The sequence below is a fragment of the Acinonyx jubatus genome, chromosome D4 (assembly GCF_027475565.1).
Source record: "Acinonyx jubatus isolate Ajub_Pintada_27869175 chromosome D4, VMU_Ajub_asm_v1.0, whole genome shotgun sequence".
Taxonomy (NCBI): Eukaryota; Metazoa; Chordata; class Mammalia; order Carnivora; family Felidae; genus Acinonyx; species Acinonyx jubatus.
The window spans coordinates 34,837,156-34,979,996 of NC_069391.1; the positions used below are offsets into that span (position 1 = coordinate 34,837,156).

General features: G+C 44.5%; 4 protein-coding genes and 1 long non-coding RNA gene across 8 annotated transcripts in view; 3 read left to right on the top strand and 2 right to left on the bottom strand.

Annotated features, from left to right (window-relative positions):
* Window positions 1–9,019: 9,019 nt before the first annotated feature.
* LOC128312004 (uncharacterized) lies at window positions 9,020–10,689 on the bottom strand. Its single transcript, XR_008290771.1, has 3 exons — window positions 10,585–10,689; window positions 9,746–9,791; window positions 9,020–9,516 (listed from the first exon to the last, which is right to left on the bottom strand). It is a non-coding gene; the product is annotated as an uncharacterized LOC128312004 (long non-coding RNA).
* A 2,719-nt stretch (window positions 10,690–13,408) lies between these two features.
* Window positions 13,409–23,488, top strand: TOMM5 (translocase of outer mitochondrial membrane 5). The gene is made up of 4 exons (XM_015079482.3): window positions 13,409–13,616; window positions 17,448–18,031; window positions 22,770–22,868; window positions 22,982–23,488. Exons 1-2 carry the CDS (start codon window positions 13,496–13,498, stop codon window positions 17,480–17,482), a joined length of 156 nt encoding a protein of 51 aa, XP_014934968.1. The 5' UTR covers window positions 13,409–13,495; the 3' UTR covers window positions 17,483–18,031; window positions 22,770–22,868; window positions 22,982–23,488.
* A 5,908-nt stretch (window positions 23,489–29,396) lies between these two features.
* On the top strand, window positions 29,397–84,170 carry FBXO10 (F-box protein 10). 2 transcript variants are annotated; one of them, XM_027039459.2, is made up of 12 exons: window positions 29,397–29,616; window positions 32,213–32,331; window positions 57,573–58,163; window positions 61,178–62,011; window positions 66,987–67,136; window positions 69,447–69,583; window positions 73,906–73,976; window positions 75,729–75,881; window positions 76,779–77,048; window positions 78,693–79,006; window positions 80,147–80,328; window positions 82,302–84,170. In XM_027039459.2, the coding sequence occupies exons 2-12, from the start codon at window positions 32,257–32,259 to the stop codon at window positions 82,474–82,476; spliced, it is 2,952 nt and encodes a 983-aa protein (XP_026895260.1). In that variant the 5' UTR covers window positions 29,397–29,616; window positions 32,213–32,256; the 3' UTR covers window positions 82,477–84,170. The 2 variants fall into 2 exon arrangements, with proteins under 2 accessions (XP_026895260.1, XP_026895261.1); XM_027039460.2 differs by lacking the exon at window positions 32,213–32,331.
* A 15,891-nt stretch (window positions 84,171–100,061) lies between these two features.
* Window positions 100,062–129,469, bottom strand: POLR1E (RNA polymerase I subunit E). Of its 2 annotated transcripts, none has more exons than XM_015079487.3 (13): window positions 128,915–129,469; window positions 115,540–116,103; window positions 114,876–114,979; window positions 113,583–113,659; window positions 111,536–111,621; window positions 109,280–109,338; window positions 108,352–108,496; window positions 106,419–106,526; window positions 105,725–105,821; window positions 103,660–103,793; window positions 102,688–102,769; window positions 101,882–102,013; window positions 100,062–100,557 (listed from the first exon to the last, which is right to left on the bottom strand). In XM_015079487.3, exons 2-13 carry the CDS (start codon window positions 115,613–115,615, stop codon window positions 100,398–100,400), a joined length of 1,260 nt encoding a protein of 419 aa, XP_014934973.1. In that variant the 5' UTR covers window positions 115,616–116,103; window positions 128,915–129,469; the 3' UTR covers window positions 100,062–100,397. The 2 variants fall into 2 exon arrangements, with proteins under 2 accessions (XP_014934973.1, XP_053060898.1); XM_053204923.1 differs by lacking the exon at window positions 128,915–129,469 and adding an exon at window positions 117,342–117,466.
* ZBTB5 (zinc finger and BTB domain containing 5) overlaps window positions 129,445–142,841 on the top strand; it is a 13,850-nt gene continuing 453 nt past the window's right edge. The window contains exons 1-3 of one of the 2 annotated variants that reach the window (XR_003413978.2): window positions 129,445–129,656; window positions 138,869–141,037; window positions 142,615–142,841. The exon at window positions 142,615–142,841 is cut by the window's right edge and continues 453 nt beyond it. Coding sequence is in view for 1 of the 2 variants with exons in the window: in XM_015079434.3 (XP_014934920.3) it covers window positions 138,873–140,906 (2,034 nt within the window). In the remaining variant the exon portion in view is untranslated. Of the gene's footprint in view, window positions 129,657–130,299; window positions 131,030–138,868 lie in introns of those variants that run through there. The other variant, XM_015079434.3, reaches the window with a different exon arrangement.

Here is a 142,841-nt window from a genome sequence, read left to right on the forward strand (position 1 = left end):
TTTATCACCCAAACCAGGATACTTTTCTAAGTGAAACATGGCAATATAAATAATGCCACCACTGTATGTAACAAGCATAAACTGGAACTATCCAGGCAACTGGATGTCACTTTGATCACCAAATGAGTCCCTAGCCTACCAAAATCTCTCCTTTGTTCAAGAGACCTAACTCAAAAGAAGTTTCCACAACTAATGCTGAGGATAAATGCCCTCATCTCCTACTGGGATAAGTAGGTCCTAGAGCTTTATGAATATATGAGTAGGTTTCTTTCCTCTTTCCTTCTTTTCTTATTCAACAATCTCACTAACCATTTTAATTGCAGAGTCCTTTTGCAAGTTCTGTCTACTCAGCCTTGCCATCACCTTAGCCCTTATATCCTTATATCCAGAAAGTCTGTCCAGGAGTCTGAAAATTATACAACCTGTCTCCCGAATTCAGTTAGTAGACACTGGGCTGAATATATAAAATCCCAGCAAGAGAGATAATAGGATTTAGAATTAGTCTTGTCTGGCTATACAAAACAGGACAGGGATCCTAAAGCAATTTGTGGGGTCCTATCAGATAAAGGCAGTCCTTCTCAGTGTTGACATGGGGCTCCTGGAGAGCACGGAATGTGCACAACCCAACTCTATATCCACAGTGGCCATTGCCCAGCACAGGGGTTATGTAGAGTGAGATCTCAGACATGATTGGGGTGGCCAGGCTGCCTCCTAATACCCCTCAGCCCTGGGTTCCTGAGTGTCCATGGATTTCTTCTCCCTTCCTGTGTAGGAAGGGGGAATCCTGCCCATGATGCCACATCAGCTGGCTGGACTGGGCTTCTGCCACCAAACCTCAGGTACTGGCTCACACTCAGCACACCCCACACTGTGCTGAGCCAAACAGGGCCTCCCACAGACTCCAGGTACCAGATTTCGGCACAGGCTGAGTGTACTTTGTTCCATTCAGTTCAAGAATACTCAACAAAGTCCATTACTTTCTCAGCCCAGGGATGGATGCCGGAGACACAGAATGAGAGTCAATTGAAAGGTTATATATGCACCAGGGCACAAGTGGTTAACAGCAATGACTGCAGCTGAACTGCCTAGGCTGTATTCTGGCTCTACCACTCACCACCTGATTATCCTTGGGTGAATATTTCTCTTACCTGAGTTTTTCATTTAGAAAATGGAAATAAGAGAGCCTGCCTCAAAGGGATAGTGTGAGAATTACTACTATAATTCTCATTATGAGAATTATGATTTAGAACCATGCTTGGCACAGAGTAAACACTCAATAAATTTAACTATTACCATTTGTGACTTTTGGCTCCTCTTCCTGGGGGGCCTAAAGCTTGGCCCATCTCCCTTAACTCTCTCTGCATCTGACTGGTTCCCTTATCTCTCAGGAGGGGTATTTCTTTGCTCCCGGCCCGTTCCACTGCTGAGGGTCAAGAATAATGCATCTCCATTCTAACATTTGACTGGTACCTTATCCACCAGGATTCAAATCCATAGCCTTTAAGAGGTTAAGTGATCATCTACCTCCTCTGAACCCAACTGAATCATCGTGTATTTTTCTAAGAAGAAAAGTAAACTTTTGGTCAACAAATTTGAAAGGAGTCATCCTGAGCCAGGAGGCTGAGCATTACCTGTACCCACACATTTCCAGCTCTTTCAGAGACAAAGGCAGGTGTTTCCACACACCTCTCAGAAATTCTGATTCCCATGAACAGTGAGCAAAAAGAATACTCCCAGGAATTTTTTTGAATCATAATGTTATTTTCTTCTCTACTCACCCTAAGTTCTCTACCTAAGTTCTCTAGATCTTCTTAACTAGTAATGGTTCGTTATGATGTATTCATTCAGTTAGTGAAATACATACTTTTCCTTGCACTTCCCAAGGAATTTTTAATTATCAAACCCACTACCACCCATGTAAGACAGGTAAACTTCAAAATAAACTGGATTTTTTTTTTAACTTGGCCAAGGCAATACTGAATTTCCATGATTTGATAGCCTCAACCTCCAAATAATCTCAATTCACTCACTTAACAGTTCCACTCAAAAACACCGCATTGCTGTCGTGCCTGCCCCAGCCACATTCCAGGTGGTACATCTTGCATCACCTCTAACGTTAACATTTTGGATCATTTCAGTGCAAAGAAAATAATCAAAACTAGTGGCCAATAAACATAAAAACTTTCCCCAAATGTTGTCCTTTTATCATTAAGTGAAAATTACCACCCCTCTGCCACCCACCTTCACCTGCTCCAATCCTTAGAATTGCTTCCTTCGGACAGATTTAAGTTAGATCCTCAAGACACAATAGTGAGCTATTGTGCCCCAGAGGCCTCTACTTCCAGGATGATTTGAATCTCTATCCTAGCTTGGGTTTCCTTTTGCTGAAGACTGCTGCTGACCTGGAACCAAAGGTTCAACTGCCTTATGCTCCGAGGACACACTTACCTGCTTCCTTTCACTCGTGTCCACATCACAAGCTGGTCACAGAATCCCAGAGCATCAATCCTGGAAGAGACGTTGGAGACAGGCTAATGCACGCCCTCATTTTACAAATACAGACATTGGAGCCTACAAAGAGGAAGACACTTGGCCAAGGTCACACAGCTCATTAATGAAAGAGCTGGGGCTAGAATTGCCAAACTGGAGATTCATCTCCCTGTGATGTCATTCTTCTTCCAACTGGTTCCTTTGCTCTATGCCCTAGTTGGCTTTCATGCACTCAACACACAGTCCACACCCTCCTGGGATGTGCCAGCAGCCTGTAAGGCTCACCCAGAGTGAACTAACCCAACTCAGCTGGCCTGAGGCTCTTTACCTGCAGAGGAATGAACGCCACATGACTCTCTTGGAAACATACATAGTGTGTAGGGACACGTATGATGTTCAGGTGTATCCAGCATGGCATGTCTGCCAAGTTTGTCCTGCCAAGACACAAGCAGTCTGATGAGTCATTTATAATGTCTGATACTTTTAAGTTCTTTTTTTTTCTAGGCCTGTAATTTCAGATTACCCTATAGCAAAAGCTTGGTATTGCACCCCCCCCCCCCAAAGCAATTTATTTAACAACAAAAATTTACTCAGGAGATACTTAGTGAACATTTCCCATTTGCTAGGCACTATGCTAGCATCAGGAATAAACAATGAGGAAAATATGATTCCCATCCTTTTTCAGTGGAGGAGACAGGCACATGGACAAGGGCCAGATATTGTGCTAAGTGCTTTGACATGAGGACAGCAGACACACATCTTAACATTTATTTATTTTTGAGACAGAGAGAGACAGAGCATGAAGGGGGGAGGGGCAGAGAGAGAAGGAGACACAGAATCGGAAGCAGGCTCCAGGCTCCGAGCCATCAGCCCAGAGCCCGACGCGGGGCTCGAACTCACGGACCGCAAGATCGTGACCTGAGCTGAAGTCGGATGCTCAACCGACTGCGCCACCCAGGCGCCCCCAGCAGACACACATCTTATAGAACACAGAAGCAGCAGCTAAGCCAGCACAGGTGGGTTAGTTAAGACTTTTTTAAATGATCTTTTTTTATTTTAGAATAATTTTTTTTGTATATCAAGTTTTTATTTAAATTCTAGTTAGTTAACATATAGTATTATATTGGTTTCAGGAGTAGAATTTAGTGATTCATCACTTTCCATATAACACCCAGTGCTTATCATAACAATCCCCCCATTTAGCCCACCCCCATCCACATCCCTCCATCAACCCTCAGTTTGTTCTCTGTAGTTAATAGACTGTTACAGTTTGCCTCCCTCTCTTTTTTGTTGCTTCTTTCCCCTATGTTCATCTTTCTTTCCCCTATGTTCATCTGTTTTGTTTTTTAAATTCCACATATGAGTAAAATCATATGGCATTTATCTTTCTTTGACTTATTTCACACTCTAACTCCCTGTGTCATTGCAAATGGCAAGATTTCATTCTTTTTTATGGCTGAGTAATATTCCACTTAGAATAGTTTTAAGACTTACAGAAAAGTTGCAAAGATAATACAGAGAGTTCTCATATATCCTTCACCCCAGTTTCTCATAGTATAAACATCTTATATAACTGTTGTATATTTCTTACAACTGAGGAGCCAACATTGGAACATTAATTTAAACTAGTAGAGACTTTTTGAAGGATGTGACATCTAAAGTGATTTCTGAATGACACTAGGAGTTAGCCAGATGAAGAAGTAAGAAAAATCATTTTAATCATGAAGGAAACCACATACAAAGGAAACCACACACAGAACTAAGAGTTTGGTGAGTTCAGGGAATATCCAGTAGAAGTATGTGTAGGTGGAGGTGGGAAATTTGTGAGGGAAAGAGGCAGATAGAGGAAGAGTGGAGAAGAGGCACCAAGTATGGGAAGAGGAGTGGAAAGGGTTGAGGTTAGTGACGAAGATGGGAACCAGATCAATAAAAGGCCTTCTACACAGGACTAAAGCATTTGTACCTTTTACCTGAGGGCAATGAGGAATAATTAAAGTATTTTATCCAAAAGACTAACATTATAAAAACTGTATTGGAAAGATTACTTAGAAGGCAGGGCGGAAAACACACTTGCAGGGATAAGACAGAAGAAAAACCAGTTGGTGGACGGCCTGATCAAAAATAGTGGTGGAAAGGATAGAGAAACTATAATGAATTTTAGAGATATTAAGGAGACAGAATTGATAAACGTGATGGTTAATTACATATAGAGCCAAAGGGAGAAGGAAGGCTCAGGCTTGACCCCCGATTTCTGGCTTTGGCATCTGGAGGGACTGGATGGTGGTATCAATCATTAGGCAACAGAGCACAGGAGTTAAGGTTGATTAGAAGGGGAAGATGATTGGTTCCACTTTGAACAGTGATGTATGAAGCACCCATGGGACATCCAAGGAAACAGCGAAGTCAATAGGTTGGTTGGATATATGGGTCTGCGTTTCTGGAGAGAAATATGGGTTAGAGACATATGTGGTGAATCATTAGCTTAAGGATGGCAATTGAAGCCAGACTAGATTGTCCATGAGTATAGAAGAGAAGAGGGCCCAGGAAAGAACCTTAAAGAAACTGACCATTTAGGAGTTGGCCCTAGGAAGAGCTGTGGAAGAAGGATGGGGAGCATCTAGAGGAAAACTGGAAGAATGTGGTATCCATGAAGCTAGGAGGAGAGAGCTTTCCTGAAAGTGTCATGTGACCAATAGCATCAAATTATTCAGGGGGGCAGGGGCCCACAAGTGTCCCTTGAATTTGCCAATAAGGGTTTCTCTTGAAGCAGTTTTAGATAAGAGGGGGGGCCAAAAATCCAATCCACCCTTGGGCTACAGAATAAATAGTAGGTAGGGAAAGAGCACTTGGAGTATGGGTCATAGTTTTAAAAATATTTACTATGAATTGGAGGCCAAAGAGAATGGAAATGAAACTGACAAATAATAGTAGGTACTGTTGCAGTAAAAAAAATTACTTGTTCCACTTAGAGTGCACTGAGGCTGTAATTTTTCTAGTGAAAAATTGTATCTTATGATTAGTAGTAGCTACCATTAATAGGATGCCTATCATAGGCCAGGCACTTTAAGTACATCATTTTATTCAGCTTGTAAAACAACACTTTGAAGTAGATATTAGATCTCTCTGTCACAGATGAAGAAACAAAAGCCCAAAAAGTTTCTGTCACAAGGTCTCGAAACAACTTCATGTGCCCCTGTGAATCAGCACTCCTGTATCCTTAGGATAAATTCCTAGTAGTGCTATTTCTGGGTTGTAGGGTAATTCTATTTTTAATTTTTTGAGGAACCTCCACACTGTTTTCCAGAGTGGTGGCACCAGTTTGCATTCCTACCAACAGTGCAAGAGGGTTCCGCTTTCTGCATATCCTTGCCAACGTCTCTTGTTTCCTGAGGTATAGCAGCGCTATCAACAATAGCCAAATCATGGAAACAGCCCATATGTTCAGCCCATCAACGGATGAATAAGGAAGATGTGGCATACACACACACACACACACACACACACACACACACACACACACACAATGGAATACTACTCAGTGGTGAAAAAGAATGAAATCTTGCCATCTGCAACAACCTGGATGGAACTAGTGGGTATTATGCTAAGTGAAGTAAGTCAGTCAGAGGAAGACAGATAGCATATGTTTTCACTCATATGTGGAATTTGAGAAACTTAACAGAAGACCATAGTGGAAGAGAAGGAAAAATAAGCGAGGCAAACCATAAGAGACTCTTAAATACAGAGAACAAACTGAGGGTTGATGGGGGAGCCGGGAGAGGGGAAAGTGAGTGATAGGCATTGAGGAGGGCACTTGTTGGGATGAGAGCACTGTGTTGTATGTAAGGGATAAATCATGGGAATCTACTCCTGAAGCCAAGACTACACTGTATACACTGTATGTTAGCTAACTTGACAATAAATTATTAAAATAAAAAATAAAATAAAATAAAATAAATAGAAACAATTTTAAAAACTTTTTAAAAAATTAAAACAAAAACTTCATGGGGTAACTGGAAGTTAAACCTAACCTGTGCTCCAAAGTCCATATTTTTCCGTCTGCAACCATACTACCTCTCCTGAACTCTTCCTACAGCTGGCTTTCATTTTATAACACAAACGTCCGGGAGCTAAGATGGTCAAGAAATTCCGTCTACCAATGTGAGCATTCTGAGGGAAGAGACAGATAACCCAGGCACACCTTCTTATTCAAGGATAATTCTGAGTAAGGAATAAAGAGTTTCTGGTTTTGAATCTCAGAGGTCCTTGCCAAGGACCCAATACGTCCCCTTTGTTGTGAGAGATAAGGGGGTGGGGTTGGGAAAGCAATTAGTGGGGAGGGGATGAGGCCAGATAGCTCAGAGTAAATCACTCCATCATTGGTAACTAGAAAGTTAACATGGTAGATAAAGGAAAACTGGAAAATTCTAAGAGAATTTTGCAAAAATTATTTTTAGCCTGGAGACAATGAGCATCAAGGAAGACCCAGCTGCCTTTATACATCCATAAGGAAGAATGATCGGACTTGCTTTTGACACTGTGGAAGGCGTAACTAGAACCAGTGGGAACATGGTAGAGAGAGGCAGATATGGCTCTAAGAAGAAGAGCTGCCTATCTGCAGATGGACGGAACTGCCCAGTGTGTGGTGAGCTCACTGCCACTGGTCATGTTCAAGTAGAAGCAGGGATGATGGAGGTAGGGGCCAAGCGCCAGACAAGGACTTTGAGAGATCCTCTGGAACAGATAGTTAGGACACGTTTTCACTTAATAAGGCCTGGCCTTTATTCTCCCCAACTGAATTCTAAACATTACATGATGGGAAGATTGGCATGTTTCTTCATTTACGATGTGTACAATGCATAGCAATTCAACTGTAATATGCAATAACAAAAGGTATTGCTACCTTTAGGAAGCTCTCTGGTTTTTTTTTTTTTTCTAAGATAAGAAAATATGCTTGTGGGTATCTATGCATTGGCTTTTATCAGGCAGGTCTGTCATCCTGAAAATGTTAGGGACAGGGTGTGGATAATAGATACCGATAGCCTTACCTTTGTTTCCTGTGGAGGTTGGAAATAAAGAGCTCACTTTTTGCTTTGTCAAAGGGCTCTTGACATGGATGAGAGCTTGTCTATCAGTGTAGAAGGTGCACCTATAATCATTGAATCAATAAATCCCCTTCTTTCACTGTATAAATATTAATCGAGCGCCTATAACACTACAGTCAAGAAAAAGGCACTTTTTATTGAAAAATAAGAAACTATACCAAGCGGTATAAACATAGTTCCACAGCATATACATGTGTTTTTGTGTAATGGGGGTGGAATGGGAGTGGTGACAAAATCAACTCTCTAATCTCTGCAGGGAGATGGCTGGCAATTATCATGTGCTCTAAATACTGTCAATGCTGGGGCACCTGGGTGACTCAGTCGGTTAAGACTCCAACTTTGGTTCAGGTCATGATCTCAGGGTTCATGAGTTGGAGCCCCGCGTTGGGCTCTGTGCTGACAGCTCAGAGCTTGGAGCCTGCTTTGGATTCTGTGTCCCCCTCTCTCTCTGCCCTTCCCCTGCTCGTACCCTGTCTCTCTCTCTCTCTGTCACTCTCGCAAAAAAATAAACATTAAAAATTAAAAAAAATACTGTCAATGCAAACTAAGCTTTGTGTATGTTTTACTTTTCCTGCTACAAAATAATTAGAATTTATAGCACAAGGAAGCAAACCTCTTCTAAAAACAAACAAAATTTCCCATCCCCTGTTTGTAGTTCTCAAAGGTCTAGAGATGTTTGGAAGAATGTGTAAAGAATATTTAAAGATATAGGAAGATAGTCAATATAACTTAAAATGAAAAATGCAAGTTAAAATATCATATACTATATGGTCCATACATACATACATGGTGTATACACACACACACACACACACACACAGAGAAAGAGAAAGAACTACATATGTGTACAATAGAAATAGAAAGGCTGAAAGAATGATCATCAATGTGTCAGTAGTGGTTGTGGGATTACAGGGGACTGTTCTTTTCTTCTTTTTCCCTTAATTATGTATTTTCTAAATTTCATAAAAGTAAACAAGTAATTTTGTGGAAAAAGAAGTTATTAAAAGCATAAAATGGGTTTCATATAATTGTATGGCTATAATTAAAGCAAGTAAATGTTAACGTTCATTCTTTCATTTTGTCTATGATAAGATTATTTACAGGATTTTTTTTATTTAAAAAAAATTTTTTTAATGTTTATTTATTTCTGAGACAGAGAGAGACAGAGCATGAGTGAGGGAGGGGCAGAGAGAGAGGGAGACACAGAATCAGAAGCAGGCTCCAGGCTCTGAGCTGTCAGCACAGAGCCCGATGCGGGGCTCGAACTCACAAACCATGAGATCACGACCTGAGCCAAAGTCGGTCTCTCAACCAACTGAGCCACCCAGGCGCCCCAATTATTTACCTGATTTTTATTTAGGCAAACAAAAGCACACTGTACAAAAACAGTGAAAAACAAATCACTAAATAAAAATATTATGTAGAATTTTGGGTAAGTTTCTTTGGGGGATAATTTCCTCTCAATGTAACATGCAACTGATTTTTTAATTTGAAAAGTTAGCAGATAAGAAGTTCATTCGTTCATTCATTCATCCACTCAGGGGGTACTTTCTGAGTTTTTACTATGTATAAATACCTGTCCTCAGGTGTTTGGAGGATTAAAGTGCATGTTCCTTGTACTTGAGGCGCTTACAGTCTACTTTGAAAGATCAAATACTCATGAATCATCCAGACAACAAAGCCCCCCAAATTACAACAGAGAATAGGGTATTATGGGCCAATACCAGGGAGATGAAGGTTATCAAAATTCTACTCATCTGTTAAATTCCAAAAGTCCCTCTTCCTGAAGATGACTCTTGCTGGGCAGTACTTTCTAGAAGTAAGTTATCCCATCTGCTGGGTGAGGACTCCGGTTAACATCTATCACAGAGTAATCCTTTGCTTGTCCCAATCTTTGTTTCGTTCATGTCGGGTCCTAAGTGAACTTCAAAACAAAGTTTATTTTGGGAACACCAGCCTATGTTCATCTCCTGAAGGAATGAGGAAGGAGAGGTGTGCAGCTGGATAACAGAACAGTCCAGATTAACTACCGGTGACAGGGGTGGAAACATGGAAAGAAGGACTGCCATCAGCCTCTTGATGAAGAGCAGCAAGGCTTTATCCTGTCCCTCCCAAGCTGAAGTTGAACAACACCCCATTCTTCCAGTCCTTACCTCTGAGGGGAAGATCATCAATGAGAATATCCACAAAGTATTAAAGCTGCAAGGTAATGGTGAAAAGTGCTGAACTGCGAGCCCAGAGACCTACCTCAGTTCCAAGTAGCTCTACCTCTAATAGGTTCCTTCTGGACCTCAGTATCCTTATCTGCCAGATGAAGGGGTTCAACTATTCAATTCCCAAGGCCTATAGCTCCCTATACATTAGAAACCACAAGGTTCCTGTGATTACATGTTGGAATTATTCCCCAATCATGAATCATCTGTCAATCTCTGATCTTATAAATACAAATTCCTCCCCAATGATGGAAATTAAAGCATTTAATTTTCTCATGGATAAATTGTGCCCACTGTATGTTTGTGTGCTGTAGTGTCTGGGAAGTTGAGGCAAAGGAAATAGCTCCTAAAGCCCTCCTGGGATCAAAATGGAAAACAAGACAGGCTATGACATCAGCTACCATTTCCTCTATGATCAGACTAACACAAATATCAATATTAAATTATGTGTGTATAGTTTTTATTTTTGCTTTTCATGGCAAAATCACAGGGAATCCTTTGCTTTTAGCCTTTAATGCAAGGTTATGAAGGAAGAACAGGAAAAGATGAACATATAATTTCAGCATTTTTGAGCTGCAAGTGATTTTAAAGATCAGTCCCAACCCCCTGATCATTGCAATGAGGAAGAAAATGAAGAGTCCAAGCTGTGCCACAGCTCACTCCAGTGTTAACTTTCTGAAGTACATTCTCTCAGTTTGCCTCACTTAAACGAACCACCACCTACATGCCACCCCCAAAAAACGAGGGGCACTAAAGAAAGACAAAGAAAAGAGCCTAACCTCTTTTAATGAGTTTCCTCCATTACAAGTTAGAAGAGCCAGGCAAGGGGAAGACAGACTTCATCAGGATGAACATTTCTTTTTGTTTTTTCTTAATATTTACCTATTTATTTGGAGAGACACAGAGAGAGTGAGAGTGGGGGAGTGGCAGAGAGAAAGAGAGAGAAGGAGAATCCCAAGCAGGCTCCATACCCAGTGCGGAGTCCAACGCAGGGGCTCAGTCTCACAATGCTGGGACCTGAGCTGAAATCGAGAGTCAGACACTCGACCGACTGAATGAATCACCTGGCTGCCCCCAGGATAAACATTTCTGAAATAGTTCAGGAGCCGTTCGCCCTCCTAGATTGTATCCAGAACCAGTTCCTCACCTCAAGACCAACAATTTGGTCTATTCCTTATTTCTATCCACTACTTCCTGTCTCTCTACAGGTAGGCTGGCAAGCACAAAGCCTCTCTAAGAGAATTGTTAGGAGAATAATGTTGCCTTTTATCAGGTCAGCTAGTTGCCTCCACATCACCTGTCAGGTCAAGTGCTGCTTTATACAGCATTGGATGAATAAAATTCAAATGCTAAAAATTGGACCTTTGTACCAAGATACACGATTTTCTGCTAATTTCTTCCCTCTTTGGTTCCCTGTGAATCCAGGCAAGTTACTCAAAAGCATCTCAGTAAAGAAAAACTGGTAGTTCTTTAGGAGGGCTGTTTTTCTAAACTCAGCATTAGGGATCTAAGTTACTGGCACACGTAAGAACTCATTCCCTGCCAACTCATTTTGCCTCACTATTCAGACGGATGAGATGTACCTTATTGTGACAGTCTCCCTACCCCAGAAAATACACACTGGCTGTTTTGATGTCTGACCGACCACATTTGATAATATTTTGATATCCATATACTTCAGACCAGAATGCCCTAAATGACACAATTAGAATTCAAAATGCTTAGACTGTTAGAACTGAAAGGGACTCTCAAGAGCACTTAATCATATCTTCTCCCTTCTCTCTTCTTCTAAAGAAATGGAGTTGCAGTGAAAGAGAGACTTGTCCTTCGTCACATGGCTTGATAGTGTCAGTGCCAAATCTAGAGGCCATGTCTCCAGTCTCCTGTTCAGGTTCTTTCCACAGCCCCTGCCGCTTTCCAGCATCAGTGCAGGCTTTCAACACTCTCAAAGTGTTGGATGGAGGCTATTCCTTGGGAGTCAGCCCCTCCCATTCCAGAGTTGCCTCTGCTATTCCACCGCATGAATTATAGATAGAAGGGGTTACTAAAGCCTGAATGCACAGATGAGTTCTCTTTCTTGCCCCAATGTTTTATATTCTGTCAACCAGGAAGGTGGGCAGCAATGCTTTAGTGATCAGTTATCACAGTAAATTACTGTTCTAATTTACCCAAAATCCATTGTTGCTATGCAGTGGGCAATCTAGAAGGTACATTCTGGTTTTGAAATATGTGAGCAATTCAGTTATCTAATTTGTGTCTAAAAATGATATATGGCTAGTTGGCATGCAAAATTTGGGGCAGCGCTGTTTTGATGAATCTGTGGCAGGAAATCTGATTGCACTAAACCTCTACCTCCTGAGTCCAGTGATTCCCATCCAGGAAGGCACTAACCGTTAAAGACTAACAGAGGTGCAAGGGAAAGAGAATTCAACTTGGCATTATGATTACCTGCATTAGAACCCTGCCCCTGCCTATCACTAGTGGAATGACTTTAAGCAGTGCACTTGGTTTCTCAGCCTCCCTCTCCTCATTTGTAAAATGTTGAAGGGAGCTGAATTCGTTTTATACATACTATATTACTGTACCGATATTATAATTTGTAAGGATCACTTAAAACCAGAAATGAGAATACGGCAATAATATGGAGTTGAAAACTTTTATGCTTGGGTCCCACAAGTCTAAATATAAAACCCTACTGCAGGGGCACCTGGCTGGCTCTGTCAGTACAGCATGTGACTCTTGATCTTAGGGTCCAGAGTTTAAGCCCCAGGTTGGACATAGAGCTCATTCTTAAAAATAAATGTGTAAATAATAAAATGGGGATGACAATAACATTTATTTAAAAAACCTACTGCATTGGGGTGCTTGGGTGGCTCAGTTGGTCAGGCGTCTGACTTCGGCCCAGGTCATGATCCCGTGCTTGGTGGGTTCCAGCCCCGCGTAGGGCTATGTGCTGACAGCTCGGAGCTCCGAGCCTGCTTCAGATTCTGTGTCTCTCTCCCTCTACCCCTTGTCTGCTTGCACTCTATCTCTCTGTCTCCCCAAAATAAATAAACATTAAAAAAAAAAACTACTGCATTTACTAGTTGTGTAATCTCAAGCAAGTGTCATCATCTTCATCTTTTTGTTTTAACTTACGAAAATTTTCAAACATACTCAAAATGGACTAAATTAAAACAATATGTTAATCACAAGCTTAAGCAATTTACAACGTTTTGCTAATACCGTTTCATTTTCCCTCCTCAACACTTTTTTCGCCCCTAAGGTATTTTAAAGTGTTTGGGGGCAAGTTGTTTTTAAAGCTTTCTGTGCTTCAGTTTTCTCATCTAGGAAATGAAGGTTTTAATATCCAGTTCACGGCGTAGAACGGTAATTATTATTATTTATAGTGGTATCTACGTGCTTCGCCCCTCTGAGGCGTAAAAGCACTTTGCGCTGTGGCGCGCCCAGCTCAAGACGAAGGTGTTAACAGCCAGGGGGACCTCTCGCTAAGACTGCGACCGCCCCCTTCAGGCAGCCCCCTGCAGAACCTCGCGGTCCGAACGAGGATTGTCCCTCGCAGCCTCCCGTCGCTGCGCGCGAAAACGAAGGGGCGGGAACAGGAAATGGGATAGGACAGAGTTCCGGGTGCCGGGCAGCCGCTGAGAGAAGCAGAACGTGGTAGCTGGTAGTGGAAAAAGGAAAGCCGGCATGTTCCGAATCGAGGGCCTCGCGCCGAAGCTGGACCCCGAGGAGATGAAACGGAAGATGCGCGAGGATGTGATCTCCTCCATACGGAACTTCCTCATCTACGTGGCCCTGCTGCGAGTCAGTGAGTGTCCTTCCAGGCTGCGGCCGTGAGACTAGCGGGAAGCTCGCGGACACCACCCACCTAATTGTGGTCCTATAGTCCTTGGGGGCCCTTGAGTGGAGTGAGCTGGGCGGTCGCAGGGAGCGTGGGGCTTGCGCGTCGAGAGTGGCGGGCGCATGCGTGGCTTAGGGTCTGCGGGTCGGGGTCCGGGTACAGAAGTGCACGCGGTGGTCCGGACTGCGAGGGTTATCGTCCAGCTTCGCCCTGCCTTAGGAGAGCTTGAATTGAAAGAGCCTCAAGGGATTATACCCCCGCCCCATTCCTTAGCTGCTCCCACGTTTTGTCGACAGAAACCGAGATCTAGAGCAGAGAAATGGCTGGCTCAAGGTCACTCAGCGATTCAGTGAATGATCTTGGTCTAGAATCCAGAGCTCCTACTACCAGGTTTCCTCCCTTCAGTGCTGATCTCTGAAATACAAGAAGTTTTGCTTGTTAATACACAGGGTGAAATAAATAATTGCGGTGTTTTGTTTTGTTTTTTAAGGAATGAGAATAAAAGGATAGGAGTTTATAGCATTAATAATAATACCTGAAGGCTTATTTGAATTTATGTTTGGCAGAAACTTGTTTGACAGCGCTTTGAAGGAGGCCGGGCCAGAGATTCTGTATATCCCTTTTGCAAGCGAGAACTCACCCTTCAAAGGGGGTCTTAACGCAAAACATCAGCGTTAAAGGCACACTGAATGTTAGATCTGGGCTTTGTAGGTCACTTCTGTAGTTTTATTGATACGCATCTCAAAAGTTATCTGCTCACACACATACCCCGTTCTCAGTTCAGTACTCTTCATTGCACCTTGCTGTGTATTGCTGGCAGGGATGAAGGCGTTCCAAGGTCACCCTGTAGAAGGCTCACGTTGGGCCTGGGCCAGAGCTCCTGAAGCCTGGTAACCCTTTAGTGACTATGCTACTACTCTGCTTCCCCAGGAGAGGGAGCCCTGCTGAATAGAAACTCCCAAGTTGTCCTCCTTCAACAGCTTTTTGCAACTCCCAACTTAACTTTCTCCTCTTACCTTTTTTTTGTTGACTTAGCTGCCAGTAAAATACTTGCTTCTTTTCAGTCACCTTTGTATCTGATATGAATTGGTTTTCTTTTAAAAAACTTACAGAATACTGTTCCACATTGCCACTTTTAAAATTGAGATGTACTTCATAATATATGGTTCACCCATTTAAGGTGTACAGTTCAACCTAAGTGTCTACCAATAAATGGATAAAGATGTGTATATACAGTGGAATATTACTTAGCCATAAAAATGAAACCTTGCCATTTGCAACAACCATGGATGGACCTATAGGTTATTATGCTAAGTGAAATCAGAGAAGGATGAATGCCATGATTCCACTTATATGTGGAATCTTTGAAAACAAATGAACAGGGCACCTGGGCGGCTCAGTCAGTTAAGCATCTGACTTTGGCTCAGGTCATGGTCTCGCAGTTTGTGAGTTCAAACCCACATCAGGCTCTCTGCTGTCCACAGAGCCTGCTTTGACTCCTCTGTCCCCCCTCTCTCTCTGCCCTTCCCCTGCTTGCGCTCACTCTCTCAAAAACAAATAAGCATTTAAAAAAACAAATGAACAAACAAAACAGAAACAGACTCATAAATAGACAAACTGGTAGTTGCCAGTGGGGAATAGGATAGGGAATAGACAAAATAGGGGGAGGGGATTAAAAGGTACAAACTTGCAGTTATAAAAGAAGTCACAGGGATGCAATGTACAGCATAGAGAATAATACTATAATAATTTCTTGTGGTAACTAGAGTTATTGTGAATCACTTTGATGTATACCTGAAACTAATAGGGATACTGTATGTCGATTGTACTTTAATTTAAAATAAAAGCAATTTAAAAATAAAGTGTACAATGAATGGTTCTTAGCATGGTCAGAGTTTGCAATCATCACTACGATCCATTTTAGAACATTTTAACTCTAAAGTGAACTCCATGCCCATTAACTATTCACTATTTTCCCCTTTCCCTTTCCCTTGGTAGCCACTAATCTACTTTCCATGTTTATGGATTTGCCTATTCTGGACATTTCATACCAATGGAATTGTAGAATATGTGACTTTTTGTGTCTAGCTTATTTCACTTTCCATGATGTTTTCAAAGTTCATCCGTAATATAACGTGTATTAGTATTTCCTTCCTTTTTATTGCCAAATAACATTCCATTGTGTGGATATGCAACATTTTTATCCATTCACCTGATGGATGTTACAGTTTTGTCTGATAAGAATTAGTAGAGATACCTGGGAATATTGCCAACTTTGTCAGCCTTCAACAGATCTCAATATCTTCAGTTTAATATTAACAATATGTTTTATTACTTTCGTTATGGGTATTGAGAAGATACTTCTGGCAGCTCTTTTGGCCACACAGCCTCCTCCCCTTTTTTAAAAAATTTAATTTATTGTGGTAAAATTTATCATCAAATATTTTTAAGTGTGTAGTTTAGTGGTATTGAATACATGCATAATGTTGTACAACCATCACCATCCATCTCTAGAACTCTTTATCTTGTAAAACTGAAGCTTTGTCTCTATGATTTTGACATCTCTTTAAGGATCTCATAAGTGGAATCATACAGTATTTGTCTTTTTGTAAATGGCTTATTTCGCTTCACCTAGGGTCCCTAAGGTTCCTCCATGTCATAGCGTATGTCGGAATCTCTTTTTAAGACTAATATTCCGTCGTATACCATTTTTGCTTCTCCAGTCATCTGTTTTTGGATTTGGGTTGCTTCTACATTTTAGCTACTGTGAATAATGCTGCTCTAACATGGATCTACAGATAGCCCTATTTTTAATTTCCTAGGACCCACCATACTCTGATCCAAAGCAGTTGTACCATTTTCCATTCCCACAAACAGTGCACAAGGGTTCCAAGTTTTCCACATCCTTGCCGACAGTTTGATTGTAGCCATCCTAATAGGTGTGAGGTGGTAGGTCACTGTAGTTTTAATTTGCATTTTCCTAGTGACTAGTAATGTTAAACCTCTTTTCGTGTGCTTATTTTGGCCACAGCGCTTTTACACAGGACAATAATATCATTTCTTTAGCTCCCTACGACAGCATTTTTTTTTTCTAGACATTTCTGTGTGTACCATCCTACCAGACCCCCATAAGCACTGAAGTAGGACTGGGGCACCTGGTTGGCTCAGTCGGTTAAGCATCTGGCTCTTGATTTCAGCTCAGGTTTCTGGCTCCGTGCTGGGCGTGGAGCCTCCTTAAGAGTCTCTCTCTGCTCCTACTCCATGTGTGCACACACATTCTCTCTCTCTGAACTGAAGTAGTTCACCTATATCATAGGTGATCTGGATTGCATAAGTGATATATAGCTAATCATTGGGAGAACCTAAATGTGTGTCTGGCTCTCCTCATTACCTAGTTAAGTGTTTTCTCCCACTTTCTGCCTTTTTTCAAATAGGTTTTAAAAGGTGGAAAATGCCAATTTGTTTCTTCAAGTGTTTTGTTCCTCTGATAGTTAAATTACCCAGAATAAAAAAATGTCCTTTGAAAGAGGATTGAATTTACTCTTTATGGCCCTATGAGGGAGAACTTCCTAGAGAAAAGATTTTATACAGTGTAAGAAAAACTTAGAATAGACAGAGCTTCATGACACTGGAAAGACAGGGGGTCTCTTACTGGGTTGTGCAGGCCATTGTAGGGAGTCACTTAAAAAATGTATTGAACTAAATCTAAATCTGTAAGATTTTCCCAGTCTTACAAATTCCATAATATAACTTATGGGCTAATAGATCTGAAATTCTGGATGTTTATTTTTCTTTCAGCACCTTTTATCCTAAAGAAACTGGATAGCATATGAAGATGAACATCACATGTGAATGCATGATAAGAGGAACCCGGTTACAACTTCTACTCCTATCTGCAAATGAATAGGCCCCGAAAGATGTAAGAGACTCTGAATGGACATAAAAATTCTACTCATTAAGAACAAGTTTGGCCTCTGGTAACTGACCTTCATAGCTAAAATTTAAAACTGCTTGAGAAGTAAAGACATTTTGTGGTGATGGTACACCCATATGCTTGTGATGTTCAGCCTCTGTGAATGTTGATATAATTAATTGTAAGTAATGTTAAACTCCATTTTTTAGCAAGTATAAATTATAAGGGAATTATGTCTGCAATAGCACTGTCTTGTTAGTCATTTCTGTTTACCTTTTTACTTCTGTCTGGAGTATATTTGTTGAAGAGTTCCTTTTGATTAGTTGTATTTTACAGAAGCCAGCACACAGCCACAACAACATTTAAGCCCAGGATCATTAGTCTATATTTTTAATTAAAATACCAACTAAGAAAAAAATTGGATTTTATTTCTCTTAACCTGCTTTTTGCTGCAGACCAACAATCACTGGTGAGACCTCTTTAATATTGTTTATTACAAACTACGTTAATTTGAGTTACTCTTGTTTTGGACTGGAGGATTTGCTAATGCTGATAGAGTGAAATTATTTTATTAAGCAGTCTTTGTGAAAGGCAACGTTACTGCTTGATGCTGGGAATATATAGTTCCACCAAAGGAAAAAATTGCTATAATTTAAGTCAAATAGTTCTCTAAGTTTGTTAGGGGAAGAGGACAGTCCTTAACTTTCTTTGTAGAGGCAACTTACATTCACCTCTTTTTAGGTGACTAAATTAGGTAACTATATTTACTTTTGTCTTTGAATAGCATGTTAGTATTGGTACTTTGTGATTTTTCTGTTGTAGACATTGCCTACTGACTTCTCTTTCCTATCCTTACCTCCAGCGCTCTTATCTCTTCTCATTTCTTCTTCTTTCCAATGTACTTATTTGTGTGCTTTCGTTTGAATTAATTTCATGAGGGCTCTAAATGCCAGTTTTCTTTTTTTAATGTTTATTTTTGAGAGAGAGAGCGTGCACATGTGGGGGAAGGGCAGATAGAGAGGAAGACAGAATTCCAAGCAGGCTTTGTGTCATGAGCACGGAGCCTGACTCAGGGCTCAAACCCACTGACCCTGAGATGACCTTAGCCAAAACCAGGAAGGAGTTAGATGTTTAACTGACTGAGCCAGGCGCCCATGTTTGTTTTCCTTCCTGTACATCTTTCTGGTTTTCCGAGGCTTCATTTTCTATGAACTTAAAAACTGAATCAGCTAGACTCTTTGCCATGTATCTACATTGTTCACAGTGTTCAGTTTCATCAAGTGTGCTGTTCCATCTTCCCGATTAAGTCTTTCCTGGAGCTTTCTGACCTGTCTCAGTCTGGACTACAGTCGCCTGTGCCTGGTGGATGGCTCTATTCTGGGATCTCCCTTTACCACAATCCTGGGAATTCCTTTTCCTTGTTTTCCATGTTGGATCTTTTGTTTCTGTCTTGTATCTTGTTTATCTCCTGTCCAGTATGCATTTGCTCACCGAGTCTCTGTATTGAGTACAGTACTTGTGCCCATAACTGCCTGGCATCCCACAATCCAAAGAACCCTCTATTTTACCCTTTTCAGAAAGTAAACTTCTGATTTGGGGAGGGAGCTAGGGAAAAGAGGCTGCTTAACTGTAAGTTGCAGAGAGCATTCTGAATACTTAAACCTTCAACCAGTTCTTACTTTAGTGCCTACCCCTTCATTCCTACTTCCAAAGGTCTATGAAGGCACCAGTTTCTGAACCTTTTAAGGATCCTGTGATGTGAATTGAGTTGTTTGTTTTGCTTTTCTACTGCTGACTCAGGATTCACTTTTCTTGGGTCTACCATGTTAATTACTACTTGTCCATCCGCTTTCCAGCTTCTTTTTGATGTTATCTCCTCTTCTCTTTTTCCATTCATTTAGGTTCATGGCTTAAAACAAAAATCTTTGCTGTCATTTAATGGAATTTTGGGAGGGAATGGAAGTAGGTGCATGTGCTCAATCTACCATCTTTACCTGAACAGCATGTATTTCTACCCTGTGATGCTGTGTTTCATGTTAGTAATTTATGTCCATTCCTGACCTAAAGAGGTGCAGTATTTAGCACCATGGTCACAATCACTGACTCTAAAGACATGCAGACCTGATTTTGAGTCCTGATTCCAACAGTCAGGAGATGGATGCCTTTTAGCAAGTAAACCGCTATATCTCATCCTCTTTACCTGTAAGATTAGCATAGTAGGAACATTTGTCCACTTCAAAGTGTATAAGCGTAAGGTAAGAGAATGCAAGAGGAGCAGTTAGCACCATGCCTGACATTTGGTAAGTGCTATTTATTGTTAATGGTTAGTGTTTGGTATAAGGTGGTTAGAAGTGATTTGTGCTGGCATTCACTGCATTAGTAGGCTTCATTCATATTTTCAGATGCTGTGAGATAGCATGCTTATATTCTAATTGTATATAAACTTCAACAGTCAGTGTTAATGCCATTTTACAGATGGAGTTTGAGACTCTGGAAGATTTGATGGCTAATAAGTAGGTTTAGGGGCTTTTAATGGGTGTTGATTATACTCTATCCTTAAGTGCTTTTCTTGGAATATGTTGATTGTTACCCTGAATTCCAGCATATGTTCAGGCTAGAATAAAGGAAAAGTGATGGTGCAGTTTTTTATGACTGACTTTTTAAAATTCAGGCCATAAACTCCCTGGTTTTGGGAGGGCAGACTAATACTTACAACAAACAGTTCAGAAATAGTAGAGCAGACAACAGTTGGCCATGTGTATATATTTGGCTTGAACGTGTAATAAGAAATAGTAAAGAACCAAAGCAGATTTGAGTTTTGTAAACTCTTAAAATGGAGCATAGAAAGAAATGCAGATAATTGAGAGAAAATATTAATCTACAAACAAGTTTCATAAGGGATGTGAACTGAGAATTTTGCTCCTAAATTAGGTTAGTGTTCTTCCTGGTACCAATAAGTTTTCTTTTTAAACTGTTTTATCACTGCTCTTTGAAATTCTTCTGTGAAGTTAGCATTTCAGTTACGGTGTGTTCGTAGTTTATAGGTGGGCAAAATTGGGCCTAGATTTGGAAGGAAGAACAAGTGTAGGAATCTGAACTTTTTTCTTTTTCCCCTCCTTTGCTTGAGCTAAGCATCTCTCTTTAGCTATGACATCAGGCACCAGAGAATATTGTGGATAGTATAGAAAGGAAATGAGCTAGACGTTTTACTTTATTTTGCTATCACTTGATGACTTGATAAATTCTACATGTAGCTTCGGTCATCAAAGAAGCCACTAAAGCAGGAGTTGGCAGACTTTTTCTGTTAAAGGTCAAATGGTAAATACTTCAGACTTTGTGAGCTCTGTGCTGTCGGCTCTTCTGTAGTAGTGTAAAACAGCCAGAGGCAGGGGCGCCTGCGTGGCTTGGTCGGTTAAGCGTCCGACTTCAGCTCAGGTCATGATCTCACTGTCCGTGAGTTCGAGCCCTGCGTCGGGCTCTGTGCTGACCGTTCAGAGCCTGGAGCCTGTTTCAGGTTCTGTGTCTCCCTCTCTCTCTGCCCCTCCCCTGTTCATGCTCTGTCTCTCTCTGTCTCAAAAATAAATAAACATTAAAAAAAAAAAAAAATCAGCCAGAGGCAATGTGTGCAGCACTGCAGCTGTGAGCCATCAGCAGCCAGCACTCAAAGGTGCTGGGGGAATGAGTACCTTGGTCCTAAAGTTGAGATCTAAGTTGTTCACCACAACATCCACCATAGTCCTCTTGAATCCTTACTCTCCCCATGTACTGTGCCATTTCTCTGTTCCCTTTCACAGTTAAACACCTCAGTAAAGTGCTCTATATTTTCATATCCTTTTTCTGGTGATCTCCTGAACCCATTCCGGTTAGGCATGCATCCCCAGTGATCCTCTGAAACTGCTCTTGTCAAGGTTAACACTGACCTGTCTCACCCGATCTGCAGCACTCAACACTATTTCATTATTGTAACCACCTTGTGGGCCTTCCATGATACGAATTTCCTGATTTTCCTTCTTGCTACCCTTTCTATTTCACTCATCCACTGTTTAAATGCTTTAGTAGGTTTCCCTTCATTTCTGACCTGAAACTTGCAATACCTCAGGCTTCAGTCCTCAGACCTCTTCTATTTACAGCATAGATACTGCTGACTCTCCTGCTTAAAATTCTCCAGTGGTTTTCCATGTCACTCAGTAAAAACCACAGTCCTTCTGGTTGCCCACAAGGTTCTATACAATCTGGTCCTCATTACATCTCTGATCTCGTCTTTTATGACTCTTCCATCCTTCACTGCATTCCAGCTACACTGGTCTCCTTGCTTCCCCAAACTCACAAGCTGCTACCTCAGGGCCTTTGCACTGGCCATTTCTCCTGTCTGGAATGCTCTTCCCTTAGATTTTCAACTGCCTCACTCCCTTTCTCTCAGGTCTCTGCTTAAATGGCATTTTTTTCAGTGGGACCTTTCCCAGCTCTCTTATAAGTTATAGGATGTTTCAACTTGTGAAAATCCAGCAAGTTGTACGCTTATTGACTTTTTTCCATAGTTAAATTGTATTTCAAAAACACTTTTTTAACTACAACCTCTCCAGCACTCTATAACCCCCTTCTTTATTTTCCTTAATGGCATTTAAGATATTTTTCCTTATTTATGTTGTTAATTGTCTGTGTCCATTAAGTGTGTGCTTGATGAGAGTAGGGATTTCATCTATTAACATTCACTGTAGTATCTTAGTATCTAGAAGACTGTCTGGTACCTCACAGGCACTCATTATTCATTGAATAATAGAGTGGAGAAGTTTTTAACTAGTTATGGGAAGTGTGAGAGTAAGCTAACTAGAAAAGGCCAAAAGGCTAAGCTTGTCAGATGAAATTGGTTCCCCAGTTAAGATCCTGGATTATGAATTTGCAGTGCCTGGCTGTGGGCTTTTTCTCTAGCACTGCTCTGCTGTCCACAGGCAGGCTCGGAGAAGGTGGAGAGTTGGATTCATCTAGGGCTGGGGCTTGTCACATGGCTGAGGTGAAATGACAGGGTCGGGAGTGATTGAAATAATGCACAAGGCATCTAAGCTGGATAAGAAGGGAAAGGCAGGAAGTAGCTGGTGGACAGGAAGAACATAGAGGGGTCAGTCCTGCTGAGGGCAACTGTAGGAGTGAACACAGTGGAGCAGTAGCCCTGAACACCTCTTTGTATGCCCAAAATATCCTTCCTTCAGTTTCCATGGAGATAAAAGTTCCTGTTCTGCAAAATAGGCTTCATTCGTTTTGTCTCTGAAGAGAGAAATATCATCAATGTGCTGTTAGTACAAGAGATGGTATGTTAAGAGTTTGTTGGTTTCACAGCTAAGTATGTATGGTGTGGTCTGATAAGGACCACATTTGACCTACTCCCACGACTTATTCTCCCCCAATTTGTACGTTCATTTAGGAGGAAAGAAAATCGCTAATTGAAAATATGTTCATGATGCCAAGAGACTGAAGACTAATTTTTATGGGACAGTGCGGAAACATCATGGAGACTACTGCTGGGTGTCATACAGCAATGGGAGTTTATAAGATGCTTTTCTTCCCAAGGTTCAGATTGCATTGCCTCTGATTATTATTTGAACTGATGACAGAGAAGCAATATATAGATAATTTAAAATAACAAATATTACAAGAAAGTTTTTAGAAATGTGATAGAAAAGAATTAAAACAAGGAAATATAGGAAATGGTCAAATGAATTGCTCATCTTAATATCATTAGTAAAAACTCAGCTTTTATTTGATTTTACTGTACTTTTGAGTAAAATTTAATAGGCTTACTATTGAATCTTTATGTCAACTAAAATTTTATAAATGCTCAATTTTCATAACTGTTGTTTTCATTGGTCTCAAGCAAATGAAACAAAAGATAAAATATCCTTAATAAAATATTACTAGCTTAGTGAAACAATGATTGCTGGGAAAGGGTTGAAGGGAAAGGCATTTAGTTTAACATCTACTTTTCCCATTTTAAGCTAACCTTCACTTTTGCTAGCAAGCACTGTAGTAAACTTTGCTCTAGATAATACAGACTCAAAATATGATTTATTTCCTTCTTCCTGATCCATGTCTAAAAATGGTAAAATAGTATATTTCATATATGTATGTATATATACATATAAAATGTTTATTTTTGAGAGCTAGAGACAGTGTGCAAGCGGGGAAGGGGCAGAGAGAGAGGGAGACACAGAATCTGAAGAAGGCTCCAGGCTCTGAGCTGTCAGCACAGCCTGACGTGGGGCTCGAACCCACAACTGTGAGATCATGACCTGAGCCGAAGTCAGTCGCCCAACCAACTGAGCCACCCAGGAGCCCCAATACTTGTTTCTTGGTAGAAAAGGATAAATGTGTCTTCGTGTTTATGGGGAACTGATGTTCTGTTCACATAACAATTTTAGGAGTAAATGGGCCCTGTGTGTCAGATACCTGGGAATCAAAGAATGCATACTAAGAATGGTTGGAAGGATTTTCATACACAGGTACCTCTTGGTGGTGGGCCCCTGCCACAGGAGAGGTTCAAGTACAGTGGAAAAGAACACTGGTAATGAGTGTGTTATATAAGGCAGTGTCAGGCATCGTGTGCACAGGTGCTTTCCAAAACAGGCTACACACCAAATCACATGGGAAGCTTTTAAACAAAAAAATCTACTGAATCAGAATTACTATGGATGGAGTCAGAAATCACTTTTTTAAAAAGCATCCAGGTGATTTAATTGGTCCTGGATCTGCTTTGGGTAGCAGTGAGTGAGTTTACCTTAAGGCCTCTTCCAATTCTGAGATTCTGGACTGGTTTAGGAATAAGAGTAAAACTAAAACTGAAAGCAATTTTAGGTTGCATTTGTAAAATTACAACATTAAGGTCTCCAGATCTGACAAATACTTCAAGAGCAGCCAACTTGCCAGAGTAGAGAGCACTGGAGGTATCCGGAAATCGTGGTACAAGAGAAATGATTGAAAGAATTAGAAGTATTTAGCCTTGAGAAAACCTACAATGGGAGTCTGAGTGCTGTTCTTAAAAGCTAAAAGCATATTGTCAAGGAACTATCCCAGCAGATTAGGATAAAGGTTTGGAAGCTAAGAAAGATTTCCTTCTTGAACTCAACTGCTGTGACCAAGGTGGGGTGGGTTGCAGACAGGGCTCTTTAATGGAAATGAGTAAGAATCTGAACATGGATACTGTATAGTAGGGATTGCCACTATGGGACAAAGTTTTCTCTCGTCTTTTTCTGTTACTGAAAGACTGTTTTTAAAATTTTTTTTTTTAACGTTTATTTATTTTTGAGACAGAGACAGAACATGAACGGGGGAGGGTCAGATAGAGAGGGAGACACAGAATCTGAAACAGGCTCCAGGCTCTGAGCTGTCAGCACAGAGCCCGATGCGGGGCTTGAACTCAACGGACCGCGAGATCATGACCTGAGCCGAAGTTGGACGCTCAACCGACTGAGCCACCCAGACGCCCCGAAAGACTCTTTAAATACAAGTGCTATCTCACATATTTTTCTGTCCCATATAATATGTTTACAAAGTAGGGGCTGAATAAATGACTACTGAATTGAAGGTGGAAAAATTAGTGACTTTTCAGACAATCCCCGCTGTCCAAGCCTCAGAGAGATATTCCCATTTTGGTTGGTGGAGGTTCACATTCACAGGTATTTATTCAGTAACTACAGAGTAGCAGGCACTGGTAGCTGAGGGATACAGAAAGGAATTCAGTCATGGTACCTATCTTTAAGAGGCTTATATTCTAGCAGAGGAGGCAAACATTACCTAATTCATCAATAGTTACACATCCTATTATATAAGCTGCTGTGGGGGGGAAGTGCAGGCAGCTGTGAGAACTTGAAATAGGGGAGTCCTGACCCATTGGGTTGGGGAGGGCTCCCTGAGGAAGCCTTACATGAAGATTGGATCAATAGCAACTGGCCAGATAAAAGAATGAGGAGCCTTGGAAAAAGTGTTAAAGCATGTGTGTTTAAAGAAAAAGGCCAGTGTGACTGAAGAGTGGGGAGCACAGAAGAACAAGAAAACCTTCAGTTCTTTCAGAAACTCCTGTTTATTGTTTTCTCGAAAGAGATCCCATCCTGACATCTGCTGGCTACTGTATATACTGCAGTTCCAAATTACACAAGAACAACGCTCAGTAACCTGTTTTCTTGGCTTCAGTAGGAAATTACAAATAAAGCACCAGGTCTTTTCCCTGCCCTGTCTTATGGACTTCACGCAGGGCCAAACGCGTGTTGTATTACAGGTATGCTTATGTGGTGCCACTTGCCTACGCTTATACAAGTTCACAAAAACGTAGAAATTGCATTTTGAAAAGTTGATTTGTTACTGAGATGTAAAAACATTACAAAACCACTTACTTTGCCTTTTAAACACAGTATCGGAAGTGTTGCATGAAACGCTCTTAAACTGTTTCCGTCACAAAACACAGCTGACTTTAATCCAGTAAGCATTCTACTGAGGCTAAAAATGTGCTTTAAGCACACCTGATAATTTTCATCTTTTTCTCAGCCATATTAGTCATAGTACCTTCATTTTCCACTTCTGTCTATAAAGGACAAAATTGCAAAACAAACAAACAAACATTACCTAAGCAGCTGTACTGACTGATACGGCTACATTTCACACTGTTGTACTGGCAATTGCCTCACCATGCAGTCGTTTGAAATATTCATTAATCAACTGGCACTAAAAGGATAAATGGTGAACCAAGTGATTTCGAGGCACCAATATGTAGTGTAAAAAATGCATTGTTTGGAGGTAGAGGTCTATTGGTTTGGAAAGAACACTAGAATTAGTTAAAAGTCCTCAGTTATAGCTTCAGTTCTGCTCTTAATTATGTGACTATATGAGTCATATTTTTTTTACTTGAAACACCCAAATCCAGTTTGGGTAGATTTAAAGAGAAAAGTAATTCATTGAAAGGATTATAGGTAATTTAGCAACACCAGAGGCCTGGAGAACCAGGCTTGGAGACTAGGCAACTGGAACATCACTCCTTGTTTCTTGGTCACCGAGTACAACCCAGTGCAGTGAAGAGATCTCTGCTGAGGATTAGATGCCACCACTTGCCAAAGCCACAGACCCAGAGCCCTGCACTATCCTGACAGCCAGTGTTCTAAGAACTTCATCTTGCTGTTTGCCATGGCCACCAAAGAATTATGCCAAGTCTCCACTTTGTTGTCTCTGGCTTCCAACTGATGGTCCAGGAATATCTAATTCGTAGTGTCCGGGTCATGTGGAAAAGCAGAGGAAATAACTGGATTTTTGGCTTTTACAGTGAAAGATCTCAAAGATGGGGAATTCCCAAATGTAGGGAGTTCAGATAACTGGGCAGCCAATGGGATGACACGTCTATTATGTGGACCCTGAACAAATCACAGTCAGCCTCACTTTCTATAAAGCAGGATAAATAAAGTTCACATGGCTGAAGAGATCGTGCATGTTTACTTACTCATTTTGCAATGAATACCAACTGTGCTAGTTGAGCAAAGATGAGCAAGTCCTCTCTAGTCTAACAGGAGAGAAGTCAGTAGACAGCAAGTGCTAGAATAGAGGCATACATGAACGAGGTGTAGTCAGAAAGGAGAACTCAGTTGCAGTTTGCAAATGTTCTTATATTTAAGTACCTAAAGTCACATTTTCCGTGGAGCAACTGAGGCTTGCATCATTGGGAAAGGCAGACGGCACGCTCTTGTAGGGAGTTGCCGTTGCACTCTTTTGAAGGGCTTCGCTGTTCTATAGAAACACCAAAACAATGTTGGCTGGCACAAATCCAGAAAGTCAGGCTTTTGATTGCTTATTGACACATATCTAGACTGCCAGTTTCATACAATGGGACACTTTTCAAAGGATTAAACATGTCACACCTTTGCCAGTCATCAATTAGATAAATCATCAAGCTCATTGTATTGTGAACCACCCCTATTCTGATCTGACCTAAATCAGAGTGGTCTTTCTACTATATCTGGCTACTGTGTGTACAGCTTTGTGTCTTTGCTCAAAAGAAATAGTTGGCTTTGGGCTAAGGCTGTTTTTTGTTTTGTTTTGTTTCAATTTGTAAAAGAAAGCAGCTGCATGGTAACTTGGGCCTCATCCAGAATCTAATACCAAATTCATCATGTGGTAGTAACAGATGGAATACATTTTTTATAGACTACATTCTATAGAACCAGGGACTAAAAGAGGTCAATGGGACCACAGGGGTCAGCTATTACCTCAATCCGGTGCGATAATTTCTTTTTCACAGTATTCTCAAGTTAGATTTCTGTAGCTGACATTCTTTTAAAATTCAGAGGTCTAGGGGCTCCTGGGTGGCTCATTGGTTGAGCGCCCGACTTCGGCTCAGGTCATGATCTCACAGTTCATGAGTTAGAGCCCCGCGTCGGGCTCTGTGCTGACAGCTCCGAGCCTGGAGCCTGCTTCAGATTCTGTGTCTTCCTCTCTCTCTGCCCCTTCCCCGCTCATACTCTCTCTCTCTCAAAAATGAATAAACGTTAAAAAAATTTTTTTTTAAATAAAATTCAGAGGTCTATATCCAACTGCCTTTTTGATCACTTCATTTGGTGACACGGCATCTTAAATTTAACAAGTCCAAAATTGATTTCTTAATCTCCCCCCACCTCTAAATATGTTCCCCTTACAGTAGTTAGCCATTTCAATAAATAGCACCTCCATGGGCCCCAGTCAGTGGATTAAGCTAGACTAGGAATCCCCTTAATGACCCCACATCAAACCGGTTTGATTACCTAAAAAAAAAACAAAAAAATCAAATCTATTCCTCTTTGTCTTCACTATCATTACTGCAGTCCAAGTCCTAACCAAGCTCCCTGCTTTCACTCTTTTGTCTATTATCCACATAGTAGCCAGCATCCTATTTTAAAAAGATACCAAACCACCCACACCCTCCACCACTTCAGTGGCTTCCTTTTACATAAAATTTTAAAATCCTTTATCATGGCCTACTAAGTGATGCATGATCTGGCACCAACCTACCTAAGTTCACTTACACTGTTTTAACACAATAAGCTTCAGATGAACCGGACATCTTACATTTACCCAAAGAGCAGTCCTCTCTTCTGCCCCCCGCCCCCCACCCAAAAGCCTTCCTTGAGGTTTTCCTTGCCTCTCATCGATCTGGCTATCTCCTTACCCTCCTCTGAGAAGTCTTCCCTGACCACCCTCCCTTGCCCCATAATGTAAAATCAGGGTTCCTTCGGTGAACTATAATTTTAAATACATGTTTATTTAAATGGTATGTGATTGTCTACCTTACCGCTCAAGAATTTAGCTTCAGGAGGAGAGAAGCCATATCAGCTTCGTTCATTTCTGTGCCCATGATAATGCCAGCAGCAACAACACCTATGCAACATTTATTATGTGCCAGGCATGTGTTAAACGCTATGCATATAAGAATTTAATACATACTCCCAATATATCGCCTGGCCCATAGCCAGTGGTTAGTTTGTTGAATGGATGAACTCCGCTCCTGCGTGCACACCGAGTTGTTCACCACCTCCTGGAACAGCCCATTATCTTGACAGATAATTCTGATGATTGGAAGAATCTTTATATTGACCCCAGCATACCTCCCTGCAGTTTCCTCCCACTGATTCTATTTCTGCCCCTCTGGGGCCACGCAGTACAAGCCATAATCGTCCTTCCACAAGCTCGACTTGGCAGCATCCGAGGACCCACCCGCCCCCGGCGTCTCCCTCCCGCTCCCCTCCCTGCAGAGACTCCAGGCTCCTTGTCCGCTGCGGTGGTCGGGGAGCCCAGCTCCGGCCGCCAGCCCGCCTGGCTCCCGGCATCCCCCGCCTCGCGCGTCACGTGACGGCGCCCGCCCGCACGAGCCCCGCAGCTGTCCGCCTCCGGGCGGGGCTCTCGCGCCGCGTCCGCCCGCCCCTGGCCGAGCGCCGCAGTCCTCACGGCTCGGCTGCGGCTCGGCTCCGGCTCCGGCTCCGGCTCTGGCTCCGGCTCGGCTCCCGCGGCCCGGACTGCTGTGGGCGAGCGCTCCGGGGAGCTCCCGGCAAGGTAAGAGAAGGCCGGCCCGCGGAGGCTGAGGGCGAAGTTATTCCGCGCGCGTCCCCGGGATGCCCGGGGCCCGGAGCAGGGGGCGGCCCGGGCGCCTGGCGGCGCCGCTCGGTCCTGGCAGAAGCTGAGCACCTGGCCCTGGCGGGACCGGGAGAGGGTGCCCTCAGGCCGCCCGCGGCCCCGCGCTCTGCTGGCACCTGGAGGCTCAGCCGCGCCTAGTGCTTCGTTTTCCCCTCCTGTAAAACGACCCGGCTGGAAAGGTGGATCTCCTCGGTTGCCTTCAGCCTTGAGGTTTTGCGAGTGTGTACGCGAAGTCCAAGAGGAAGAAGCCGACTCCTGGGGTGGGAAGAGCCCCCCTCCCAGGAATGCTGGGGCACTGGTCTGGGACCGGGCAGCTACTATTAAGTGTCCCCTGTGTTTTGTGCAAATCGCAAGCCTCTCGGAGAGTCTGTTTCTCCATCTTTAAAGTAAAGGTGGTAACACCTGCTCTGCCTCCCTCATAGGACTACGGCGGAGCACGGGTGGGAAAGCCATGGGAGGAGCCGGAACTCTGGAGTAAGTTAGACGTGGGTTCAAGTCCTAGTTCTACCAGTTATCAGCTGTTGACCTTGAGCCAGACAGACCCCTCATCTGTTAAAAGACGATAATAATAATACTTAGCTCATGAGGTTGCTGTGAAGTTCAGTATAAAGAGCTTAGCACAGTGTCCGGCACAGAAATGTTCAATGGATAGTCCTTTTCATATAAATATTATTCAATTAATTTAGTAAGCTAGAGAGTGCTTCGCGTGAGAGGTGTTTAGAATAATCGCACTTCAGTTTCCCAATAGTTAGTGCTAAAAAGAGTGCTGCTTTGGTTTCCTAAGAAAGAGGCCAAGTGGGATCCTTTCCCTGTTTCTCTTTCTGGGCCCCCTTTGCCTTCTCATTTACCACTGGCATGTGAACCTGTTGTTCCTACCAAATGAGTCAGGCAGGATGGGGACATTAATGTACTGGAGCAGATGGGTATCAGATTCCCTCTGAGGGGAAAGAAAAGTGCCAGGCATGTGCTGCCACCAAAAAAAGCACAGTACAGTGATTGACTGTTAGAGTAGGAAGATGCCTGGGAAACTGTCTAATCCAGCTGTCTCCTCTTGCACATGGAGAAACTGGACCCAGCATGAGGACAGGACTTCAGGCCTCAGCACCCAACAGGTTGTTGGCCCTAGGTGGTAGAAAGAACACACACTGTTAACCAGATGCTGTGCTTCCCCTTAGTCCTAACCTGATTCTTCATTACTCAGCAGGTATTTATGGAGCACCTACTGTGTGCTTGTACACCTACTAGGAGCTAGAGATGAAATATGTTTCTCTCCCTTTGCTTGTTCTCAATACATTTTATGATAACAATAAGTTCTGTCTCCCAGCGAGCTTTTGCCTTAGCAGCTGGCCCCAAGAGACAGAAGCACATAGAGAGGTCTGAATTATTTCATGATCTGTCAAGGCAGTCCCTGAGCCTTTCTTGAAACCTCTGGAAACTGAAGAAAATGCTGCTTTGTCAGGGCTTTTAGGAAAGGATTTCCTTCTGGCCTGGAGCACTTGGATTTCTTTGTCTTTCTGGTTTCAGGCCTCTTATTGTGTATTATTTCTGAAAAGAGCCACCCTCGCCACAGTGCCTTCGTTTTGGTTTCCATGGTTATCAGAAGAATTGTTTTTATGATAGCACAAGTAGCTGTTAAGTAAAATGTGGTCAAGCAGTCCCCAGTTCGCTGTGGGTGTCTGTACTCTGGTGGTGGCCCTCAATTTTTTTTTTTCAGTTGCAGTGTGTTCATACTATTCCTTCCTCCTTTATTCTTTCCTTTAACAAGTATGTATTGGTTCCAGGCCCAAGAAGAGTGGGAATAAGCAGAAACAGATAAAAACGAAGATAGACCCTGGTTTGGGGAACTCGGAATCTTTGGGGGAATAATCTGTGGACATTCCCACATGCAAGAGGCAGGCAGATCTGTGGGGCTCTGATAAAGGTGTGGATTAGAAGCCAGCAAGAGCTCTCAGGTGAGAGGGAGTGTCCTGGGCAACCAAGAAGACATCACATAGTAATGATGCTCTTCAAGGAAGATGTGAAAGAAACCAGTTCCTTTTATGTGCCTCAGCCACATGGTAATAATAGAGGGTACAAGAAGCCCTTGTTCTTTCCATTTGTCTTAGTGAATGAACCCTCTCTTAAGTCACCTGTCATGGGCCCTGTTTGAAATGCCTGCTAATTTCTCTCATTTCCCTCTTTGTGTTAGCTTAGTGAGTGACATATTAGTTTCCTACTCATACATATGGTATTGCATGTATAAAGGTAGATAATAGAGCCATTTGATTAAGAGTTTGTTTCAGATGTTTAACCTGTGTGTCTTGTTTCACCTGTTGGGTTCTAATGCAGTCAAAAATTTATCTTTCCAAGTCATCTCCTAAGTTCTTTAATGCCCTCATTAGTGAGAATTCCAATATCTCCTACTTTCAAACTTCCTGGGAACTTAGACGATCCAAAGAAGTCAGTCTTCCACTCTCCAGAGGAGAGAGAACTGCAGAGTCTGAGCAGTCCATCCACCTTGTTATTTCTGACACAGCTATATGGTATCACTATTGAAGAGCTGTCCTGCACGGTCCAAGGATGTGTGGTCACTGCTGCTCAACGCCCTTATTGGACCAGGTTCCCGCCAGCTTGATCCCATGCTTGGATTCCAAGGTTAGAGCTTTTTTTAGTTTGTGCTCACATGCTTAGCCATTCTCCCCAAAGCACCTCACTCTGGGCAGTGTGTTGAGCATGTCACCAGGCTGGGTTTCCCCAGTCCTCCCATGAGTTCCCTTTGGGGGCATATGGGACCCTTTTGTGCTAGCAGCCTTTGTCAGGGTCATCCCAGACCACCTAGATTTCCCTATTTTTCAAACCTTTTGTCAAGGTTTGGAGATTCAGTCCCTTCCTTACCCTAACCCAGGGCTTTTTGGCAAATTGGTTCTACTTTCCCTCCAGGATTCTGCCTACCAAGGATTCTCAGGAATGGCAGTTAGCTACCCCAGAACTTTGTGTGCCTATTCAACTTTTCATGTATAAGAGGGGTCCTCTGGTAACTCTTGGCAAAAACGATCTGTTCCCAGGAGACCGTTTCTCCACCTGTAGTGGAGAAAAGTAGGCATTATTGCAAAATTTAAGTGGTATATACCCTGTTAAAGATTTGGGGACAAGGTTTTAATTTAAAAATGAAATTCCCTCAACTTTTCTAAGAATCAAACAATAATTGATATATTTGTTTCATTGTCTTTATTTTAAACTTTAAAAATATTAGCTGTAACAAGAATGCATGCAAGGAAACCCCTCAAATGTGCATAAGGGAAACATACAGGGAACCACCGCCCATGTCAAGAAGTGGAACATTGCCAATATTCAGTAGTCTCCCTTCCAAATCATAACCTCCTTCCCAGAAGAAACCACTATTTTGACTTTCGTGATAACCATTTGTTTTTCTTTGTAGTTTTGTCACCTATATCTGCATCCCTAAAACAGTATAGTTGAATTTTACTAGTTTTTTAATTTCTTAGAGAAAATCCTACCGTAGTGTGTGTTTTGTGTTTGCTACTTTTGCCATTCTTGTTTGTGTGTTGCATCCATGAGGTTACCACACTTATTTTCATTGCTAACAGTGTTTCATGATATATGTCACATTGAATTTGTGTCATATGGTTTAGATACTTGTGTTGCTTATAGCTTCTGAATACCAAGAACAGTGCAGCCAAGCATATCCTTAGACATTTGCTATTGTGTTTGTGAAGCTTCTTTAGGTTATATATGTCAAAGTGGAATTGCTTTGCTAGATAATTCCAGTTTTCTAAGTGATTGTAGCAGTTTACTTTCTTACCAGCAGCGTGTCAGAGCTCCAGCTGCTTTGTATCCTTGCAGATACTCAGTATTGTCTATTTAAAATTTTTAAACTATTCTCGTCGGCCTAGAGTGATATCCTATGTGGTTTTAATTTTATTTTCCTTGGTTATAACTAATGTTGAGCACTTTTTTATTGATTAATTGGGTGGCCTCTTTTGTGAACTGCCTAATTCAAGCCTTTTGCCTGCTTTTCAGTTTTTTTATTAATTTTTGGAGGTTTTTTTTTTTTTTTTTTTTTTTTTTTTTTTTGGTTAGTGGTCCCTTGTCAGTTATATGGGGTTTTTTTAAGTTTGTTTTTTTTTTTCCAAAAAATTTTAAAGTGTATTTGAGAGAGAACTAGCAAGCAGGGAAGGGGCAGAGGAGAGGGAGACAGAGGATCCCAAGCAGGCTCCAGCACTGTCAGCGTGGAGCCTGATGCCGGGCCCAAACTCACAAACTGTGAGCTCATGACCTGAGCCGAAATCAAGAGTTAGAGGCACCCAGACGCCCTGAGTTATGTGTGTGGTTTTTTTTAATTTTTTTTTTTTTTTTACATTTATTTATTTTTGGTAGAGACAGAGCACAAGTCGGGGAGGGCCAGAGAGAGAAGAAGACACAGAATCCGAAGCAGGCTCCAGGCTCCAAGCTGTCAGCATAGAGCCTGACATGGGGCTTGAACTCACAAACCATGTGATCATGACCTGAGCCGAAGACAGGTGCTTAACCAACTGAGCCACCCAGGCGCACCAAGTTATGTGTTTTTAAAGTATCTTTTCCTATTCTGTGACTCTCTTTTTACCCTCTTAAATGGTGATATCTTAGATCCTGTTTTCTAGAAGCAGGGCCTGAAATGGGGATTCTTGTTCAAGTGGTATATTGGGAAAAGTGCTCAGGAAAAGGAGAATGAGGGAAGCAGTATGGGGGGCAGGAATGGGGGAGAAGTATAACTAGGTGAAGTGGCAGTTTTCTGAAGGGACATCTGTGAGTCCCTATGTGACACTCCATCTGGGGAGGATGCTAGCTAGTAAAGAGACACTGGTTAGGTTACTAATAGTATTCTCTACACTCCATTGAAATACATTCTTTTCTTTTGTTAAATTTACTCCATCCAGATACAGCTCCCCGATTCTGGTTGGTCACAATTTCTGGGAAAACTTACTAGAGGAAAGTTAGTGGGACAAATTACAATCTCTGCTGCTATAGCTAGTGCAAAAGTGTAACTAAAGTCGTTATCTTCCTCCTCCACCATCCATTCTAGTTTCTTTTCCACGGTCCCCTGAGTTTTTGGGAGAACTCGGTGATGAAGCCATCAGGGTCTGGAACTGTATTTTCTTTTGTTGTGTTATTTTCGACTACAGATTCAATGTTTTTTAATTTTTATTTATTTTTGAAAGAGAGAGAGAGAGAGCGAGAGTGAGCAGGTGAGGGACAGAGAGAGAGGGAGACACAGAATCTGAAGCAGGCTCCAGGCTCTGAGCTGTGAGCACAGAACCCAACACGGGGCTCAAACTCACAAATCGTGAGATCATGACCTGAGCCAAAGTCTGAGGCTTAACCAACTGAGCCACCCAGGAGTCCCCAGATTCAATGTTTTTAATGATTCCAACACAATTAAAAATTTTTCTTCTTTAGTTTTATCAAGTGATATTTTTCCAGGAATTGGTTCCTTTTAAGGTTTCAAACTTATATAAAATTGTTCATAATATTTCCTTGTTATTTTAACGTTTTCAGTGTCTGCAGAGATGTCCCCCTTCTCATTACAGTTCATTTTTATATTTTATCCCTTTAATTCTTTAGTTTCAGTAGAAGTTACTTTCAAAGAACTAATTTTGTCTTCACTGATATTCTCCATAGTAAGTTGTTTTTCTCTTTCTTTCATTAAGTTTTGCTCTTTTTTCATTCTTTCCTTGGAAATATTTTGGGTTTTTTTTTTCCCCAAACTTCTTGAAAAGTTCATTCATTTTTGTCCTTTTTATTCTTTCTATTTTAGGCTGCACATTGTCCTCCAGATGGTACTTAGTATGTGCTCAGAGTTTTGATATGTGGTATTTTAGTCATTTATTTCCAGATGTTTTCCAATTTCCATTGTGATTTCCCCTTTGACTCATAGGTATCTTAGAAATGTGTTTCTTAATTTTCAAACATACAAGTATTTTCTAGTTATCTTTTTTAAGTGATTATGGTCAGTGAGTTTGTTCTGTATAATTTTAATCCTTTGAGATTTTTGTTAGGGCTCTTTTTGTGGTCTATTTTTATAAATGTTACATGTGTGCTTGAAAGTAATGTGACTTCAGCAGTTATTGAATTCAAATTTATTAATTATATTCCAATCTTCTTTGTTGTTAGTAGTTTATTTTTATCTATTCTAGCTATTACAGAGAGAAATGTGTTAAAATATCCAACTATGGTTATGAATTTGCCTATTTCACCTTTTAATTTTTTGCATTATATCTTTGAGCCCTATTATCAAGTGTACACAAATACGAAGTTATATCTTCCTGGTGAATTAACCTTTTATCATTATGAGGTTGCCTTTTTTATCTCTAGTAAAAGAATGGTGGGTTTTTGTTTGTCTGTTTGTTTGTCTGTTTGTTTGTTTGGAGGAGGGGAGGCCTTAAATTCTATTTTATCTGATACCAGTGTAGCTACACCAACTGTTTTTAGTTAGTCTATGCCAGGTATATCTTTTTCCATCCGTTTCATTTCATCCTTTCTGTGCTGTTTTAGATTTGTCTTTTATAAGCAGCATGTGGGTTTTGTTTTTTTTATCACCTGTTTTTGTCTCTTTGGAAAATTTAGTCTATATTTGTTTAATATAACCACTGATGTATTTAGGTTTACGTCTGTCTTCGTATTTTATGCTTTTAATGTATTTGTCCTGCAAGTACTCCATTTTGTTCTAGCTCTTTCTTCCCTTCTTTTGGGATAGTTTTAGTCACTTGCTCTTTTTCTAGTTTGGACATTTTGCACTTGCTCTCCTTTAATGGTTACCCTTGAAACTTTAATTTAACCAAAGTTGATAAATTATGGAGTGATAAATATCCCTGTGCTTTTTTTGGATGGTATGGGGACCTTAGACCACTTGATCTCTTATTTATCCCCATCCTGCTTGTGGTAGACTAGTTGTAACACAGTGTGCCAGCTTTGATTAGACACATATATGGACCCACAGATGGAACAAATGTAATGAGGGAGGAAAAAGGTGAGAGAGCAAAGAATTTACTTGAGAAAATGATATGATTTTGTCAGGACTCTGAACTCCCTGAACTCTAAAAAGAAAATCTGTTTGCTTAGAAAACTGCATAGCAGGATCCAAGAGTTCAAAAAAATCTTTTTAGGACTATCTCCTCTCCATCTCTCTCAGTCAGTCAGCCTTGCTTGTCTTAATCCGGCTTCATTCCTCAGATGAACTCTTCTGAGTTGTCCCCATCCCTGGCAGGAGGGATGGGATCTTTTTGATTCTACCTTGGGTCAAGGATGAGGTGGAGGGCGGAGGCACTATGAATGACAGCCCCACCTCTAACTGGACTAAATGGAGCGGGAGTGTGTGGAGCTCCTCTAAGGAACCAGAAGAGGGAAGGTGTGCTGGGAGACAAAAGTGACAGCCACCACAGTCCACTGTGCCAAGTAGTGGCTTGGAAGAGTGACATGCAGAAAAAAGAGGATGTGATTGGAATTAACTCAATTAAACTCTACAAGGAAAAGTGGGAGGACGTCACCTCCTCATGAGCCCACTGACAGGGAAGGAGGAGTCTGGTCAGACCATTCCTTCACCACCAACCAATGCCAGCGGGTGTTTTGGCATTGTTGGCTGAGGACAGCTTGGTAGTCCACAGCAGCAGAGACGAGGGAGAGCTAGCATGAGCCTGTCTGATATGCGGAGAGGTGTAATCAACAGGTCAGCCGTGGCGCTTGCCATTCCCATGGCCTTTCTAAGAGAAACTTCTACATCCACAACTTCTGTTCACGTCATCCCCACATAACCATGTTTTCTACCATAAGACCTTGCTCTGTCCCTGCTCCCTAGACAGAACTTACTGGGCCAGAGCTGGATGTCAGACCTAAAAACAGCCAATTCCTAGGCTCACCAAGGACCTGTGATATGACATGACTAGTGGAAAAGAGATGCATGTTCTTAGAAATTTGAACTGGGGATTATAGAAGAGCACTTAGCTACAGAAATGGAAGCTGACATGGTATGTAAAGAGAAGCCATGAGGTAGAGTCAGGCCTTTGAGGAGTCCTGGCTAGCTGGTACTATGAGGAAGCAGAAGCACTGAGGTAGAGAAAAGTGTGTAGAGACTCCAGGTGAAAGGAGATTGGAGCCAGCCCTTGGGGAGCGGCTGAGCCATGTGGTGAGCGAAGACCCACAGGCTAGCTGCTGATCCAGCCCTTTCATTCTAGACTCTGGGAGACCCAGCCCTACTGTGGTCCTATTCTATAAAATCCTTTATCCTTAATAGTCCACACAAACCCTTATGATAAATCACCCCCCACCCCTTATTTGCACTTGCTGTGATCAGAAGACTCACTAGAACAGATATTCAGAACTTAGGAGCCGTGCCCATGTGGTTGAATTTCCATTGCTGCTGATGACTTGTTCTGAAAAGAAAACTCACTCTCTTTGTCATTGGATGGTCAGCAGCTACAAAACTTGTTGGCTCCGTTACAATAAAGAACACACCCACTCTTTGGCCTGGTGTCAGTGTCTGCATTGTTGGCCAGGGAGCTCCCCTCCCTCCATGGTCTCCTTGTTCCTGACCTCACTACAGAAAACCCTAACTTATTGCCTATAATTAATTTTTGTTTCTAAGATGTCGGAGGGTTGGTTCAAATACATTACAATGAAAGAAAGGCATTTAGGGAAAGAAAAGGGTCCTAGGAGAGAAGGAATTCATCACCATTTATTGTGTGTTTGCGATGTGTCTGGCACGATGTTAAGTGATTTCCATCCATTCCCTCATTTCATCCTCACAACAACTCCCTAAGGTATTATTATCCCCACTTTTATAGATAAGGAAGCTGAGACATAGGATGGTCTGACTCCATTGAATGTGTAATTTCTGGTGTAAAGCAATAATCACTTGGTGTGGAATTGCCTCAAGCTGAGATTGATTAAGGAGAAATGGCTGGGAACGGGTGTGTGGTTGAGTGGGGGGGCAGGAGGTGGTGAGAAAGGAGCTGGTCAGGTGTTCCCTCTACACACTGTGCCTGCCAAGAGTCCCAGTGCTCTAACACTGCATAATAATTGCAGGATTAAATTCATTCATATTTCATGATCTGTGAGCTTATGTGTCTGCAAAGTGAGGTTAGAAAGTCCTCTACCATGATTTCACAAGTTAAGAACCCCTGAATCTCAGGAAGGGAACCAGGAGGCAGGCTGTTGTAGTGGAAAGAACAGAGACTTTGGACTCAGTCCAGGTTAGGAACCACAGCTGTCTTGCTTACTAACTGAAGAGCAGAGGCACTTTATTCCTGGAACTGTGGATAAGAAGCCACTGCCTCTTAAGTTGTGTTAATTGCTCCTTGAGATAACATAAAAAGCACCTGGTACTTAGTCCTCAACACACCTTTTCCTGCCCCCTCAAGGTCACTTAGTTTATTAGAATCAGGACTAAAACCCAGGTTTTGGGATTCCCACCCCAGTGCACTCTGTAGGTGAACAGCAATGGATGGGCAGTGCATTGAAGGAGGGAGAGAGGGCCCTCAGGGCTCCCAGCCACGCTCAACACCAAACACACATCAAAACACAGCGTTCTGGTCTGTGCCATCAAATTTCAAAGCTGAAATAAGAAACAGCTGGTTATTTTTCAGGCTGCTGAAGAGCTGAGGTTTGAAGAAATGATGAAAAGCCCAGCTGAGATGTTTGTCATCTTCAAAGTTTTAGGTTTTGTCTCATTTCCAATAGTACATGTGTAGGTATATATGCAGGGCTCTTTCTTGGTTTACAGTATTTTACTCTGTGTACTTTCAGACTAAAATCCACAGAACTCTAGAAAAGTTTACTTATATTTGAAGAAAGATCTAAAATCATGAACCTGTTACAACTGCTTAATACAGTGTGTAGTTACTTACACTGGTGTTTAGTATGCTTCATAATGTGAGAAGATATATCTTTTTTCCCCCTTTGTGCATACTAGAGTTCTGAGCTGTTCTAGATCCTCCCCCCCCTCGCATTTTTTCTTTATTAAAAGCAAAATTCTTGCCACTTTGACACTGATTTGGTCTTCTCTGGGTAGGAAGTAAGTGCATTTTCTTCAGTAAACAATGAAGAACATGAAAGCTGTTTGCATAATGTACAAAGCTGAGTTGTGGAGTCCCCTGTGTTCAAGATTACCCAGTGAGGAAGTCGCAGAACCCAAACTAGAAGCCTTTTGAGTCCTCTTGTTATGGGGTAGGTTCTTTTGTGCTGGAACTCAGCACAGTTCCCCACTGACTTCCAAGTTAACGAAAGCTCTGTGAACTGACCAGTTGGTCTTTCTTCCTGACTCTTTCAGGCTTCTGGAGCTGCAGCCAGACTGAGCTTCTTCCCGTGTACTCAGCCTGGCTAGAGGTTTCTTACCCTGCAGCTTTGTGGACACTCTTTTCCTCTGCCTATGGTCTCCTTTTCTGCATTCTCTGGATGCCCCAGCCCTACCCATATCTCAGAGTGCAGCTCAGATGCCCGCTCTTGTTAAAAACCTAGTCTTTGGGGTCAGACCTGGTTCACAAGGGGATTCTGCTGCACTCTAGCAAAGTGATTTGGGGTAAGTCGTTTGTCACATTAGTTTCTCCCAGACTGTTTCTTCATTTGTAAAATGAAGACAGTAATACTTTAGGTCAGTGCTTCTCAAACATAAGTGTGCCCATCAGTGCCCTGGTGATCCTTGTTAAAATGGCAATTCTGATCCATTGGTAATGGGACAGTGCCCAAGATTTGGCATTTCTTTTTTTTTTTTTTTAAGTCTTTTTTATTTATTTTGAGAGAGCCAGAAACAGCACAAGTCGGGGAGGGGAGGAGAGAGAGGGAGACAGAGAATCCCAGCACGGAGCCTGACATGGGACTCAAACTCATGAAACCGTGAGCCCATGGCCTGAGCCAAAACCAAGAGTCGGACATTCTACCGACTCCCAAGAGTTGGCATTTCTAACCAGCTTCTAGGTCCTAGGAACAGCATTCTGAGTTGTAGGGCTTTGAAGGAATGTTGAGAGAATAAAATGAAATAATGCATGAAAAATGCTTAATGTGGTGTCCTTCAAGTATTTGTGCTTAGTAAATGATAGCTGTTGCTGTTTTTGTTACTTTCTGTTACTATTGGCTGATTTCCCTAGCTGGAGGTCACATTTATAGTCTTTAAACAAAGGCTTTCCCTCTTATGGCAGCTGAGTAATTTTTCACATATTCTGTGGTTTTGTTTTTTTTTTAGGGGGTTGTTTTTTTGGGTAGAGATACCTTTGTCTCCTACCAGACTTGAGGATAGGATCTTTGTCTTATTCCTGATTTGCTCACAGTGTTCACCACACAGTCTTATACATTTTAAGTGTGGACTACGTACTTGAGTTTTATTTACTTATTTTTTTATTCCATAGGGATCTATGTCACAGAAGGAATTCTGTGGCTAATAGTCTCAGCTATTCTAATATACCAGATAATGATGATGGTGATTACTCATTTATTTGGGAAATGTTTATTGAGCGCCTATGACGGGCAGGACAGAGTTCCAGGCATAATACAAAGCAATGATACAAAGTTTCTGCCCTTATGAGACTTGCTCAGGAGAGGTACACAATAAAGAAAAGCATATTATTTAGAAAAAGCTCCTTGAGGGCAGAGAGTGTGTCTAATTCATCACAGTGAATTTCCTCATGGTAGGTATTCAGACACTGAGTCACCTGGCCAGTCTACATCTGCATACACCCTCTGGCGTTTCACACGGGTAGTCCTTGTGGTGTAACGTGGCACTCCCTCGTGTCCCTCCCACCCACCCCACAAATCCCCTCACAGAAGCCTAGGTGAAATATATAGATGTTACTAAAGGTTTTAGTCCTGACCCCACCTTGCCTGCCCATCATGACGCACAGCAAACTGGCCAATATTCACCCCCGATTTCTCTTTTGCGGACTCCTATTCCATTTCATGCCCTTTAGGTGTTAGGCTGGCGAGGACTTGGTCATCAGACTTCTCTCTCTTTCTCTCTAGTGATCTCATCCCATCCCGTGACTTTAAATGTCATTCAGGTCTCTGTTCAAATGTCACTTCCTCAGAGACCTTCCTTGACAACGCTATCTAAAATGGCACATGTGCACGCATACCCCTTAGCCTGCTTTATTTCTCCTTATAGCATTTATGCTTTTGTTATTTGTTAAGTGTATTTATTTTGAGAGGGACAGAGAGAGAGCGCAAGCCAGGGAAGGGCAGAGAGAGAGAGGACAGAGGATCCAAAGCAGGCTCTGTGCTGAGAGCAGAGCCACCCAGGCTCCCCAGTGTTATTATTTTTAAAATGTATTGTCTGTCTCTAAAGGTAGGGACTCTGTCTTGTTTATTGCTTGTTAGTACTTAAAATAATGTCTAGCACAACAGTAAACAATCTATGACTATTTGTTGAATAAACGATTATTTGTCTTTGGAAATTCTGAAAATCCTCATGAGCTGTTGCAGGACAGCCATCATTAGCCTGTTTACAGATGAGGAAATAGGCTCAGAGAAGTTAAAGTATTTATCTCAAAATCACAGGGCTGGGAAGCAGTAGAGCTTGCTTGTTGAGAACCAAGTCTTAAGGGACTCACCTCCCAGGAGGGTGGCCTCTGCCCACCCACTGAGGCTGGGGACACCAGGTGGCCCAGAGGGTTAGGAGGGTGCCACACAGAAGCCCTAAGTTCTCACACTCTTGGGAACACACAAACAAAGGGAAACAGCTTGAGCCCTACCACAGGATCTGCTCCCTCCTATCCCAAACAAGTGCCCACTGTCGTTTCTCCAGCTCCTTACAGGCTCACACTCCAGGTGCATGAGCCCTGGGGGACACTTGTTACTTTTAATTCCATAGCTCAGAGGCCCCAATGGCAAAAAGGAAGGGCAAAACTTGAATACCTTTTTTTTTTAAGTGTTACCTGGTTATGGAAATCCCTATTGCTGCATGAATCCCCATGGATTAGTGTAAAGATACAGTAAATAAAGCCAAATGGAACAACAGGGAATGGGACGGTTGAATAAAAGGAAATACTCTTTGAGTTCAGAGGGGTTCTGAAGGTAGAATTGTCAGCCTCATTCTAGATTCAGCCCGTGAGGTATTGCTAGCATTGAGGACATGGACAAGTTTGGAGGAAGGCAAGTGCTGAAGGGTAGAAAATCCCCTGCTGGCATGTCTTCCTTCCCTTGACAGGCCTGCTACGAGACCCTTAGCTTTCCACTATTGGGTAGGCTTCTTGGAATCCTGAGCAAACTGAAGTTCCAATAGTTTCTCTGGCAGGCACCTTTGCCCCAAATCTCCTGGAGACCCTCACATCATCCTAAGGGAAAGAAACTGTCATTTTATATTTGCAAAGTTGTGAGTTTCTGCCCTCACCGTTCTACCTGACATACCTCTGCTGGATGAATCTCCTTGAAATATAGCTCTGATCAGGCCACTCCCCTCCTGAGCAACCTACACTAAACAGAGTACAAGCTTCCAAGTTTGGCATCCAAGGCCTATGCCAAACATGCAACATGTAAAAGAGAACAGAATTCCAGTGGTCCCGGGGTAACAGAACTGAGACTAACTGAGGAAGTAACTAAGAGCTAGATTTTGGCTCAGTTGTAGGAAATACACTGAAGTTGCTGCAGACAAGCCATGGAATGGGCAATCTCATGGTGTCCAAGGGCTTCATACTAGTGCCCTTTAGAGTTTCACATGCTCTATCAGTCGAGAAGGGCTAGGTTATACTGTAGTAACAGTCCCCAGATTCTTAGTGCCTTAACCCAAAACAAAGGATTATATTTTATAAATGGTATGCGTCTATTTTGGGTCAGCATGGGGATTCTGCTTATCCTACCAGAGTAGCCATCATCGCAAATGTTGCCAGTTGCTATGCCAGAGAAAAACAGAGCTCTGGATGATCTTGCATAGTCGAGAAGTAGCACATACCTCTTCTACTCAAAACTCATTGATTGGGACACATGGGTGGATCAGTCGGTGGAGCATCCAACTCTTGATTTCAGCTAAGGACATGATCCCAGGGTTGTGGAATCAAGCCTCACATGGGGCTCTGTGCTGAGTGTGGAGCCTACTTGGGATTCTCTCTCCTCTCTCTGCCCCATTCCGCAACTAATATATTCTCTCTCTCTCTGTCTCTGTCTCTCTAAAACACAAAAAAACTCATTGATTAATACTAGCTATGTGGCCCCACCCAACCATAGGAAGGACTGGTGCAATCCTATCAAGTGCCCAGGAGGGGAAACTGGGAATAGTTGGTGAAAAGCACTGATTACCAACACAAGGTGCATTGGGTCTTATTCATTCTTACAGCTGTCCTTTGGGGGTAGTATCAAGGTCTCCAATTTATATATGAGGAAACTGTAGCCCAGGGTATTAAGTGACTTGCTCAAGGTTTCATACAACACGGTCCAGGTCTTCTGACTTCAAGATGATACAAGGAGGGCCGTATCACCCAGAAGGTTGAAAGTTGAGGAGAGCCATTCATTGAGGATGCTGCACCAAAGTTTGGAATAGGGGCCCTTTTTATGTGTTCACCAGGAAGCCTGATAAGCATGCAGATAATTGGTTTCACTCCAAAGATTCTCATTCTGAAGATGCGAAGTGGAGCTAGGAACAGGCCCCGGGTGATTTTGAGATAGGTGGTCAAGAGTCACATTTTAAGAACCACTGTTATGGGAAGTCTCACCAAGTCTGGTTTAAAAATGTTCTTTCTTAATGTTAATGTTCTGCTTAAGATTCTCTCTCTCCCTCTGCCCCTCTCCTGGCTCATGCTCTCTCTTTGTCTCTCAAAAAAATAAAAGATGTTCTTTCCTTTTGAGCTCTGTAAGCTGCAGTGCTCCAATTCTTTCTGTCCTAGGTTGTCCATTTTCTATCACTTTTTTCTCATCCCAGTATCCCCCACACTCCATAAGGGCTATATTGACAAAACAAAGGAACCAAGGAATAAAAGGGATTTTTATTATTTAATTTTTTTTATTCACCGTGGAACTTTAAGAATTTCTACACGGGAGTTTCTGTATTGGATACAGGAAACTTGAATGGAGAGGGAAGGTCTTTGAAACTGGGTTTACATAGTAAATTTACGTAAGTTTACAAAAATAAATTAACTAAAAATTGGGGTGGGGGCATGATGGAAATTGACCTCTGCTTATTCGTTTACTTAAAAACACTATTATTAAGCATGTAGTTTGTGCAGGTATTCGATAGTATGTTTGGTTCTTGCTGTAGTCTCTATAATGCAGTTGTGGTGACCCAGTGTATTGCTTATTGATGGACTGCTATGGTAACTGGGAAAACTCATCTGGGATAGAAGTTGACAGTGCTGGGTGCTGTGAGATGTCACATGGGGCATACATACGGTAGGTTGGCTGTTATATAATGAACAAGGTTCAAGTCAGCAGTGAGGTAAGATGTGGTTATCAGGGTGAGTAGTTGTAATTTGGGTATAGTGACCATTAGCAATAGGTCCCAGAGGAGGCCCTACCGGGCAGATCTACAAAAGGCCATATGGGAGTCTCTCACCTGGAAGGCTATACAGGTTAGGTCCCTTAAGGTTAGCTGATCCACTCTCAAACAGCTATCAGAGTTGTCCCTAGTGGAAGGAAAGAACATCATGGATAAGGCATGTCAGAAAGTACACAGTGTATGGTGCTTCCAGGAAGAACACCATACAGTTCAAATCAGAGAAGCTAATAACTTGGGAAGTGGGAGGTAGAGACAAAGAACAAGGAGCATAAGAGATAAATCAAAGCTCTTAATGATCAAAAGATGCTCCTTCAAGGGGCGCCTGGGTGGCTCAGTTGGTTGAGTGTCGGACTCTTGATTTCAACTCAGGTCATGATATCATGGTTCATGAGATCGAGCCTACACTGGGCTCCACGCTGATGGTGCAGGATTCTCTTTCTCTTTCGTGCCCCTCTCTCCTGTGCACCACAAGGCAAAACTCTTGGTTTTCTGCTCAGGTCATGGTCTCACGGTTTGTGAGTTCGAGCCCTGTATTGGACTCTGCTCTGACAGTGCGGAACCTGCTTGGGATTCTCTCTCTCCGTCTCTCTGCAACCCCCCTCCTCTCAAAATAGATAAACTTTAAAAAAAGAAGATAACCCTTTGGGAAGAAATACTTGGGTGGTTGATAATTTACATGCTTTCATATAGGAACTTGTTAAAATGAGGATAATAGTGTTCTTCTGATGATTTTACATTGAAGTGCAAAATAATGAAAAAACAGGCGAAGCAAAGACAGCTTAAAAAGTATTATAAATGAGCTCCTTCTAATAGGGAGCTAAAAAATTGAAAAAGATAAATGTAAACCATATGGGACACAGACGATTAGAGAGGCATCTAGTATTTGGGAGAAGGAGGCTGTATCTGAGCTAGTCACAAGAAAGGGACTGTGTGAAGGGTCAAGACCAGCTAGAAGCAATGTGATAGATGAAGTCACTGAATTCAGAGAACCCTGTACAGGTCACCAAGACCTAATGGGAAAACAGCAAAATAATTTTGTTGTTGTTATCTTTTTTTTTTTTAATGTTTATTTATTTCTGAGACAGAGCATGAATGGAGGAGGGGCCGAGAGAAAGGGAGACACAGAATGGGAAGCAGGCTTCAGGCTCTGAGCTGTCAGCACAGAGCCCGACACAGGGCTTGAACCCATGAACCATGAGATCATGCCTGAGCCAAAATGGGACGTTTAACCGACTAAGCCACCCAGGCACCCCTATTGTTGTTATCTTATGAGTGAAGTGAGCCAAAAACAGTTGGAAGAGAGGGCCTAATTGAAACTGAACTACATCTAACCCACTCAGAGTGGCCCTGGCATCAGAGCTCCTTCTTCATGCAAATGACATCATAATGAGAAGAGCAACATTCAAATTGGGAAATGAGTAATTAGAGGCAGAGCCACCTAAGGTCTGGGAAGAAGTTTGAGAGGGATGTGGAATACAAAGATAGGAAGTCGTGAGGGAAAGAAGGAGTTCTGTGAGAGTTAAATATATATAGAAGGGTTAACTTAATCTTACCAAAAGTTCTGCTGACCTGTTTCTTTTCCCATTGACTCTGGTCAAGTCAGTTATGGGTAATAATAAATCATGTAGTTATCTCCTCTGGTTTACTTATTGTCATCATTTCCTGTAAGAACCCAGAACCTGGGAAAAACCAGTCTCACTCTCGTCGTATCTGGGGAGAGTGGACCTGGTTTTAGAGTATCCTGTCTAATATCCTGTCTAGTATCCTAAACTAGGTATCCTGTTGCTTAGAATGATTTTCTTGTCTGTTCTGTTGCCCTGAATAGTTGGAGTAGAAAAGGGGGTCAGACCAGGTATTGAGCCTTCTGAGGTCAAAGTATCCAGTCCCTATCCCCAAAGAACCCCTCAATCTAATAGAGGAAATAGAAGTCTACTGAGAGGCCTTAGAAACAGGGTGGAAGTAAACATCATTAATACCCTGGTTGTGGTCTTGAAATAGTGCTTCCATTTAAAGATACCAGGATACGGGTACCTGGGTGACTCAGTTGGTTAAGCATCTGATCATGATCTCGTATCGCAGTTCATGGGTTTGAGCCCGTGTCAGGCTCTGTGCGGACAGCTCAGAGCCTGAAGCCTGCTTCAGATTCTGTGTCTCCCTCTCACTGCCCCTCCTCTCTGTCTGTCTCACTCTCTCTCAAATATAAATAAACATTTTAAAAATATTAAAAAAAGAAAGATACCAGGACAGAAATAAACTCAACTGATTTTTGTCAAAAGTGCAAAAGCAATTCAATGGAGAAAGGATAGTCTTTTCCACAAACAGTGCTGGAACAGTTGGACAACCATAGGCCAAAAAACAAAAAACAACAAAAACAAAAAACCCAAACCTTCAACCTAAGCCTTACACTTTAATCGAAAATTAAATCAAAATGGATCACAGACCTAAATGTAAAAACTAATATTATAAAAATATTATAATTAATATAATTATATTATATAATTAATAATATTTATATATTAATATAATTAATATTATTAATTAATTATTAATTATTATAATAATTATATAATTAATTATATATACATATAAATAATATATAAAATAATATATAATATAATATAAATTAATAAATATAAATAATTAATAATTAATATAATTAATATTAATATATTAATATAATTAATATAATTAATTGTAATTAATATTATACAAAATATTTTAGGAAAAGCACAGGAGAAAGTCTTCAGGATTCAGAGCTAGGTGAAGTGTTCTTAGACTTGACACCAGAAGCACATTTCATAAAAGGAAAAGTGTCAGAAGCATAGTGCTAGTGTGGTGCTGTCATAAGGATTAACAAATAGATCCATGAAACAATAAATCACCCAGAAATAGACCCACACTGTTGTCATTTGATTTTTGACAAAGGCACCAAAACAAACCAACTGGGGAGAGGAGGTTCTTTTCAGCAAATGGTGTTGGAATAACTGAATACTCACATAAAAAATTAATTTCAATCACTACCTCGTACCATAGCGAAAATTAATTCATGATGGATCATAGATCAAAATGTAAAAATTAAAACCACAAAACTTTTAGAATATGGGGGAATATCTTCATGACATGGGAATTAGCAAAGGCTTCTCAGTTAAAAGGCATCATTTTAAAAAGGTGAGGAGTGCCTGGGTGGCTCAGTTGGTTGAGCATCCACCTCTTGGTTTCAGCTCAGGTCATGATCCCAGGGTCGTGGGATTGAGCCCCACATCAAGCTCTGCACTGGGGGTGGAGCCTGCTTAGGATTGTCTCTCCCTCCCTCTGCCCCTCCCCAACTCATGCTCACATTCTGTCTTTCTCTCTTTCAAATAATTAAAAAATAAAATAAAAAAGGTGAATTAGATTTCATCAAAATTTAAAACTTCTCATCAAATGATACCATTAAGAAAATGAAAAGATAAGCTACAGACTGGGAGAAAATATTCACAGAACATCTATCTGGCAAAGATTATATTAAAAAATCCTATAATTGAATAATAAAAAAAAACCCAACTAGAAAAAAATAAATGTTAACACCCTTCTAAAAGGAGATTTATGAATGGCAGTAAGTACATGAAAAAGTGCTCAACATCATTAGTCATGAGGGAAGTGAGAATTAAAACCAAAATGAGATGCCATTACATCTCCCCAGAATGATAGAATTAGACCAACAACCATAAATGGTAGTGAAGTTGTAAAGCAACAGTATTTCTTACACATTCTCGGTAAGAGTGTAAAATGTGCAACTTCTTTGGAAAAAAGACCCAGCAATTCCATTTGTAGGTATTTACTGAAGAGAAATTAAAACATATGTCCACAAAGCACTTGCCTAAGAATACTAACAGCATTATTCATAATCACCACAAATTGGAAACAGTTCAGTTTTCCATCTATAGGAGAACTGATTTTTTAAAACTGTGCTATATTAATGTACAATGAAATAACTACTGAGCAATAAAAAGGGACGAGCTACTGATACATGCAACAAAATGAATAAGTATCAAAAATGTTATACTAAGCAAAAGAAGTCTTAACACAAAAGAATACATATGGCGTGTTTCCATTTATATGAAATTCTAGAACAGACAAAACTAATCTATAGTAGAAAAGTCACAACAATGGTTGCCTCTTGGGATTTGGGGTAGGAATTGACAGAAGAGTCATGAGGGAATATTCTATTTTTGATACGGTTTGAGATTATATGCGTGAATGCACTTGTCAAGATTCTGCAGATGTGCACTGTGGCACATCCACACCGTGAAATGTTCCTCAGCTTTACAGAGGAACAAAGTACTGATGCACACAACTTGAATGAATCTCCAGGGAATTATGCAGAGTGCAAAAAAGCCAATCCCAAGAGATTAGGTATTGTATAATTCCATTTACACATATCTTTGAAGTGACACAGTTTTAGAAATGGGAGACAGATGAATGGTTGTCAGGGATTAAGAACAGGGAAGAGGAGTCAGCAGGGTGGTAGGTGTGATCATAAAAGAGTAACACGAGGGATCTTGTGTCAGAATTTTTCGGCGTCTTGACTGTGGGAGTGGATACAGGATCCTACACGAGTGGTAAGATTGCATAGAACGTAATACAGACACAAAAATGAGTACAAGTGAAACGGGAGATCTGATTAAGGTGGTAGATTGTGCCAGTGTCACTATGCTGGCTGTGATCATAGTCTTGCACAATGTTACCACTGAGGGAAACTAGGAATGTATGCAAGAGCTGTCTCTTATTTCTTACAAGTGCATGTGGACCTACAATTATCTACAATTATCTCAATAAAACTTCAAAAAAAAAATTTGGGGCACCCCGGGTGGCTCGGTCGGTTAAGCGTCCAACTCTTGATTTTGGCTCAGGTTCATGGGATCGAACCCCATGGCAGGCTCTGCGCTGAGAGCATAGAGGGATTCTCTCTCTCTCTCTACCCCTGCCCCACCTGTGCTCTCTTTCCCTCAGAATAAATAAACATTTAAAAAAAAAAAAAGCACAAATTCTTAGAGAAATGTCTGATGCCATGTCTGGGCAGTAAATGTAGAAAATGAGTCAGGGACATCTTGACACCACATAGCAAGGAAGCTATCGAAGATGACTGAAGTTGTATCAAAATGACTGAGGAACCAAATTGAGGCCAAAGATGGCTCAATTTGAGCTTCAGTAAGAATAGTAATTTCAGACTTGAACCCTTTAAAATAGGTTTAAAGCCATGAGTTCGTACTAATGGTTTACACACACACACACACGCACGCACGCACACACACATGCTAGTTACCTTCAAAGAATAACAGGGAACTAGTTCTTTGTCTTGAAACCTGGAAAATAAAAGGAAAGAGGCCTTTCCTAAGTGTACAGTAAAATTGGATAACCAAATGTTAGATGAGGAGCAGCATCTCCTAATGCAATTACTTCAGCAAAGAAATGAACCCAGTGATACAGTTAGTAGAGCATCACCATTTTGTTACCTCCAATAAATTTATGTGTCTAAGCATTGGGCATTGGTGAATACGAACATCAAAAAAGAGACAGCCAGGATTGTGGATACTTTATGATAAAAAGACACAATGCCACTGGTAGGCTTGCTAAAGAGATCAAACCTGAGCCTGCTGAAGCCTCTGGATCCAGCTGCCAATATGCAGGAAATCCAGACGATAGGGTAACAAATTGAACTCTTGAGAAAGCATATAGTCAGCAAAATTCAGACTGAGAAACTGGTCAGATGGTTGAGGTTCTTCGACAGGCAACTTGTAAAAAAAAAAGGGGGGGGGAGGATGGATGGAGAACCTGTGGGGGGAACGAGAATCAAACACACATCGACCTGAAAACCTGAGGACAAAACAGATTCTAGTATCTAAGGAGACATACTTAGGTGGTAAAAGCACAAAGACCTAAGGAAGTGATTACTACAGAAGCAAGAATATGTGTATCTTTGTGGGGAGGATCGCAATGGGGCACATGGGGAGGCTTCTAGAGTGGCTGACAAAATTCTGGTTTGTTTTTAACATTTTTTTTTAAAGTAATCTTGAATTCACAGCCCTGAGAGCAAGAGTCACATGCTCCACTTACTGAGTGGGCCAGGCTCCCCAAAATTCTGTTTTTTGATGTAGGTTAGTAGGATGTTTGCCTTGTAAAACAATTCACTAAACTCTACATTTGCTCTGTGTAATCCATTTTGATTTACACTTTTTTTTTAAGTTTATTTATTTTGAGAGAGAGCACATTTGCACGAGAAGTAAAGGGCAGGGAGGGAGGGGGAGAGAGAGAGAGAGAGAGACAGAGAGAGAGAGAGAGAGATTGATTGATTGATTCCTAAGCAGCTCCATGCTGTCAATGCAGGGACCATACTCACAAACCATGAGATCAAGACCTGAGAGGAAACCAAGAGTCAGAAGCTTAACCAAGTGAGCCATGCAGGCACCCATTGATTTACATTTTAAAAAGGCTGTGATAGAACAGTTCTCAGATGGCTGTGGGGTGCCAGAGGAGCCACTAAATGTCTGAGGAGAGAGGATGAAGAAAGGCCCTCTGAACAAGGTGGTGTTGGGAGAGTAGCATAGATGGGACAAATGTCAGTGGTGAGGCTCGAGAAATAGATAAGCTCATGACCTGTCATCTGTACTAGGTTTTATCCTGGAAGCCATGGGGAGCCATTGAGGAATTCTAAGCTGACAAGTGGCATGACCAGGTTTATATTTTAAAAAGATTCCATTGGTGGCTGAATGTGAAGTGGATTGAATGGAGGAGGCAGAGCTGGTTCCAGGGAGACCAGTTGAGAATCACCTGTGGTAATCCAAACTAAAGATGGTGAAGCCAGAAACAACATGGTGACAGAAAGTGGAGAGAGGAAAGGACTGATTTGAGAGTGCTAAAGGAGGTGGAAATACTAGACTCGAGAGACTATCTGGGACAGAAGTAGAGAAAAGAAATCAGTTACCAACAGGAGCAGTGGAAGATGATGGTGCCATTAATTGGGACATGGAATAAAGTGGTAGAACAGGGGTGGAGAGATGATAATCTATACTATTTTTTAAATTGAGATAGTTTGCATACAATAAAATGCACAAAACAGAAGCATACAATGCAGTGAGTTTTTTCAGATGTCTGCACCCATGTGACTCACGTACCAGTGAAGATGTAAATATTTCCTTCACTCCTGAAGTTTCTTTGTGACCCCTTCAAGCACTGTTCTGATTTTTTTTTTAAGTTTATTTTTATTTTGTAGGGGGGGTGGGGAGGGAGAGAATCCCAAGCAGGCTCCACTCTGTCAATGTAGAGCTTGAGGCAGTGCTCAGTCTCATGAACCGTGAGATTATGACCTGAGGTGATCAAGAGGCAGCCGGTCAACCAACTGAGCCACCCAGGCACCCCAAGCACTGTTCTGATTTTTATCACTATAGATTATTTTGGCTGTTTTTAAACTTTACCTGTGTGGAATCATACAATACGTTGTCTTTTGTGACTGGTTTCTTTTGCTTAACATATTTTTGTGGCTCACCTGTCTATTGTATATGTCAGTAATTCATCTCCTTACCTGCTGAATAGTATTGCGTTGCATGAATACACCACAATTTGTTTATCTACTCTTCCAGTGGTGGTCATTTGGGTTGTTTCCAGTTTTTGTTTGGTTATTTTACTATTATGAATAAAGCCTCTGTAAACATTCTGATATAAGTCTTTTCATAGGTGTACATTTTCATTTATCTCCAGTAAATATCTAGGTCATAGCATAGGTGTATGTTTAATGACAGAAGAGACTACTAGCTTTCTAAAGTGATTATAGTATTTTATGCTCCTACCACAATGTGTGAGAGTTCTGGTTGCTTCACATCTTGGTGCTTTGATGCCTTTAGGGTTTTCAGTTTCAGCCAATGTAGTGAGTGTAACACACACATCTCTGTCATTATGGTTTTAATATAAATCAAGTAATGAATACTAATGATGTTGAACAGCTCTTCTTGAACTTTTTGGCCATTAGTTTTTCTTTTGTGAAGTTTCTGTTCAAATCTTTGCCTGTGTTTTGTTGGATTGTTGTTGTTGTTGTCGAGCTGTAGGATTTCTTGATCTTTTCTGGATACAAGCCCTTTGTCCTATACATGCACTGCAAATATTCTCTCCTGTTCTTTCATTTGTCTTTTCATTTTTTTTTCATTTCTTAACTTTTTTTTCTTTTTTTTTTTTGAGAGAGAGAATGTGTGCACGTTCACGGATGGGGGAGGGCGGCGCGGAGAGAGAGAATCCCAAGCAGGATCTGCACTGTCAGTGCAGAGCCTGACACTGGGCTTGATCCCATGAACTGAGAATCACAACCTTAGTTGGACACTCAACTGACTGAGCCACCCTGGTGCCCCAGTCTTTTCATTTTCTTAATAATGCCTTTTGAAATTCTTTTTTTTTTAACGTTTATTTATTTTTGAGACAGAGAGAGAGCATGAACAGGGGAGGGTCAGAGAGAGAGGGAGACACAGAATCCGAAACAGGCTCCAGGCTCTGAGCGGCCAGCACAGAGCCCAATGCGGGGCTCGAACTCATGGACCGTGAGATCATGACCTGAGCCGAAGTCGGATGCTTAACTGACTGAGCCACCCAGGTGCCCCAATAATGCCTTTTGATGAGCAGAAAATTTTAATTTTGAGATAAATTTTAATTTATTGATTTTTGTCTTTTTATGATTAGTACCTTTTGTGCTCTCAGAAATCTTTGCCTATCCCAAGGTTGCATATTTTCTTATGTTTTCTTCTAGAAGCTTTATAGATTTGTTTTTTGTGCTGAGGTCTAAAATCAGTCTTAAATTTTTGTATATGGTATGTGTCAAAAGTTCATTTTTTTCATATGTAGGTCAAGTTTCCCAACACCAATTGATGAAGACTTTTGTTTATCCATTGAATTGCATTGATATTTTGTCAAAAGTTAGTTGCTCAGTACACATATTTGTTCTGAACTGTATTTTCCTCATGCCCATACCACACTGTCTTGTGGCTGACGTGTTGAGGGGGTCTAGATTATGTTGTCTTTGTTTTTGTTGAGTGTTAAATTGTATTCTAACAGTTCAGTTACTGGCAGAACCCTTTGATCCTATCAGGCTTGCTTTTATTCTTCCAATTTGAGTATGTCCCTGTGGTATGTACTTTCTGGGTCTCGGTGTGAGACTCCATATTCTGGACTGGACTTGCATTGGCTCCCAGCTCTGTGTAATCTCTAGTACCCCCATTTACCCTGTAGCAGGTGATCTCTACTAGGTCCCATGAAGACTTGCCCTGTGCTTGTGCAGTCCAGCCTTGAGCCAAGAAACTGCCCACCCACCTCACCCTGCCTCACAGATTCCAGGCACTCAAGCATCACAGAACTCAGATCTTCCTGCTCAGTGAGACTGCCACTCTGCTTGGGCATCGTCTCTCTACCCACTATGAGAAGGTGCCCTGAGTGAAAGCTAGAACAGTCACACGCTCCCCTCCTGTGTTTCCCTTCTCTCCAAGATTACAGCCCTGCACAGCTTGCTGTTCAGTGCCTGAAAGCATATATTCAGAGCAACTTTATAGTTTTTTTTTTTAAGTTTATTTATTTATTTTGGGAGAGAGAGTTGGGGGGAGGGGCAGAGATGGAGAGAGAGGATCCCAAGCAGTCTCCACACTCAGCATGGAGCCTGACACAGGGCTTGATCTCATGACTTTGAGATCATGACCTGAGCCAAATTCAAGAGTCAGGTGTTTAATCAACTGAGCCATGCAGGTGCCCCCAGAGAAACTTTATAGTTTTTCATGGCAGGAGGGAGAATCTAGTTCCAGTTATTTTGTCATGGCCAGAAGTGGAAGTTGAGGTTCTGGTTTGGATACAATGCTGAATTTTTAGTATCTGTGGAACATACAGATAGAAATACTCAGCAGGCAATTGGGTACCCATGTATGGAAGGCCTGAGAGAGACTACTGGGGCTAGAGATTCAGATTTTATAGTTGAAGCCAAGGGATATGATCACCTAGCTATACGTACTTTCTTACAATAGTTAGAGAAGGAGGGAAGACCAATTTTCTGGGGGTGCCTGGGTGGCTCAGTCTTAGCTTAAAGCATTTGGCTTCGGCTCAGGTCATGATCTCATGGTTCATGAGTCAAGCCCCACATTGGGCTCTCTGCTGTCAGCTTGGAGCCTGCTTCAGATCCTCTGTCCCTTCTCTCTCTACCCCTCCCCCTCTAGTTCTCTCTCTCTCTCACTCTTGCTCTCTTGAAATGAATAAATTAAAAAAAAACAAAAACAAAAATACTTTTGTCTTAAAAAGCCTAAGAGGTATGGCTAAAGAAGGAGGTGAGGAACAGGACATGGGTGTCACAGAGACCCATTCACACTGTGAATAAAGCAGTGTTCATTTGAGAGAGTGACAGCTATCAGGAGCCCAGTCTTTGCTCTGTAATGCTTACCAGTCCAGAGCCCAGCTTTTCTCCATTGCTGCTGAGGACTTAGTAAAGTGTCACTGGGTGATCATTATAGAAAAACCTACCTACCCAGGCCCTCATACCAATCTGTAAAGGCAAAGTCACACCTGTCACGATGACGCTCAGAAATCTTGCAGACATAATCACACATTTGTGCTTCTAGCCTTCCTGGGCCTAGATAGGTGACAGGTATGATCATCATTTTCATAAAATGGGGAGGAAAACCAAGGCCCTGAAGAGGTTAACAACTGGATTACAGTTGGCTGTGAAGTCTGCCCTATTTCCAGTTTGAGTTTCTAGTTGTCTAGAGCCTTTATAGGGTTTCAGACTTGGAAGTTGCTCTAGGTCATCTAACACAGTCCTCTTGTTTTTTAGGTGGGGAAATTGACACTCATAAATGAGAGGGCTTTAGCTAGGTATAAATGACAGAAATTCAATGAAGCCAACTTAACCAAAAAGGAGAATTTATCACAAGAGCACAGAGCTAGCTGATGGAATTCAAAAGGCAAGGATAAAGCTGAGCCTTAAGCATAGGCTGGAGCCGTGACCTGGAGTGCCATAGAGGAACTGACATGGTTTCTGCCCTTTTCTCTGCTCATTTCTTTGTCTCCAATTCGTTCTTCTCTCAATATAGACTAGCTTCTTCTGCCCTTCCTCCCCCCCTCCCCGCCCCAAAGAAAATGGTCATTAGCAACTCTTCCTGAGTTTATGGCTCAGGAAAGAAGCCTTTCATTCTTCTCCATTCAGGAAAGAAGTCAACCTGATTCTAGAATTGCAAATCCTATTCCAGTGGAGATTTCAGTGGTCCAGTTGGAGCCATCCAGCATCCCAGCTATATGCTGCTAAGGGCCTGGGGAGTAGTGTTCCACAGACAGAGCTACCAGGGAGCTCTGCATCTCTAAACATGTGGGGTAAATTGTTGGTGGGGCAGAAAGCAAGGGCGCAGATGGCTGGGCAGCCAGCATGGTAGGTGTTTAGGACACAGGGTTGCATCAGTAACCAGCCACAGAGCCAGGACCAAAACTCACAGCCTGACCCAGCATCAGTCTTTCCTGAGGCTGCCTCACATGGGAGTACAGTGTAATTATGTGATCTGGTAATGAAGAGAGGCAGACAGACAGACAGTCACTGCCTCAGTTCTCATTCCTCTTGCTGTGAAGAAATAGAGGTCCCTTCCCTGGGAGTCTGGGAAGTCCAGAGCTCTAGGACTGAAACAGTGAAAGGTGGGTTCCCTTCTGTATTAGTCCAAAACCTTGTTACAAGTCATAGAAACCCAAATCAAACTAACTTGAGCAAAAAAGGTAATTTATTAGAAGGCCATTGAGGTACCTCCTGGAAGTGAGGAAAGAACTGCATATTCCAGAGCAGCTTCAGGAGTGTGGAGTCAGTACCACCAGGACACATATACATGTGATCGCTTTTTTTCTTTCTTTCTCAATTTTCATCTTTCATCTCCTCATCTCTGCCTGGCTCTGGTACCCACAAGGTTCTTTCCACAAGTGGGGAAAATGGCTGAACAGCAGTTTGGGGGTTATATCCTTACAGTTTCTGACCAAGAGGAAAGAGAGCCTTGCCTGCTGATTCCAGGTGGAACAATCCCAGAGGAGGATTCTGATTGAGGGGATGGAGCTCTATGATTGGCTGGGCCCTGTTCTCTTGCACACCCTTGGGGTCACGAGAAGGCAGGGAATATTTTAAGAAGAGGAACTGGGGGCACCTGGGTGGCTCAGTCGGTTAAGCGGCCGACTTCGGCTCAGGTCATGATCTCGCAGTCCATGAGTTCGAGCCCCGCGTTGGGCTCTGTGCTGACAGCTCAGAGCCTGGAGCCTGTTTCAGATTCTGTGTCTCCCTCTCTCTGACCCTCCCCCATTCATGCTCTGTCTCTCTCTGTCTCAAAAATAAATAAATGTTAAAAAAAAAAAAAAGAGGAACTGTAAGAGGGGTCAACAAAAACCTCTTTGGTTTTGTGTTTGCTCCCAGGTGACCATGGAGGCCGGTGGTCTCCCCTTGGAGCTGTGGCGCATGATCTTAGCCTATCTGCACCTTCCCGACCTGGGCCGTTGCAGCCTGGTGTGCAGAGCCTGGTATGACCTGATCCTCAGTCTCGACAGCACCCGCTGGCGGCAGCTGTGTCTGGGATGCACCGAATGCCGCCACCCAAACTGGCCCAACCAGCCCGATGTGGAGCCTGAGTCTTGGAGGGAGGCCTTCAAGCAACATTACCTTGCCTCTAAGACATGGACCAAGAATGCCCTGGACTTGGAGTCCTCTGTCTGCTTTTCTCTATTTCGCCGGAGGAGGGAACGCCGTACCCTGAGTGTTGGGCCAGGCCATGAGTTTGACAGCCTGGGCAGTGCCTTGGCCATGGCTAGCCTGTATGACCGAATTGTGCTATTCCCAGGTGTGTATGAAGAGCAAGGTGAAATCATCCTGAAGGTACCCGTGGAGATCGTAGGCCACGGGAAGTTGGGTGAAGTGGCCCTGCTAGCCAGCATTGATCAGCACTGCTCCACCACACGCCTGTGCAACCTTGTCTTCATGCCAGCCTGGTTCTCCCCTTTCATGTTTAAGGTGGGTGTCCATATCCAGATAGGTGGCCTCTCCGGTCCTGACCCTGGGCTTTGGCCTCTTTTTAGTGGGTTTGCAACCCCTTTTTGTTGGAATTAAGAGTTTTGTCGTTATTCCTGTAACACGCTCCTCTGCACCAGTTAAGAAATGGGCACAGTAACAATCAACATTCTGCTTTATTCCTGGCAAAACTGTATTAAAAAATAAGCCAAGGACTCAGAACCCGAACTGCTTTGTACTCCTCTTCCCCACTGGACGCACTTGAACCACAGGGGAGTAGCTAGGTGGGAAAGCCAGGTCTGGGAGTATGCCACATGGTCGCAGGAAGCAGAGAACAACACTTCATGCTCAGAGATAGGCAAAGCCAGGGGAGGCTATGCAGGACCAATGACCTTTAGCATGTCAGCCCCACCCTGTGAAGGAGGATCAAGGAAGGTCAGGCTTTCACCAAGAGTGACTTGAGAGAGGCTCAGGAAATACCAGCCCAACACATATCCTCTGGTAACACAGAGCACACAGGCTGTATTCAAAGCAACGTATGTATTGACGTGTTGGTAGGTCCTGGCAGAGCGGTTTACAGCTTTACCTTGCATAGAAACATTGTAATATGTAAACTTTGTACCTAATCAATAATAATTATGTTGCCACTATTCTACCAGTAACAACAAATTGTCCCTCAAGTTTGTAATGATCGCTATACTACCAGTCGTTTATGGTGCACTGACTGTGTGCCTGGCATATGCTTTACAGCCATTGGTAAGATGTGTAGCGTCATCCGGTTTTATAGATGAGCAAACTGAGGCTCAGCAAGATTAAGTGACATAGTAAGAGACAGAGCTAGGATCCAAAGCCTATATTGATAATCTAGGTGACTTTGCATCGTGACTTCATTTGATCTCCACAACAAACATTCGTGGTAGGTAGTACACGTGGGATCCCCATTTTGCAGGTGAGGGGCACTAAAAAGCTCAGAGATGCTGCTAAGTAACTTTCTCAAACGCATAATTAGTGAAGTTAGACCTGAAATCCAGAACTCAAATTGTAAGCCCCTTTGAAGTTACATTGTGTTGGATTCCTTGGAAACCTAAAAGCCTACTTTTTAGGCCTAGATTGTTTCAGAAGGACTGATGAACGATTCCTATGTGGGTCTGTAGACCCAGAAGAAAGTTTGATTCCAGACCTTCGATGTTTCCATTTACTCTGAGGGTAAAATGTTGGTTTCAGCCTCTCCTTCCCCCTTAGAAGTGCAGCTGCAGACCCTCATAGGGTGGGGGCCTGGCCTTAACACTTCTCTGTAGCCCAGCCCACCATCTGGCTTAATGCTTGGCATGTATCAGTGCTCCATTCATGATTGTCTTTTAACTGAAAACAGGACAGGGGCTAGGATGACCTTGCCTGAAAAATGCAAAGGCCAGAGTGATTTCACAGCAGTTTTCAGTGACTTCTGAGGAGAACCCTAACAACAGCTGTGCATCTCCAAAGAGCTGGTGTTCATCTACAGAGAGGACCAAGTAAAAGAAAATAGACTTAAATTGCAGCTAGAAAAAATTAACTTAGCCATAAGGAAGAATTTACAGAGGTTAAGGCAAGTAAGGTCCAGGCCAGGCTCTCAAGGGTGGTCACTGCTAGAGAATGTAGAAACTGTTCATGGGGTGGATGTGTCTGGATCACTCAGTGGAATCATGGAGCATTCCCTCATTTTACAGTTCAAATCCATCTGGTGGCATTTAGCATGAAATCCAGAAACAGTTACTTTTCAGGAATACAGAGTGGCTGGGTTTCTCAGTCAGGCCTGGGAGCTGAGGGGCTCAGGGGAGTGGTGCTGTGGGGTTCAGCACTTCCCTCCCCGAGAGGAGTCTCTGTCCTTTGTGTCCCTGACCCCAGGTAATGATAGCTAATTTTTATTAGGTGCCAACTTTGTATCTGGCTCTCCACCTTTTGCTTCGTTAGCTGGTAAGCCCCCTATTGCAGACAAAGAAACTGAGCCTCAGAGAGGTGAAGTCCTATCTAAGGTAACATACTTGAAAGAGGAAGAGATGGGAGTGCCCCATGCAGTCAGACTCCAGAGCCCATCTTAACCACTGCTCAGTGCTGCCCAGCTGTGGCAGCATACCTCACCCCCCTCTTTAGGGACGTAGCCTGCTGTCCTTTGCTGTACTCCCTGCTATGTTCCAGTTGCCAGACAGGCTGGATTCTTTCCCAGTACCTGTGGCTGGGCATCCCGTACTGCCTGCCCCAGCCCAGGCAGGGCTCAGCCCCTCCTGGCCTGTCTTCTGTTAGCCCTCAGGGTTCTGCCTGGCTCTGTCCTAAGTTCAGACACCAAGCTGATGCTCTGTGGGGTGCTGCAGGGCTGAGAGAAGATGGTGAATGGAAAGTGGGCTGAAGGGTTGAGACCTAGCACAGCACCTCGTGACCTCACACTTCCTTCACATAACCAAGATACCACTTTAGGATTCCCTCCCCCTTCAGGGGTCACAGTAAAGTCATGCTCAAATCCCAACCAGTTCTTGTGTTTCTCACAGTTCAAAGCTGTCCCTGTTATTCCGTATCATCTCTATAGTGACATTCCTTCTCCTGGTTACCATTGATCCATTTCACACAGCATCCTTCTGAGCATTCAGCTTCTTCCCTCTTCCCCATCCTTACCCCTCAAAGTTTATGTTCTCACTAAGCATTTCTTGAGTATTGGGAGAATTTACTTCATATTTGAGGTCTTTAGGAAGGGCCCTGCTGCACGGCGTGAACTTTTTCCTGCCATTATCCGTTTCTACTTTCATCCCTTGGGATTAGAAGGAGGGAAAGGCAGGCAACTCCAAATTTTCACCGCTCTGATGCAGTGCAGCTTCCTGTCGGGGGCCTGACACATGCCCTGGACGGGGGGTTGTGGGGGCGGAGGATAGGATCAGCAGGACAAATGGCCTCTCCGTGCTCCACCCTCCTTAAAGAGCAGTTAGAGTACTGCCTAACAAAGTAATTCTCATCCCTGTTTTATCCACTCTCTCTTTCTTATTCCTCAGACAACATCGGGTCATGTCCAATTTGACAACTGCAACTTTGAGAATGGGCATATCCAGGTCCATGGCCCAGGCACCTGCCAAGTGAAGTTTTGCACCTTCAAAAACACCCATGTTTTCCTGCACAATGTGCCCCTGTGTGTCCTGGAAAACTGTGAATTTGTGGGCAGTGAAAACAACTCTGTGACTGTGGAGGGCCACCCATCTGCAGACAAGAACTGGGCCTACAAGTATCTACTAGGGCTTATCAAGTCCTCCCCCAGTGTGCTACCCACGGAGGATTCTGACTCTTTAATGTCCCTGGACCTGGAGAGCAGGGACCAGGCTTGGAGCCCAAGGACCTGTGACATTGTCATTGAAGGCAGCCAAAGCCCTACCAGCCCAGCTTCTACCTCCCCAAAGCCAGGCTCCAAGGCTGGCTCACAGGAGGCAGAGGTGGGCAGTGATGGGGAAAGGGTGGCCCAGACCCCAGACAGCAGCGATGGAGGCCTGAGTCCTAGTGGTGAGGATGAGGATGAGGACCAGCTCACATACAGACTGTCCTACCAAGTGCAAGGCCCACGCCCCGTACTGGGGGGCTCCTTTCTAGGCCCACCACTTCCAGGAGCATCCATTCAGCTGCCCAGTTGCCTAGTGCTGAACTCCCTGCAGCAGGAGCTGCAGAAGGACAAGGAGGCCATGGCACTGGCCAGCTCCGTGCAGGGCTGCCTCATCCGCAAGTGCCTCTTCCGGGACGGAAAGGGAGGCGTCTTCGTTTGCTCCTATGGCCGAGCCAAGATGGAAGGAAACATCTTCCGGAACCTGACTTATGCAGTGCGGTGTATACATAACAGCAAGGTGCTGTCATAAGGCTCACTCTGCAAATTCATGAGGCCTTCCTGGGTCACTGGGAACATGATTTTGATTGATGAGATAGGCTCCTGTGGCTATACATAGGAAGGCTATTTTTTTAAAGCATCTTTATACAAGCTTCTAACACACCCTTATCTTATGTTCCATCATCTGGTTTGGATAGAGCAGAAACTATTGTTCCCATTTTACAGAAGAGGAAACAGGGCCCAGAGGGGGAATGTGACTTACTCAGGGTCACACAGCAAGTTAGTGGCAGAACTGAGACTAGAACCCAGGTCTTCCAACTCCTTTTGCTATGTCATGCTGCTTTCAACCATGTCCCCCTAGTCCTAGAAGAAGGAACAAGGGCTCTTTAGCTGGATGAGAGAAAATTGAGGGACATATGATTACTGGCTTTGATCCAAACCAGAGAAGGCTCCCCAGAAGAGGTGTCTAAGCTGTAGGACGAGTAGTGGACAGCCAAGCAAAATAGTGTGCATGTGGTGGAAAGGGGGTACAGAGTGAGGGCATTCTAGGCAGCCAGAACATTCTGCACTGGGGCCTGGGTGTGGGGCTGAATTCAACAGTGTTCTGGGGAGGGAGGAGTGGTTGGAAATGAGGCAGGGGAGACGAGCAGAAGCCACCTTGCCCAGGGCCTGAAAAGCCCCTATGAGATATTTGGACTTTATGCTAAGTCCATCCTGCCCCTGATACAGTCATCACCCTGCAGGCTCTTCAGGGTGCCGCAGGACAGTCTACAGATCCTGCAAGCCACTGAGCACAGGAACAGCCTCTCAGAGGAAAGACATGGCCTTTTGGAAGAAAGCATGGCCTAGCTCCTGAGTTTGAATCTTGCCTCTCCTCTGATCCACCATGAGCATTACTGTCCTCTTCTGTAAAATGGAAACAAGCTTCCCTGACTTGCCTCTCTCACTGGGGTTTGTGAGGATCCGGTACCTTAATATTGCCAAAGCACCTAGTAAGCTGAGGGGCACTGCACATGTGTCACATGGGAGTCTTGCAGATCTCTGCAGCCCTCTAGAACAGTTAGCAGCAATCGCATTTAATTGCATTTTGCCCAGTCCACTTCCAAAGAGGATTTTAGATGATGTCACCAGGAAAGCACAATATCAGCCTATAGAAAATAAGAGATAATGGTCAGATAAAAAGGGTGGGTGATAGTTTTGTTCTCAGGTACCGCGATGATAGGATCTGGTCCGAGCCCTCCAGGAGGGTCTCCCCCGACCCTCCCACCTAGTATACTTACCAGGGGTATGGCTTCTGAGTCAAATTCTGGCTCTGCCCCTTATTAGCTATGTGTCCTTTGGACTAATGATACTATACCTGTCTCCAAGGTACAGTAAGGATGAACTAAGGTCATATATATAAAGTGCTTAGTAGTATGTCTGGCACATAGCAAGTGCTCAACAAATGTTTTTTGTTTATTTTTTTAAAGTCTGGTGTGAGAGATGCTATGATGGAGGTACCATGGGTGGCATAGGTGCCCAGCCTCAGGGAAAGGTCTCTTGGAGAAGCAGTGCCCAGGCTGAGCTTCCCAGGAGGAGTAGGAGTTGGCAAGGGGAGGCTATGAGACCGTGGAGGTGTGTGTGTGAAGGCCCAGATGTGAGAAAGGACACCACGCATTTAGAGAGTTACAAGTAACTCAGACGGCCAGAGGTTCAGGGGAGGCTGTGAGATAAGGGAGTCAGCTAGCTGAGGCACAGAGGTCTTGCCATAGAGATTGGAGTTTGCCATGAGGCAATCGGAACTCGCCGACAGATTTTAAGCAGAAAACTATGGTCAGATCTGTATGTGAAGAGCTCATGCTGTCAGCTTTCTGGAGAATGGAATGGAGGGGAACTAGGCAAGAGGCAAGATCAATGAGGGGCAGTGGAGAATTGTGATTCAGAAACTGGAGGGGACAGGGCAGTCTGGAGAGGTAGGAAGGAGGGCTTTAGGAGGGAGTAGTCAAAGCCCTGAGGCCTAGATTTCTGGCCTGAGTGGCTGAGACAATAGCAGGAACATGGGAGATTAGGACATGGAGAGAGATGCTGAGTTCAGTTCCGGGCATGCTGAGTTTGGAGCATTTCTGACATCTAGCAGAGGTGCTGTCTGGTTTCCTGGGTCTGGAGCTTTGGAGAGATGCACCCTGCCATGCAGACTTGGGAGCAGGTGGTAGCTGAGAGTCATCGAAAAGGAGAAATGAAAAGTTACACAGCCTTACTTGGAGCCCTTTTGAACTGTTGCTTCCAGAGGCTTTGGGAAGAAAATGTGCAGCCTGTAGTTCCTTGTGAGTCTCTAGCAAGGAACCTGAGAAACTGATTTTCCTGATTTTTGACTTAAAAAAAAAAAATCCATGGTTTCTCATGAGTACCCAGCATCAGGTACAATTATATGCTAAGTGGCGTTCATACAAGCAGGAGCTGTGGGCGTGCAGGGAGTGCAGGACCTGCTGAGCTAGTCCCATGCCTAGAAGCAAAGCCTTGATCCAGTGGCCAGAGGGCAGCCACCCTTCCCTGCCTTCTAGAACATCTCCAGGAGAGTAAGGCTGGCAGAAAGCCCAGTTGCTTGGGACTCCACAAAGAAAACTGTGATGTTTTTCTTGCTGTTTTGTGTATCTTACCATTTTTAGTTGAAAGTCAAGTATCTGGGAAAGTAGAAATTGAGGTCAATCACATTTATGTGTGGAAATGGGTACACCTCTTCTCATGCTAGGCATTTAGAGGGCCAGGTTTGGGGTCAGTCTAGTCAGGATTAAGCTAGTTCAGGTTTTGTTGTTATGATTATCCTCAGCATTTTGCATGTTCTTCTTTACTGTGTGCTGGTTTTTTCCTCTGCTTTTAGGGTCTTCTCTTTGTTTCTCAGGGGGTTGGGGGGACTGTCTCCATGGTCTCACCCCTCCCAGCAGATTGTGGTCACTTGTGGCTCTGGGCTGGTGGGAGGTTTTCTCCTGTGTCCCAGTTTGTCCTTAGTCTTAGGCAGGTGCTGTGTCTATGGGTCTTGGAAGTAGGCACTTTCCAATGGTCCTGCCTCATCCCCAGCATTAGGGAGGTTCTAAATATCTGGGCCCAAGATGGGGTTTTCTCTTTCCCTTCCATGACAGGGTTTGCTGCCCTTCCCCCCACTGCTGAAGACTTGTTCTACAGGGAAGTTGGAGAGAAAATTCAAAGAGGGGCTTAGTACTTTCCTACAGTAGTAGCTGCTCTTCTTTTCCCCCATGCCTCCACCATGTGGGAGGCTATCTGTCCTCAGTCTCTGTCCTGTCCCCCGGTCTCTCCTTGTGAGCATCTCACAAGGTCTCTGGAGAAGTGGATACACCTACTCCCAGGGCTTCTGCACTCTCACACTGGTTCACACTTGGCCTTCAACAATGCACTGAACCCTGTAGCTGAATCCCTACCGGTTCATGTGGCTCCATATGCAGCTGTGCAGGCAAGTGCTCCCATCTTGTCTCCTGGGAGGTGCCTGTTTTCCTTGGATTTCAGGCTTGTTGGCCGCCCTGCAACCTCAGTTTTCTGACACGTTCAAGAAAGGCTGTATTTTTGTGCATTATCTGATTCTGTTCTTGTAAGTGGGGGAGCAGTGACTGCTCTGGTCAGCGTTCTCTGTCCTAAACAGCTTCCCTTTGAAACTGGACTTCCATTGTACCTTACCCTCCTAGACTTTTATTTTATTTTATTTTATTTTATTTTATTTTATTTTATTGTATTGTATTTTAATTTTATTTTATTTTATTTTATTTTATGTTTATTTTTGAGAGAGATAGAGACAGAGTGCAAGCAGAGGAGGGGCAGAGAAAGAAGGAGACACAGATCTGAAGCAGGCTCCAGGCTCTGAGCCGCCAGCACTGAGCCCGACATGGGGCTTGAACTCACAAACTATGAGATCACGACCTGAGCCGAAGTCAGACACTTAACCAACTGAGCCACCCAGGCACCCCTAGACTTTTATTTTAATGTAGTCTATTATTTACTAGTAGTGTACAGTTTATCCTGATATGTTTTTACTATTAATACGCAATTGCTTAGAACAATACAAATATATTCTGAATCTTTATACCTATTAAGTACAAAAAGAAAATGTAAATGGCAATCATTCCCTTAAATAAGCTCTGTGCTGGGTTGTAGTACCTTGTTTAAATGCTTCCTTGTACCAGTGCTTCTAATTGTTTCCCTTAGAACTCCAAACTAAGGAGCACCCCAGGATAATACACCCAAGAAAGATTCAGAATGGACAAGAATAGGCCTTTGTCTTATAAAGTGAAAGGGAAAGTGGGGAGGTTATCCTCAGGTGCTTTCTCAAGCAGGTGAATTTTATTTTATTGTTATTTTTTTTTTATGTTATGTTATTAAACTTTATTTTGAGAGAGAGCAAGCGTGAGTGGGGCATGGGCAGAGAGAGAGAATTCTAACAGGCTCCGGGGCTGTCAATGCAGAGCCAGACACAGGGCTCGATCTCATGAACCGTGAGATCATGACCTGAGCAGAAATCAAGAGTCGGACACTTAACTGAGCCACCTAGACACCCCTCAGACAAGTGACTTTAGCAAAGGCACATGTGGACCTTGGTTCCATTCATTGTTAGCTGTGCCCTTGGAACCTGGGGAGATCTCCATGTAACCCCAGTGCATGTAGAGTTTGAAGACCACTAAATCCCATCTTCTCTGAGGGTCCTTTCCATTCCCTGAGCCAGTTGTTCTGTTCACAAGTTGTGAACACGGGGCACAGGGCTGAGCTTAGGTCCAGGTTTTATTAACGAACCACTGTGGCTGGTAAGGAGCCTACAGGGCAGAGGCAGGCAGGGCACAGAGCTCCTCAGCTCCTGGGAGCACACCAGGTGGGAAGAGGCCACCCTTGTCTGCTGGTGGAATAGCAGGGAGGGAGCAGATGGTAAAGAAAGGACTCAGGTGTTCTTTTAAAAAAAGGTTTTTTTTAAAAAAACCTGTGACAAGAAAACAAATGGCTTTCTCTTTTCTGCCTAGATCGTCATGCTCAGGAATGACATTCACCGCTGCAGAGCGTCAGGCATCTTTCTTCGCTTGGAGGGCGGAGGCTTGATCGCTGGCAACAACATTTACCACAATGCGGAGGCAGGAGTAGACATCCGGAAAAAGTCCAACCCACTCATACTGGTACTTTTCTCTGTCTTCATGCTCTTTTCAGAGTAGCTTCTTTTCAGAAGCCTTTTCTGAGATTATTTAAATAAGTGTTGCCACCTTGAATTTATATTGCTTCCTGTTTGCAAGTGGTTCCTGGCCTTTTCTCTGTGTGTCCTTGTGACTCTCTATCTTCTTTCTTCACGTAATAGGAATGGCTTTGAATAAATCACCTCCCTACAGTCTCCTTGTCAGGAAAAAAGAGGACCAGATAGACAGGGAAATGTCACAGAGCACTTCCTCAGCTCTGATAGGTTCTGGTTGGCTTTGAGTTTGAGAAGAATAAAGATATTGTATCTGCCCTGCAAGATACCTGGATCTAACTAAAACGTTAGATCATTCTTCACTATAAAAAGGACATTTATGATGTTTAGTTCTGAAGATTATTTGTCTCATGAATGTCGTGAAGCCATGTGGATTTGATTTTACACCAATGTGAAAGCCACTTGAAATGGTAGAAGATAGGACCAGTGACATGAGAGGCCTTTTTCTGCTCAGGCCTTCCCTTAGAGACACATATTCCAGGAACTAAGGAATGGCCCAGACTTCTTATGGCCTTGAAAAAATAATATCTGCCTTTATGCCTAGTGCTTATCACTTTGTATGTATGTATTTATTTGTGGTTTAATCTTTACACAACCCTGTGTGGTAGAATTAATATTCCATTTTATGGATAAAGACATTGAGGCATAAAGAGACACTAAAGATGCCTTCCCAAATCATACAACTAGTGACAGAGCTGGGATTTGAATCCAGGCCGTCCTGACTCAGGATCGATGTTCTTAACCCATTATATTAGACTGCCCTTGGGGTGCCTGGGTGGCTCAGTTGATTGAGCATCCAACTTCGGCTCAGGTCACGATCTCACAGTTTGTAAGTTCTAAACCCACGTTGGGCTCACTACTGTCAGCACAGAGCCTACTTCGGATCCTCTGTCGCCTTCTCTTTCTACCCCACCACCCCCCATGTGCTCCTTATCTCTCTCTCAAAACTAAATAAACATTAAAAAAAAAAAAAATCCACCCTCGCCAATGCAGATGAAGGAAAGTTCCTAACTATGCAGATGAAGGAAAGTTCCTAACTATATTTAAAAAGACACGCCTAGCCAGCGTCCTCTTTCAGCCCCTTCCTCTCACTGTATTTCTGCCATGAAGCTGGCGTCTGATGCACGGCCTTGCCTGAGGAAATGAATGCCACTGTTGCCAGAGAGATGAGAGGAGTTTGCCTTCCCAGGGACAGAGGGGACAGGCCAGTTTAGCAGGTGGAGGGGAAGGGGGCGTTATGTTTCTGTCCTGGCTTCGTGAAAGGGTGTGGGGATGGAAATGCCACTGCTTACGCTTCTCTCTCCAAGCTTTTCGCTTTTCACTTTTCACTTTTCACAACCGTGTGAGGGACTTGTGTTAGGCAGTGGTTGCCCTGGTGAGTCTGCCAAATCCTTCAGGAGAAAATCTGGAAAGTGAGTAAGAATAGGATCGCTTACAGCGTGGAACGTTTTAAAGCAAACTAGAACTTTGCTTCTGTGAAATCGTTTTGGAAGAGAAACAGCTAACTTCCTGGTTTAAGTATAGGAATGTATTTAGGCTCTAAATTAACAGAGTGAAACAATTTTATTATCATTTATTACCTGAAAATGTCGCTGCACAAAAGCAGCTAACTGGGAAGCAGGAGAACTAGGTTTCAGATCTGGCTCTGCTGCATACTGTATGGCCTTCGGCCAGCATCCCCATGCGTACAAAGAGATATTCGAAATAAATCTAAGGGTCTTTGTTTGTAGCACATACAGCTTCTGTGATCTCATGCCCCATGGAACAATCAGGCTCCCCAGAGCCACACCTTTCCACAGGCCTTCCCTGAATGGGAAGTGGGGAGTAGGAGCCAAATGGCTCTCACTCTTCCCTGGAGGTGGCCCGCTTGGGACTGCACGTGGCCAACATTGTCATGTAGTGGGGTGCTGAGCTCCCTGGACCCTGGACCGTGTGGCCTGGCTGGAGTATTGTGTTTGGAGGACTCTGGGGGCTCAGCAGCGTTCAGTAGCATACCTTGCGGATGGAGAGCAAGAGGCGGGGCACTGAAGACTCCTCTCTCTGGATTCTCACTTACAGCTTTGCATGTGTGCACCAGGGCAGCAGCGTGGCCCATTCACTTCATCATGTGCTAGGCAGGGGGCTTCAGGGGCGCTTTCTCCACTGTGTTCACCCCGGCCCTGCTATGGGCTGGCAGTTGAGCACTCGGTTTCTTGCTGGCAGGTCTGATCTGTCTTCTGTGGTGTCTCCTGTTCCCTTGCAGTGTAACCAGATCCACCACGGCCTTCGTTCTGGCATTGTTGTCCTTGGCAATGGGAAAGGCGTCATCCGGAACAATCAAATCTTTTCAAATAAGGAGGCTGGTATTTATATCCTGTACCACGGAAATCCAGTCGTGAGGTATGTGTGCTGCACCCAGACCATCCTCAGCCATGGTCCCTTCTTTCCTCCCTGATCTCTGCTTCCTACACTGTGACTGTCCTCCATTTGAAAACATTTTTGTTTACTGAAACAACAGTATAGCAAAGCAAGCAAAGGAGACTCCACCCCGATCCCACTGTAGTAACACAGGTGCTTTTGTTTGCATTTCCTACCAGTTCTCCTCAGCAGACGTTATTGAGCACCTCTAATAATGATAACAGAGGAGCACTCTGCTCCCCCAGAGCTCACTGTAGCATGGAAGACATACATGACCAGAAATAACTCTAAGACAGAGACGGCATAAAGATTTCCACTTACCTGACAACTCTGTTCGGTTGAAAGCAGCTACCTAAGATGCTGTGTTAAGATCCAGGGGCTGCATCTGGCCTCAGCACAAAAGCGTTCTGTGATGGATCAGCCATGTGAGCTGTTAGGCGAGAAGGGGCAGTGGCATTGCCAGGAGCATGGGGCTGCCATCCCAGCTCTCAAATGGGGAAGGCTGATAAATGCTACTGAAGTGCTCCCAAGGGAGACAACCATTCTACTGGGGGATGTGGGAAGGCCTCCTTACAAAGGGGCGTTAGAGTTGGACTTTGAACTGTGGGTAGAACATGGACTGTCATGGATATGGGAGTGGGCATTCCTAGTAAAAGAAACAGCATGAACAAAGGCAGCAGAACAAGGCAGATTCAGGGGTTGGCTAATAGTCCACTGTGGCTTGAGAACATGTCTGACACAAGTTGTGATGTTGGTATAAAATGTTTTAAATTGGGACTATCCCAGAAAATTGTGGGTCCTGTGGCTGCTGCAGCATGATCTATATCTCTGTGGCAGAGTGGAAAGGGTGATGAGAAGAAAGCTCAGGGCCGGAGGAGGAAGCCTTATGTGGACCCAGCTGAGGAAGGTGGCGTTTAAAAATTTTTAAACAGAAGACTCACACAGTTATGTCTTGTTTTAGGAAAATAACTGGAACAAATGTGCAGCAAATATATTCTGAAGTGTTTTTTCCCCTTGATTATTCCAGATGTGCTTTTCCATATTGTTGCATGGCGTTTATCAGTTTTGGAAAGTTTCAGAACATTCCATCTTTTTGGTATTCCATAATTTTTGAACCAGTCCTTTTACTGTTAAGCATCTATTTTTTTTTTTTTTTTTTAACGTTTATTCATCTTTGAGAGACAGAGAGCATGAGCGGGGAAAGGGCAGAGAGAGGGAGACATCCCTCTTCGGAGAGGGAGACATTCTTCCAAGAATCTGAAGCAGGCTCCAGGCTCTGAGCTGTCAGCACAGAGCCCAACGCGGCTCTCATGAACCATAAGATCATGACCTGAACTGAAGTCAGAGGCTCAACTGACTGAGCCACCCAGGCGCCCTAGTTAGGCATCTATTTTTGACTGTTACAGACATCTTACTGAAAACAGTTAGTGGTCACAGAGTTCCTTCTCCATCTTTTGCATTATTACCTTAAGAGTATGTGTTTATACATATGCTTGCTATAGATTTAACACACATGTAAGTGTTTACTGTCTATGTAAGGGGACAGTGATATAAAAAGTGTGTAAGAACAGTCTCTGCTCCATGGTGTTTACGGTCTCATGCTGGAGATGGACACACAACCATGAGGGAGACTCATCAAAACAAATGCTTTAATAGGTCTTTGTGTAAGTGACAGAATGACAGAGGAGCCAGCCATAGTTTCAGCTGAGCGAGTCAGGGGAAGAAGGCATGAGTTGTGTGTAAGGGATAGATAGGATTTTGTGGCCAGGGAGATGGCATTCTGGGCTCAGGGGCAGTGAAATTCCAGGATGTGTCTTGGAAAAATGGTATTAAATGTGGTGCGTCTGCCACAAGAGGCCCAGAAGATTGAGTAGAAGAGCAGCCTATGAAGACAGGTTGATGCTGGAACACAGAACCTCTGATACCGAGTATGATCTGCAAAATAATGACTCTCCAGATCAATCCACTTCCTAATCCTTGGAACGTGCAAATATGTTATCTTTCATGGCAAAAGAGATGTTGAAGATGTGATTAAATTAATAACCTTAAAATGGGGAGACCATCATGGATTATCCAGGTAGGCTCTTCTATAAATCATAAAGATCCTTAGAGGGAAGCAAGAGAATCAGTCGGGAGGAGGAAATGTGACAGTAGTAAGCAGAGGTCAGAGTGATGAGACTGTAGGCCAAGAAGTATGGGCGACCTGTAGAAGCTGGAAAGGACAAGAAATAGATTCCCCATAGACCTTCCAGAAGGAACATAAATCTGCTGCCACCTTGATTTAGTCCTGTAGGACCCATTTTGGACTTCAGACCTCCTAAACAAGAAGGTAGTAAATTTGTATTGTGTTAAGGCACTGTGTGTATGGTAATTTGTCATAGCAGTCACACACCAAATCTGGGAAGTTTGGACTTTACCCTGTGGGTGCTAGGGAACTGTTGAAGAGTTCTGAGCAAGGACTGTTACAGTCAGATCAGTGTCTTGGTTTTTAAAACAGAATCTCTTTGAGGGGCTCCTCCTGGCTGGCTCAGTCAGTGGAATGTGCGACTCTTGATCTCGGGGTTGTGAGTTGAAGCCCCATGATGGGTGTAGAGATTACTTAAAATCTTTAAAAACAAAAAACCAGAACTTCTTTGAGAGAATAGGTTGTGTTTTTTCCCTTTATGTTTCTTTGTGATGGAAGGTAGGTATCTGGGGGAGGGTACAGAATGAATTTTGAAATCCCCGAAGTAGCCTGGATAATAAGGCCATGGCAGTCTTTTTGCCAGTGAGAGTTTTATAACCCTTTGTGTTTCTCTTTTTGCCTTGGCTTCAAGGAAGCACAGGGTTCAAACTGTCTCATCTGCCATAAACATCCTACCATTGGTTCTTGGAACAGTGATCTGTCCCCTTTTCCTAAATGTTTTCTGATCCCTCTTTTATCTTTGTTTTGCTCTCCCTGCGTACATACACTCTCCAAGTGCCCACGGGTCTCTTCTGGAGGTGAGATTTGTATTAAACTATACCAGCCATGCATTTGCTGCTATGGCACAGCTCTCAGAAATACGGATGCCCTAGCCCAGGGACTATGTCCGACCGTGAATTCTAGAAACCCACAGTAACCATCTGCTGACTGAATTGTAACCAGATCAAAACAGACTCTTTAGATCTGAGGGCAAAAATGGGGATGTCTTTAACAAATGATTTATCTTGTTCCACTCAAATGCATAGGCAGGTGCAGTTGACATTTGGCTTCCCCAGCATCAACATACTTTGCCGGGTTTTTTCCCCAAAGATGTAAACCATTTGGACCCTGCCCTAGGAGATGGGAAAACTTAGCCAACTCCTACTCAGTAATGTTCTGTTGGATGCCAGGCCCTGAGTTAGGCTCTAAAGAGCCGGTTGAATACTGGACCTAAATCCCTCAGCCACATGGAAGGAAGTAGGAGGGTTGTCTCCTAAGAGAGGAGGCGGGTGCCCTTCTAAGAAGAAAGGAGGTCACAGCATTCCTGTTAGTAAAAATAAACAGCAAATGTGTGTCCTCCAGGGATAACCCAATTGTGTTAATGTCCAGGTGTGACTGGCTTTGTTTTAACAGGCAGGAAACTGAGGTGCAGAGACAATGCATGTCCTTAACATGTTCAGGCGTCTGGTGTTTAATTCGCAAGGCCTTTCCATGGCAGTGAGGGCTGCGTGTTTCTCTGAGCAGGAGCATGTTTTCCTGTATCGTCCACATGTGGCTCAGCCAGCCCATGAGGTCTCACATACACATCCTCTGATACTCTCAAAACCCCCTTTTAAAAAATCTGGTTTTCTTTTTTTAAGGCATGTCATTATTTTATGTTGTCTTTCAGGGGATAGGTGATTAACAGAAAATAAGATAAAGAGTAGCTGTTGGATATGAACAGGGATTGTAGGCTCATTACAGGCAGAGACTCTGACTCAGCTTTGGGCACAAATCATGCCCAAAGCAGCTTAACACAGCTTCCTAGGAATTCTTGACATGACCAGTTGTGGACTTGTCACCTGTGCACCACGATGGCATGTGTTTCAAACAGCTTGCATGTGAGCGACAGTCAAGAGAGGTCACAGAAACTCGAGTAGCATTGTGATTGTATGGCATAGTTATTGATTTAGTTCTGGATCAAGTTGTCTGCAAGTTCACTAAAAATTTATAAATGGCTTCTAGGACTGCAGAAATGCTTCATGCCCCTGTGGACTTGTGTTGTTTGGGGAAGGCCACAAAAGAAGGTAGTCACCTTGAGCAGGCATTGGCTTTGACATATGATAGTGGTCTCATCTTACTCTTTTTCCTTGCATTTTAGCGGGAACCACATTTTTAAGGGCCGTGCAGCTGGCATAGCAGTAAACGAGAATGGCAAAGGCCTCATCACAGGTAAGGGTGGGAAATGCCTAGAGCCGTGGCCAACCAGGCAACCAGCAGCTGAGCCAACATCCCTGGCCTTGCCCCTGCCTAGTTCTTTACCTCGACAGCCTGGCCACCTTCTGTCTTCGTTGCTGTTCTGTACACTGGCCATGCCAGCCTCAAGGAGGGCTAACAGGGAGGGAGTGTCTGCTCTTTGCCAGGCCTGCTGCTTACAGGATCTCACTGGAAGGCTCCATAACACTGTCAGAAACATTTATGGCACACAAACTGAATCCTTCCTCTTGGCTTTTGTATGGGCTTATGCCTGCTCAGGAAACCCATCCCCATTTCCCCTCCACCTGGCCAACACCTGCCGAGCAGATCCTTTGGGTCTCAGCCTAAATGTCACTTCCTCAGGGAAGCCTGCCTGGACCTCCCACTGTACACATAAACACTCACTGTACCCAGCAGGCATGCTCTGTGGGATGTCTTACTTAATTTCTTAGGGATCTGTGTAAGGTCAGTCTCCTTTAATATAAGGCAGTAAGTTCACTAAGACAAGGATCAAGTCGGTGTGGTACATCACTGTAGCCTCAGCACGGAGCATAGCCATACCTGGGACATAAAAAGAGGTTGATCCAGTAAATCCCTCTGACTGAATCCTGCCTTCATTCATCAGATGTTTATTGAACACACAAGGTATGCAGGAGATGGGGATACATCAGTGAACAGAACAGTTCTGTGAACAGTAACCCTTGGGTTCCTGACATTTTAGGGGAAAATAAACATGTACACACACACACACACAAGAGGCGTATCTGTGAGTGATAAGTGCTCTAGAGATAATTATATATTATTAACTGATATATTTACATAAATGTATATTATATGTAAATATATAATATGTAAAATGTTATGTTTATATGCAATAATTGAAATAATTTATTGAAATTAATTAAAATATAGTGATAGAGGGACTATGTGGGTATTTAGGATTGTGTGGTCAGGGCAGGCATTTCTGAGAAGGCCAGACCTGGGTGACAGGACAAAGCCTGAGAAAAGAACTGGAATTCTAAGCAGGGCCACCTGTGAAACACAGTTGGCATGCCTGGGGAGCAGGGAGGTTACTGGTGTGACTGGGTGTGGTGAAGGAGGAGCAGGGAGTCACAAGTCAGACAGGGTCACAGAGGCAGGAAGGGGCCAGTCACACAGGGTCTCCTGGGCCATTGCACTCCAGTCTCAGGAGACTGAGAGTCTGCCCAGCCGTAGTATTGGGAATATCCGTATCCCAGCACCAACCCCCTGAATTGTGACTCTTCGGCCCACTCCCAGAGAGGTAGTGGATGAGGAGAGGAAGGCTGTGGTCAGTCCAGAGCTGAGCCTGAGAAGGACCAGCTTGTGCCTCCCCAGGCTGGTGGGGGAATGGCTGCATTCTGCCTCAGCCCTCCTAGAAACAGCCCCAGAACAGGCAGCCCTGCCTGGCCTTGGTCCAGAGACTCTAAAGCCAGTTTATTCTTAGTTGTTGTTCCTTAAGGCCACTGGGTACAGCAGGTATTAGGACTATAAGAGAGCACAAGAAAGATACAAACCTTGCCCTTGAGGAAAGAAGACAGCACTCAAGTCCCTGAAAAGCCAAATACCAAGCAAGATTCAGGATGCTGATTGTTGACAAGTCAAGGCCTGGTGTCCTGGTCCAGAAGGTCCTTTCTCTCAGCTGTCCAAGTCCTCATGGCCAGTGTGGGTGGTCCTTGGCTCTTGACCCTCTCTTCTGCCTCTCCATAGAAAATGTCATCCGTGAGAATCAGTGGGGAGGTGTAGACATCCGTCGAGGAGGAGTCCCCGTCCTCAGGAGCAACCTCATCTGCTTCGGCTACTCAGATGGTGTGGTCGTGGGAGATGAAGGCAAAGGACTGATAGAAGGAAACACCATCTATGGTGAGGCGCATGTTCCTGGGGGAACAGATCTTGGGTCTAGCCCAGCCAGGGAGGCAGGAAGCCCAGATTCCATCCTTAGCTTGTGGGTCCTGAGAAAGTTACAGTCTTCCCTGGGCCTCAAAGATGTCCTGAAGAACAGGTTGATCTCAGGCCACAGCCACACAGTCCCTCTCAGAGTACAAGAGCCTCTCATAAATCACCTTGTAACCCACAGGATCGGTGAAACAGAGAGCTTCATCCCCATCTAAAATCACAAAAGTCAGGAGTTGTGTAAGGACGGAGCCATTTAGGCACTGATGTGGGCATCTGACTCCTCTTACCACTTTCTTTTGATCTAGAGAACTAGAAATAGAATGGGAGAAATAGGATAGTCCTAAAAAAGAAACTGTTCTCACTCATGCTGTGACTTTGAGCAGAGCCTTACTCTCTGGACCATATCTCTAATTATTGTTATTTACCCCATTTTAAAGATAAGGAAACTGAGACACAGAGAGGTTCAATAACCTGCTGAAGGTCACACAGCTAGGAAGTGATAGGGCTGGCATTCAAACTGAGGCCACCTCCATCTCTATGCAGGAAGGGGTTGGGCTGGGTGAACTCTGAGGACCCTCTGGCAGTGTCACTCTGGGCTTCTGTGCTCTGGAACTGTGGCCTTGACAGTTCTCAGAGCACTTTTACACCCTATGGAAGTATCCTGGTTGTGAGACTGACCTGGTTGTTACCCTCTTGTATGAAGGTGAAGCCTCCAGCCATAAAGTGATTTGTCCAAGGCCATTAGCACGCCAGGGACTCTTGTCTCCCAGGCCAGTGCCATCTTTGCTTCACCTCTTGGGGAGACACTGGGTGCTGCCTCACCCGCTGCTCAGTGTCCATGACCAGCCCCTTTCACCATCCCAGCTAATAAGGGCTGTGGTGTGTGGATGATGTCGTCCAGCCTGCCCCACGTCACCAGCAACCACGTCAGCTACAATGGCCTGTATGGAGTGGCAGTGTTTAGTCAGAAGGAGGGTTCTGGTGAGTTCCCTGGAGGTCACGGGGCCCAGGAGAACTTCAGCGAGGATGGGGATGCCATCCTTTGGGAGACAGAGCTGGAGAAAGACGATGACCCACTGCGCCGGCCCATCGCCATAGCTCTCGTGGAGTCCAACAGTATTAATCACAACGGAGGTGAGTATCCCCTGCTCCAGAGCCTTCCGTCCTCACACGTCTTAAGGACCCTTCCCGCTTGGTTGGCTACTGCTTTTGGCCACTTACCCAGTACCCCGGACCTCTGGCCATCACCTTCCCTGAACTTAAATCCATCTTTCCTGCCCCCCTATCTCACTTTGCTCATGCTGTTTCTCTTCCCTGAAATCTCCTTTCCCCCATCCACACATCCCAAACAACTTGAAGTTCAAGGCCCACTATGAATGCACCCTTACCCTCTCACCCCACTGGCACTTCCTGGGGGCCTGGGACTGGATATGTTTCTGTGGCTGTTTTGTCAACTCTGACAGGCTATGAACTTGAGGCACGGAGCTGAATCCCAGTCTGTCGGCACCCCTGCCCCAGCAGATCCCACACCCCACACCTGGCATATATATTTCCAATCTGAGACACGTTCCCCACATCTTAGCATCTAATAATGTGCATTTCCAATTGATGGCATATCGTGGTTTGATTGGCAATTTTTCTTTCTTGTACAGAGAGTAAGAGTGGGTTTTAAATCCACAGGTTATCTTAAATTTGGAAAGAAAAAAAAAAACAAACAACTTACAGAGTTGATCTAACTCCAGGGCTCCCAAACCTGAAGGATGATTAGAGCCACTGTAGAGGGCTGTTGAAGGAAGTCTTGTTAAAAGAAGGCTCTTGGACACTAGCGAGCTCTTGTCCTGGGGAAGGCAGAGGGCAGGGAGAGTGGGAGCCAGCAGAAGATGAGTTCTGTCCACTCCTAGTTCAGGGCTTTCTCCACATGGCCATGCTGTCCAGTAGGACAGGCAAAGCCACATAAATTCATGGATATTTGATTTATATTTGCTCTTCTCCACCAGGCAGAAGCAACAGGCAGGTGGCATGAGAGGTTGGAATTTGCAGACTCCCATGTGACCCCTGGTGTCGTCCTCCCCACAACCTCCTCCCGATGCCTCTTGCTCTTGTGGGTGGATATCACCACTGGGGAGTCCTCCTCCTCTTCACCTCCAGGTCCCCCTGCCATGCTGTCTCTTTTTGACCAAGCCACGTGGCTCTAAGCCTGCTGATTTTGTGGGGTTTTTTTTCTATAACCATGTAGTGTCTCTAAGCATATACAACCCCAAACATCATTTTCTTTCCCAAATTTCGAACATTTTAGATACTTAGCTTAATAAAGTTACAGAATTTCCCTTGTAAAGAAAATTTCCCAAAACAATAAGGAGGCAGATGCCATCTCAGTACAAGAGGAGAAACATGCAGAACAGCTGTCCAGCAGGTGGACCTGTCTGGAGGGGGAACAGGCAGCCTTAAGCAGGGAGTGAGCGCCCCATCACAGATGACAATATCGTAGGAGCAGGCGAGCACAGGAGAGCCGCATGGGCAGCTGAGCCAAAGCAGCCTTCGTCACCTTTTCCTGTTTACTGAGGACTTAGTTCAGAAGGAACAGAATTTCCCTGATGCTCCAGGGTTTCTTCCTGCTCGGTTTGTCATCCATCCTGAAAGATGTGACTCCCAAGGGCTGGTTCCGAGTGTTGCTGCCTCTTCTGCCCCACCTCTCTCCCAGGATGCACAATTCCACCAGGGTTTTTCCTGACTGCCGTTGTCAGGACTGACCCTGCTCCCTAACCCCTCCACCCGCAGCCTCAGGACTGTACGTCCAGAGCAGCGAGGCGCTGCACGTCCTCACCAACGTGATCCATGCTAATGGAGACAGAGGCATCACTGTAGCCCAGAGCAGCCAGCTCACCCGTGTGGCCAGCAACAGCATCTCCTGCAACCGGCAGAGTGGGGTCAAGGTCGAGGCCCAGTGCAAGGTGGAGCTCCGGGGCAACGGTATCTATGACAACAGAGGCCATGGCATCATCACCAAGGGCGACAGCACCGTGGTCATCGAAAATGACATCATTGGCAACCGGGGCAGTGGGCTGCAGCTGTTGCCCAGGTCCGACACAAAGGTGTGTGTGTGTGTGTGTGTGTGTGTGTGTGTGTGTGCGCGCGCGTGTGCGCGCGCTGCATGTGCCAGCACAGGGCCCAGCCCTAGGACAGCCCTTGCACCCTCTCTACTGAGAAGCCCGAGGCACCTGGCACTGCAAGGGACATCATTCCTCCTGTGCAAACCCAGCCTGGTAGACACAGGTGGGGCTTCACACAGGAAGGGGGACAATGTGAACTGAGCCCTGAAGGATGGACAGGAGATAACCAGCAGAGAACTAGGATGGGGGTGTGTCCAGGGGTATCTTTGTGGTCTCCAGGTCCAGCTCAGGGCTATTTCAGCCCCTCCCCCTAACAGAACAATCTCCCACAGGACCTAGTATGCGCTGGGTGCTTCATGAGGGGGCCTGCGTGCACACTATTCCCTGCGTCCCTGCGGTACCCTCCCCCTTGTCTGCCTCAGTCCCACAGCTGGGCTGTCACTTTCTCAGGAAGCCTTCCCTGACCCCCCAGCCTGTCTGAGGTACCCCTTGTCTGGACACCAGAGGTGCTATTGTTTCCCACCTCCCCCCCACCCCCACCTCACACAGCACTTCCTATATGCTCCTCTGCCTCTTTGTCCCCCCACCAGAGATGAGCTCTGAGCTCCCTTTTTATGCAAAGCACTGCACTGGGTGCCAAACTGACCCAGTCCCCACACTTGAGAAATTACCATCCCAAGGCCTCTTTTTGGCTCTGCAGCTTCATGAGTAGTGACTCCGGCAAGGAGTAAAGAATTTCCTGGGCTCTGCATCTGGGCACTGTGGAAGCAGAGGAAGGGAGCAGGGACACGCTCCTGCCTAGTCGAGGTGCCAGTGGTCCTTGCCACTGGTACAGTCTCTCCTCTCTGCCAGGCCTTTGTACGTTGTTCCTTCTTCCTGGAGCAGCCATTCCCTGCTCTGCACCTGGTAAACTTCTACCACTTACCCATCACCTCCTTCGGGAAGCCTTCCCTGGTTCTCCTACCTGATCTCAATATCCCTTCCCTGAGCTCCCATGGCTCAATGCTGACCTACCTTAGCAGTGTCTTACCCCTCAGGTTTATAACTGGTATTTCACTTGCCTGGCTCCCCAACCAGTCTGGGAGTCCCCAGGGTGTGACAAGCTCTGGCTGTTTCTCCCAGGTGATAAAGAACCGGATCCATTCATTCCGGGCCTACGGCATTGCAGTGCGGGGCCGCGCCAAGGCCCTGGTGCAGGAGAACATCATCTTCCAGGGCAAGACCAGCAAGACGATCTTTCAGCAGATCTCAAACAACCGAGAATGTATCATGCAAAACAACAAGTTCTTGGTGTTCAAGAAAAAGTAAGTGTCTGGGATCTGCCTAAACCAATCTTCTAGAACCACAGGGAGGCGACTAGAGAAGCCAGGCCCAGTGATGCTGGCTGTCCTTGCTCCCTGCAGTCCTGCCAGCTTCTGGCTCTGGTCAGATAAAGGCCCATGCTTGGACTTTAGTCAGGCCGGTGCTGAGGACCTGCGTCTGCCCCCTTGGGAGAGAACAGGCTTTAAGAGTCAGGGGGGTGTGATTTTAAATCTCAGCTCTGCCAGTTTCTTGCGCAAGGCACTCAACACCTTGAGTCTTAGTAAAATCCAGTTAACAACGTCTGCTTTGTAGCACCAATTTAAGGTACAGTCAAATCATGCGACCTAGCACAAGATCTGAGGTATTACAAAGACGTTCATTGCTGCTGCTGTCACTTATTTATGATACCTCTGCCTCTGTGTACAACTGCTTCACACTTATCTTCCCTGAACCTCCCTGCTCCCCATTTCAGTGACCTCACCCTCTGATCTATTCTGGCAGCAAAACCTCTGTGACCGATTTCTCCCTAACATCAGAGTTCAGTCAGTCATTACTAGGTCCTCTTGATTCTGCTTCTGAATGTGCCTGTATCTGGCACCTTTTCTCCCCAACTGCCATCACCCCTGCTCACATCTCAGCATCCTTCACTCTGACCTCTGGCCCCTGTTGCCAAGGTGCTGTTCTGCTGGTGAACGGATGGACTCTGTTCTGCTTGGTTGGTGCTTTGCTACACTGGTTATACAGGTAATAACTGTTATACCACCGCTGCCACATTCCTCTCGCACTGGTGACAGCCCTGGCTGTCAGATGCATCCGTCTAAATCGGCTCTGCTCATGTCACAGCCCTGGTCAGAAACCTTTGATGGGTCCCCTTTTCCTGTAGTAATGATCTCTATTCCTTTTTTAATTCTACACACGCTCAGCAAAAATATTGAGGAAACCTCATATATGTTTTATACAGTCATAACTTATAAAAAAAAAAAAAAGTAGGAATTCTAATCTTTTTTGGACAGAAAAGCAGATATGATCCCAGCAGATCATATCGTGGACTCCCTGGGGTCTGCTTCCTCCTGTCCCTTTGGAGACCCCAGGATACAGATAGCACAGACCTGGCAGCCTGCATCATCCACCATGCACTGTTGAGTCCTGATTTTCCTGTCCAAGCTTGCTGTCTGCTGCCAGACTCAAATGCTGGCAATTCTTTGAACACAGTAGCTAGTTCCTCACCATCCACACCTTTACAGTCCTACTCATTGTTACAGAATCACCATAAAAATGCATAGAATATATGGTTACTGGCTTAAGCAACTTAGGATTTGGGGTAAGAGGTGGTCCCTTGTAACTCAAATGACAGAAAGCCCCGACCAAAGCTTTCCCTGACCCTTCAAAATCTCTGTAAGAGCCTGAGGGACTGGAAACCTACCCATTCCTGTCCCCTATAGCAGTTTCCAAAATGTCATATAAGGAAATCTCACGGTATGTAGTCTTTGGAGCCTGGCTGCTCTCACTTAGCCTAATGCACCTGAGATTTGTCCATGGTGTCACATGTTGTTCATTCTTTTTGTTGCCAAGTGGCGTTCCATTGTATGGATGGACCACACTTTTATCCATTTGTCAGCTGAAGGGTATGTAGTTCCTAATTTTAGGTGATTATGACTAAAGCTTCTGTATACACACAGGTCATACACCTAGGAGGGAAATAGAAAAAGTCACCGACCTTCTCCAGAGCCTTATAGAGATGGGGAAGTTGAGGCTTACTTGTCCAAGGTTACATGCAGAGCTGGAACTAGAATGCAGGACTTTTGCCCCCTAGCTTCCCACACATCCCACCTCCTTGAGCTGTCACTGATTTGGAGGCAGAACCGACACCCAGATTTTGAACACCTGGATCTCGAGCCTAAGGTGAGATGGTGTGGGGCATTCAGCAAATGCTCCAGACTCTCCCAGTTCACGGACTGTCATTTTGCACCTCTAGGTCTGATACGTGGCGCCTGGTGAACCCACCAGCACGGCCTCACCTTGAAAGTTCTCTCCGAGGCCCCTCTACAGCCCACAGTGGACAGAAGGTGACGGCCATGGCGACCAGGATCACTGCCCGTGTGGAAGGTGGTTACCACAGCAATCGTAGCGTCTTCTGCACCATTCTGTAAGGAAGGGGAGCGGCGGCGTGGGGCGGCTGAGGGCGGTGCAAAGACTCCAGGAGCAACAACCCCCATACCCAAGCTCAGGCTCGGGCTCTGATGGGTGTTCAGCCGAGCTAGGAGGTCAAGGCAGCATTGGGATGAAAGCAGCAGCAGCAGCTGAGGGGCTCCGGGCCTCTCTCAGTCCTCCTACTCACTGCACCCTGGAGAAAACAGGCTTCCGGGCTTCCTAGGGACTAAGAAAAGAAACAGATTGGTGAGTTTCCTGTCACTCAAGCTCTTATAGAAGTTATGAAGAGTTGGGGAAAAACGATACTAAAGCTTTGGTCAGGTCTCTCTGAATGACAGGGAAGTGTTGTTTTACACACACCAAACCCAGACTCTTGTCAGGGAAGAGCATTTACTCCTGAGGGAGGAGGTGATTCTAGTAAGGTGGAAGGAGATAGCTGCCCCAGAATTTTCCCCTTTCCTGGACCTCTCTCGATCCCTACAAGCACATGGCCACATGCTCCTGGCTATCTGCAGAGGCTGGAGGAGTTGAGCTTGGTTCCCTTCAACTTGAACATGAACTGTGAGGGGGACAGGGAGCCCTCTGGAAAGGCTGCCCTACGATGACAAGGGACTTGCTGAAAAGAGGAAGGCCGTGTGGAGAAGTCCTCCTTTCAGCGGCCCAGGTGCCCGGCTGGGTGGGGCAGGGATGCACGAGACCCCACTCTGCCCTCAGGGAGCTCCCAAACTCAGGAGGATACTGGCTCGAGGCCCTGCGTGTACCCACACCAGCCGCCCTCCTGGGCACCGGACTGGTGGAGATGGAGGTGCCCAGGGCCCCTTGTCTGGGTCCATGTTCTCTCATGGATGACTGCCTGCCTTTACTGACCCTACCACGGTTCCCCACTCTGTGCCTTGGCTCATGCTCTGTCCTCTTCTTGGCATGCCCTTCTCACCATCTGCACTTGTCCACACCCCACCTAGTCTTCGGGGGTTTAGCTGAGACACTGCCTTCTCCGCAGAGCTCCCCTCCCTGCAGTGACAGCGCCTTCCACCCTTCCCGCTCTGAGGCTCCACCGCCCTTTCTCTGCCCCCTCTCAGGTATGGAGCACTTTCTGCCTTGCTTTGGAGTTTTCTAGGCCCCTGCCTGTGAGCTCCCTGAGGGCAGGACCTGGCCTCAGTCTGTTCCCAGTTCCCAACCCAGGGTTGCCGTGGGGTCAGTAGCCTGAGGGAGGGGAGGAAGGGCCTCCTAAAGGGCTTTACTGAACTGTACTGTGAACGTGTCAAGGTCCCAGAGCCAGGTGGGCTCAGATCCCACCTGCTTGAGGACGGGGGCTGAATGCAGCACTGAGCAGCTCAGCCTGGACAACCCCCTCCCACTCGGCCTTTCATGTGGGGCCTTCGCCAGCCTATAGGGGGTGCTGTGGTACACTTTGCCACTCGCTTCCCAGGCTGGTTCCACCGGGCCCTCGGTGCTGCTCACCTGGGTGGGGTGGCGGGGTAGCTGGAGATGGTAGTAGCTGGCTTCTCCCCGAGGACTTTGGGCACAAGACACGGGCCCCTCCTGTCCCCAGCACTGTCCTTTGCACTTCTCTGGTGGCCCCAATGTGAGTCGCTGTACAAAATGCTGCCTTTATTATTTTGTAATGACTTTTCTGTGAACCAAATGCTTATGAAAATCTCTGCAACCAAAATAAAGTTTTATATTTTAAAAGAAGCCCTTTCGGGGGACTTGCCTCGGTCTGGGTACATGCTAGGGTTCCTGGGCAGCTGGATGCAGTTCCCTGCTTCACCTTCCTGAGGCACTGCTGTTTCTTCCGCTGAAAGAGACAGATGCTCTGAATGTCCTGTCCATTCAGCAGGTTCCGATTCCGGGCTCCAGGGTCTGGGTTCCCATGTGTTGGGGGTTATACTGTGGCCCTTCCCACCCCGTGGGCTGTGGAGATCAGCAATAACAGTACCCGGTGTAGCAGACTGGACAGTTTGCAAACGGTTTTGAGATCAGGAACCACATTTTCCCAGCTTCAGCATCTTCGTTTTTGCCGTATCTGCATGCCACCTAAGGAGAAAGTTAATACTTAATATTTTTCCTTAAATTAATACTTTATTTTATAGAAGAGTGTTAGATTTACAGCACAATAAGCACATACATAGTACAGTGTTCCCATATCCCCCACCCCCACCCCGAGTCTCCCCCTTACTAACGTCTTACAGTAGGGTGGTACATTTGTCACAATCAACCAATACTACCTCACTGTTAGTAACTGAGGTCTGTAGTTGTTATCCAGTATTCTTTTTCCATTCCAGGACCCTATCCAGGACATTTAACTTTGCTGAACTAAAAAGACATATTTACATCACTACTATAAATCCAAAGTTAGGGTTTTCTAATACACATCGAAACTATTAAAATGAAAATATTCGTGATACCACAAGCAAATAAGCCTTTGTTGAAAGGACACATTTGGGGAGAATTGTTACTGCACTTTATCCTGGCCAGCAGAACCTCATGTATTTTGATACGCTAAAATTGTGTTCCATCCATAGTATGCTGAATACTCGGTGAGGTCGTTGCCCTATTTTTCACAGAAGGAATTGAGGCTCTGAGTAGTAATGCCTGTAAAGGTCCAGCAGGTGAAAGTTCACTGTCAAATGTTAAGAGCTTGTAGGCAGGAGAGGGGTAGATAGGGCTGTTGCATAAAGCTTTGGCAGAAAAAGGAACAGTGGAGACACGCACACACACAGTGCCCATCTCCGCCAAGTCACTTGGAGGTGAGACACCCATCCGTGCCCTCCTGTGGCTGGAGTAGAGTGAGGAGGACGCTGCCCTGCAGGGCCTGCACACCATGGTTGAGTGGGCAGGGCTTGCTGTCCTACACAGCTGGCCAGACCCGCCCAAGAGAACCCATTCTGATTATTTGTCCTTAAGTAAGCCAAAATCTTCTCTCCCTGGCTAAATCCTACCCATACTTCAGGATCCTACTTCATTATCACTTCACAGAACACCGATCCCTTCAATCTCCCTTAAGTCCTTCCCCAACCCTTGCTCTCATGCCCATGCCCCACCCCCACCCCAGGTTATTCTCATGGTGGCACTGAATCTTCTGTATTGAAAAACTCTGTTGATTTGTCTGATCCCCTACCCCATGCTCTGTGAAGTCATGCCCAATTGATCCTCTATGTCCAACGTAGACCACTCAGTGTTGGATGCAGGGGTAGATGGATGGGTAAATGGATGAAGAAATAAACCCAGCACCACTCCTAGCATCTCTACCTTCTAGAGCCCCCAAAGGGCATCTCTTCCCTGACAACTCTCCAGAGATTTACAGACAACATCCTTATGCCTCTGGGGTCTGCCCTGCTCTTGGCCACCTCTCATACATGCCACTTTGCACACTGTTCTCCCCATCCTGGTCATTTCTCGAGACCCACTCCAGTAGTCTGGGTGTGTCTGGGAGAGCCCAAAGGCAGCATGTAAGAATCCTATCCTGCATCTCAGGAGGTATGTCCCAGCTCTGTGCATAGCAATTAGATCTGAAGATAGGATTCTCTAAGGTCACTGTGTTTCCCTGGATCATTTGCTTTCAGCCTGCAGTAGCTAAGGGCCCCCTTCACTGAGTTGTCACTGGTGAAGGCTTAACCCTGGTACAGAGTGCAACAGGTCAGCTGTCCCCATCAGGTCAACAGCTTATACTGTGGCCTCCCTGGGCTTTCCTGCTGGCCAGCCAGGCCCAAACATTGATGCCTTCTGATAGGAGTGTGCAAACACAACAAAGACCAACACAGCTTCACCCAGGTCTCCAAATCCTGTTGAGGCCACTGCCTTGATGTCCAAAGGAGATCCTGAGTACAGGGAATGGTAGACATAGTACAGCCAGACCAGACAAGAGCTAGCTGTGTCTTAGAACAGCAATAACCCTACACGGTCCTCAGCAGCCCTGGGCCCACCTTGCCACTCCTTCCTTCCGACAGCACAAAGAAAGTCTCCTCTCCAAAGTCTTCTCTCCCATGAGGCCTGATGGGCTTGTTCCAACACTAAGCAGTTTCTTCCTATTTGAACATGCTCATCCCATTAGCTCTTTCTCCCTTCCTGTCCTGAGCTTTGTACAGTGCATTTATGACCATGGGGCTCCAGAACCCCTCCACCGTGATTAGCATTCTTTTTAAATGAAGTCAAGCCTAGCTATGGCCCTGCTAGTACAGAGAAACTCACAACTGTCAACATCTTCTTGAAACATTGTTCTTGCCTGAGTGCAGCTAAAGATCCTAATTGTCAGGATGGTGTCTCACTTCTTGGTTTTGGCCCACTATTAATGCCCTCTGTTTGGGCTCCTTGGGTAAAAAGCTGATTCCAGGGCTAGAGCAGGGAAAGTACAAGATGGCTGGACTATCTTGGTCCAGAAAGGAAGGAACCATCCTTAAAATGATGGGGATACAGGAGCTAGTTCGAAGAAACCCGAATTGGCCAAATGTGGTACAATCTGAGCCTCAAAATAAAGGATAGTAACAACGTTCATAGAATAAGAATCGGCGTGTCTATCCTGATAACTAAGTGAACAAAAACATTTTAACAGGAGGGAAAAGAGGGCTTCCTCTGTGTAAGAAATGAATGATAGGGTTAGAAAATCACCATACTGCAACCATCTTGGTAACTTATTCAACAAGAATCAACTAGGGCTAAAACTCATGGTGCCTTCATGATGGAGAGAACACAACCTAATCAATGAAAGTTAACATCACAAGTACAGGACAAACATCATGTGCCTCTACTGTGATGCACTTAGAACACAGCACCATGTCTGATTTTCCTGCCCAAAATGTATATCCAGAATCTAAACCCAAGGAAACACCAGACAAACCCAACTTGAGGGACACCCCACACAATAAATGACCTTACTCTTGATTCAGATAGATTAAACAAAACCAAAGAAGTGTGGTGGGCAAAATTTGAATATGAACTGAGGACTAGTTGCTAGTATTGTTTCTGTCTCCCCACTATTGATGAATGTGCTGTAGCTATAAGAGAAAGGCCTTGTTCCTAAGACATGCACAGTGCAGGGGGCGCCTGAGTGGTTCAATCGGTTCAGTGTCCCGCCCTTGATTTCTGGCTCAGGTCATGATTTCACGGTTTGGGAGATTGAGCCCCACATCAGGCTCTGTGCTGACAGCAGAGAGTCTGCTTGAGATTCTCTCTCCCTCTCTCACTCTGCCCCTCCCCCGCTCATGGTTGTGTGCTCGCTCGCTCTCTCTCAAAATAAGTAAATAAACTTGGGGCACCTGGGTGGCTCAGTAGGTTGAGCGTCTGACTTCAGCTCAGGTCATGATCTTGCTGTTCCCGAGTTCAAGCCCCACATCAGGCTCTGTGCTGACAGCTCAGAGCCTGGAGCCTGTTTCAGATTCTGCATCTCCTTCCCTCTCTCTCTCTCTCTGCCCCTCCCCTGCACATGCTCGCTCACTCACTCTCTCTCAAAAGTAAACATTAAAAATTTTAAATAAATGGGGTGCCTATGTGGCTCAGTCAGCTGAGCGTCTGGCTTTGGCTCAGGTCACGATCACATGGTTTGTAGGTTTGAGCCCTGCATCGGGCTCTGTGCTGATAGCTCTGAGCCTGGAGCCTGCTTCAGATTCTGTATCTCCCTGTCTCTCTGCCCCTCCCCCGCTCACTCTCTGTCTCTGTCTCTCAAAAATAAACATTAAATTAAGTAAAATAAATTAGATATTAAACATAAATTAATAAACATTAAACAGTAATATGTATTTTTATATGTTACATGTATTTTGTTATAAACATATTTATGTGTTATAAATATGTTTATATATATTTATATGTATGTTATAAACATGTTATAACATTTTATATGTTATATATATGAGATATATATATCATATATATAAACAAACTTTTAAAAAAAGACATACACACTACAGTTCTTACAGGTAAAAGAGTGGGATGCTTTTCTCAAATTTTCTCAAAAGGCACAAAAAGAAATCTATAAATGTATAAACAAATAATAAATACAACACATCAACAGCACGAGAATCCGGGTAAAGGATATACAGTTCTTTGTACTATTCTCACAACTGTTTTCTAACAAGGATATTATGTAAAAACAGAAGTTTTTTAAAGAGGACACTTTAAAGAATTTTATCTGATTAGCTTTTTCCAGGTTGGGGTCCCCTATAAGTGCGTTACACATAACTTCTTTGACCTCATCACTGTTCCAGTGTCCAGTGGGTCCATGCCACAGGCAGAGACTCCCCTCCCGGGAAGAGACTTCACTTCGCTAGCCAACACCCAAAAGTTGAGATTATTCCACAAACTGAAAATCCCCCTAACGGTACAAGCATCCAGCCCACGGTCTTCCTTTCTTCAAAAAGGACATCTGGGGCACCTGGGTGGCTCAGTCAGTTAAGGGCTTGGGCTCAGATCATGATCTCATGGTTCATGAATTCGAGCCCGTCAGCGCAGAGCCCACTTCAGATCCTCAGTCCCTCTCTGATCCCCCACCCCCTCCCTGCCCCTCCCTGGCTTGCACTCTGTCCTTCTCTCTCTCAAAATAAACATTTAGAAAAAAAAAGAAAAGACATCAGGAGACATTTTGGCAAAAAAAACTTTGTGGGATTAAGGTATCCTCTGTGAATGTATTAGTAAATAAATGGGTTTTTAGAGCTAGAAGGAAAAAACCTAGTACGATTCTATTATTTCACAAGTGTTACTGCCTAAAATCCCTGCCATGAAGAGAAGGCGCAGTTCACGTATTATGACTCATTTAACAGACACTGATTGCTATATGTCAGGTACTGGGCTAGGTTCTCTCTCACAAGACTTGTTCAGGTGGAACAAGGGCCCCCCTTTTGAGCCTTTTGATCCACAGACCCTTTGATGTACAGAAATGTGCTTTTCAGCCCGCCCCTGAGAACGCACCCCCTACATTTAGCGAGGTACACCTGTGGTCAGCCAAGCCAAGTATTTATTTGTCATCCCAGACTTCTCCTTGTCAGTATCATGCCTCCGTGTGAGTGACTGAAGACGGGCTGCTCTCTTACTCACACAGAGGTGGTTCAGAATCCTGCTCACATGCTAGGAGCCAACCATTCCTGGAAATTAAGTCTCACAGTGTCCAACCCATCAGAACCTAAATGTATTCATGAAAACACAGTCTACCCTATGAGCCACTAGTTCGCTTCCCAAAGATCCGTAAGGATCTTCTTTTTCCTGGTGCAGAGTCACAAGCTTGATTTTCACAACAGCTTAAAGAAAAACGAGGTGTTTAAATTTCCTGCTCACCCCTCTGCTGGAGGAAGACAAGGATGTACTGACGCCCACTACCGAGGACTGGAAACAAACGAGACAAACCACAGCCACCTGGAAACATGCACTGCAGGCATGGCCTCACCTCAGAAGCAGCCTGAAAACCGCATCCCAGAACATGAAGAAATACAAGGATGGCCTGTCCCAAATGAATCACCGAGACTCCTTTCCACCGTGTCTTCCCTCATGGATGACCCAGCTGCCGTGTGAACTTCCTCCTGTCGCATTTCCAGGGAGAACTGGATTTCATCTCCCCTCCGTCACTTGTCCTGGCTCCCCAGATCTAACTTTGAGCACTAGGCACGGACCTAAGTCTCTCTGAGTCTCATTCCTGTTCCACATATCGCCCCTCCAGATGCCGACTCCACCACCCCAGTGGCAGGTAAGGTTGGGCAACGGCCAGCCTCCACTCCCGTCTCCTGGGTGCTTTCCAGTAACTAGAGGCTGGAGAGCAGACACCGATTTCCAGACTCCCTTGCTGCTAGGGTTCTAGATGCAAATTAGGTTCCTATGTGTGGACAGTTGAGCCACGAACAACATGGATTTGAGCTGCACAGCTCCACTCACGCATGCTTATTTCCAACAAATATAGTGCATTGTTGTAAATGTACTTTCATATAATTTTCTTAAAAACATTTTTTCTCTAGCTTACTTTATTGTGAGAATACTCTATATAATACATATATAAAATACGCTCATTGCCTGTTTATGTTCGAAGTAAGGCTTCCAGTCAACAGTAGACTATTAGTAGTTAAGTTTTGGGGGTGTCAAAAGTTACACACGGTCAGGTGTACTGTCACATGCATGGATAAACCTCAGAAACTTGTGCCAAGTGAAAGAAGCCAAACACAGAGGAAAACATGATGTGCAATTTCATTTACATTAATATCAAGGTAAATCCATAGAAACAGAAGACAGATTAGTGGTTGCCACTCACTCAGGGGAGGATGGAGTAGGGTATTTCTTCTTAATGGGCACAGGGTTTCCTCTAGGGGTGATGAAAAAGTTCAGGAACTGGATGGAGGACAGGGTTGCACAACATTATGAATGTACTTAATGCCACTGACTTGTGCATTTTTAAATGGTTTTTGTTTTTTAGTTTTTTTGGGTTTTTCTTTATTTATTTTGAGAGAGGGTGCAAGCAGGGAGAGGCGGAGAGAGAGGGAGGGAGGCTGACAGCACAGGACCCAACGCAAGGCTCAGATTCATGAACGGTGAGATCATGACCTGAGCCGAAACCAAGAGTCAGATGCTTAATCGACTGAGCCACACAAGTGCCCCTTAAATGGCTTTTTAAAGGTAAAATTTATGTGTCTACATTTTACCAAAAGAATATGCGGCCAACCCATGACAAAGACAGCCAAAAGATCCACCCTGAAAGGGATCACAGACTTGGCGGCTGGCACTTTCATGATAATATATACCCCCTGCTCCTGCACAGCCACAGAAGGATCCAGGACTGGCCTCGAAGCCACTGAGGGCCTTTCCAGCTCAGATGCCATCAGGTCCAACAGTCCTTAGCGTGAAGTTCTTTGTCTCTCCATAGACTTGTTGGTTTTTGCAAATGCCCTCATCTGTTAAGAAAAATTGTCTCGACAACCATCTGGACATAATTCAACAAAACTGCAGCACATAAACTCAAAGCCGAGACTTAGTTTTTACTTTACTATCAACTGATGCATCAAATGTCATTAACACGCCACACGCCAACTAATTTTCAGTAGCTTCCGGGCATGTCTGAGACCACAGGCACCACCAACAAAACCCACAGCAAGAGCAGTGCTTGGGAAATTCAGTCCAAGGACTCCCACAGCTGCTCAAAGGAAGCAGCTGGATTGGACTCCATGGTCTGTGCTGGGGAAGGAAGGCAGGACCCCCAATCCATCACGCTGGAAAACAGCGGCCACCGCCACTGCAGCACAGAAACGGAACGGCTTCCAGAGCTGGGCACAACACACTTCACAGGGCTCCGGCCTCAGTGACCTGGGACGTCAGGCTCTTTCCTGGCCACAGAGGTCTTGAGTCTTCCCTGAAAGTCCTCGTCCTCCCACAGACTCGCCACTGGCCATGGACAGCTGGCCCCGGTCTCTGCATTTTTCAAGTCTTGTCCCCGGATCTTCAGACTCCAGTCTGAAGGGTCTGCAACCGTCTCAAGTCAGGAGATTTGGTCCCAAATCGGTGCCCTTCATTAAAATCAAGCACCTCTGTCAGCTGGGCCTTGTGCTGGCCGCGGTAGAGGAGACTGAGGTTAATCAGACACGGTCCCCGCCCTGGGACAGTTCACAGTGTGAGAGAGACGGCAAGGTGCGTGGATAAATGACTGCCGGCCAGTCCAAGGCAGAGTGTGGGGCCCACAGGAAAGGGACATCTGAAATGCTCCAGAGAGTCTACGAAACGGCTCCTGCCAGCCAGTCGGGCCCCCGTGTGAGGGTTCAAACCGACGGACCTCCTGGCTGGCTTAATTAAGCCCCAGTTAGGCATTGTGCCCAGAAACCTCTCCTCCCTCCTGTAGAATAGCCCAGCTCACAGCACGACATGCAGGGAACCGGGTCAGCTGTTGGGGGATGGCAGCTGCGGGCAGTGGTGTCGACAACGGTCAACGACTGCCACCTCGGCTCAGACGTAGGTCACTGAAAACCGCAGGGCCCAGAAACCAGACATTCCACCCTCAGGAAGCATTCTGCCTCCTGTCCCTGACCTCACAGAGAAGGGCCGGCTGGGGCCACCCCGCTCGGAAAGGACACAGAAACCACCCTGGCCGGAGCTTTGCCTGAGGAGAGGAGGAGAAGCAGAGGCCGCAGACACTCGGTGGGGCACGATCTCTGAGGTCAGGGAACAAACAACAGACCCAGAGAATGGTAAGTTACAGCTCATCCTCTTTCTGGATCCCTCGGAATATGCTAAGAAACCATCGAACATTCCAGGAAAAGCAGTTGGTTTAATGTAAGGCGTAAACCATAGGCGATAAAGCCATCTCTGCGCTCTGGGCACAAGTGTAAAGGGCCGCTGGGCACAGACAGGCAGGAGACTCAAAACAACAGGTCTGATCTGCCGCATACCGGGTTTAGGGAGTAAACTGAATTCATTTCTTTTTAAGTCCCCATTATTTCTGTCTGTGCACAACGACACCTGTGTTAGGATCAGAGAGACAGGCTCTGAGAAGAGAATCCAAGCTCTGAGGGATGGAGCACGGGCTCCCAGGGGGATGGCACGGTGGTGAGCCCCCGGCCACCAGCAGCCCTGCCCCTTGTCCCCGCACCACCCCCACTCCCCCTGCACACCTGGAAGGGCTCAAAGGTCTGACCTCGGACTCCGTATCTGCACCTGGCAGAGAGCTCAGAGGTCTTGCTCTCCTGGGACAGACACGAAGCAGCTCACCTTGGGGCGTCCGTGGCATGGACATCAGGAGCACCATGAACGCCCCACTGCCCCCATCCCCCATCTTCCCAGGCCCGGAACCCGGGCATTGGAGAGTCTCTGTACCCTCCCTCCGAACCCAACCACTCTCAGCCCCTGCTACTGTGACCCCCAAACATCTCCCGTGTTTCCTCTTCCGTCTCCACTGCCATCACACATGCTCAGGCTCTCTTTGTGTGTATGTGTTTATTTTTGAGAGAGAGCACAAGTGGGGGAGGGACAGAGAGAGACACAGAATCTGAAGCAGGCTCCGGGCTCTGAGCTGTCAGCACAGAGCCCGACGCAGGGCTAGAACCCACGAACTATGAAATCATGACCTGAGCCAAAGTCGGACACTTAACCGACTGAGCCACCCAGGCACCCCCACGTTCAGGCTCTTATGTGCGTGATCTTATGTGGCCACACAGCACCTGCTCTCCCTGCTTTCGCCTTGACTCCTACCAATCTCCTGCTACAAATACTAGACGTCACAGCACATCTACAAGTTCATGACATTCCAATTTGCTACAACTATTCCCACGAGAGCCACCACTGGAAGAAGGCAGATCCTTGACTTAGATTCAGGTGTTCTAACAAAGTAAGTCGGTGACTGAGAGGGAAAACAGCATGGAGGAGAAAAAAGCAGCATGGAAGATCCACATTTCAGGTGCTTGATGTTCAGATTTTATGTGACCTGACATTACCAGGTCATTCCTGAGTAAAATGAATACAGATCCATTTTGCTTAAAAGACAATGTTAGAAAAGAAAAACAAAGAAGGGAGGAGTTCTGGAAGTTTCCTATAAAGCCCTTCTGTTAAGCAATTTCCATTTTCTTGCAGATTCCTCGTTATAAAATTAGAACTGTGTTCCCCTGGACAATAATCTATGCCCTGGAAGCTTATTTCAAAACCCAATGACCACCATAAGAAAAGCAATTCCTTCCTAATTAAACATTAAGATGATTGGTCAATGTATCAACATACCACTGCAAAATAGTTACAAAATAAAAACAAAGCCTCCCCACCTCCCCTTCAATCTGCTTCCTACTCTGATGGCAGATGAATTTTACTAAAAGCACAGCCCTGCTCAAGCCTTGCCCTCATTCAAAACCCTTCAGTGGCTCCCCATTGCCTTCAGGATAAAGAACAAACTCCTAGCGGGTGTTTGAAGATCCTTCTCCTTTGGGCCCTGACCTACTTGTGTAGCCTCATTTCCTGCTAATCACCTTCAAATAACCCCTGGCCCAAACAAAATGCACTGAGAGTCCCTGCCACGCCTTTATCTTTTCCCCACTTCTGCCTAGAATGTTCTGTACTCCCCTCTACCCCCCACGTCAAAACCCTGCCTCCTTATAAGACTCACTCAAATGCTACCTCCTCCATGAAGTCTTCTGTGATGTCCTCCTCCCTAATACATGCTGCCCACCATCTTCAGGCTTCCATAACCTTTTACTAGAGATGATTCTCGTGTATTTATCACTGGCTGGCTTGTATTGTTATTTCTGCACATATTCTCTACTTCCTGATAAACTATAAACCCAAATACATTTTCCCCTCACATTTAACATATGTCATGCAAATAGAAAGTACTAAAATTTTGAATGAATCAAGTAACAAGCGGCAGAAAACAGTACAATATGGCTGGCAGCAACTGAATTTATCACTGCACTTAGAGAGGTAGCAAGTCTGGAAACGTGAGAACTCTATCCCAGTGGTTGGAACATTTTGTCTACATATTGTCAGTTTCTATCGAAATCCCCAATTTACTATCATTATTTACCCATTGATCTTTCGGTCCTGCTGGATATGTATGTGTGTGTGTGTGTGAGCATGCCTGAGGGTGTACGTGCCTGTGCAGAGGGGAGGAAGCAGAGTGGAGGAGAAAGATTATCATCAAAAACTGGCAGCAGCAGGGGCACCTGACTCAGTTGGTTACACACCCAGCTCTTAGTTTTGGCTCAGGTCATCGTCTCAGTTTGTGAGTTTGAGTCCCGCATTGGGCTTCGTGCTGACAGTGTGGAGCCTGCTTGGAATTCTCTCTCTGTCCCTCTGTCTACCCCTCACCCCCCCCCAAATAAATAAACATTAAAACAACAATAACAACAACAACAGGCAGCAGCAACAGAGAAGCTCCTTCAGTGAAGACAGCTCAAAATCCACAGAAGCATCAAGTGTGTCCTCTACTGGCTGTCAAACACAAGGAGGGGGAGATTGAAGTCCTGCCGGGCAGTGGTTCCCACTTTACTGAGGACCGCAGAGCTTGTGAAAACCCAGGTGGGCCCCACGCCCAGAGTTTCTGTGCCTGTAGGTTGGGGTGGGGCTCAGATTTTGCATTTCTGACAAGCTCCAGGATACGCTGATAGGGACCATGCTTTAAGTATCCTCCACGTAGATGAACAAATGAATCAAGGGGTTCAAGGTGCAAGGATCAGCCCCTTGTATATGATACAAGTGTTTTTAAGGCTAGAAAATTCATCTTTAATCCGATTAAGGCACACAGAGAAACACCATCATCTTGTGGTTTTTCCTTCTCACTTGTAATTCAGAAACCAAATTCTGTAGGGTAGACTGAAGAGCTATGGACAAGGAGTCAGGAGACCTGGGTTCAAGTCCTGACTCTGTCACTAGTTAGCTAGGTAACCAAAGACCCTTTGATACCCTCTCAGGACATCACTGCACACATTAGAACCACAATTAGAACTCAACCTGATAAATCTCCAGGGTCAGGTCTTACATCCCATAATCTCACAATTTTAAAAACCTGTTAGCAATTTAGTTCCAAATCTAATTATCCCATCTCTATATGAAATGCTTAAAGATGCTGCAAATTGAAAACATGAGGAATAATTAACAGTTAAATTGGAGAAGAGCCCATAATAGTTGCAATTATGAAGACTGAAATTATGAAGACTAAACAGGTTTCACAAATAATAAGTGCTTAACAATATACCACGGAAATAGATTTTAAAAGATAGAGCAAAAATACTACAATTAAAACAACCAGCTCTCTTTCTGCAAACCGTCTAGAAAAAGCAGGACGTGTTACAGAATGAAAAAACTCACCAGTGAAGCAGAGCTGAGGGATGTCGTCCAAGGAGTAATCAGCCCCTCTTCCCCACACTGGGGCCTCCCCTCCGTCGCGGGACACTGCTTCTGGACCTCGAAGCTCACAGCTTTTTTTTTTTTTTTTTTAATGTTTATTTTTGAGAGAGAGAGAGCACAAGTGGGGAGGGACAGAGAGACAGAGGGGGACAGAGGATCCAAAGTGGATTCTGTGCTAACAGCAGAGAGCCTGATGCAGGGCTTGAAATCACGAGCTGTGAGATCATGACCTGAGCCAAAGTCAGACACTTAACCGACTGAGCCACCCAGGCGCCCAGCACAGTTCTTCTTAAAGAGAAAGGGCCACCTTCCCAAGATCATGGCCATAAGAATGTGAGGATCAAATGACCTTCCCCTAGCTCATCAATGAGCCCAAGGAAAGCTGATCGCCAGGCCATGTGGGCCCGGTTGCAGGGTCCCCCCGGGGCCTGGCACCCACTTTCCTGCCGCTCCGGGGCAGTTGCAACCATGCCCTCCGCGGGAGTCTGGCCTCTCCCCTTTCAGCACCACAGGCCCAAAAGTCATCCAGATGCCATCTCATCCTCCCCACCTCAGCCACTTGAACTAGCCGAGAGAGGAGACCCCACAGGCCCTCGATGACAGCCCGCCTGCCACTGGGCCCGGAGTGACCCAGAACACGAGGCCCCAGGTCGCACGGGGCACCCATTCTGTGGCTGCGGGGCTGACTGGGTGCCTGCTCGCCCGCCCCCTTGTGCCCAGCTGACCCGGGTTAAAGTGAACCGCACGGCATTAAGTCGCTAAGCCTGCCGGGGAGGTAGGTCATCCTCGAACACATTATCCCCCCTCAACAGATGGGGAAATGACGCCACAGGAAGATTAAATAACCCACCCGGCCTCACACAACCTGCCGCAGGTGGAGCACGAGGTGATCCCAGCCCTCGAGCCGGCTCAGGGGTCCAGAATGCTCCAGATAAAGCCCTCCCGGCGACGGGGACTTGCACAGCAGAGCCAAGAAAGAAAGAAGCAGAGGGCCCCTGCTGAAAGCCACTCCAAGTGTCCCTCTTTTCCCGTGTGTCCCCAGAACACCGTGTAAGAGGATGCTTTTCAACCACAAGCATGAGAGGGGTCGGAGTGTGAGTGTGGGTGCAGAGAAGACTCCTTCCTTCGATGAGTACTTACATATCTAATGGGGGCAAGTCACTGACACACAGAATGAACTGGACCATCCTCCAGTCAAGAGATGTCATCGAGTGTACATAAATCACGTAAATACAAGTGGAGATTAGTACAGGCACAGCAGGGGGGCTGGTAGTGGTTGATGATGGGAGCTCACGTCCAGCTGTGGCTACAGTTGGGGATACAGGGGCAGGTGACCAGGCTATGAAGGGTGGGACAGTGACACCTGCAGGGGTGAGGACAAGGGTATAGAAAGTGCAGGGAGATGACTCTGGCCTGCCCTGAAGACCTGGCTGAGGGGTGTGAGGGACCAAGGGCATGTCAAGTAGGGTTCAGGACTCAGGGTAGGAATGGCAGGTGGAAACCCTATCACCAAAGGCTTTAAGTGTGGGACTAAGGAGATTAAACTTCCCTCCTGGCCATAGTGCTCAGCACGGCGCCTTGCTCACAGTAGGCACTCATTACCATTAAGGAGCAAACGCTGGAAGGCAATTTCATTCATGGCAAATGTACGACAACTGTAAAAGAATATTCCACAAAAATTGCCTTGATTCTTTTTAGGAGTTGATATCTGGCCAGGACTTTTTTTTAAGTTTTGAGAGAAAAAGAGCACAAGTGTGACGGGCAGAGAGGGAGGGAGACATAGAATCAGAAGCAGGCTCCAGGCTGCGAGCTGTCAGCACGGATCCTGACGCTGGTATTGAACTCACAAGCCGGGAGCTCATAACCTGAGCTGAAGTCAGATGCTCAACCGACTGAGCCACCCGGGCGCCCCTGATCAGCACAACTTCTAAATTTAGTTTAATGATCTAAAGTATTTGCTGGGGTGCCGGGTAGCTCAGTCAGTTGGCATCCAACTCTTGATATCGGCTCAGGTTATGATCCCAAAGATGGACTCTCTGCACTGAGCATGGAGCCTGCTTGAGATTCTCCTCTTCCTCTTCCTCTTCTTCTTCCCCTCTCCCCCACTTGTGAGCTCTCTAAAATAAAAACTAATACAAAATAAGAGGCACCTCAGTGGCTCAGTTGGTTGAGTGTCCAACCTTCGGCCCAGGTCATGATCTTACCGGTTCTAAGTTCGAGCCCCACATTGGGCTTGCTGCTGTCAGCATAGAGCCTGCTTTGGATCCTCTGTCCCACCCCAACCCCGCCCTTCCCCCACCTGTGCTCTCAAAAATAAAGCATTAAAAAGGAAAGAATAGCACCCTGGGCTCAATTACAAATGGAGTGGAAAGAATAATTTCAAAAGTTCAAGAAGAAAAAAAAATCAATCTATTTCCTTCCCCCAAAGCTTTCACTTCTATAAATACACTCATCCAAATGGAGTGAAGACCATTCTTATGAAAACACTACCTGTCTGGAATTTGCAAGATAAACGATGTGCCCATCTTGCTTTCAAAGCACCAAAGCTCAAACAATGCTCTCCAGTAGCTTCTCTCTCAAGTAATACTCACTTATCCCCAAGGATTGTAACAGTAATACATGTATCTGGCAGAAAACTATGAAATTCCAGTCGACTCTTGAACAACATGAATTTGAACTTTGTGGATCCACTTACACGTAAATTTTTTCCCAATAAAGTACTGTGTGTTCCTAACATTTTCTTTTCTCTATCTTAAAGAATACAGTATGTAATACATATAATGTACAAAATACGTGTTGCTTATCATTAAGGCTTACAGTCAAGAGTAAGCCATTAGTCAAATTTTGGGGGTGTCAAAAATTACACATGGGAGGCACTTGGGTGGTTCAGCTGGTTAAGCATCTGCCTCTTGATTTCGGCTCAGGCCATTATCTCACAGTTTGTGGGTCTGAGCCCCACATCGGGCTCTGCGTCGACAGTGTAGAGCCTGCTTGGAATTCTCTCTCTGCTTCCCTCTCTGCCCCTCTCCTGCTCGTGCACAAGGGTCAAATGCTCACAGAAAAAGGAAGCAAGATGGAGGCCAGCTTCTTGATCTTTTGGCTGTTAGTGCTGACAAGTAAAAGGGTGGAAACGTGGGGACTGAAAGCACTGGTGGCTGGACTCAGCATTGCAGTGTCGTCACCAGCCTCCGCAATCCAAGAAGCAGTCTGGGGCAGACGTGGCGTCTTGATGCCCGGCTGGCAACCCCAGCTGTGCACTTTTTTCAAATGTTTATTTATTTACTTTGACAGAGAGAATCCCAAACAGGCTCCATACCATCGCGGGCCTTGATCCCACAAACCGTCTTGATCTGAGCCCAGATCAAGAGTCAGATGGCCGACTGAGCCACTCAGGTGCCCCCCAGCCTTGTGTTCTTGAACTCAGCAGAGCCAGGGGCAATCTCCCAATTCCCACCTGTGCAGCCCTTTCACAATTTTATAGCATTCTATCCATGCATCAAATCCTCTTTTTAAAGAGGTCTAGAACCATTTGTTTTCCGTACTTCACTTTGATTCATCTCTCTCAAAAACGTGCTTTCAGAGCTGACCCCTGCCCTCTGTGGGCCCGAGCCAGGCAGAGTAACCGGCATTATCAATCTCTTCCTCTGACCGGCTCCTCTGTTACGGCAGCCTCAAACTAAACTGGCCCCCTTCGGCAACCCCACGACACAGGTGACCCACAGCTACTGGGAAAGCCGGAGGCCTCCTCTTCCAGCCCAGCTGGGCTGCGTGGCCCTTCCAGACTAGGCATCACAGCTCTCTTCACAGCCCTCTTTATTAACACTGATCCATTAGATCTGGCCTAGGGTTCAGCCTGTGAGATCTGTTGGCTCGGACTTCCCCAGGCCCCACCCTCCCACAGGAACCGCCTGCCATTTATAATCACAGCGACACCAGAGGGGAGAGGTGAAATCCAACATGGTGATCAATTTATGTTTCCACCGAACACAAGCACGACTTGAGATGCTGCTTCTGGCTTCGTACCCACGCCAAAGCAAGGCTTCTTTTTTCCTTCTCATTTTAAAAATAAAAATAGAAATTAACACAAGTAGTGGCTCCGTGTGGCCAAAATGCTCCATCTGGAAAGCACCCTCTAGGTGATCCTCCTCCGCTTTGACTGGCGGTCCGAGGTCTGGGCTGGAGGCAGCGGGATGGACAGAGTGCCCAGTTTGTGATCCTCCTCCCCGCCAGCTGCCAGAGACACCCTTCTCTTAGAGATCTTCAGCCTCATGGCCCTCGCTATCTCCATCATCCTAAGGAGCAAACACACAGAACAAAAGGGAGGGAGTGTCCTCAGCAGGTCTGCCCTTGGCAGGGGGAGCAGCATTCACACTCCGGCCCGTGAAGACAGAATCCCCAACGGCCACCAGGAGCAGAGCAGAGAAGCAGACAAGATCTGCTCCAGAGCCATCAAAAAGACAAGGTAATGTAATGTAATGTATCTTATTTATTTGTAAAAGATTTTTATTTTTAAGTAACCCTTACACCCAACGTGGGGCTCAAACTTACAACTCCGAGATCAAGAGCTGCACACTCCACTGAGCCAGCCAGGCGCCCCAAGACAATTTCATTTTAATGTGTTGCTATTAGCAAGTATCCATATAGGTGATGGAAAACCAGGTTATCTAGACACAGTTAATAACTTTGTTTACTTCTGATAACCAGGATTGAGCACTTGCTACAATTTTGCTAGAACTTTACAGGCTCCGAGCATCTTGTTTCTCTTTTATTTTCCACCTCAATGCCTATTAGAATGCCTTTTGTGGACGGCCCTCAGGATAATCCCTCCAGGGACTGCTAGAAGAGCCCAGACAAGGGTATTCTCGCTGGCTCTCTTGGAACACCATCGGGGGCCTTGGATACCAGACGCTCTTAAATCACCCAAAGGCCAGCGTATCCCACAGTTCAGGATCCTGGAAAGTTCTGCCTGCTTTGTCCGAATCCTTCCTAGCAAGGCTGGAAAAGGCCCAAGACCACAACTCTGCCAACTCTCCCAGGACCCTCCGAGCCTGTCCCTGCTCCTCAGCAAGGCTGTGGGGTCATAGAAGCCCCAGTGTGATATCCCTGACAAACGGTGGCCCCACCATGCCTGGCAGCCCCTTCAGTCCGACTCTGAGGACATTCTTTTTGCTAGGCTGAAATTGGGTTCTCTTACAACTTCCACCCCTGGGCTCAACCCCTCAGGACCATACAGACCCCCTCTCCCCAGTGACAGCAATTCAGAGACTGCTGGGTTATACAGGGACAGAATGCTATGGGAAGGCTCAGGCTCGAAGCCTAACTATTCCCCCCCTCTTGGTCGTGTGACGCTGGGAGTCACTGACTTCTTTGAACGGAAGGTTCTCCCATTGGTTTTTAGGAAAATCACTGAGATCGTGACAGATTTAATACTGTGCGTAGAATAGACAAGGCACTGGGTAATGTCTTGGTTGTGCATCCATTTAATCACTCATTCGCTGACAACTGTCCTCTGGCCCGTATCAAATGTCCCCAGGTCCCTTGATGGTGCTCCTGCTTTCCAGTAGTACTAGAAATACTAAGCACCCTACAGGGAGCTTATTACTCTGTTGCGCTCACCTTCTCTCGCTGAGCTTCAAGTCCCTCTGTAACAGTGTCAGGTCAATCTGGAAGTCGCTTATGTGCAAAGCCAGTATGATTACATACGCGGTGACCTTCGCCTTCATCGAATCCGAAATTAAGTTCCGTAGGCTACAAAATCAGTGGCAGTGAAGGAGAGACAGCGTTAAACTCTAAGATGATTATTCCAGAAGCGGAATAAAAACATCCAAGCCTGTTCTCATGCACACTCATTGTCCTCCCACCTTGGGGAGAAGAAATCTGAGCAACATTCCTTGTCCGGTCAAGGTACCCATGCCTTCATGCACAGTGGGGTGATGAGCCAATCCCAGTGTTCCCTCCGAGTGGGCCACAGCTACACTTTCCCCAGGCACAGTTAGGGCTTCTCAAGGACACAGACCCTCAGAGCATGTCCCCACTGCTCAGCAGGGAGGCTGGGAAAACAGTCATCCCAAATGCAAAGGGCACTGGCCTGCCCTTTTCTGCAACACTGCCTTTCCATAGAACATTGGTTCTATGAGATATTAGGAAAGGTTCCTTGGAGAAGTGTATGAAGTGAAAGAAGTCTCCAGCTGCAGGACTTCCCAGAGCCTCTAACGTGAACTTCTCCAAGGGGGACAGAGCATGTAATACATAGCGTTTCCTCAACTGATTTGAGGAAGACCCTTGCAAAGGGCAGTGAGTGCTCTCCTCAGCAGTGTCTGTGGACATGGGATCCAACCCATGCGCTCGTCCCCACTCCCACTGCCCTCCCCAGCCTGCTTTCTCCTTTAGAGGCAGGAGCCCCAGAAGCCAATCCCCCTGACCTGCCGTTGTTGTAGGTCAAGCAGGTGAAGTGCTTCAGCAGCTTGGTGCTGATGATGTGGGGGACCCCAGGTCCCAGGGCACCTACAACACAAAGCTGAGTTTGAGCATGTTTCCAAACCCTCACACCACAGCATCTCCATGAGGAGATGCTGGCCAGCAGTTGGGCCACTGCAATGAATGGAGCCATGTGGTAAGAGAAGCAGGGCCCATGAAACAGAAGAGCCACTTCCCAATGAAAACTGCACACGCCCGAGAGACGTTTGTGATGGGGCAGAGACAGGGAGGAAAACCAGACTCCAATGAGGCCTAAAGATCTAGAATTCATAAGATGTTACAAAGCAAAATAGATAGTGGAGAAAGCCCAAGGAGAGCGAAAGGAGGAGAGACTGAAATGTGAAAATAAGAAGCAGGCAAATCCTGAAAACTGTTACAGACTCTTGGGAGCTCAATCACAGTAACAAGACGGCATCACCTTGTGCCTAAAACCACAGGTGGGTTTCCAGCGCTGGGTGGATGTGGGGCATCCAGCATGGCCCTAGACTTGTGACACGTGTTACCAGCGGGAATGGACTCTCTTCCTTGTCAGTCAGAAATACGCGGACACACATAAACCTGCCATAAGCCATCATATGAACAAAGCCAGTTTTTCTCCCCAGAGAGCTCACGTTTGCCCAACAGTCCCTTAAAATTTTCATGATTTGACTGGATACTATACTTTGCCCCATGCAGACGAGAAGTAGTGGATGCCAGCTCTGAACAAAGGTACAACCCAGCCTATCCCCATTTTCAGAAGAGGAGAGAGCTGGGCCGGTCCTTTTAGTCTGCCGGCATGACTACAGGAACCTCACTTTTACACAGTCACAAATAAAGATCAAGACAATCATATCCATTTTCTTCTCTCATTACAGCTAGTCTAATAGACAAGTAACAGGCTAGAAATAACTAGAATAAAATGTCTATCATGGACTTACTTTTCCGCTTAATCACTTTTTGTGCTCGAAATTTGATGAGCGTGTCCAGAAACCATATGCATCGGGCCTGGCGGTCTCGGCTCTCCTCATCAGATGGCAAAGACTTCAACGCTTCTATGACAAAGGAGCAGTGGCTAAAACGGGGGAAGAGACAATGGAGGGATGCATGAGACCGGCTCTGTCAGGAGCCATTCATGCTGTCAATGAAAACAGCAGGCATCCTTCACAGCTGATACACACTCAACAGTCGAGGAAGGGCCGTCCTATCAATGCTCCTTATAACACAGTGAGCATGGTTTAGTGCCAAGGCAGTAAAGGACTAGACAGTAAATATTTGTGGTTTGTGGGCCATATGGTCTCTGTTCCATCTACTCAAAGCTGCCACTGCAAAAGCAGGCATTAATAATACATAAATGAATGACCATGGCTGTGTTCCAATAAAACTTTATTCACAGACAGCAGGCCAGACTTGGCACACAGGCCATGGTCTGCCCCATCCTGATGTAGTGGTCTGGAGCACAGGCTCTTGAGTTAAAATGCCTGGTTTTGAACCCCCTCTCTGCCATTCAGTGGCCTGGGCAAGTTTCTGTACATCTTCTATACATCTCTGTACATCATCTCCACCCAAAAATTTAAGGCAATGATAGTAGCCTCAGAGTAGGGGCTTTCTGTGCATTAAATGAGATAATGCAAGTAAAGTGTCTAGAACAGTACTTGGCACATGTAAGAGCTCCATCTATGTTAGCTATTATTTTTATGTACTATTCTACCATTATGAGGATCCTGGACTCAGAGAGATAACGAAGCTCTTTAAGAAAGTGGCCTCGTTTTACAGATAGGAAAACTGAGGCTCAGCGGAGGGAAGATCACACAGATCACACCGTACCTTGGGCAGAGCTCAGGGACTTATTTCTTCAAACTCAGCCCAGAGCTCATTCCTGCACCTGCTGCTGAACCACAACTACATTAAGACAACCAAGAACCAGTAATAAACTTTTCTGGAAATGAATCTTTGGAGGGGAAAAAAAGAAAAAAAGCACTTTCAAAACTCAAGGAACTTGGGGCACTGGGTGGCTCAATCGTTTAAGCCTCTGACTCTCGATTTCAGCTCAGGTCATATCTCATGGCTCATGAGTTCAAGCCCTGCATCAGGCTCTGCACTGAAAGTGTAGAGCCTGCTTGGGAGTCTCATTCTCTCTCTCTGCCCTTCCCTCCCCTTAAAAAAATCGGGGAACCAACCTAGGGTTTGTAATTTTTTATTTTCTCAAGATAAAATTATTAAAAGGAAAAACTCAAGAGCAAAAAAATTCCACTATCATCAAAAAAAAAAAAAAAAAAAAAGCTGCTTTTAAAGGCCCAAGGAGGGTGGAGAGATAATCTGAATTATTTAAAATATACAGTACTTATTTATTTTTTTTAAGTTTACTTATTTTGAGAGAGAGAGAGAGAGAGCGGGCAAGCATATGTGGCATGAGTTGGGGAGGGGCAGAGAGAGAGACAGCATCCCCAGCAGGCTCTGTACTCCTGATTTGGGGCTCGAACTCATGAACTGTGAGATCATGACTTGAGCCGAGATTAAGTGTTGGCCGCTTAACCGACTGAGCCATCCAGGCACCCTTTAAAATATACAGTATTTAAATACATAAATTTAACTTTAAGTTAAAATGCTCACTCACCACACCATCACTTCCACTGGCACCTACTCGCAGGCTCGCACGCGGGCCCCACCCCACTGGTGACAATCACTATCAGCATAACACTGGGGACATGGGCCAGCTCTAGTTCCAAGCCCCAGACCACAAGGCCCCACCACCCTCTGCCCAGCCACAGGCTCCAGGTACTCAGAGGCCACCTCTCTCTCCCTTGAATGCCACCCACAGCCTTGGGACAAGAAGCCTGAAGGCCCAAACATTTTCAAGAAAACACTGGCTCATTCACGTTGAAATGCTGAAAAGACATACACCCTCACTGACTGACATCCCTAAAAGTCCACTTCACCTGACTACTGTCATGTTCTGACATCACTGCCCCAGACACTCCATCCACCCAGGGGGTTGAGGGGTACCTGTTCTCTTCGATCATCTTCAGGATTTCCTCTGATGAGACATTCCTGAAAGCTTCAGATGGGCTTTGAAGAGCTTCATACTCAGCAGGGGAGAGAACTAGTCACAGGTCAAGAACACAATCTGACCAAAATGGCAACATCCAACTGGCTAGCTCATCTCAGAGGGGCCTCGTTTTAGAGATGGGACAGCTGAGGCCCAGATGGGGGAAGATCACATAATACACTGGGGCTGAGCGCAGGGTCTCGGTCCTTCAGACTCCCAGCCCAGAGTCCATTCCCTGCCTGGGCTTTTCTGCCTCCCCGGCTTATCACAAAGCTACCGCAGGCATTTTCCCTCTGACTAGACGCACAAGTAGGGAAATTCTATGCTCCAACCCTACCTTTTACAAATCAGTCTGTCTTAGACTTAAGGCACTAGTTGACTTAGAAGTCTTATCCTGACTACTGACAGAGAGTGACCTCAGCACTTTGCTGAGGAATGGGTTTGAATCTCAGGGGCAGAGGGCCAGTCCCACAGCTAGTGAGGAAGCCTAGCTGACTACCCAGCGACAGTGCTGGAGCGAGCGCAAAGGTCTGGATGTAGCTTCCGTGAGCATCATGGGACCACCAACACACCAGAGAGCCTGTCTGCCCACTCATGTATACACGTCCCAACCTGGGAAATAAAGCAGCGTTTCTACTGCAACAAGGATACGGTCTTCAAATTTATACACGTCTTCAGGCTTGGCTGCATCAGCGTGGCAGGGAGGAAGGTACAGGGAGTCATCTTGCAGTTCATCACGGATGGCATCACTGACCAGAGCTTTTTAATAAAGGAAGAGATGGTGTCGGTATCATCCATTTGGCTGCAGGTTCCCCAATACACTATAACTTAATGTCCTCAAGATCGTAACTGGTCCGGAAACTCCTCATTGGAATGCTTCTGCCAATGTGGCCTGACCTCCCCATCAGGCTGACAGCTCCAGCTATCATGACACAAACCTAACCAGGCACTGGATAAGGTGCACACGGTGTGGTCCCCCTCAAGCGACTTGTAATATAGTTGGGAAAGGCAGGTGTACCGATAAGTATTTACAATACAAGAGAAGCTAAAAGTGAGGGATATTCAAAAGAGTCTTTAATGGCTCCAGAAAACTTCCCCACATATTGTGAGTAAAAACAAAAAACCAGAATATAAAACTGTGAACTAGCCTACAAGGATAACCATTAAGAATTAAGTATGCATATAGACGTGGACAGATAGGAATACGGGAAAATTATAATAGTTGGTCTGGAAAAATGATGAGAAACGGGTGAATTATTTTTCTTTTTAGACGTCCTTTGATAGCTGACAGTAAACTCAACAAAAACATTAAAAAATTTACTCATGTAAATGCAACAAAAACATTAAAAAATGTCCTCATGTGGGGCACCTGAGTGCTCAGTCGGTTAAGCGTCCGACTTCGGCTCAGCTCATGATGTCACGGTTCGTGAGTTCGAGCCCTGCGTCAGGCTCTGTGCTGACAGCTCAAAGCCTGGAGCATGCTTCAGATTTTGTGTCTCTTTCTCTCTGCCTCTTTTTCTCTCTCTCAAAAATAAACATTAAAAAAATATTTTTTAAAATTTACTAATGCTTTCAAATAAATGGAGAGACATATTTTTATGTTCCTGGATAAGAAAACATAATATTATAAAGATGATGATTCTCTCCATATTAATCTCAATTGCGTTTTGAGGGAATTTGACAAAATAATTAAGATCACCTGGGGAAAAAGCATGTTACTCTAATGTTTGCAAAAAATAAAAGGAAGGAGTAGGAGGAACTTGCCCTATCACTAAATAAACCGGATGATGAGGCTACTGAAATCAAAACAGCCTCATGCTGTCACGGGAACAGAATGGACAATGGAACAGAACACAGACAGAATGTGCTAAAGTGAGAAGGAGGACTTTCTAAATCATCTTCTACAAGAAAAGGATGGAGTTGGGGACAGCTGGTTAATCATTTAGAAAATATAAAATTAGGTCTCTACCATATGCCAAAATAAGTCTTAAGCTTTAAATGTAAAAAGTAAAATTATGAAAGTACTGCAAGAAAACATAGGAAAATATTTATATGATCGGAGGGTTTGGAAAGATTTTCTCAAAATTACTAAAATCCCACTCTAATAGAAAAACCGCTCTTATGTAAACCTTCTCTTACGTTCTTATAATGCATTTGAGCAATAAATACATTTTTAAATAATACAATTAAATACTCAAGCTGCTGACGAATTTAGGAACAGAAAAAGGTCCACTGGCACCAAAGTGAAGCCCTGTCTCCAGAGGGTTAATCAGCACCAGCATCACCTTGGTCTTTTTCCCCAAAACCTCCCTGTGCCCAGAGCACCCTGCCAGCTGGAACCCTGGCACCAAGGACACGCAGACACACATCCATTCCCGTGCCTGTCTCCTCTACTTGGCTGGGAGCTCCCCAAGGGCAGATGTTTCTTACTACTTCCAGAGTCTGTTCCCAGGAAAGCACTCAGTGAGAGGAAGGAATCCAGCCCAAATGCCCATTATTTCAATCTGTGGGGCAGGTAAAAGATCTCAAGAGAAGAGAAAGTGGTCTCTATGAGCAGACTCTTACCCAGGTCCCAGCTGCTTACCAGTCACACCCTTTGCATCAATAATATTCTCTGCGGCTTTAGCTACTGCACAATTCAGAGATTCATTGCCAACTCTGTTCATTCTTCTGGAATTCAAAGCCCGCTTCTGTTTGGTGGTTCCAAAGGCTTCAATGCAAGAATCCATCTGTGCAGGGACAAATGTGGTCTGTCTAGGGACAGGTTGGGCACTACTATTCCTGTGTGACTATGGGGAAACCCTCGGCCTTTCTGAGCCATGATTATTACCTCACTTGCAAATTGGGCTGAACCATATGTATCTATCTCCCAGGATTCTTGTATTAACAGATCTGAAGTACTTGCTTTATAAACTGTCAGGGGGTATTTACAAATCAACAGTGTCTCCATGTGTAAAGTAAAAAGACCAGAATTAGGATTGGTAAATCTGTGGCATACAGCTTACTGTTTTCCAGCCCTGTACCCATAGCAGATGTTGCTAATCACTCATTCTTTCCCTCTGAGCCTGAAGACAGCCTCATACCCGCTCTCAACACTGCTCCAGGCAGTACTGAAGATTCAATCAATTGCCATCCTGGGGTGAGATGAGCTTTGCAGAAACCGCCTACCTTGAAAATCTTGAAGTTTACTTTTGTTTTAATGAGAAAGTTTCCAGGCTACAACCAGTATTTTCTGAAACTTGGATTAAATCCAAAACCAAGTATTATGCTACACCTATATCAGCCCAGAGAACCAGTTCCGCACACTGGCACAGAGCAGCGTGTAGCTGTCCCACATGGAAGGATGGCTCTGTGAGGCCATGGAGGCCTCTGCAGGTGGCCTGGCCAGAGAACCACAGACTGAATGAGCTGGGAGCAGCCCTATGTTCGGCCAGCTCATTATACTGATGGGAAAACGCAAGGCCTAGAAGGAACGCATTTCGGGTCCCACATCTCAGTTCTGTCACACTTACCTTTTCTCTAAAAGTTTTGGCCTCATTCTCTCGTGTCGAGTCACTCTCGACTGATTCATCTATCAAAACACAAAACAAACAAAAACAGAGAGGAAAAAAAAGTGAGCTGTAAGGCCCACAGATTATAATAGTGTTTAATATTTATTTTAACAGCCAATCTCAGAAAAACAGATTTCTTTACTTCAGGATTTCCCAGAGTATAATATAATGGATCCTGAAAACAATTAGTCTGTGGCTTTAGTACAGTCAGAGGATTTGGAGAATAAATTAAGAAGTCAAATGAGGGGGACATCTGGTCCAACGTTCATTTTACAAATAAGGAAAAATGAAGCCTCCAGATGAAATAATTTGCCCCAAGTCTGTTGACCAGGCAGTGGCCAAGATGGGATTAGAAACTAAGTCCTTGGTTCTTTCCAGTAAATAGTTTTGCCCTCCTTATAAAAGACCTAAAAGTAGGTAAGCATAAATGTGAGGTATGTATTACTTACATAAAGCTCTCAAATCTCCCATAAAGTATTTATATATAAGGGGCAGTATAATCTAGTGGACACAGGAGCATAAGCTCTAGAGTGACCTTGCCCAAGTCTCAATCCCAGGTCATATATACATACACAACATGATATGGTACTTTACATAGACATAGAAAGCAGCATTGTGTCCCTGCCAAGTTGGTTCACTTCTGTGCCAGTTTTGTCATTGATAAAACAACGAGAGGGTTATGTGAAGTAAATGATGTAGTGCACTGAAAGTGCTTAGAACAGTGCCTAGCACATAGGCACTTAATAAATGTTGCACGTGTGTGCATGTATGTGTATACACATACATACGTGTGTGTGTATGTGTATATATTTATATATATAATATATATTATGTGTGTGTGTATATATATATGTATATATATATACACTGTCCCAAATAAACCATTATTTACACATTTTTTTACATGTAAAAACAAAAATTTGTTTGATCAGCAAATTAATGAACAATTTCCTTTGCCTCTTGGGAAGTTGGTAGAGCATTTGGAGGATAATCTAAATGCAGTTACATATGTTTGCAAAGCAAGGAATTCTTTTTTTTTTTTTTTAAGTTTGTTTGTTAATTTTTGAGAGAGAGAAAGAGAGAATCTCAAGCAGGATCTGCACTGTCAGCACAGAGCCCGATACAGGGCTCAATCTCATGAACTGTGAGATCATGACCTGAGCCAAAGTTGGACACTTAACCTACTGAGCCACCTAAGTGCCCACAAAGCAAGGAATTCTAAGAATTCCTATAGACTATAACCTATAGACTATGGATCCCTGAAATTCACAAATGGGTTTCAGGACTCAAATGCCCTTTACAACTGTATGCAAAATCTCATACATATTCTTGTATATTGTGTATGTTTCCAGGAGGTAAGTCCAGGTCCCTCAGATTCTCAAAAGCACTGGCACCACTGCTCTGCGGGAATGAAGTTGGAACCACTGTCTCTGAAGGTATCTGGCAGATCCACCAAGACCCTAGCAATCCTTCCTCATCTCTACCCTCCTCACCATGGTTCGCAGTATTTAAGATTTAGAGAACAGGAACCCCTTGAGTCTGACCATCCAACCTTCTGGAAGATCCCACTCCAGTCTGGAGCATTCTGAGATGCCAAAGCAGAGAAACAGTACAAGTTCTCCCTCTGGATTAGGGTAAAAATGGATCTCTGCTTAAATTAGAAAGCATAGAGGGGCACCTGGGTGGCTCAGTCGGTTAAGCATCTGACTCTTGATTTCAGCTCAGGTCATGATATCACAATTTGTCACGGAGCCCACTTGGGATTCTCTCTCTACCTCTCCCTTGTTCTCTCTCTCAAAATAAAAAAAAATAAAAATGAAAAGTTATTGTCCAACCCATAAGTAACTCCAATCACCTGCTAGAGACCCTAAAACCTCTACTCCAATCAGAACAGTTAAGAGTTTTAAAAAAGGCCTTTGAATGAAAAAAAATATTGGACATGCCCTCCAATCTTCTGCTCTGATCATTGCTCAACTGACTTTAACTAAAATTATTTTCTGATCTCAAATCTGTAAACACTGAAGGGACAGGATCTGTGTCTGTTTTGCTACATCCCCAGCCCCTAACTTGTGCCTGGAACATAGTAGGTCATCAATAAATATTTGCAGAAAGGCACCCTTTTAAAAATACAAAATATGTTTTACAAATCGACAACTAACTCGTCCAGCAAACCTAAAATATACAGTGTTTTTGTGAGCCTTCATGACTGGAACCTACCTGAAAACAGTGGCTGCATGTTGAACAATTCAGCATCATACACCTCCATCTGGCCGGAGGTCTTGTTCAGGACTCCCACAAAGTGCCTGAATAAAGAAGGAGTAATACCAATGGTAATGGGTTATTCAAAAGGTATTGTTTATACAACTTCCTTTTTCCTGCTTAAAAGTACTCAAGGGTCTTTCTGCCCCAATGCACTTGAGGAACACATCACTTGTTGCTGAGTAACCATGATACCCAAGAGCAGCAATTCTTAGCATGAGAGGGAAAGGAGCGAAGGAAGGAGGGAATTCAAGAGGTGGTTCTGGAAGAAAAAAAAATGCTACCAGGTGATTCTGGTAGCCAATCACACTTGTGCTCATTGCTATAGTGGGAAACTATTTGGAGATATAAAAATCTAGAATTACACTAGAATTTACTGCACATGTAAATTTTATGGAGGCAAAGACAAGTAAAACCTTGGTAATTATGGGGAGAAGACCAGTCTGAACTAGAGAATCTTTGTAAGGGCATGATGTGGTGGTAATGGTTTTAAGTACATACACATTAATCTGACCTCTAGCAGGGTGGTTTGATGGGGGCTTTGAAAAGGCCTTTTTTGTGCTTCACGGTTGGACACTATCAGAGGAACACTGCCTGTGTTATGCCAGCGCCTGACAGTTACAGTCTGTTCGGGTGAACAATCTTCATTGCACCCGGGGAGAGAGCAGGGGTCAGTGAAGGACAGAGCTGTCCAAAGTCAGTTGATCAGTAGTAGAGCTGGATAGAAACCCTGGAGTCTTTGACACTACCAAATGCTTTTCTTGGAGTTAGTTCCAGGAAAAATTTCTGGCAAGCTTTGGCCTATTGATCACATATTTCAAATAAGTGGAGACGGCTGCCTTTTGGAAACAAGACAATTATAAAGGATACTGCAAATTAATGAGGTGGTCAAAACGTACTTTCAGTTACAAAATAAATAAGCCCTGGGAATGTAATGTACAGCATGGTGACTGTAGCTAATAATACTATATTGTATATTTAAAAGTTGTTGAGAATAAATCTTAAAAGTTCTGATCATAAGAAAAAAATTCTAACTATGTGTGGTAATGGATGACTATACTTACTGTGGTGACCATTGTGCAATATATACAAATATCTAATCATTATGCTATATACCAAAACTAATATGTTGTATTATATCTCAATTTTTTTAATTATTATTTTTAAGATTTTATTTTATTTTTAAAAAATGTTTATTTATTTAGTCTGGCCAGGGTTGGGGGGGGCGGTTAGGGAGGGGCAGAGAGAGGGAGAGAGAGAATCCCAGGCAGGCTCTGCACTGTCAGCCCAGAGCCCGATGTGAGGCTCGATCCCCCGAACCTCAAGCCCGAACCTGAGCCAAAATTAAGAGTTGGACACTTAACCAACTGAGCCACCCAAGCACCCCTAAGATTTTATTTTAAAGTAATCTCTAAAAAAAAATAAATAAATAAATATAAATAAATAAATAAATAAGAAAAGGGGCGCCTGGGTGGCTCAGTCGGTTAAGCGTCCGACTTCAGCTCAGGTCACGATCTCGTGGTTTGTGAGTTCGAGCCCCGCGTCGGGCTCTGGGCTGATGGCTCAGAGCCTGGAGCCTGTTTCCAATTCTGTGTCTCCCTCTCTCTCTGCCCCTCCCCCATTCATGCTCTGTCTCTCCCTGTCTCAAAAATAAATAAAACGTTAAAAAAAAATTTTTTTAAATAAAGTAATCTCTATATTCAATGTGGGGCTCAAAATCACAACCCCGAGATCAAGAGTCACACATTCCACTGACTGAGCCAGCCAGGCACCCCTAAAAAATTGTAAATGAATGAGATTTGTTAGGAAATTCAACAAATGTAACTCGTTTTCCCTTCTCAGGCATGTCCACATGCTGCTGTGAGGACCTCTGGATCTGGGAACAAGGGACATGGTAAACCTCTCCAGATTTCCCCCACTGTCCCTAAAATAAAGAACAAACACAGTAGTGCCAGGCTCACCACCACTATCCTCCTCCTCCCACTGTCCCTTCCCCTATCCCTACCTGCACAGAGTGTTGCATTTGAGGGCTCCAGTCCCAAAATTGTTTCCCACATAGGAAAGTCTGTCTGTTTCAGCTGCCTAAAATGTAAAGGGAAAAAAACATCACTACAACCAATATTGAAAGGTATTAAGCATCTTGTCTCCCTTTCCCACATTTGTAAAAGCTTTAGAATCCAGAACCAGTGGATTAGAAGCAGAAAGCCTCTGGGAGATGATCTAGTCCCACCGTCCAAGTGAATCTGGGTGTCCCTAGGAGAAAGGTAAGAGGACTTTTGAAAGGGAAGCCCCAGACAGTGCTGGCTTCTATGTTGTCTGAAAAGTTCTCAGGGGAATTGCACCACAGGACTCGGGAGAGAGGTCCTGGGGTCCCAGCGCTTAGAGACATGCTACAAAATGGTTCTGCCAGCAACCTCTGGGCCCAAAGTCCAAGCCCTTCCTGAGCTTCTTGGCCCATTTCTCCCAGGACTATTCCTTATATATTCACAGGACTATGGAAACAGCTGATTCATTCCTCAATCACAGTCAAGCTTTCCTGCTTCCCTGTTTGTCCTTGCCATCCTCTCCACTTGGAATACTAAACCTCAGCTGTCAAACCCTCCTCTACCCTTCAGAGCTCAGCTCCAATGCACTTTCTCCCGGGGAAGGCCTTCTGGCAAGCAGAGACTTCTCTGACTGAGCTCACTCTCCCTCCGCCAGGCTCTGAGCTTGTCTGCTTGTAGAAGTTACTGAACTCAAAACCAGTTCTCATCTCTCTACATCAGTGGTTCTCAACCAGGGGAAATCCTCTTCCAGGGATATCTGGGAATGTTTGATATTCTGACTGTCACAACTACAAGGTGCTACTGGTATCTAGTGGTTAGAGACCAGGGAAGCCGTTGAATGTCCTGCAATGCACAGGATGGGCCAACAACAAAGAATTATCTGGATCCAAATGTCAATGGTGCCAAGGTTGAAAAACCATGCTCTAGAGTATGAGCTCCCTCAGAGTGGGGCCAGGTCCTACCTAGCTGTTTCCCTTGCAGCTTACAGCATAGGGCCATGTGGGTGTTCAACCAATGCTTGTCAAATGAATAAATCAATGAAAGGCCATCACTTCACCAAAAGTACATAACTGAATGGAGCCTGTCCCCACACCCCTGACCTGCTGGGACTCACAGGAGTTCTTCAAACGCCCGTTTGCTATCCACCACCACCCCTTTCTCCTCCTGCTTTGTCCCACATCCACCCGCACTCAAGCGCCTCTAGGCCTCCAGAGGCCTGCAGAGTGGAGCCAACTGGCCACTGTAGCACTTACCAGGATCCGCTGACCTCTCTTCCTGGGGTTTGTGGAGTCATTGCTCTTGTACAAGGTAAAGCGCATGTTGCCTGGATTCTGCAGCTTCCCATTGGAGAACTGGACTGTAAGATTGCAGCCCGAGAATGAGATGGAAGTAGAAGGACCCACAGTGTATGCTGGGGAGGACCTGGACTGTCCTTGGGAGGGAGCGACTGAAGGAACGGGGATGGTAAGGAAACCTAGGTCCTGACCTAAAGGGGGGCTGAAGGAGGTCCTGGTCCAGTTGGGAAGAGATGGAGAAGTGAGGGCAGTGCTGGGGAAGGGCTGTGGTAGAAGGGAATAACTAGGGGAACAGAGCTGAGGAGACCTGGGCCAGAGCTAGAGAGAAAGGGGAATTTCTGCCCAATAGAGAGGAGGAGATGAGGCAGGTGAGTGGGGAGGAGACGACAGGTACAGCTTTGGAGAAGAGGGTGGCTGGGATGTCCTCATCCAGAGGAAGTGGTGACAAAAAGATGGTGGGATGGCAAAGGAGCCCAGGCCAAGTCCCAAGTAGTGGAGGAGACTAAAGGGGGTCTCGGTCCAGCGGGGAAAGGGGCCCGACAGGGGCGGGAGAACTGCAGAGGCACCCAGACGGAAGGGAAGAGAGCTACGGGGAACTCCGCTCCGGCGCCGCAGTCTTTACCCAGTACTGCTCTGTGGCTGTCGTCGGGCTCCCCACAGTACAGCCACCTCGCACTCGACAACACCTCCGCCGCCATCTCGCCAGTCCGGTCGCCAAGGTTAGGCGTTTACACGAACACCCCCGGGCCGTGTTTGCCACTCCACATGCGACTGCACGGCAACAGGACGGAAGAGGCGCGGCCTCACCCGCTCCGCCCCGCGCGTGCGGAGCCGGCGTGGCTCCTCCCCCCCGGCACCGCCCCCTACTCGCTCTCCCCGGGAATGCGGAGGCGCCGTTCCCGCCCACTCTTCGCCCCGCCCCGGAGAGGCGGGACTTCTGCCCACTACAGGCACCAGTCCTCTTTGCTGAACTAGCGCTCTGCCTGCGCGTTGAGGCTTGTGTGGGACTATGAATCACCTACCAGAGCCGAAGGGCCAAAGAAGCTCCTGTAAGCGTGGACCCAAAGAAGGGCATTTTTGAAGGGCAAGAAGTCAGGTCGTCTCGTCTGTTATCCAAGTTGCTTTCTTTCAAGATTCCACAAACGAGGTCACTAATCGTCCCAATAGTTTTTGCAGCAGAAAGAACCTGTCGGAAAACACAGGTTGCATTTAGTTGCCATAGCCCTTTAGTTTCCTTCAACCCAGAACAGTCCCTCACTCTGACTATAAACTTTAAATTTTAAAGATTACAGACCAGTTATTTTGTAGAATGCCCCTCAATCTGGATTTGTCTAATGTTTCCAAGTGATTAGTTCCAGGTTATGCATCTTTGGCAGGATTATTACAGATACGATGCTGTTCTTCTCACTGTATTCTATTAAGTGGCACACAATTTGGATTTGTCTCATTACTGGTTATAGTAACTTTGACCACTTAAACCGCTTACAGGTTTCTCTGCTATAAAGGTATTCTTTTCCTTTTATAATTTCACTTTGTGCCTGCCCCTTATTTTGTGGGCAGGTATTTAGAAACTAAGTAAAAATCCTGTGCATCACACTACCAATTTATTCATTTATTTATTTGCATCAGTCTGGACTTGTAGATTCCTATCTTATTCATTAGATTAGAATCTGCTACTATCATTTATTTTCAGGTTCAAATTATATCAGATTGGGCCGATGGGAACCCCATTAGGCCAGTTTCTGTGTTCTAGTAACATGTCCACATCATTTTTTTTGAACATGTCCTTACTTTCTGGCACAAGATATTTCAGCTTATCTTGTAGTTTCCCTGCCCCAGCCCTGGAATCACTCATTTTTCCAAAGAGTTCTGGTTTCTCTTGGTAGGGAATGGTATTTAGAAACCAAGATCTATGTAGCAGGTATGGACTGCTTTGGGGATGTCACTGCTCCCAGGCCTCAATGAACTGAATTAGGGAATAGATGTAAGTAAACACACTTTTACAACTAAAAGTGATTTATTTCTAAAATTTAGAATTTCTAAATCCATATATGGAAAGCCATCAGATCATACTGACCTCTAATTCCAATTCAGCACCTCAGGGTTTATTCTGATTTTCCTTCCTCCCATATTTGTAACTTCCTTCCCTGGCAGTGAGAAACCTGGTTCCCACTAGCCTTAATATATTAATTATTTGATCAGCACCTCCTGTAGTATATCTCCTATCACTACCACCACTACCGTCACCTGACATGGAGGCCTATTACCCCATTCAGGCTCCAACACCTTAAACCAAGCCTTAGTGCCTATGTGGATGCTGTATTAGTTCAGGGTTCTCCAGAGAAACAGAATCAGTAGGAGATCTGTATCTATCTATATATTTAGAGAGAGAGAGAGGTTTATTATTATGAGTAATTGGCTCACACAATTATGAAAGCTGAGAAGTTCCACAATTTGCCATCTGTAAGCTGGCAGGAAAGCTGATGGTGTAAGTCTGAACGCCTGAGAACTAGGGAAGACAATGTTGTAACTCCAAGTCCAATGACCAAAGATGAGATGTCCCTGCTTACAGAGGAGGCAAGAAAAAAAAAATGGGCAAACTCCTTCCTCCACCTTTTGATCTATTCAGAACCTCAAGGAATTAGATGATGCTCATGCATATTGGGGAGTGCAAGCTACTTTACTGAATCCACTAATTAAATTAAAGTGTTAATCTCATCCAGAAATACCCTCATAAACACACAGAGAAATAATGTTTAATCTGGGCACCTAGAAGCCAGTCAAGTTGACACATGAAATTAACCATTATAGGTGCCCTCCTTTCTCTTCTTAGGCTCTGACAACCCTCACCAGGTTGTCCCTCTGCCCAGATGCCCTTCTCGTCCTGCTTGGGCTCAGTTTGTACCAGGCTACACTTTCACATGGATAACCTTCTCACTGCAAGCTCCCCTTCCTTCTGGGTGGAAAGCTACCTTGTGTGACCCCACTGGCTTTTGGATTGAGTCATTTAGGAAAAGAAAAGGAAAAAGGGAGAGAAAGGAGCTTAAATGCCTAATTATTTGCCTCTCTCCCCTACTGGAGACAGACTTATTTGAGGCTAACAATAAACAAGTTGGGGGTTAAACAATAAACAGATTTATGTTTACCACTGTGTTTCCAGCTCCAGGAGCAGTGCCTGGCACAGTAGACCCTCAATAACTGTTGAATGAATGAGTGACATAGCAAGGAATGAATCCAAACCATCACTAACCCTAGGGACCTTGGTACTGAAGCTCAACGATGATTGCTAATGTTGCTTAAAATTAACTGGTGATTTTTACAGATTCTCTGTAAATGTTGATCAGTTGAATGAAAATATGAACAGTTAAGTCAAAGTTAAGGGGTGACAAAGAAGACAGCATGGCTACAAAGAGTTAATTGTATTTTTTAAATGTTTGTTTATTTTTGAGAGAGAGAGACAAAAACAGCATGAGTCAGAGAGGGGGCAGAGAGAGAGGCAGACACAGAATCTGAAGCAGGCTCCAGGCTACAAGCTGTCAGCACAGAGCCCAATGTGGGGTTTGAACCCACGAACTGTGAGATCATGACCTGTGCCGAAGTCGGACTTAACCGATTGAGCCACCCAGGATCATCAATTGTATTTCTTGAGAGGTGTCCTGACTCCTCCTGATAAAAGGACCTATGTATAGCCTTGCTACTCAAAGTGTGGTCCTTGGGCCAGTAGCATCAATGTTATCTGGGACCTCATTAGCAGTGCAGAATCTCTAGCCCTACCAGATCTGAATCAGGGGCACCTGGGTGGCTCAGTTGGTTGAACGACTGACTTTGGCTCAGGTCATGATCTCACAGTTCGTGAGTTTGAGCCCTGCATCAGGCTCTGTGCTGACAGCTCAGAGCCTGGAGCCTGCTTCGGAGTCTGTGTCTCCCCCTCTCTCTCCCCCTCCCCTGCTCGCACTCTGTGTCTCTCTGTCTCTCAATAATAAATAAACATTTAAAAAAATCTCTTTAAAAAAAATCTTCTGAATCAGAATCTGCACTTTAACAAGATCCCTGGGTAATTAGTGTGCACTTCAAAGTTGGGAAGCGCTGTTGAAAAAACCTGTTTCCCTTCTAGGTACATCTTTACTAGTGAGACCAAGTCTGCGAAAGTCCTCTGAATTGACTGCTTTCTAGCTGGAAGAATGAAGAAAGCACACATGGATTGAGAGCAAAGACTCCCAGAATTACCACAGTTAAGAATTCAAAGCGACAGAGTTCTATTTTGGGACACAAAGTGCCAATGGAAGGGTGATTGGAAGGGGGCTGTAGTATACCCCTATGTTGTTTAATTATTTAACAATGATTCAAAACACGTGTGCACCATATATGTACAAATATATATGTACATAATATATATGTACATAACTTGGATCAGGCAAGATGGAGGGAGCCCTACTCAGGCAGTGACCAAAATGCAAAAAGCTACAAAGACCTCTTCTAAATTAGAATCATAGGCTACATTTACCATAAAATGCTTGTCTACAAGCTTAGTTTGGAAATTCAGAGACTTCTGGAATTCTCTCTTCACATCATTTTTCAGGAGAGGGAATGCATATTTAGAGAATAAGGAAAGGATAGGGTTAGGGGTTGGTGTTGGAGGGAGTTAGAGTCCTCTTTTCCTTGAGTAACGTCTCCATCTGCTGGCGGTCTGGGATATGGCTAATGAAGACCTGAAAGAATGCTTGCGGCAACTCACCACCTACTCCCCAAATGGTCTCTTCTGCCTCACCTTTTCTCTTCCTTCCTTCCACCTCTGCCTCTCTTTTTCCTTCCTTTCTCTCTTTTTCTGTAAGTCTCACTCTCCTGTTCACCATTCTGTACTTCCTTTCCCTTCCATTATATCCCTGATGCAGACTTTGTATTCTGTAGACGTGGATCACTCATTCCTTACGAGGCAGAATTCACCTAGGACAGGTTTTTCCTCACATGAAGCTGAATCTAACTTCTGCAGCTCCCCCCCGTTATTCTATTTCTGCTCTCGGGCAACACAGAACACGACAAACTTCTCTGCCCTGAGCCCTTCAGACGCTTGAATACTCTGACCACGCTTTCCATTTATCTGCTTTTTTTTTTTCTCAGCAATTCCCTCCAGCCCCTCAGCTATGTCACACTGAAAGCTTCTAGTAGCCACTGCTGGACACATGCCAATACATCCGGATCCCTCATACACTGTGGGACCCCACATGGATGAATAGTCCAGTTCTGGGCTGGGTAGCACAGAAAGGATCCATCACTTCCCTTAGGATACATGCCATGCCTCTCCTAATTAAACCAATATGTGCATTTATTCTAAGCATCTTTGGGGAGCCCAGGTAGCTCAGTCAGTTAGGCGTTTGACTTCAGCTCAGGTCATGATAACACACTCCATGAGTTTGAGCCCCGTGTTAGCCTCTGTGCTGGCAGCTTAGAGCCTGGAGCCTGCTTCAGATTCTATATCTCCCTCTCTCTCTCTGCACTCCCCCACTCACACTCTCTCTCTCTCTCTTGAAAATAAATAAGCATTAAAAAAAAAGACTCTAAGCATCTTAAACTGTTCAGTAAACTTATTTGGAGTTAAAAATAAACCAAAAATTCTTGACTTTGCTTCTGCTAAGTCCCATCATACCTGCAATTTTTTTAATATTTTATTTTATTTTAGAGAGAGAGAGAGAGAGAGAGCATGCATGAAAGTTGGGGAGACAGAGGAAGAAAGAGAGAGAATCTCAAGCAGGCTCCACGCTCAGTGCAGAGCCCAACACGGAGCTCGATCCCAGAATCCCGGGATCATGACCTAAGCCAAAATCAAGAGTTGGATGCTCAACCGACTGAACTACCCAGGCGCCCCCAAACCTGCAATTTTTAAAAAACAGCAATTCAGAGCTTTGTATGAAGGCTTGTTAAATTTAATCATGTTAAAATCAGTCTGTTCAGTTATTTCAAATTTTCTCAACATATATTTTTTAAATTATTAAACTAATACATATGTGATGTACAATATTGGGGGGGGAATACGAAGAATGCAATTACAGTAACTCACCATCCCTTCCCCACATAAAGGCAAGCATTATTAACATTCTGATTTATTTCTTTCTAGATTTTTCTCTGTGTATATGTATACATATATGATTGGTATTGTATTCAATTCTGTATCCTCCTCTAAAAATTTTTATAACATTATCTTGGATGTATTTTCTCAAAAACACATGATAATCCATTGAATGCTGTCACAGAGCTTACCTCTAGTTGAACATTTACACAATTCCCATTTCATTTCAGTGAACTTTTAATTTTTTTTACTATGGTAAAGAAGCTTTATTATGGCTTTGCATGTAATGAACAAAGAATAAACATTATTTTCAATTCCCATGGGGTTTAAATTTTTATTTAAAAATTTTTTTCTTTTTAAATTGTCTTAATTGAAGTATAGTTGACATAAAATGTTATGTTAATTTCAGGTGTTGAACCTTTAAAGCATAAAATTATCTGCTTTTTGGATGACTTCCTTTGGATGGAGTCATAGGATTTGAATTAATTGATCCAAAAGCATGAGCATTGGAAAAAAATTAAATTTTTTTTAATGTTTATTTATTTTTGAGAGAGAGGCAGAGCATGAGTAGGGGAGGGGAAGAGAGCTAGGGAGGCACAGAATCCGAAGCAGGCTCCAGGCTCTGAGCTGTCAGCACAGGCCTCAACGCGGGGCTCTACTTCATAAACCGTGAGATCATGACCTGAGCCGAAGTTGGAAACTCAACTGACTGAGCCATTCAGACTCCCCCCTAAAAGATTCTTAATACACACAGTCAAATTTTGCTCCAAACATGTTTCAGATCTTTTAAAATCTTCATTCTGTCTTCTAATACTCCCAAGGCACTTTGGGAGAGAACAATGAAAATATATGATCCTTGCCCTTAGGACTTAACTTCCTAGGAGGAACACAAAAATGGAAAGAAAAGCAACTCAAGGGTGGATACTGTTAAAAGTCTTTGGAACTTCTCTTTTTAGTTCTGTCATATTGCCTTCGTTATGAAACTTTGTTACTAGGATCATATTCATTCAGTCTTGTTACTTCTTGATGTGTTAACCCTTTTATCATTCAAATTGTCCTTCTTTATTTGATATCTTGTCCCGAAGTCCACTTCAGCTGACATTAATATAGTCACTCCACCTTCCTTTTTTTTTAAATTTTATTTTTTAAAATTTACATCCAAATTAGTTAGCATATAGTGCAACGATTTCAGGAGTAGATTCCTTAGTGCCCCTTACCCATTTAGCCCATCCCCCCTCCCACAACCCCTCCCATAACCCTCAGTTTGTTCTCCATATTTATGAGTCTCTTCTGTTTTGACCCCCTCCCTGTTTTTATATTATTTTTGCTTCCCTTCCCTTATGTTCATCTGTTTTGTCTCTTAAAGTCTTCATATGAGTGAAGTCATATGATTTTTGTCTTTCTCTGACTAATTTCACTTAGCATAATAGCCTCCAGTTCCATCCACGTAGTTGCAAATGGCAAGATTTTATTGTTTTTGATTGCCGAGTAACACTCCATTGTATATGTGTGTGTGTGTGTGTGTGTGTGTGTGTGTGTGTGTGTGTGTGTATACCATATCTTCTTTATCCATTCATCCATTGATGGACATTTGGGCTCTTTCCATACTTTGGCTATTGTCGATAGTGCTGCTATAAACACGGGGGTGCATGTGTCCCTTCAAAACAGCACACCTGTATCCCGTGGGTAAATGCCAGTAGTGCAATTGCTGGGTCGTAGGGTAGTTCTATTTTTAGTTTTTTGAGGAACCTCCATACTGTTTTCCAGAGTGGCTGTACCAGCTTGCATTCCCATAGTCACTCCAGCTTTCTTATGAGAGGTGTTTGCAGGATTTAGTTTTTTCTATCCTTTTTATTCTTAACCTATTTGTGTCTTTATAACAGGTTTTTTTTTATAGACACGTTCCATGTTTTCTTCTTTTATAGATTATTTTTTAAAAAAATTTTAGTGTTTATTTATTTTTGAGAGAGAGAGAGAGAGAGAGAGAGAGAGAGAGAGAGAGAGAAAGAGAGAGAATGAACTGGGGGAGGCAGAGAGAGAGGGAGACACAGAATCTGAAGCAGGCTCCAGGCTCTGAGCTGTCAGCACAGAGCCAGACATGGGTCTCAAACACATGAACTGTGAGATCATTACCTGAGCTGAAGCTGGATGCTTAACCAACTGAACCACCCAGGCACCCTGGTTGTTGAGTTTTAGTTCTTTATATTCTGGATATTAGTCCTTTATCAGATATCTGATTTGCAAATATTTTCTCCTATTCTGTGGGCTGCCGATTTATTCTGTTGATATTGTGTCTGATGAACATTTCTTAATTCTCTCCAAGTCCAGTTTGTCTATTTTTCCTTTTATTGTTGCCAAATCCAGTGTCATGAAGATTTTGTCCTATTCCTATGTTTTCTATTAATAGTTTTGTAGTTTTAGGTGTTACATTTAGGTCTTTGATCAATTTTGAGTTAATTCTTGTATATGGTACTAAGGGCCCAAATCATTATTTGGCATATGGATATTCAGTTCTCCAAGCAGCATTTATTGAAAAGACTGTCCTTTCCCCATTGAATGCTCTTGAGATTCTTGTTAGAAATCATTTGACCATATATGTATGGGGTTTTTCTGGGCTTTCTATTCCATTCCGTTGGTCTACACATTTGTCTTTATGCTAGTACCACATTGTTTTGATTACTGTGGCTTTATGGTAAGTTTTAAAATCAGGAAACGTGAGTTCTCCATCTTTGTTCTTCTTTTACAAGATAGTTTGGCTGTGTGGGGTCCCTTGAGATTCCATATTATTTTTAGGATGGGTTTTTCTATTTCTGCAAAACAGTATCATTAGGAATTCTGATAGTGCTTTCATCGAATCTGTGCATTGCTGTGGGTGGTGTTGACATCTTATCAATATTGTCTTCCAATCCATGAACATGGAATGGGTTTCTATTTATGTCTTAATTTCTTTTAGTAATGTTTTGTCATTTTCATTGTACAAGTCGTTCCATTCCTTGGTTAATTTGAAAGTATTTAATCTTTAGATATAATTGTAAATGGAATTGTTTTCATAATTTCCTTTGGAGATTGTTCATTGTTAATGTACAAAAATGCAACTGATTTTTGCATGCTTTGTACCCTGGTACTTTGCTGAATTCATTTATTAGCTCTAACAGGTTTTTTTGTTTGTGTGGAATACTTAGGATTTTTTGCATATAAGATCCTATCATGTGGGAATGGAGAGATAATACCTCTTCCTTTCCAATTTGGATGCCCTTTCTTTCTTTCTTTCTTTCTTTCTTTCTTTCTTTCTTTCTTTCTTTCTTTCTTTTTCCTTCCTTCCTTCCTTCCTTCCTTCCTTCCTTCCTTCCTTCCTTCCTTCCTTCCTTCCTTCCTTTCCTTCCTTTCCTCCCTTCCTTCCTTCCTTCCTTTCTTTCTTTTCTTTCTTTCCTAATTGCTCTAGCTGGAAATTCTACTATTATCTTGGAAAGAAGTTGTGAGGGGCACCTGGGTGGCTCAGTTGATTGAGCAGCCAGTTTTGGCTCAGGTCATGATCCTGCAGTTTGTGGGTTTGAGCCCCACATCCAGCTCTATGCTTGCAGCTCAGAGCCTGGAGCCCGCTTCAGATTCTGTGTCTCCCTTCTCTCTGCCCCTCCCCCCCTCCTGCTCTGTCTCCCTCTCAAAAATTAAATAAAAATTTTAAAAATTAAACAAAAATAAGAGTAGAAGTTGTGAAAGTGGGTATCCTTATCTTATTCCTGATCTTAAGAGGAAAGAGTAAGTCTTTCACTATTGAGTGTGTTTGCTGTGGGTTTTCATTATGTTGAGGTAGTTTCCTTCTATTCCTAGTTTTTTGGTGTTTTTGAAAGCGTGTTGAATTTTGTCAAATATTTTGTCTGCATCAGTTGAAATGACCAGGTGGGTTTTTTCCCTTCCTTTCAAAGTGGTGTATTATATAGATTAATTTTTGTATATTGAACTATACTTGCTTCCAGGAATAAATCCTACCTGTCATGGCATATAATCCTTTTGATATGCTGCTGAATGCAGTTTGCTAGTATTTTAAGTTTTTTTCTTATTAAATGTTTATTTATTTTTGAGAGAGAGAGAGAGAATGCATGGGCACACAAGGGAAGGGCAGAGAGACAGAGAGAGAGAGAGAGAGAGAGAGAGACAAGGATCCAAAGCAGGCTCTACACTGTCAGCACAGAGCCCAGCTTGAAGTCATGAACCGTGAGATCATGACCTGAGCCAAAGTCGAACGCTTAACCGACTAAGCCACTCAGGTGCCCCTTGCTAGTATTTTGTTAAGAATATTTTCATCAATCTTCATAAGGGATATGGATCTGTAGTTCTCTTTTCCTATAGTTCCTTTGTCTGTCTTTGGTATCAGCAAAATGATACAGAAAGAAAAGAAGAATGAAGAATGAAGTGTAGGAATTGTTAGGAAGTTAGGAAGTATTTCCTCTTCTCCAATTTTTTGGGCAAGATTGAGAAAGATTTAAATCTTTAAATGTTTGGTAGAATTCACCAGTGAAGTCATCAGGTCCGGGATTTTATTTGGCAGGAGATTTCTGATTACTGATTTAATCTTCTTGCTAGTTAAAGGTCTCTTCAGATTTTTCTATTTCTTTGTGATTTAGTGTTTCTTTGTGATTTAGTGTAGGTTTTGTATCTCCAGGAATTTGTTCATTTCATCTAGGTTACCTAATTTGTTGGCATAGAATTGTTCACAGTAGTCTCTTATAATCCTTATTATTTCTGCAGAATTAGTAATGTGATGTCATTTTCATTTCTGATTTCAGCAATTTTAGTCTTAACTTTTTTGTTGATTCACGTAGCTGAAAGTTCATCAATTTTGTTGATCTTTTCAAAGAACCAATTTTTGGTTTTGTTAATTTCCCTATTGTTTTCTATTCTCTGTTTCATTTATCTCTGTTCTACCCTTTTATTAGTTTTTTCCTTCAGCAGTTTTGAATTTATTCTTTCTAGTTATTAAGTTCTAAAGTTAGTTTGTTAATTTGAAATCTTTGTTTTTTTTAACGTTTATTTTTTGAGAGACAGAGAGACAGAGCATGAGCAGGGGAGGAGCAGAGAGAGGGGGAGACACAGAATCTGAAGCAGGCTACAGGCTCTGAGCTGTCAGCACAGAGCCTGACATGGGGCTCGAACCCACAAACTGTGAGATCATGACCTGAGCCGAAGTCGGATGCTTAACCGACTGAGCCACCCAGGTGCCCCTTGTTTTTTAATGTAAGCATTTTTAGCTATAAATTTTCCTCTTAGCACTGTTTTTCCTGTGTCGCAAAGGTTTTGATCTGTTTTCATTTTCATTCACGTTTAAGTATTTTCTAATTTCCTTTGCAATTTCTAATTTGATCCATTGGTTACTTAAGAGTACATTGTTTAATTTCCACAAAATTTAAAAATTTCCAGTTTTACTTGTTATTGACTTCTAACATCATCTCATTGTGGTCAGAGAAGATACTTTGTATAATATATATCTTTTAAAATTTACTGAGACTTATCTGGTCTAACATACAGTCTACGCTGGAAAATGTCCCAAGTGCACTTGAGAAGAATGTGTGCTGTTTTTGTTGAGTACAGTGTTCTGGACATGTCTATTAGATCTGGTTGGTTCATTGTGTTAATTCCTCTATTTCTTGACTTCTGTCTGGTTGTTCTCTCCATTATTGAGAATGGGATATTGTAGTCTCCAACTACTATGGTAAAACTGCTTCTCCCTCCAATTCTGTCAGTTTTTGCTTCAAATCCTCAGTAAGTTGCTTCTGCTGGAGGAGAAAAGACTTGCAACAATGGGGGAAGGGGGGGGTTATGGGGCAACAACAGGTGCCTGTCTCTTCATCTGCACCTATGTAATCAAAAGCAGCAGTCAGCAATCCCAAATATATTTGGAGGACAGAGTCCATTTTTGCCCATCCTGGCCCCCATAAGCTGGTACAAGGGGCTCCAGGAACCAGTGCACAGCTGCCTGCCACGTGGCTGAGGAGTGAGGGATGGGTAGCTTCTACTGTCCTAAGAGCTAAAACTGACCAAAATTTACTGCAATTTACGATCCAAGCCTTCCTCTAGAGGTTGCAAGCCTTCAATAGACTTTAGTTCCAAAACAGTTGCACCAGTCAGATTTTGCCAGTGCAATTATTGTCTGGGTGAGAAGACAGATTCTTGGTGCTCCCTTCTCTGCCATCTTCCCCAAATCCTCTCTCCAAATTTTTTTTCTTACACAATAAAGCATTATGAAATACATTAGTAATTGTTAGGGCTATGGCTGCCTTGTAATTGTTTTCCAGAGTTTTCCTGGCTAATCTTGCAATATTATCTTCCCTTGCGAGTCTTAGAATCAAATGTCTAGTTTCAAAAGGAATCTTATTGATACTTTTATTGGGAAATTTACATCTTAATTTAGGAAGAATGTTGTCAATGATTTAAAAACCATAACTAAAACTCCTGGTTTTCATAAGTGCTATTAAAATAATAAAGCTTATCATAAAAGTTAAATTAACACATAAGTATATACAGACTAAAAATCAAGAAGGCCCTCTTAAAACATTTCCTTATCACCTACTCCATTTACTTAAGTAACTATTGTGAACAGTTTCATAGTATCCTTTGATACTTAGCCATACATTTACAAGCTTTCCTGTACCTCCACATGCAGGTTTTTATTAATTTTGTTTTATATGTATTGGGATCAGAGATAAAGGAACAGTAATATATACACATTAATTTTTTGTAATCCTCTGTAGATGCACATTCAGATTGTTTCCTTTTTTCTTCTACTAACAAATTTGTAATCAAAAACCTCTTATATATATTTCCAACTTTGTGTATTTCAGAATCATTTCTAGAAACAAGTGCCAGCTAAAAGGGAATGAATGCATATTTAAAATTTTGAGAGATACTACTGAGTTATCTTCAAAGAGAGCATCAATGATATTCCCACCAACAATATAGGAAGGGGCCTTTTCACACTTTCGTAAGTAATGAAAATATAAATCTTTTAAACTTTTTCCCAGTTTGTAAATCTAAGATACCTAGCTCACAACATTTTTGTAAGGATCATGTATATGAAAGGAACTCTCACATTGCCTAGATTATCGTCAGAATTCCATATATACAGTTCTACCGCCGAATCTGCAGTTAAATATGTGTAAGGGCTATAAAATGTCAGGTAATCTGAACAGAATTTACCATCAGATTTCATTGAGGCCTTAAAGAAATAAATCCAAAGGGCAACTTTTCCAACCTGTAACGTCGGAATGGATGGATCGGCTGTAATGATATTTGGGTATTAAGTTCTGAAGAAGTGGGGTGTTCCATTTCAGATCTCTCCCTACCCCCACCCCAAAAAACCCAGCGGCGATCCCCTGCCTGCCTTGGTCTCCGGAGCCAGGCAGAGCTCCTGGACAGCTCCCGCCGGAAGGCCCCTCACGGGCTCGCTGGTCTCCTCTTCACCCGAGAAGGAAGGCTTCCTTCCAGCCCAGGGCCCGGTGCCTCCGGGAGGCTGCTCGGTTCTCCATCCGAACGTGCACCTGGGAGCTCGGGATCCGCCCCGGAGCCTGCTCTTTTCTGACAGGGTCTCACGTACACCCGCGAGCCTTCCACGTGGGTTCTGGCGGCGGCAGGCTGATGCGACCTAGAGCACTGATACGGCAGCGCGAAGGGCGAGTCGGGCCCGGGACCCCTGCCGGACTCCTCGGGCGCCCGCACTAGGAGACGCCACCGCCGGGACTGGACGTGGGGCCGCACCGCACCCAACTGCTGTCGGACAGACAGTATTTTTGGTATGCAGCGTTTTTAGCCTGGATTTGGCTTCATTCAACCCACACAGACTCTTGGAATGTTATTTTTATTTTTCCCCAAGTCTACAAGATGGGAAGTCAACCTCCGGACCGCTGCGTGTGTGTATGTGAGCTCCGGGAAGAGCACTCACTGCGGAGAGAGATCCGGAGGTCACCGAAGGGCGCGCCGCCGCGAGAGCGGAGAAATTCTTTGGGTCCAGCCAATGGTGGGACACCGTCCCGGCGGGCTCGCCCCGTAGCTCGCGCAGACCTCAGAGAGCCGCGACTGTGATTGGCACAATTAGGCGGAAAACCCGCTCACCTCCACCACAGCGGCTCTCGATTGGCTGCAGCACAAAGTCTCTTTTCTACAGTCCAAACCTAGAGCCGCTTAGTACTAAATCCCGCCTTAAAAGGCGTTTGATAACAGTTTTACGTGTTGTAAGGAAAATGGTGATTGGTCACCAGCGCTCACGGATTCAGTCGGTAGTAAACACAGCGAGCTCCTGGGGCCGTCGATTGGTCGGTGTTACGGGGGGGCCGAGTAAATTCCTTCGGATTCCGCGCGCCGGCTGGCTGCACTTCTGCTCCGGCCCCGCCCCGTCCCATTCTGATTGGCTGAAGCTCGGTCGGAGGGAGGAGGAATGGAGCAGAGTAGGCTCCCTCGCGGGCGTCACTTCCGTTTACTGTCCACCGCTGCCGTGGTGTTCTCAGAGTGCGGCGGCGAAAGGACTGAAGGAGCTGGGGGACGAGAGGCGGGGTGGGCGGAAGGGGGAGGAAATCCCATCGCGGAGACGCCGGGCTGGACGTTCCCGCCTCCTCCGACACTGTCAGGTCGGATCGGAGAAGGGTCACCGCCTCCTCCAGCGAGCAGGGGGGCGGAGCCCGGCTCAGGTGAGGCGACCCTGTCAGCACCAGCGGTGGTGGGGCTCGCGGGCGCGCTCACGTGGAGACCGTTGAGCTCCTGGAGGGCTAGGCTGTCGGCGCGAGTCCGCTCGAGCCTAGGCGTCGGGGTGCGCGCAGACGCGTACCGGTGACCCCCGCCTACCCTGCCCGTCTTTCTGAAGGGGTATTGTTACCCTCCGGAGCGGAGGGGCCAGGCGGGTGGGAGGCGGGTCCTTCTGCGCAGGCGTCCCCCAGGTCCCGACGCCAGGCTGTCTGTCTGCCGGGTGGGGCGGGGGCTCTTGCCCCCACGACTCTGCGGGCAGGCGACGTTGGTTACTGGGATGGGGTGGGAAAGGCCTAGGACCTATAGCCTGGCGGGTTAGCAGAGGATCTGCCGCCCTACGGGTTGGGGTCGGGTGGCTTCGATGCCCCCTTCCTGGGTCTGTGAGCGTCGAGGTTTCCTTTCATCAGAGCAAGGCCAAGGCGTTCTGGAATCGGAGACCGGCGGTTGACCCTGGAGGGGTGGAGCTAGTCTTTTGGAATGTCCCCGCTGGTTATCGAAGGACTAAACTGATTATGGGCATTTACTGAATACCCATTACTTCCAGGCTTCATATTGGGAGCTGTGGGGGTGGGGGTGGGGGGGCGGTGCAGTGGTAAGAACTGCTGTTGCCCCTCTTCCCCTTGTTTGGAGGACAGCTTCGTACATAAATGCTAACTAACATCAGGCAGTGAATTAAGGAGGGGTGGAGAGTTAGGTTTTTACCTTACAAAAAGAAAAAAAAAGCCCGCATTCTGGCCTGGTGGAGGGTACTGTAAGAAGCTAAGTCCTTTATAGGAGACAAATCCTAAATATTTATTCGGAGGAAATTTTTTAGGGAAAAAAACAGTAAAGCCTTGATTACTAAGTAAAAGGCTCGGGTTCTGGGTAATTTGAATAGAAGAAACCCCTCACCTTCGAGAATTGAAACAAAACTTCTTGCAAAATATGTTAATATACTTTTCAGTTATAGTAAGTAGAAGATGTTACTTACATTGGGATCTGTAGAGGATGCTGTGCCTTAATCATTGATGATTTGTTATCCTTGTATGGGCTGTTGTGCCTTAGATAATTAAAAAGGTGTGCTGGACGCCTAGTAGTCTTCTGGAGAATTTGCTCGTCATTTGCCAAAGTCTTAAGATTTCCACAGAGAGGGTGGTTGGCCTCAAGCTAAAAGAGCAGAGGTGGAGGGAAGAGACCAGGTGGAGAAAGAGGAAAGAATGTTAAGAACAGCCACTAAACCAAAGGAAGGCTTCCCACTGTTGCTCTAACCCTCACTGTAAATCTTAGCAAACTTGGGAAGACTGGCCTGGCCACCACTGACAGCTTGGTGACCTGCCAGGTAAGACTAACTGGTTGGGGACCTATTCTGGGCCCGTGCGTTTTGCTGAATAAATGAACCAGGACTTTTTAAGAGTTCTGAAATCAACTTGTTTTTTTTTTTTTTTGATTTGCCTTTTTTCTCCTAAAAATTGTGTTAAGACATAGTTAGCTGGGGATGCTGGCAAGCTCTATTCTGGTTAATTGAGGTATTTCTAGCAAAATTCTGAACGTGATAAGATTTGGAAGAAAAACATCTTAGAGTAGGGTGTTTCCTAAATTTAGAGGTCAGTGCTCTCAAAAGAGACTTTGTTGTAAGACTGTCACGAGAAGTTGAAGTCACTTTTAAAAACCACTTTGATACAAAATGCATGCAAATGTTTTAATATTAAAAGTACTGAGTATGAATTATACTGGAGTTCTTCAGTGTGGGTAAGACTTAAAAATATCTTCTATACAGTGAGATATGACAAAGTTTGCTGTAGGGCTGACACAGAATCTTGAATCTGCCTCATCTTTTCCTTAGAAAGGGAAAAGATAAGTTTAAGATATTTGAGTCAATACTGTTCTCCTCTGTCAGTTTGAAGCGTAGGTTTTTCTTTTGCTGTACTTACCATTTCTCAAATATGGACATTGTCTACCAGAGCCAGAATTTGCTAGTGTAGCAGGTGGGACGGAATGGGACATGACACTGCACCTTTTGTCTAAGTATGAAGCGAACTTCTCATATGCTAGAAGACCAGCTGTTTGAGCAAACTGCTGCCCTTAGAGTTGTTTACAGCATTTTCATCACTGAGCAGTGACGTTTGATCTCAGGGTCCAGTTGTGGGGGGTGCCTTTCATTTGATTAGTTATACAGATATTTGCTAAAGGCTTTGATTTATCTTTCGGGCAGCTCAAACATATTAGGAATTGTGTGGGAGTACTGACTTCATTGTAATAAAATAGGCATGCTGTCCTGTGCCCTGGAAGGAAGTCACCATGCACAGCTCACATCAAGGGGCTCCACCCCTCCATCTCTTTGAGGGTCGAGAATTTACGTAAACTATTTGGAATTCTTCTGCACAGGAGATTTGACTCTTCTCTCCCCAGTATTTATGTGTTTGTGTATATCAGTATGGACCTATGGATATTTATTGTATACATTTGGGGTATAGTCCAGTACCGTTTTATCTTTTTGCTAAATTGTTCCACCTTTGGCCTTTGGGAGTTCTTTCTCCTGTTGGTCCTGCGTCCCATTCACATACATTATCGTGTTTGTTTGTTTGAAGCATTTCCTTACTTTCTGACACTGTAAGATACTGCAGGCTTGTGTATTTTCTGCCTCAGTCCTAGAATCAGCCATTTCTCCAAAGAGCACTAGTTCCTTTTGTTAGAAGATGGTATTTGAATTTTTTTAAAATGTTTATTTGTGTGTGTGTGTGTGTGTGTGTGTGTGTGAAAGAGAGAGAGAGAGAGAGACAGACAGACAGACAGACAGACCATGAGCAGGGGAAGGGCAGAGAGAGAGGGAGACACAGAATCTGAAGCAGGCTCCAGGCTCCGAGCTCTCAGCACAGAGCCTGACGTGGGGCTCGAACTCACGAGCTGCGAGATCATGACCTGGGCCAAAGCTGGACATTCAACTGACTGAGCTACCCAGGTGCCCCTAGAAAATGGTATTTGAAACCAAGTTGTGGGCACCAGGGTGGTATTGATATACATTTTTTTGTAATCCTTTTAATGTCTACTTTAACACAGGTGTATTCTCATTCCTGCTTTTGTATTCAATTTGTTATGATACAATCTTTTTTAAAAAAAATTTTGGGGCGCCTGGGTGGCTCAGTCAGTTGAGCGTCCGACTTCAGCTCAGGTCATGATCTCACACTCCATGAGTTCGAGCCCCGCGTCGGGTTCTGTGCTGACAGCTCAGAGCCTGGAGCCTGCTTCAGATTCTGTGTCTCCCTCTCTCTCTACTCCTCCCCTGCTCATGCTCTGTCTCTCCCTGTCTCAAAAATAAATGAAAACATTAAAAAAATTTTTTTAATGTTTTAATGTTTATTTATTTTTGAGAGAGAGAGAGAGAGACAGAGAACATGTATACCAAGAAAAATCCAGCGTCACAGATATGTATTTGGAAAAGGGAGGAGTATTTTAGTAGCTTTTTCAGATAACTTTGGATAGTCTTTTCTGATACTATAACAAAACTGAGCAAATGGTATTTTCTTAAGTGGTTGGTTAGTTGCAATGTGTCATCTGAAACTGTATCAACAAACTTCATATTCTGTTACACTGAAATACATTAGTTTGTGTCTTGCACTGTGAACCATTTCTTTATCCATACCTTATTTTTTAACATCACAGTTTTATAACATTGGTCATTTGGGAAACACTGATTCACTGAGTTATGCAGATCTTCCAAATATTGTTACATTTAGTATACAATATTAAAAAAATCACATTCCATTAGTATCACCAATGATCTCATTGGGTTTGAGCACTGAGAAGCTGTCAAACTCATGGTGACCAATACAAATTTTCCAAAATTCTAATTTTTACCTGAAAGCTCAAATTTTATCATAGGCAATAAATACTGATTTCCTTGAAATGACAGGCTCATTTCATTCATTTCCAAGAGAATCAGTGGCAAATACTCAAGTCTGAGAACCATAGTTTGTCAGTCATTGTTCTCCCAAGTTATAATGGTGTTCCATTAAAAAAGCAATTAGTTCAGCTTACAATTCAAAAGTTGCACGAGTATTTTTCCTTGAGACAACATCGCGTGGCAGTACGCAGCACAATGACTTCAAGTGTACTTTTCATTTCATCTCACGTAATATTTAAAAAGACGTGTGTTCAAGAATTGAAACTAACAATAATGAAGGCAAGGGGAGATCCAGTCCCCTGTAGAGCCTGCATTTTGTAGTAGTGGCTGCGTTCAGCGCACACACAGCATTCTGGGCCAGATTGTTCCTGCTGCCCAGTTCCAGCTCAGGTGTCCAGCCTTCCCATCAACTCTTTCAGCAGCTTACTTTTATGCTTAGGTTAGCTAGAAACAGTTTCTGTTGCTACAACCAAGAACCCTGACTGGTACTGTGCTCAAGCTTTAAAAAACAATTAAAATATTTTTGGGTGCCTGGCTGGCTCAGTTGAGCATCTGACTCTTGATTTCAGCTCAGGTCATGATCTCAGGGTCATGAGATGGAGCCCGTCCATGTCTGGGCTCCTCTCTGGGCATGGAGCCTGCTTAAGATTCTCTCTCTCAAAAAAAAAAGAAGAAAGAAAAGAAAAAAACTTCTCTCCCTCTGCCCCTCCCTGCACTCTTGCACGCCAGCATGCTCTTTCTCTCTTTCTCAAAACAAACAAAATTTTTTTTATAGAAGTCACCTGAAAAGTGATGATAGTCTTTGGTTCAAAATTGTATGCCTCTTTTTTAACTTTTCAGATACCCTGCTTCCCCCCACCTCAAACCTCTCCCACTTTTACCTCCATCTGGAATGCATTTTACATCTCATTTTATCCAAATGCAGACCTGTGCCTAGCTCTGTTGTCAGGGCCACCAAGAAGCTGGAAATAACCTTTGCCTTCTCTGAATTACCAAGCACAGTTATCTCTCTGGTGGCACTTAATGCTTTCCACTTTGTTATATGGTTATTTGTATATGTCTTGTTTCCACCAAGCACCTTTGACAGTTAGGACTGTGCCATACAGATCTCCACAGCACTTAACCTTGAACGAAGCAAGCACTTCAAAACACTGGATGAATGAATCTGTATACCAAATACACAAGTGCCTTCACGGGCTATTGTGATCTCAGGTTGTATAGCCCCTCGAGGACATGTCTCCAAGTTGCCGGACCTCTTTTGTCCCTTAGTGGGTCAGCTGTCTTTTTTTGCAGCTGTCAATGTGCAGCCGCTGCTTGCCCTCATTCTAGAATTGCTGTTGCTCGTCTTCAATCATCAGGAAACTAGAAAAACTTGAATTTTGCTTATTTAAAACAAAAGACTATGTATGTGAGCTCTTGAGGGACTTTCCTATGAGGAAATCTTTCATACACAGGCTTTGATCTTTGTTTTGGAGATTCTGAGACTTTCTGGTTTTTGGCTGATTTTAGAGACCAGACTCAGGAAAATGGCTGTTGGGTAATACAGTGTTATATTTTATCTATATACAGTCAGAGCTCATTCAAAAGATAATTTATGGTGCTGTACATCAGGCACTTTGGGAGGGAGAAAATGCAGTCCCTGCCCTCAAAAAGCTGTCTTAGTAGAAAGAGCATTTTGAGTTTGTGCTAGGCATGTAAGTAGGGCATGAATACCTTTTCTTACTCAAACGGAATCATGAAGTTCTAGGTCAGCTAATCCCCAGGAACTGTGAACTGGAAAACAAGGTGGCAGAGCAGGGAGAGCTGGGGGGTAGGGTAAGATGGTGAGGGCTCCGGCTTTAGCTTGAGTTCCCCAGTCATGCTCACTTTTGGTCATTGATAGATTCACTTTTTAATAGACCTGACCTGTCCAGTTCCCAAGCCAGCCCCGAAAGAGCAGAAACAGATTATGAAATCAGTCCTGATGACAGATTGGGTTCTGGGGTTAACCCTGGGCACCTGTGTGCCCACCTGGTCCCTAGCCTTTCCCTACTTCCACTTAGTCAAATCAAGTAGAAGCGGGCTGAATGTTCTAGGACGCCAGGACTTGGAGCCCTGTCAAAAATCCTAGACCGCTTGTCTGGGACCTTGCCTAGTTTTATTCTCTTACATTTATTTTTGTCTGTATCGTCTTTAAAAGTGGAGGACAAGTTCTGTTTCGTTATTTTTCCAGATTAGGGATATTGAACGGTTAAGAATTCCTTAGAATGTCAAGACACTTCCTGCAGGTGGCAACTTGTGTGCAGGTCCTGCCTGGCGCACAGGCAGCAGGTCCCTTGATAGGGTGGCAGATGATATCTGAGTGTGGGTGTACTTTGCTTTATGAACTAAGTATATTATTGAAAAGCATGCAGGTAGGTCAATACAGAAGTCAAATAGTTTAAAATGTGCTATTAATGGGTTTGTTCTCCTAGAACACAAATGAACTTTTTTATTAGTCTAAGTAAGGCATTATTAGGAAAGTAAATCTATTGAGAAAACAGTCAGCTCTTGACTATTCATGTTAATGTAACAAGCAATGGTGTAAGTGTATTTTCTTAATGATATTTAGTTTGGAAATTACTAAAAATCTGTTCCTGCAGATAACAAATACCGTGCTGTATGCTTGCTCTGAGTCAGTTACAAATTGGTAGATCACTTGCTGTATCTCCTCCAACTATATAGACTCATATTGTCACATTTTAAAATCTTTTAGAGACCTGAAGTTGTTTTCCTTGGTTTCAAGGCTTCAGACAGTCAGCTTTTGCTAAAACACTTACCTTCTCAGCATGAGCTCTTTTTATCACTTTTACACTGGGCCTCTTGAGTTTGCTAGAGCTGCTTGAGAGCTTTGAATAACCATGATCTTGATTCATGATTCTCTTCTATCAGAGCTGAGAGTAACAACTTTTATGTCTCCCAGACTGAATTTTTAAAATACCCCTTCTAGATCCAAAAATGTTTTCAGATAGCCATGTTATTTAGGTTTTTCGAAATTATGATTTAAACCTCATGTTTAACTATGTGACAGATCCAACGTAAACTAGGTTAAGATAGAAGGGGAATTCATTGGCTTACGAAGTAGGAAGCCCTAGGGTGATGCCCCCTACAGTCACGGCTGGTTCCCAGGGTCTTAATGTGATCAGGACATTGTTTTTGGTGTTGGCTTCCTTCTCAGACAGGCAAAAATGGCCACCATTGGTGCTAGACTTACATCTACCTTATGACTTGCAAGCTGAGTTCAGAGAATGCCAGGGCAGACTCTAACTGGCATGGCTTGAGTCACATACCTGCAAGTCATGGGGAGTGGCCAGATCTCCCTGGATTATCTGTCCACTCTTGGAACTCAGAGGTTTAGGGCAGTCTGATCTGCACCATATGCACTAAGAATGGATGAAAAAGTGATTTCCCCCAAAGTAGGCAGACAAAAAAAAAAAAAAAAGTTGTTTCTTGAGCTAGGATTTGCATGTTGATTTGTGAGATGTTAACAAGTTTCACATGGTTCCAGTTATTTGTTGCCATGTAACAAATCACTCTGCAAACTCACTGGCTTGAAACAACAAAAATCATTTTATTATCTCTGACAGTTCTAGAGATTGGCTGGGCTCAGCTCTGGGGCTGAAGTCACTTTGAAGGCATCCTCACTGTGGGAGCAGGTGCCAACCGCCAGCTAGACTTTAGCTAGGCTTCTTCGCAGCATGGCGGCTGGGTTCCAAGAGCAAGCCAGAAAGAACAGGGGAAAGCTATGTTGCCTTTTGTAACCCAGCTCACAAGTCAAATTTCTGCCATAGTCATAGACTTGCCTGGCTTCAGGGGGAGTGAACCCAAACCCCACCTCTTGATGAGAGGAGGATCAGTGTCACATTGTAAGAAAGCATGCAAGATGGGAGAGCTTCATGTGGCCAGCCATCTTGGAAAATACAATCTGTTTTATACATTGCCTTACTTAAAGTGACTAGTTTTTATAAAAAACATGAAGTATAAAATAGGCTTGGGGTGCCCTTATGTTGACAGGCTCACTTTGTTGCCCAGTGTACCTGTATTATCACTAAGGAGCACTCTGGCTTTCTTTCCACTCTCATTTCCTATTTTTAAATGATCTCAACCCACTTTATGTATAGTCATGTTTGGTGGAAAAATCAGCAACCAGCCTGTCGCTATAGAAGTAAAAAACAGAAAGACCCTTCCTCTTTGCTTCCCTGGCACAGTCAAGGGTAGGAGGTGGGTGGGTCCCTAAGCTCAGCATCTAAAAGTTCTCCCTAGAACTTCCAGTGTATGATATTTTTATTGACTAGACTTCCAGCCAGTCCTCCTGTCTTGGCATCACCTTCAGTCTGCTTCCACTGGCACTCGTGAAGCCAGTTCCTGAGCCTTTGGGGAGGTAGGGGGCTTATATAGAAGTCAGGTTGTTTTGTCCATTGCTAGTTTAGGATTTAGCTCTCTGGGCTTGTTGAGTCAGCACTCATTCATTTTTCTGCTTACCAGCTTCCAAAATGCCACTGATACTTCTTTCCCATTCTTCTTGTCCTTGTGGGTTTATACCTTTTAAACAGCAAATCCCGGGGTGCCTGGGTGGCTCAGTTAGTTAAGCATCTGAGCCCTGCGTCGGGCTCTGTGCTGACAGCTCAGAGCCTGGGGCCTGCTTTAGATTCTGTGTTCCCCCCTCTCTCTGCCTCTCCCCTGTTCTCTGTCTCGGTCTCTCTCAAGAATAAACAAAAATAAAAAAAAAAAAATTTAAACAGCAAATCCAAAATCTTTAGTGTCCATTTAATGGGGTTTCAGCAGTGAGTGGGGGTAAATGCATGTGTGCGATATATCACTATCTATAGCTGGAAATCTTACCCACTCATACCGATTTGCCCCTTGACTTCCTTAAGATTGCTGAAAGACTGGAATTTCTTGGGAGCTTATTCTTTGTCCTTAGGGAATGCAGAATTCGAATTAACTTCTGCGGGATAGATATTCCGTCACTTACACACTGGGTCCTAAGTGTTACAAGGGTCAGTCCTATGAAGAGTGAAGGGGAGCCTGTAAATAGCCAGTAGCTGGTCCCACGTGTACATGTGTCCAGGACCGTTAGCTGAATGGGCATTTGCTCCTCATTGGACAGGTTTTTAGTCTGTGTGCCCATGATCAGAAATATCAAAAGCTTTAAAAGGCCCAAGCTGGGCCATCCACATCTCTTTTCATCACACCCTCTGTGCTCTTTGATTTCAGCTTTTCTAAGTCTTAACTCTTTCTTTCTTTTTTTTTCTGTAGGATCATGGATTTTCCTGGACACTTTGAACAGATCTTCCAGCAACTGAACTACCAGAGACTTCACGGTCAGCTCTGTGACTGTGTCATTGTAGTGGGGAATAGACATTTTAAAGCCCACCGATCTGTACTGGCAGCATGCAGCACGCATTTCCGAGCCCTGTTCTCCGTGGCAGAGGGAGATCAGACCATGAACATGATCCAGCTGGATAGCGAGGTAGTGACAGCGGAGGCCTTTGCTGCACTGATTGACATGATGTACACCTCCACCCTCATGCTGGGGGAGAGCAACGTTATGGATGTCTTATTGGCAGCCTCTCACCTGCATTTGAACTCTGTCGTTAAGGCATGTAAACATTACTTAACGACAAGGACGCTGCCCATGTCTCCCCCCAGTGAGCGCGTCCAGGAGCAGAGTGCCCGCATGCAGCGCTCCTTTATGCTGCAGCAGCTGGGGCTGAGCATCGTGAGCTCGGCCCTCAATTCCAGCCAGAGTGGCGAGGAGCAGCCAGCCCCCCTGAGCTCGTCGATGCGCAGCAACCTGGACCAGCGGACACCCTTCCCCATAAGACGCCTTCATAAACGCAAGCAGTCTGCAGAGGAGCGGGCCAGACAGCGCCTCCGACCCACCATGGAGGAGGCTGCCATTGCTGACGTTACGCCAGAGAACGGGCCGTCAGGGGTCCATTCTCGGGAGGAGTTCTTCTCACCAGACTCCCTGAAAATGGTGGATAACCCTAAGGCTGATGGAATGACCGACAACCAGGAAGATAGTGCCATCATGTTTGACCAGTCTTTCGGTGCTCAAGAAGATGCCCAGGTGCCCAGCCAGTCTGACAACAGTGCCAGCAACATGGCCCAGTTGTCCATGGCCTCTCGTGCAACTCAGGTGGAGACCAGTTTTGAGCAGGAAGCCGCGACCGAGAAAAGTGGTTTTCAGTGTGAAAATCCTGAGGTTGGCCTTGGTGACAAGGAACACATGAGAGTGGTGGTTAAATCTGAGCCCCTGAGCTCTCCTGAGCCTCAGGATGAAGTGAGTGATGTGACCTCACAAGCAGAAGGCAGCGAATCTGTGGAAGTGGAAGGGGTTGTGGTCAGTGCCGAGAAGATAGACCTCAGCCCTGAAAGTAGTGATCGGAGTTTCTCGGATCCCCAGTCTAGCACTGACAGGGTAGGTGACATCCATATTTTGGAAGTCACAAATAACCTAGAACATAAATCGACTTTTAGCATCTCGAATTTTCTTAACAAGAGCAGAGGAAGTAACTTTAGTGCAAATCAGAACAATGATGATAACATCCCAAACACCACCAGTGACTGCAGGTTGGAGGGCGAGGCCCCTTACTTGTTGAGTCCAGAGGCTGGGCCTGCTGGCGGGCCCTCCTCGGCCCCTGGCTCTCACGTGGAGAACCCATTCAGTGAGCCTGCGGACTCCCACTTTGTCAGGCCTATGCAGGAAGTGATGGGCCTGCCCTGTGTGCAGACTTCAGGCTACCAAGGAGGAGAACAGTTTGGGATGGATTTTTCCAGGTCCGGTTTGGGCCTCCACTCCTCCTTCTCCAGGGTCATGATGGGCTCCCCAAGAGGAGGAGCCAGTAACTTTCCATACTACCGACGCATAGCTCCCAAAATGCCGGTTGTAACTTCTGTCAGGAGTTCCCAGATCCCAGAAAACTCTGCCAGTTCCCAGCTAATGATGAATGCGGCCACGTCCTCGTTTGAGAACGGCCATCCTTCGCAGCCTGGCCCTCCGCAGCTGACCAGGGCATCTGCTGACGTTCTGTCAAAGTGCAAGAAGGCCTTGTCAGAGCACAACGTCTTGGTCGTAGAGGGGGCTCGCAAGTACGCCTGCAAAATCTGCTGCAAGACTTTTCTGACCTTGACAGATTGCAAGAAGCACATCCGTGTTCACACAGGTGAAAAACCCTACGCCTGCCTCAAGTGCGGCAAGAGGTTCAGTCAGTCCAGCCACCTGTATAAACATTCAAAGACCACCTGCCTGCGCTGGCAGAGTAGCAACCTGCCCAGCACTTTGCTCTAACCCTGACCTCCTGAGATCACACCGACGCCAGCCGCGGATGGACCGAGGCCATCATCTCCTCTGGTTGGTGGTTCACGCCGTCGGGGCGGAGGCTTCAGGCCGCCCAGTGGCTCCGCAGATTCCTGTGGCTGGTACGTGGGGAGCAAGTACGTGTAGCACGTATGCTGCTGCATTTCCGAGCGAAATGCACACTTTTGGAGAGGGACGTGGTCCCTGAAACCAAGTTCTTCCTTAGGGTTGAGTAATTCAGTCAGAAAGTAGTTTGTAATTGATGGTGTGAAAAGTGGCACATTTAAAAATTAAGAATTGAAGTGCAAAAAAATTTTTTTAGCAATTTTTGTAAAACTCTGTGAAGCATTTAATTAAATTTCCTATATCCTCTGAGGGGAATATTATATATCTGTACGGTGATGCAAAATGCACTTACGTGTAACCAGTGGCGATCTCGTGCCTGTCTGAAAGGAAGGCCCTTGAGGACACGCCTGTCCGCCACGAATGCTTTAAAGTGTATCATGAGCTAGTCCTAGGCCTCAGAAAGTACTGTATTTTAAATTTCCGTCTCATTTGCAGTCACAGACACTGCACTTTGATGGTGCTGACACTGGATCCAGAGCGAGCGTTCTCCGGACCGTTAGGTGTACATACTTTTGAAAACATCACTGCTGGATAGATGTTTGAACAATTTTTCCTGCTTTTCAAAGCAGAGCTGTAAATGGAGTATGTACTTGTAGGGAGTGACAAGTGAGGTATTGTTTCTGTATGTGCTGTTTTAGTGGGGTCTTAACCAACTTGTGTCACATATGTTACAGCTCCATGTTTGGAAGTCAGAAAAGAGCTGGTGTTTGTCTTTGTTTTAATGGTGTGGAGTCCTGTTTTGTGGGATCTTTCATGGCGCATTTACCCTGCGCTCCATCCAGGCTTCGGGGGCCGGGCCAGCCTGACACATCTCACCCAGCGACAAGCCCATTCTCTGCTTCGCTTCTTCACACTCTCTTGCCCCGTGTGGCATCTTTCCCAGGCCTACGTTACTGTTTTTGTTGCAGACTAACCAAAAATGATGTTAACCCCCTCCACCGTGGGTTTTATTACTTTTATATACTGTAGTTTTAAAGTGTAGACCTGAGCTTTTACTGTTGTTTCCCCCACCCAATACTGAATGTTTAAAATCCAAACGTAGCAGTGTTCCCAGATAACTCTTTTCCAGACTCTGTAAGAGAGCTGGGTAGCCCAGAGCATGGCAGTCACCAGGCAGCACCAGACACTGAGGAGACATCTGGGCCACTGCCCGGGGCCTCTCTGGGCCCCAGGGCCTCGCTTTCCCAGCCCCTCCTGCGCTGTCAGGGCTGCTGCTGGCACCTGTGTTAGGTCGAGCCCTGGCTTCTGTGCCTCGAGGGGGACATGCCTCTGTAGAGCTCGTGCAGTCAGTGTAATTCATGCACGAACAGGAGTTCAGTTTTTACACAGCTCTTTTAGAGACACCAAACCATTGTGCATAATCGAGAGAAATCCTTCCTTTGTTTAGCAAGCTAAGTACGTGTAGCCTGAAACAATCAGCATGGGTTTTCTCCCCTGAATCTAGCGTGTGCAGTTACACACCTGTCTGTGGATAAAATCCTAACGTTCAGAGTTGGGCTCAGCATCGACCTGTGAACTGAGCCCCAGGGAGAAAAGCCAAAAGAGAAACTTCTGTGATTCCTCTCCTTTCCAGATGTGGGAAAGAGACCGTCGGAGGATAGGGGATCACGTGTGTGTGGCTTTTGTCAGCAGTCTTGATGTGAGGAGGCTCTACATCTACCCCTCTACTTGACGTGGGGACCGGTGTCTTGTGAGGACATTAACCTTGGGAGGCAGGTAGGTCAAGGTGGAGCACAAGAGAGGCCCTGCCTAGGCCCAGGGAGAGGAACCGGTAGCAATGGGGAGAGCAGTGCCAGCCTC

Excerpts from the sequence above, each read along its gene's own strand:
- TOMM5 (XM_015079482.3), top strand. The coding sequence starts at position 13,496 with ATGTTCCGAATCGAGGGCCTCGCGCCGAAGCTGGACCCCGAGGAGATG. Across the intron at positions 13,617-17,447 it reads CGTGGCCCTGCTGCGAGTCA|CACCTTTTATCCTAAAGAAA; the intron begins GTGAGTGTCCTT and ends TTTTTCTTTCAG.
- FBXO10 (XM_027039459.2), top strand. The coding sequence starts at position 32,257 with ATGTGTGGTCACTGCTGCTCAACGCCCTTATTGGACCAGGTTCCCGCC. Across the intron at positions 77,049-78,692 it reads CAGTATTAATCACAACGGAG|CCTCAGGACTGTACGTCCAG; the intron begins GTGAGTATCCCC and ends CTCCACCCGCAG. Across the intron at positions 80,329-82,301 it reads TTCTTGGTGTTCAAGAAAAA|GTCTGATACGTGGCGCCTGG; the intron begins GTAAGTGTCTGG and ends TTGCACCTCTAG.
- POLR1E (XM_015079487.3), bottom strand. The coding sequence starts at position 115,615 with ATGGCGGCGGAGGTGTTGTCGAGTGCGAGGTGGCTGTACTGTGGGGAG. Across the intron at positions 114,980-115,539 it reads CAGCCACAGAGCAGTACTGG|TCCAGTTCTCCAATGGGAAG; the intron begins GTAAAGACTGCG and ends GCAATCTTACAG. Across the intron at positions 113,660-114,875 it reads AGAGAGGTCAGCGGATCCTG|GCAGCTGAAACAGACAGACT; the intron begins GTAAGTGCTACA and ends TTTACATTTTAG.